We start from the raw sequence: 140,923 nt of genomic DNA on the forward strand, positions 1-140,923 counted from the left end.
ATTACGTTATCGGGCAAATAATATTTAACAAAACTAAAACAATTCCGACGCGTCGTCGCCGAATATAACGAATCCGCCGACGCAGCCAATTATATCGTTACCAGTATATTTACGAATGCGGGCGACATACAGGCGGTCCCCAATTCGCCTCCCCCGTTCATTCAGGGAATCACGAAAAATCGACCGTACGAATGTGTTTGATTGAAAATAAAACGAAAGGAAAACTGAAACAGCGGCTAGTACGCACGCGCACGCTCGTTCCGCTCGTTATTTTGAAGAGCAACGAACGGCCCGATGGATATACATACATATTTGACGTATCAATAAATTATAATGAATTTTGGCACATGGAATGTTAACAGACGCGCGCGTGTTCATAAAATTCCGTGGTGCGCTTATGACGAAGCGGCCAGGTAACAACCTGTGTGTCAATGCGCATCTCGTCCAGCCGATATTTCAGGTAATTCCAATATATTTCGTTCGGATTAAATTAATAATCGATTTTATAACGCGCCAACCGATTTATTAGCATGCCGTTGCTGTTGTACATAAAATTCCACTTATCCTTCCCTTTTTTCTCCCTCTTTCCGCTCGTTCCTTTTTTCTCTCCCTCCACAGAAATTCGAGCCCCTCCGCCTCCTCCTCTTCTTTCTCCTCTTGCACAGCCCCGAGGCTCTTTCGTCAGAGATTTCGATCGATCGTTTTCAATGCGGTGTCATTTCGACGAGAGCCACGGCAAGCGAACACTCTCGACGCTTAACGATCGTTTTATAAAATGACATGACCCTCGTAATTTCATTATGCCTTAATCCGACGAACGTTCGCGTTACGTAGACAGAGAGAGGGAAACGCCGTAGACAGGGCGAGTGTACCGAGACAGAAAGAGAGAGAAAGAAAAAAGAGAACGAGAGGAACAGTGAAATGGTGAAAAAAGGGAGGGAAGGTAGTAGAAATCTCTCCTCGATATTCAAGAGTGGCACTCGCAATATTAACGAGCACCTATTAGTGAGTGGTAACCGGCAAGGGAAGGGAAATCCGTTTTTAGTTTTCTTCCTATTCCCACTCTCTGTTTTCTTTTTCACTGAATATAAAAGTTGGCGTGAAATACCTACCCTTATTGGCGTAACTGGAATTTTTATTTCGGCTTGGCTTCCGCAGTTTCAACGAAAGCGATGATATACCACACTTTCGTTATATTACCGCGAACATGCGCATATCACATATGGAACAAAAAATCAATTGAAATAAAAATGTTATTGTTCGATTTACATGGCAATTATCTGAAAACTAGTGCCCTATTAGAACATGATCATTTGTCTGATGACTTTATTGTTACCTTCTTTTTCTTAATCTTGATGATCTGGAAATTTTAAAGATATGCGTGAAACAAGACGCTAACCGATATGCGCAATTATGTTCATACGACGTCAGTATCATAAAGATGTAAATGTAAGGTCACCGCACATATTTATTTAATCGATTACACGCGTTAGTTTTCAAAGATACTCTTAAGGTCGTTTCATTTTTTATCATTACCAATGAAAAAATTGACTAATACAACGCGTGGTGATATAACACACGTAGATATAACGCCACATAATATTTACATCGAGTGACAAAACGTAGAGCAATACATTGAATTAACTAGAATGCAAAATCGTTGTTATCACGAAAAAAAAAGTTGTATTTTGAACCGGCAGCGATACACATTGTTACTCGTGTTTCAGCATTGTACAAGATTAAAAAAGAAAAGAAACGAATGAGTCGATCGAGTGATTCCCAGATGCTCGATTCAATTTCGTAACGCATCGAGGAAGCGTCAACTTTCTTATCAGCGTTCACCCTGATAGACCGATAACCGATTTATCGTGTCTTAACATCGAACGTCTACACCTCCCGATATCGTGGACAAACAATCAACATCGGCAAACAATCTAACAAGCGTTGTTGTTCGAACGATAAACGTGTGTAATCTTTCGATGGAGTTGGAAATAATTCGACGTGTGAAGACGTTCGAAACCACGATTCACTCGATCGTGTATATATTTCAATATCTGATCAATTAAGGTGGTTAATATCGGCAAAGTTCAATCGATAAGTTAGGACGTTAATTCAGGATTCTACAGCGATGTAAACAAATTACCATTCAAACGGCTAAAGTATATAGATAACGCATACTTCAATTAAAAATGATTCATGTTTCTCTAAAACGGTTTACCTTGTGTCGAGTTTCATGCTAAATGACACAATAATTAAAAATTTCCTGCATTGTGCATTGCGCGTGTGTACACGTGTTAAATGTTATAATTTCAAATGTAATTATGCCTGTTTCGGTAGAGTTAGCCTTTTCGAAATTTCATCGGTGTTTATTTATCGATATTATTTACGTTCAGTTACATTTTAAAGCGATTTCATAATAAACCGTTTGTTTGCGATGCAACCACCTTAATCATCGATCCCCGTTGTGTCTCGTTGCGTGCCAGTCACGTTTACGAGGGCTTTCGTTTGCAAGAAGCTTTGGCGCTGCTTCACGCGAATACTTTGAACTCTGGCAATTTACGCCGCCGATAATGTTGTTGGATATTTGCCGTGTACACACCGATGATTGCGTTCAGACGCGAGATCGCGTTGAATTTTATACACGATGGTACACACACACACGGAAAAGTACACGAATTTGTTGCGCGAATAACGCAAACGATTAAAATCAATTTGACCGGTTGGATAGAGGCTGTTCGCGCGATTCTCACAGGCTACCGAGATATGAATATTTCAAAGTCCGTCTCTATGAAAACGACGCACAGTCAGGGCCGCGTTAGCTGCTTCACAAAGCCTCAAACATTAAATACATTACGGCTTCTTCGTATCGCATATGGTTCAAATACATAAACCATGAAATAACATTTATTTTCTGCAATTCGATAGCTGGAAATTTTCGACGTTTCGAACTTTGAGAATTTAAGATTTTAGGATTTTGATATTTAAGACTTCCAGGACCTAGCTTTGACACTACGAAAGTTGAAATTTAAAATATGGGGGTATATGGTACATAGAAAATTTCTGTGGTGCCCCCTTCCTTCAATGCTCTAAGTACGAACTTATTTTTCTTGGTGGTTAATTCAACCCTACGCACAGTCATTTATCGACCGGCATTTCCTCAAGTGCGTTTTAACTTGCAACACTTTTTGTTTTCATTCTTTTGTGTTTTTACGGGCAGAAGTGTATTGTCGACGTTCCAGTGGCGCGTATTGAAGTAAAAAGACGTGTGCACTTTTAGCTGGATCGTAAATTACGAAGTCAGTGAGTAATCGAGTCGTAAATATTCAACAAAACGAGAACGAACGAAAGTAACTGGAAAAACACGCGTATACGTGATGAACAAGGATATGAAATAGGAATTTCAAAACGATGAAGAAATGTTATAAGAATGTGTGTAGATGGCGATAGCTACATAAGCGGGAAATTGTGAAGCACTTACTAGGAATTTTCATAACCCAAAATTTAATACCGGATAGAGTGCACAAGAGACTGAATTTTATTTTCCAATGTTTATTTAAAACTCTATAACTTTTTACTACGAATGTAATCTGGTTATCTGAAATCAAAATCATGATGACGTAAAATTACTTCAATTACTTTATTAACATCATATGCGATTCTATCAAATAATATTCATGTACGATATTCCTTAACATTAATACGAACTCAATTTGGAATCGTACTTCCCTATCCATCGCATTAGGCTATTTTGATTCCCTTCCATGTTAAAATCGATGAAATCTTACTAGAAATTGGCGCGATTAAAAAACCATGTCTTAATACAGTTCACCAAAGTTGTATACATAAAATACAGTACCTTAAATCCGTATAAAAATTCCACTTCCGAGTTATTCAATGAAGTTACACAATCAAAATTAATTATCTACATAAATTACAGATACATTGATTGGATAAACGTTTTTATAACACATTATTTAACAAAGCTTACGGCGATACAAATATAGGCTTAGATGATTCATGATTAGAGTGGGACGTATTATTGAAGCGTATCTAATCGCTTTTTAAATACCATCGATGATTCCACAGTTCTCTTTTTAATTCAAATAGTGGACTATAATTTAGTACAGTTTATATCGACTACTAAATAGTGTTATCGTTATTAAAAGAATTATATCTATACGAAAAAGATTGTTTTAATATCGATGACACATAAATAGGGTACGGTATAATAGGTCACGGTAAGATAATACGTATTATTATCTGTATAATACCTACATAGGTATCGTTTGATTAAGAACATTAGATGAACATTTGTGTAACGATAATTCTACAGAAAACGCGTTTTAATAATGAAAGAAGTATTTTGATATAATAGTATGTCGGGCGTCAATTGATATTCAGTGCATACATAATGGGAGAGCAAGTGTAGCTGATTTACCATAATTTTTAATAACACAAAGGTACACTGTTAATTATTTAACATTATTTATAGATTAAAAAATGAAGAAAGATACGTTCACGAAACTACAGACTATAAATGTGAATTAAAGAAATCAATACTTTACGTGATATTATCTGAAGGTATCCCAGATTTATCAAAATCGTTCAACCGATGTAAGGAGTTACAATTATTAGTAATATTTATGATTACAATTTACGAATATATCTTGTGTATTCCTTGGTCGCTGTAAATTTTTACGCTACCTAGTTTCTCCTTTACAGATGGTACTCTAAGCCATTATGAACTTTTTCTTCTGTTGCAGTTATTATTTCGGTGACCTATCTTGATCCGAAAAATACTTTGTCGCGTTGGGAAAACGTAGAGGATCTGGAAAATCGGGTGTTCCGTATCTTCGTGGATTCAAGCAGTCTCTAATTGCTTGACCAAATGCGCGCCTAACACCAGGATCTACAGCCACGGCAACTGCAGCGCCTTCAACTTCTTCAACACCCGCTCGAGTAACACCTTCCCTTACTAAACGCTCCATAGATGCTGCTATTGCCGAATGATTAGGAGTGGGGCTAACTAATAATCGTGGTTTTTGTTGCTCGATAAGTTTACGTCGTTTCGTAGGCAGTGTACCTAAATAGGCATCGCTAAACGTTGTTACACCGCCATTTGTCATTTCTTGCATTTGTAACTGACGCCGCTGTCGCACACCGTCTCGAGCAATAATTGGCACCCAATCCTGAAATATATCATTTTTATGGAACCATTGCTTACAATATAAATTCACGTATGTATCTTATGTACACTTACAGAAGGAACCGTTCCATAATCTGGAAATATTCCTGGATTTACCTCTCCATCATCTGGTAAAGATGCTTCGAAAGTTGTCCTTTCCTCTACTGTTTCTGTTTCCATAGGCTGAAATTGTATTTACTCATTAAAATTTTTCAACTTGTAATTTAGATTTATGCAAGTATATAAATAAATAAATGACTTACCTCCGCTTCAGACTGTACTTGTGTAGGTTGGTGAGTTGGAGCCGAGGGCGCCGTTGATGGCTGAGAAGGTGCATCTTTGTACACTAAAAGCGGGAGAATTTCTGATTCTGGAAGTTGTGTAATACGTGCAGAATAAAGACGTGATTGAAGAATGATCCTATGCCGTAGCCATAGACGTAGTGCAGCATGAGTACCCCTGAACGTTTTAATCTACGCACATATATAACGAAATTAGAAGTGGGTAATTAAAAAGTAACAAAATTCACTTACTCGGTAAAAGAATATAACATACCAGAAAACGGGACACTAGAACCTCTAATCTCGCTTGTCCATCACGAATGGAATATCGAAGTACAGCATATAATTGTGTTCCCAAATTGTTCAAAGTATTGACAATTTCTTGACAAAATCTAGTGTTATCGATATCTAGATAAATATTAATTTACGGGGTATAGTGGATGACAAAATATTGTGACTTAATCTTCGACTTGAATGTACATATGAGTAATATATTAATATACAAACCATTGTTGAATAGAAATTGCAACATATCCTTGATATGACGACGGAATAATGCTTCTACAGTTGCGCAAATATCTACACGTGAACCATTCCTAACATTACTCTCTTCCTCTGATGTAAATAGGTCTTGAAACTCTGATCTGAATTGAGACAACAATCGTTCTGTAGTTTGTTCTTGAAGTTCTTCTAGTGTGGTATTTGGAAAAGTATATTGTAGGAATTCTTGTAACGGTCTTCTAAAAAGAGAAATTGGTTCCAATTGGCCATTCTGTAATCTTGTTAAGTGATCCCACGTTATATTTCGTAACTGAAAATGTTATAAAACAAAAGTCATTACACATCGTATTACAAAAAACATTATATGCATAACCACATAAAATGTATAAAATAATGTAATTACCATTACTACAATTAAATCGACAAGAAAATTTCCTTCGCTTTCTGAACCCTGTGACGTAAAATCGCTAAGCTGAATGCCCATAAGTCCAAATATATCTGCGATGTTAATAAAGTCTCCAATATCACTAATAAAAGAAATAACATGTAAGCATCATCTTTAACGAATAACATCTTATATAAGATAATTTACTTACTCATCCTCCATAATACCAAGATTAATGTTTCCACTACCAAATAAGTGTACTACATTTCCAAGACTTTCAGCTAAATCAGGATCTATTATACAAATTCATACATATTTTAATTTCACATCTTTATTTAATAAAATATATTATTGTAAACTTCAAAAGTACTTACTATTACTGTTGATACTGATGCTCGCTTGAGGTTGTCCGCTTCTACTTCCTAATAGTTGCGGCGGTAAGACCATGAATGGATTTTCTGCATTTGTTTGTGATGTTGTAGACGCTGTAGTATTTGTAGAACTAGTATTACTAGTTGCGCTCGAAGTTGTTGCTATAAACATATGAATATTACTCTAATCTCGTGTATAAAACAGATATCTAATAGTTTTAACATTTACTAGAGATATAAGGATGTGGCGATCTACAGCATAAGAATATAGAAATAATATACACTTAAATAACATACCAGTTTGTGTCTGTGGTCGAGTTTCAGATGTAGTTGTTTGGCTTGTTTGCGTTGACTGCGACATAGATGTGACAGTATTAGAATTTGTGGTCGATGTTCGACGAACGTGATGCGAATTACACGGTAGGAATGGATCAAAGTCAAATGCTTGTCCTATACTCATTCCCACGCCCAAAGGGTGAGCTTGTGGATGAAATACATGTGGACGCGATGTACTTCTAGTTTGAGTTGCTGTGGTGGGATGAGTACCAACATTGCTTCTGTAATAAATATATCAGTGTAAATATAATTAAAATATTATAAATCCACATGATCAAAAGAATTATATAACAAACGTACCGTGCCTGTGTGCTCTGCCCTGCATTTGTATTTCCACTATCCATCGATGTAACATTTTGTTGACCAACCGTTACAGGATTTCTAGTTGTAATTGTGGTATTAGTCATGCCACTTTGTACCATGCGTCCAGCAACGGCTTGCATTAAATTTCGAATGAAATCAGGCGCGGGACTTGAACCCCAAGTAAATGCACCAGCAGTACCACGTACTCTACCTCCTGTATAAACGACGAAATAACATAAGTAGCTATATAAGTGAAAACACTTTAATCGATAACGATAACTTACCAACATTATTATTATTGTTGTTATTATTATTATTATTTTCACCAGGTTGAGCTTGTTCACTTCCTGATGCAGCATCTAAATTACTTTCAGGACTAACTTCCATTAATACTTCCACATTATTTGGCAAGTTGAATACTGTGCCTAAACAGTAAATTAAATTTCATCATAAAACTAAATTATTCATTTTAAATAACACTACATACCGAATGGAGATTGTGTCGGCTCTGGTTGTTGGTCTGCTGGTTGTTGCGCAGCAGATTCAGGTTCTTGCTGCTCAGTGGAATCTCCAACATTACCTTCGGCGGATTCAGGTTGTGAAGCACTATTTGCCGCATCTCCACTTTCTTCATTGCCGTTATTATTATTAGCATTGCGACCATGTAAACTAATGTGTGCCTATCAGAAACACATCATAAAGATGGATTACACACAAAACAAAACTTCAACCCCTTAATCACTCGTTCTCACCTCTACCTGTATTGGTGTACCATGCTGTAGAATGGCTGAACGTTGGATAATAATTGGTCTACATCGCAAATTTCTTGGTGGTTGCTGATTCATATCAACAATTATATCACTTAAAGCATGGCAAGCATGGGATGTGTAATGTAAGCATTCACTGACGCTATCCACAAACGTCTGATTTTCTTCTACCCGTCTTCCCTAATATAATTATTATAATTATAATTCTCCACTATTAACCATTGTAAACATAAAATTATGACGCACATGACACGTTTAAAGACATACTACACTTACAGGAGGTAGTGAAGGGTCATCGCGCATAAGTTTACAGTATCGTTCTATGTGAGGTCGTAAACGAGACTGAGTGTCCAGTAACAATTCCAATAATTCTGCCAATTGTGGAGGCCGTGGAAGTCTAGAAATAATATATACATGAGTTATATAGCATACTATTGAATTTCAAAACCAAGATTAATTTAAAGGCATTCTTACTGTGGTGAAGATCTTCTATTAGACTGTCCATCGCTATTTGACGAAGATCCTTGTTGTTCAGTCTGTGGTTGTTGTGGCTGTTGTGGTTCTGGTTGACTTTCTTCATTAACTTCGCTTACTGGCCTTGTTTCGGCATTTTCATCGCTACCACCAGCTTTTACAATACATAATTGCATAGAGTGATTTATATTTAACACTTTCTTCTTTATTGTTTTACTTATATACAAACCTCTAATTGATGATGGTATACACACCTCTAATTGAACCAACAATTTCTAACTGATTATTGGCTCCAGCAGCAGATAAAGCAGCTACTATTGCAGCTGCAGCTGCTTCTGCTAATATGGCACCATTATTTGCTCTGTCTTCAGTATTACTGAAAATATGGAATTATTTTCATTATATTATACTAAAGTTATTAAAAGAATTCTGTTTACTCACAACTGTTCTGGTTCTGATTCCTGCATTAGATCACCTAAAACTGGTCGACTGTTCTCAGATGAAGAAGGATTCACAGGACGAGATGGGTTCTCTAATCTGTCTATAAGCCTATCTATACGCTCAAGCATGTGTCTGGCAGCAATTAACCGACCACTGGATAAGCTATTACTGAATAGAGGTAGTGCTAACCCTGTTGAATGTTATAATAAGTATAATATAATGAATTTAGATACTTATAAATAATAGTGTAGGAAAACATTAGTTACAGTACCATGCCCTTCCACAATTTCTGCCGGTACAGACATTGCACCCAAATACATAGCATTGCCATGCATTTGAGTACGAGTGAGTCGATAATGTGTTCTTGGTGAATTTTGCCATCCATGTGATCCATGATTTTGTCCCTGACTTTGACCTCCATCATTTCCTCGTTGACCAGGTTGTGGTGGTGCACGTTGCACCAAATGTATAACTTTTCCGTTAACATCTTAATTATGAAAATTTAATGTGATGAAAAGTTGTACACTTACATATAAAGTTATATCACAATCCAAAATTCTTTACCATAATCATTTAATTTTTTTTCATCTTGTAGAACTCTACCACAATAAATAAGTCTTTGTGAATCTGCTGGAACTGCCACAGATTCTGCTATATGTTCTTTAAAGCCTCGTACTGTAATTTGCTATAAAAAAATTTTAATTAAGATGTTGTTACCGAAACGTTTCATATTTAAATATTTTCCAACAATGAAATTAATACTAAAGATAGTGCTTTATATTTTGTAATCTATATTTTCCACCTAATGAACTGTATAATGTAATTTATCTACATTAATGTGTCAAATTTTTAACATTATTAGTTACAGTTATTATTCATGAATATTTTATCAGCAAATCTTGATAATTTTACAAATGTTCCTACAATAAGATACCAAATATTGAGACAGTATTAACATGCAACCTGTATTGCAATGACTACGATGAATAGAAAGTATTGACATTTTGTATCAACATGTTTTATATAATCATACAAAAACATATCATACTGAACATTAACATTAACAAGTATCTGCTAAAAAAGAATTAAGCTATATAGAGGTACAAACAAAATGATGAAATTCTCTAGTAAATGGAGCAATAACATAAAAGCGTTAATTTTTCAAAACAAGAGAATAGATGATTGCGTATTACGAATTATAAATTGTATATTAAATAAAAATTGTAATTATGAAAACTATTTCTATATAAAAAGTATGATGTGATGCGATTAAAAATAGTAACGTATGTATAAATTGGTACATGAATAACCATAAAGCATGTTTCGGAGGACATTGCAGCGGATTGTATCATTAGTCATAAACATATAGCACTCATTGCACGAAAAGTACAAAGAAATCCTTACATCGTCTTCTAAAGAAAAAGCATGATTTTGTGAATCCAAGGTCTTCACCGTAAGGTCAATCATCGTTGATCGGCCTTAATTGATGCGGCAAAACTAAAATTTATGAAAAGGAACAACAATATTAGAACGGCGATGCGAAATATAGAACCGTCTTCTACACTCACGCAAGCACGAAGATACAAGATACACTCGATCAGTAGCTAATAGGAAAGATTTGATATCTAAAATATGTAAAAAAAATTGAGTTTGACGCGAATCGATCGGGAAATATAAATAAATTACGTAATTATGTTCTATCACTTCGTTTTTATCGTGTAACTGGTTTTTTTAACGAACCTACCGATGAAATTTTACTGCGACGGCCGACACGACACACGTTATTTTACCCAGAATTCGCTTTGCTAGTAACATTACTGGTGTTACCAACATATCGGTTAAATTAATCCCTAGATATAACACGATTTCATAGATCTAAAAATATAGGGATAGAGTGTAAGTTTAAACTTACAAGTAAAACGTAAGAGGTACTGTAACAACTGAGGCTCAATTTTGATTAGTTGCTTTCCTACATATCTGTACCGCTTATTATGAAAAACTACATGATTGATACTATTTTAGAAAGTTACAGATTTAGGTATCGAAGAGTACAAAATCTTTCCCATTTCGCACCTTCTCTATTATTATATTTTTACATTCAGAATTGATAAAAATGTTTTCCTGCAATACCAACATATTTCCAAATGCTTCCAACGTTCGATAGATGGTGCTACCAACGAAAACAAGCGATCGAGCGGGCTTTCGAAAGTATAGCACAGTATTTACATGTTCTGCTTTGAACAGAATTAACTCGAAACTTTGAGTCTTCACAGTTTTTAACTTCGGGACATTAATACTTTGGCATCTTAACATTTTCTAACTTTCGCGATTTCGTAATTTTGAAATTTTTGAATTTTGGAAGTTTTCGATTTCATGATCTTGGAAGTTTGGACTTTTATAACGCATTACAAGCTAACAACTTAACCTTACAAACAAGTGTACCGTAAAAAATGATTGTTTCCGAAAGTGGCTCCCGTCCCCAAAAAATTTGATCCCATTTCGTATAATAGATTTTGCGCTGTACAGTAGGTGGTGAAGTCAGTGTTACCCAAAACCACAAAAATATAGCTCTGAAGGTATTTTCGAGTATCAAGTCGGAGGTTGGCGAATGTCAAAACGCTTACCTTGTCTCCGGTCATACAGCTATGATTCGAGCGCTACCAACGAACATATCAAAAAGCGAGGCATCGACTTGCCATGGACATCGCGTGATCCGTACGAAGATGAAAAAGAGAAGCAGAGAAGACTCATGGCAGGCCGATCGCATTATTCAGATTAGGGCATCGACTGAGCCACGCGGGTATGCGAGTACACGCGTTTCTTTGTATGCGTACGTACGTGTACATACTTATATCGGTAGAAGATAATACGGCCGATCGTGCACCGCAGAAGAATGTTAATGGTGCATCAGTTTTGTATGCAGGAAGTGACGGCGCGTCCCGTCTCATACCGTAGCGGGTCCCGGCGCCCTGGCGTCCGAGCAGAAAAAGGCCCAATAAGACTGATAGAACTGAAAAACCAAGAGATTCACCCGTGGCCGTGTCGGAGGAAGGAAAGAGAGATGCTCCTTTAAATTCCATCATAAACACACATAGCCAGGGGCTCTCAACATTCTTCAAAAATGTAGGATTTACGCGAGTCTTCGTACCCAAAATGTCGACTGGAAATTATTCAAATCACTAGCAATGACGGTAGACTATCATTCGATATATGATCTGATAATTATTACGCTTTATATCGAGTGTGGGGATTCGCAAATTTGGGAACTTATAAACTTCTTAATTCCAGAAGACTGGCGAGCTCAATATTTCTCTAGGGCCCAGGAGTTTATCGCCTATGTGGACGTCATTTGCCCTGGCAAATCTTATCACGCTCGAAATTGTATCTGGAGATATAAGGGTATCTGGCTTAACGTAAAAAATCCGAGTCACGTCAATGCAATTACACTACCGACTTGTACATTATTATTTCTAATTTAACACCCTTGGCATGAATATATATCGTTCTGATTGATATCATGATAGCTTTCTATAATCATAATTTGGTCAATAAGATTTCTGAACGTGTGTAAAGATTATTACGTATGCATGATGAAGATAATATTAATGTATCTTATCTTTAAACCATCTAACTCGAGTTCGTGAATTTTATGTTGCATTTCTGTTCGAAATTTGAAATGTTTCATACAAGATGAAAACTTGTAGTCGAACATCTTTGTAACGGTGTTATTTCATAAGACATCAAATCGCCGTCTGTATGTAACGGTGGTAACGAACGTCTTAACGTTAATCTGTTGTGCGGATGAAGATGGATAATGTTCGAAGGATGAAGATCGCTGTATTAATGTACCGAGTGAAAAAGTAAGGGTTACATCTTGGTCCTATGGAACAAGAAATAGAGAGGCGCCAGCCAGAGTTGTAGCTTCGTAATGATGTAGCTGTCTCGATTTAACATGCTTTGCAGTCTTGTCCGCTAGTAGACACTCAACTTATCTCAGTTTTTAGCGTAGCTCAGTTCGCTTGGTTTCCTTTATTACGGACAATAATGACAGAATGGAAAGGGAAGTGAAGAAGCGAACTATCTAATATACAGTGGCGAGGGTATAAATAGGTACAAGTACTTTTGGACATTTAATAGAAATTAATTCATTTTTACAATTATAGAATACATGTAGTACTAGACTGTATTTGAACTTCAATAAGAAATAAATTATAATGATGAAACCTAACCTGACTTAGCTTTATTTACAAAACCTATTTTAACTTAATAAAACCATAACCCTACTTAACAGATTTAAATGATAAAGCGTTTTTATCTTATCATTTCGATTATTTTTTTTGCTTGAATTGTATCGAAACTTGAAATAAAAATAAATAGATGCGTTAAGTTGTATTAAGTTCGAAATCTTTAATGATAAAATTACGCATTACCTCTCTTTAACTCTAACGATATAGTAACGATGTTATTATCGATAGCCGCACCTTTAGTATAGTTTCAACTACCAAGAGGGAAACCGATGATTTAGGTGAGTGTTAGGTCGATATACGCGTCTCGATACACGGCTTTTACACGATGTTTGACACGATTCACGCTCCTGGCACGATGCAATTATCTCAGGTGCAGTAGCGCGTTGTTAATTCACGCGATAGCGTCCCGTTCCTCGGGAATAATTACGCTGGTCACGCTATACCAAGTTCAGTGTTTTCTTTTTCTCTTCTGCTTTTCTTTTGGAAGTTTCCTGAAACAAGGATCCCTTCGTCCAGATTCTACGCAATTTACTCATTAATATGCAATTAATATTGATTACGGGGTCGTTGGAATCATAAGTGCTCTTTCAACGCTCTCTTTCGTTCATTGTAAACTGATACAGATTAATTACTGACCTCGATGATCGGACGTTCCTTCGTGGATCATTGAAGCGAAAGCAAATATTTTATGGGTATACGCCGTATTTTCTCTGACTGATTTCTGTGCGCCACATCGATGCGTTGCAACACTCTACTCTCGAGAAAAGTATTTCGTAATTAATTCTTCGTTCGTATCATTAATGATTCTGCTCGTTTTCATTAATCGAACGTATTAAAAAAACTAGGTTGCAAACTCGGCAGCTTGAGAATTTAGAGATTTATTCATTCAGGCATTTTGGGATTTAAGGACTTGGAAGTTTGGGGATTTGAGGATGTATAGATCTTGGAGTTTGGAAATTTGTAAATATAACAATTATTACCATCTGTACTCGACTTTAATATATCGAGTTAATTAGAATGTGGGAGATGATATTTTTGTAAGATTTTAATTGTAAGTCCTTCCGAGTATCGAAACACGTAGAACGGTATCGCAATTGATAATCGAGACAATGCGTTTCAATGTGCTGGCGCCGACAGCCGGATACGGGTGTATTCTGTTCTGGAGAACAGTTTGATCCGAAATACGATTAGCGGTCAATCTGCACCAGTAGAAACCGGTCATCTTACCACGTACCGATGGCATGCAAACGGGCCGAGGACAAATCGGTGTCTCGCCTCCCCACGGATGGCAAATTTGGGATCCGTGACCGCTCTTAATATCGTGGGGTATTGGGGGTGAGGGAGGACAAGGCACGAGCTGCAGAGGGATTAACTCGATGTGTTAGTTAACGAATGCGAGAATGCGGCCTGGCGCCAACGCACACATTCGCGTTCGACTTGTCACGCACTCATCGCTACCGGCCTCGGTATTGGTTTATCCCTCCTCCCAGCTTCCCTGGATCTCCCTGTTGCATAGCTTCAAGACACGCACGCGAACTCCTCGTTTTCTTGTCGGAAAAGAGCAACGACGGCAAGGAAGAAAGAGGATGGGATACCACGCAGTAGCCAGTAGCAGTTTAGAGGATATAAAAGTATTAAGGTAGTGCGAGATGGTCAAAGCTAAACTGGATTTTCGAATTCTTCGGGGGATTTATCCGAAATCACCGCCTCCAGGGACCCAGCTTCAAATACGTGCTGTCAGGGTCGTTTAATCGATCAGCTGAAACAGAGAACGCACGAGATAGGGTTGAAATACGAGACAACGTTTCAATTCGAACACGCTACTCGTATCTTTGATAATGATAAAAAATCAACCTTCATAAAACATATAACACTTGTCAATAACAGCTATCAAGCTTTATTGTTGGAGAGGATAATTCTTACATTTATGCTATGTACTTACCTTTACTACAGAATCGTAGAAAATTTATATACCCACTACGCTGCGGATATTTCATAAATTACATGATTATTTTATACTTTGCAAACCATCCACATTACAGTACTGGTTGTAATACATTAACATCTTCGAATGAAAATCGTACGGACACTAGTAGTGAAAATTATGATTCATATAAGTACATTGATTTCTTTAAATTTTCAGTGGACATTTCATATAATTGTTACTAAAAAAAAAACTCTATTTGTAAAATAATAATCTTCCAAACAGTTAATTATCCTTGTTAACACATTTTATGACTTCCACTGATCAGCCTCTGATTTCGTTCGATTAATTGACAATCAGGCATTAAAACTCGTTCAATTTACAAAATCGATATATAATCAGGGCGATAACAACGAAAACAGCGGATCAACATTCCAAAAGTGTTGTAAATGGTTGGTTTACTTCAAAGTCCATCTCGACGACGAAAGCAATTAGAATAATCGCAATAATCATAAGAATGATAACGATGACAGATACTAGAACCATGATCATTGGTTTGATAGAAGCAACATTCCAGTAGCATTCTCAACCGTTCGCCCACCTCGAAATTCATTCTCTACCTCCCCTCTACTGAAATACCTTGTATAGTGTGTAGTCTCGTTCCAAAGTGTGAACGAAAGAAAAGGGTGACGATCATCTCCCTGTTAAGTGAGTCGAACGGAGAAAAAATGATAATGATAGAGAAGCGGAGTGAATCACTAACGCAATAATGCATCTCCATCAAATGTGCTTCTATATAATTTCAATAATAATAATATAACATAAATTATGTATAAAAGATGTAGATTGCATGTTAACGACATAATACATAAATTTATACATACACGTGGTAAATACATTTGGGATGTAACAAAATCAAAACACAAGTTTTGTATTACGTTTGACAAATGACTACCCCAGCTATGAGAAGTATTTAAGAAGAAAAGAAATTCAATCTAGTTGCACAATATTTGACCTCGTGTCACGTAAATGACCATGGTACAGGAGTCGCAGTTGGAAGCTCTCCAACACCTACCATATTTACCATAACTGGTAGCCACTGTTTTTGGACAAGAGATCCACTGTTCTTGATATGAAAATTCTTCGATTCTGGAACATCGACCCCAGACTCCTGCAGTATCATAGACAAGAGTGTACAGATAAAATTCGATGAGAAATGAAACGATTATCGTTGTTTAAGAAAACGAAGAAAGTTTACCTCCAGGCAGGTTTCATATTTAATGACCTAAAAATTTACAACATGATACCGGTGTAACGTGTCCGAAACGTAGCCGATATTACGCATTTTCTCCCGCCTTCGATTGTTAAATAATCATCAAGATACAGTATGATGCGACTTTGCTTTCAAGGTATCAGTCGTTTACGAGATCCGAGTGTCGGTCATACGTGTCTATTAGCCGTTGCAACGAAGGAAGAACGACGAAAGGGGAGAGACAGAGAGAGGGAGAGAGATAAACGAGCCGAAGACGAGAGAAGTGGGGTAAGGAAAAGAGTGAAAAAGAAAGAGAGGGACCTACGAGCGAATTATCTGGTATTTTCTTTCAGCCTGCGGACCCCGGAGCGACTAAGCAAAGGTCAAAAGTTGAGCAATGCTCTTCTTATCGGTGCAAACACCGCCTTCGCATATGCAGTGCGCCGGCACCGAACGATTGATGGACTTCTTGCTGTCTTGCGTGAAAACGTTCACACTAGTCGCGTATGGCGCCTTTGTGGAGCGGAATATCTTTCATCGCGTCCAACGGGCACACGAATTTTAACGCGGAGAGCCATTGAATTACAATCGAGTTGGGGTCTTTAAAGGAATTAACAAGTCGAGACATGTACTTTTTTGCGAATCAATTACGAACAGATGAAAACAGGCACAGAATTTTTATCACTGTTCAGAGTAAAAAATATCTTTATCTGATACCATCGATTTTGTAAATAGAGTCATATGAGGGTTATTATTTTTTAATTATTAATTTTTACGAACTTCCAACTTTACACATACTAAAATTTCTAACTTAATAGTTCTTGAAATTGACAAACTCTCCAAACCTTCCAAATCTTCCAATTTTTCAATTCTGCAATTTGGAAATTTCCAAAGCGCAAATTTCCAAGTTTCCGATTCCCGAAGTGTCAAACTTCTCAAGTTAGAAATCTCCGACTGTGCTCTGACCCAAATCCGACTTCACCCTTCAAAAGTGGCACATTTCCAAACACAAAAGATCGAAAGAAACGAAAAAATGTAAAATTTCCAAATATTCCTCCGAAGGATTCTAGATTCGGTCCCGAAAGAGTGTCCCGACGGACTGTCGGTCTGGAGCAGGAGTCGCACGACCAAAAGAAGGGGAGTGCGCGCATAGCTTCCGGTTAGTGGTCCGAGCGAAACCGAGCGATAAATAAATCGACGGTGACCGATAAAGAAGAGAGGAACAGAGGGAAAGCGAGTAGCAGGCAAAAGAGAATAAACTGGAGTCCGTAGGCACATAATGTACGAGTCCTGAGAGGAGTCGGAGTCCCTCCCGAAGCGGAGGCGCGGCGCCGCGCCGCGCCACGGCACGACGTTGCGACTATAAGTAAGTCTCGCGCGGCGCGCCGCGGCTTAATGCCGTTGCCGCGTTCGTGGCGCCAAGAGGAGGGCCCATTGGCGACGATAAGCCTCCTTCGTGTCCGGCACGAACGAGAAAAAGAAACAGAGAAAAACGGAGATAGACACAAGCACAGCAGCCAGCTTTCACCCGCGTTTCAGCCAGTGAATATACTTACGTATATATACCCCGGCGGGGTGTGGATCGCGACAGTATAGATAATACGTAGCTGTCAGTCGTACTCGGACCAGTGTCAGTCTAGCGTTTGTGTCGACGAACAGAGTGTCACCGACTATCGTTACCGAGACTTCTTAACACCTCCAGGGTTTCAACCCCTGTGTCACCCTACTTATAATCCTTCGTTTCATTTGGCGATGCGTACGATCGTTTAAAGAATCGCGTTCGCGTTTCGATCTGAAGTCGGTGACTTCGACTCCCTCGGGACTATTAACTACCTTTGTCAGTGGAAGACATTCCGATTACCAAGTGATTATTGCCTGTCGTGTTCTGTGAGGCCCGGTGACAAGTGTCAGTGGTGTTAAAAGAAGAGAGCAACGAGCAGCGGAAGGTGGTTGGTACCGAAGGGGTGCGCATGGTCCGCTGCGGACCGTGGAAAGATCAGCTCCGTTGACGAGCGAGGGTCTTTCTATTGGGTCGTTTTGATGGTGATTAGCGTGATCGCGTTTTAACGTCAGAAACAACATGTCAGGGCTGCTTTACACGCTTCTGGGGTTGGCGGCCAGCACCAGCCTTCATTGCGCCGTTCGCCGGGAGATAAGTCCGTGCACCTGCCGACAAGAGGAGTTCTCCACTTCCGTTATCAACCCGGCGCAGGCTGCTGTCGCAGTAGCAGCCGCTGCGGCTGCGGCGAACACCGCGAACAATGCCGGACACCATGGACACGGAGAACGAATAGAGGTTGTGTGCGAACGAATGGATTCTTTCGAGCAAGTGGCAGGCGCGTTAAGGGGTAAATTTACGGCGGAACAGCAGATCACCTTGCGGGTCTCGCATTCCAATCTCAGAGACATATCGCGACACGATTTTAAAGAGCTGAGGATGTCCATCACCAGGCTCGAGCTCAATCATGATCATCTAGGGTGAGTGTAAGTTTACATGCATCGAATCAAATCGGGATTTCGAGGTTGCTTGGATCGTGTATTAGGGTTATCAGATCGGGTCTGGAGTGCCTGGTTAACCTAAAATATGAATACGACGTTTTTGGACTCCAAACGTCTAAAATAATTTCTATACTTCTAATTTGATACATGTTTAAATTTTTAAGTTTCCAAATTGTCAAGTCCTTAAATTGCTAGATTCTCATCCCAATGTAACAAGTCCCTTAATTCTCAAATTTTCAAATTTTAATATTGTTGTCGATGACCACTTTGTCGTAGCAGGTGTGAAATACTAGATGTTAATAAAGAAACCCAGCTCACCCCAGACAAGAATCCTGGTTACACCGATAATCACGTATTCGTTTAATTAATTGTTTCAATAGAAACGAAAAGTGAATACAGACTTCGGTAATACAGTCACACGAGTCTAAACGTTTCCCTTTCAGAAACGCATGACTCGATTTGATTGCTTTGAAACAAAGCGCCCAGTGAATGTGGTAGAATGAATACTTTCGCTTACGATCGACCTCGCGGTTTCAAGGAATCTTCCTCGATCATTTCGTAGAAGACGCAAAACTGAGAAAATTCTTTAAACCGTCTGTGTTGATGAAGAAAATCGTGTGACGATGATAATGACGCGTGGATAAGTGATATCAGAGCCACGCTTACTCTGACCACGCGTTATACGCTCGATTAACAAAGTATCGCGTTTCCAGAAATTTTGAAGCATACCTTCTCGTTAATTCGAATGATTAACTTTTTTCATTTCATGCTATAAGTTTAAGTTGCTCTTGTTACCAACATTTGGGTACGAAAACAAAGTACATCTCGTATTATAGAAATTTAAACAAATCGAAAGAAGATAAACAAAATTTCAATGATCGACCGATAAAGCTGAAAAGTTATAGGAATTATAATGTTGGCTTTGTGATACGTGTCTGACAACACATTCGTCGTCTGACCATCAAGTTCCCTAATCACTGACGAAACATATCAGCGAAGTATTATAAATCGTGGAATAGAAACGGGATGCAAAGAGGACAAAAGAGAAAGAAGAGACGGTATGAAATATACAAAAAAAAATGGAAAACAGTTTCAACAGGTATTTGTATGCAAACGTTCGCCATTCAAGGCTCATAGAAGAGCATGCGTGTAAATGCATCATATGCATTGATACGAATGACAATATCTTTATGAAAGGTCATCGTCTGATGCTGCGAGCATTGAATAAAGATGTTTACACGCAACAAAGAAGCGACTCCGATTAGTTTCGTTATTTTGCAAACAGTCAACATGTGACCGGGTAAAAATTTTCGTCAACCGAAACGTTCCGAAATGGTCGATGCATCGCGATTAATTCGTTCCTCGATTTATATGTTAATTCTAATGCACGTGTGTATTGCTATCTAAAATAATTACTGTAATCTTTGTCCTCGTGTATCTTCGAATCGTACTATTTGCTCTTATACGCTGTCTCTGATAAAATATTAAATAATACGATGATAATGCGCGAGAAGTGAAATTCGGGGGATTCAGAAATCGCTCCATTGTATTCGATTAACGTAACGAGTATAATCGTAAGTTACATTTATTTAAGGAAAAATTCAATCTGATACAGAGACTCTTTCACGAAATCATCGAGTACGCAAGATAGAAAGATACATCGATCGATAAAATCTGTCTAATGCGTTCATCGGAGATAAGTTTGCAGAAGATGAAAAGCTTTCTCGTTTCCAACTAAACACGAATGTAGCTACGAATGGCACAAAGGACGAATACTGGTCTTCCTTGATTATCCTGACACATCGTGTACTTAAACGAGAGTCCTTGACGAGTGAACAATCATCGAGAATGCGTCTTTTCGCGAAAAAGAGAGAAAGAGAGAAAGACAGAAGTACGAACGCGAGAATGAAATCTTAATCGTGCCTGACCTCTTCGAACGAGTTATCACGAAGCCCTGCGCTTATCAATTCGGAATAATTAAATAACGAAATGCTGTGAGCCAACGTTATGTGAATAATCGAAAGATAATGACCGTGCGTCGGCCGTGTTTTAGACGTTCATTGGTCCATTTCTTTCGACGGTATCTCGATAACAATTTGCACCACTTCGGAGGACTAACGACGAGTTCGATCGAATAGAAAGCACGTTTTATACCCATAACATCTTTTATAGTGCCATAAGTGTTAAGTTACTGTAAAATGTCTTCTTGAAGTTATAAACATTATTTTATAGTTGGTTAGTTCAGATCAGAGATTTATGAAAAGGGAGTCGAGGGATGAACTGATTTTTGGGTCTCATTAGGTAGTAAAATTTTTCTCTGCAACTTCAAAACTTTGAAGTTTGTGAATCTTGGTATTTTAAACTTCAGAAGTATAGAGCTTTAGAAATTTTAGGACTTCGCAACTTTTTTGCAATTTTTTATTTCTAATGCTTAAATATAACGTGTTGCTTAAGTGTAATTCGCAATATCGAGCTGTCGTCGATCTTGAAACCACCATACATCCGACCTCAAAAAACTACTGAATTCCACGAAGTGTCTCACAAAAAATAAACTCTAAAAAAACAAGGATATACACTTGTTATGAATTATGTAATTTATACAACATAGTTTTTATATCGTTACTCGACTTTTTCGATAAAATGAAAAATGCAACAAATATTTCAGCGGATACACATGCACATGCTTACACAGTAAATCGTATATCTATGTATTGCTTCACTCAATATCTTGACGTAATTAAAAGAAATTAAGTAGTTCTTATCGAGCATCGATAGTATGATGTACAAACGTTCCAATGAAATTATTTCACGAGATGTATTTTGATGTACACATCTAGCGTGTTTCGTTTCATTTAATCCTTTCTGCCCTTAATCGGAGTATCACGGAAAAATTTCAAGTTTACCACTGTGACTAGGACAATGAGCGATAACTTCGTTTCACTTTTGATAATTAAGTATCGATTGTGTATCGCTCGTTAGCCATGTGTTTACAAGGGCCACATGCTGCGTTGCTTGTGATCGCTCACAAACCAAGATAATGTATCTGCGGATGACATTCTACATTTTTTCAGAACAAAAAATTTGAATTTTTCGTAAAAAATTATATCTTAAATCGATTATTGTTTGATCGTAATCTGCTGGCGATTTAACATTTTTTGTATTTAAAACTTTATATAATCTTTATATGAAAATTGTTTATGTACATTATGAAGTGCTTTTCATAATCGCAAATTTTTCTTTTACTCGTTGTTACCGATTCAGTAATACATTATGACTAATTTAATTACTAATTATAATAGTTGTAATAATCATTAACTGCTACTAGTTAACTAGTTATAATACCAAATGTAATTTATTGCTACTAAATTAAATATTTGCATTAACACGTTCATTACTGACTGAGCACTGATAATCGAACACGCGATGTCGCGTGAGTGGTTATTTGGTATTGATAATAAATCACGTGATATCGTATATTTGGATCTTCAGTGATATCTGAACGTGTTATTTATTCACAACAGTCTCGCTATATGGCCCTCGATTACGTTACAGGAAAAATATTTGAGAATTAGAAAACTACACTTTAAATTTATAAATGTTTGAATTAAAAAATGTCTATACCTTATTCTCTGATTTTCATTTTGTTAATCGAACGTTTCTCGTACAAAAATTTCATAGAATTCGTTGGACGCGTTCGTATTAAATTTAAACAGTTGTCACTTCAGGACGGATAACCGTCTCGTTGTCGTCGTTCGAGATGACGTTAAGCGTAACAAGCTTTAATTACATTTGCTCTTCGTACATCGAATGAGATAAATAAAGAGCGACTTGATGTTTTATAGGTTCGTAGACGGTGAAGTTTTCGCGGGGTTGGGAAGAACGCAATATCTCAGCCTCGCGGATAACGAGGTACCATCCATACCGAGGCATATTCTGGCGCATCTGTCCTTACTGAGGACTCTAGATCTCAGCAGAAATCGGATAAGCCGGATAGACTCGGATGACTTCAAGGTATGCTGTTTTCATTAATGTTTTTTTCTCAATAAACCCTCATTTTCTCTAACAAATTCAAATCTGAATCAGTCAGAACATTAACTTCGTAGTTCTTCGTATTAAATTTTACGATTGTAAAAATTAGTTGCAAAGCAAATATATTTTAAGTCCACATTGCAGTCACATAATTTTGCTGCATACGATTTTGAATTCATAATATAAGATACATTTCAAAATGTACATCAGAGCCATATAACACTGTAACTATAACATTTTATGACATTAAGTCACACAGGAAGATACAAAATTAGAACCAAACAGTAGTAAATAAAAACCTGTTGATATTGAGTCACTGATATATTAAATTTGTCGTCAGACATGAACAAGTTTTTCTGCAAACTTCATTTCAGACTTAAAGGATAAAATTATACATATTTTTATACCCGTTCAAAATATATGTCTAACGATCCTAAAGTGCCGTTTTCGTACCTTTAATCACGATTACGATTCTCGAACCTGTAGACCTTCTCAAAATGGCGGAAAAAATTCTATGAAAAAAGACGAACCAATCGCATACGTGTAGCTTCGTAAACAGGAAGAATATGAATGCGCCATTAATGACGATCAATTACGAACGTTGATGTAACCTTTCTTGACCGTTTTAGTGATGACTGCCTTCAAGATATGCATTTATCGGGGCTGATTAAATCTAATCTCATTTGCACCGAATAACTTTTGGAGTGCATAGAGCGTCGAGTACATTTGTCGTACTCGTTTCCATCGTTCAAAGGAATCTTTAAATGTTTAACAAAAACGATATTATCTGGAAGTGAAGTATTGTGATTTATCTGCGACGTGTTCGAGATACTGGAAGTCGCAGATTTTGTACAGTCGACAAACATATTGGTTATTCTCAAATTCGTTTCGGGAGGTTTTCACAATTGAAAGAGAACGACTGCAAATGTCTGCAATATTACTTTTAAATTTCCTTACAGGAATTGGCGTAACTGGGTACATTTTTAAAAAATAGGAACGTGTAAGTTTTGTTTATTAAAAATATTGCAGTCTTTTTGATATATGACGAAGAGATATGTTGATGTCAGAGTTTCGAATTCTTCACTTGATGAAGTAACAAATCTTCAAAATGTAAAGGACCCAAGATCAAAGTCTTCAAGTTTAAAAATTTCCAAATCCTAAATTTCTAAATTCGTTTATTCCATAGCTCCATATTTCCACAATTCCTACATTTCAAAGTTCCAGAAATCCAACTTCGAAACCTAATTAAATTTTTCATGGACCACTTTCGTATAATTTCTGTTCTAAACCAGAAGAGGTAGGATGAACAAATTCTTGCTTGCTTGACTGCCAAAAATTTAACGCGTGATCAGCTGATGTACCAGTGAATCGAAACTCTCCCTCAAAATATACACAAGCATCAAATAAACCTGCACATATACAACATAAAATACACTTTGAATAAAACTGTGATCTTAAAAATACTAGTTACGCCAATGAATGTCATTTGCATGCATTTAAATCATAAACGTGTTTCATTCACGTTCTTCGAAATCGTTGCTGCGATTTGTCGCATTCGGTGCTTCTAAACACGTTTTGCATTACGCGTGACTCGACAATGTATCCGTAGCCGGCGTATGAACGAACAATTCATCTCGAGGAGAAGAAGACACCAAACAGTAGAAGCTGGTGGGGTTTCCCTGGCGCTTGTCGCGCACGTGACATGCCACGTGCACTGAATTGTCCACCAATCGTTCTCCAGACGAATCGTGCTACTTACGAGAATTCTTTTTCACGGCTGCCTCGTGCTGTTTACCACACGTTTTACCAGCTGAAAACAATCGAAATATGCAAAAAACTGGCTATCTACATTTTTCACTCGATACTGCCAGATAATTTTGTACCGCCACGTTACTCCACCGACAACGTGATTCGCCTTTCTCCATTTTATTCACTTTTTATTTAACGGGAAGGTCACTGGTGATACCTTGGAACGTTTTAATTTTTCCTGACAAAAATGCAATCAGGAATGCAAAAACGAAATGCATCAGGTTTTTCTTCTTGCTGATTTTTATAGGGTGAAGTTTTTTTTGTATTTTTATCTGCATTCGAAACTTTATTTCAAAGATGGCACAGTGACGTTCGAGTAATTGATCTCTATTCTAACACGTGTTTTATAATCGCTAACGAAACTAGATTTAACTGTTCCTCGACGATATTAGAGGCTATATTTAGAAGTTTCGTATGGTGCGAAAATCTTTTTCTTCTCGTTTGCGCGTAATCGTAAAGCGCGATAAAGCAAATGGCGCCCTCCCGCTTTGTGATGACTGAGGTGAAATCTTTACCGCTCGATATATCTCAGATGTTACATTCATTTGTGTATCGCGTGGCAATTCGTGATTTATGCACGGTATCGAGCACGATAGAATTCTCTTGGGAAAATTATGTAGGACAGTGCAGTCATTTAGAATTTAGGAACTTATACAGTTTCAAATTTTAAAATTTTCAATTAGCAATTTAGAAAATTTGAAGTTTCAAACTTCCAACTACGATATTGATGTGATGATATTGTTAACATTAATTACAGCGAAAAAAATTAATCTCGCGATAGTAAGTGTGATTGATTCAATCAGTTTTTATCCACGTAAAACGTTTTTAATCCTCATCCAAAATTTTGTACGCTCCACACATTCTCACCATGCAATAAAATTGTTCTAATAATCCGTACACACCAAGTTTATCGTGCAACCGCTGTTTTTGATTAAACGTCGGGCGTCCTCGTATTTAATCACGTTTCGTTGACGCTGTTAAATACGATCTCTTTAAACTCTTGTCACATGTTTTTTTCCCTTTTCCGCGTACAAATCAATCACACAACCGAAGTACGAACGGTATTCTCCATATGAGATGTGAACGTTTCGGATAAAAGTTAATAAATACAGGAAACTTTGAAAATGGGGATTTGCGAGATGTGAGAAAGGAGAGTTGCAATGTGTGAGAATCAGGAAATTTAAAGACTTGCAAGATGCAAGAATTAAGAAATTTAAAAACATCGAAACTTTGCTATTTGTTAAGAGTTTGAAAATTGAAAAATCTATAAATTTAGGGATTTAGAAAAAGGCTTAGAAATTTATGGATCTGTAAATTCGGAAATTTGAAAATTTCTACCCAAGAGAAATGATAAATGCATTAACTAACTTCTAACAAATAATTTTTAAGAAATAAACAGAATGTGTGTTCTCAAAATGCACTTTTTACGTGTGATTTTCAGTACAATCCAACGTTACAGCATCTCTCTATGGCCGGAAATGCGATTTCAGAAATGGTGCCGGGCTCGTTACCGCCGTTAGTGAAGCACCTTCACGTTGGCCGCAATCACTTGCAAAGCCTGAATCGAACACTACGGTACGACACTATCTTGATTACTGAAACAAAAATTTACGTTCGTTCATTCACGAAGCTCCTAGAACGTGTATCGGACATCCTGTTTACCATTCCGACAGTGGCTGTTATTTAATTGGCTCTATTCATCGTTGATGCAACGAGCAGTTCTTCGGACTCGGTCGAAGATGATTAAGTAAACGTGTACGCAGATTATATAGACAGAGGAGACAACAATTAAGCTAGCGATCCAGTCACGTGCTCAAGATTATACTGTTTCACTTGCGACGGTATTTACTTTATATTTCGAATCGATGTAGAAAGTGAAACTAATTACCATAATATTTTAGACAAGACAATATTTATTTGGGATCACAATATTTATTATGTACATTAGTACCTTTCATGTAAAATTATTTAGAAATTTGGAAATCGAAGAATTTAACAAATTTTAAGTTTATATATTCGGTTTTTCAGAAGAGGAAAATTCAGATTAAAAGTCAACATAATTTTAATAACAAGCAATAGTAAATAATTTTATACAAAAGACATTTACCCGAGTATAAGCCCTATCAATAATAGAGAGAACACAAAAAATGACAGAACGATAATTAACTGATATTTCATTGCCTTCGAATAATTCGTATCATTTCGTTTGATGGAGCATCGTAGCATCGTACATTAAAGAGATATGATCAAACGAGGGGTTTTCACCATACAAGCACGTGACTGAAATCTTGTTCCAGAGATCTGAATCAGTTGGAGTGGTTGCTAATTAACGCCAACGAGCTAACATCCTTGGACGGTGAACTACCATCCTCTGGTCACAACTTGAAGATGCTCTATGCCGTGGATAATAAACTGACTCACCTGCCCGCGGAATTTCGTTATTTGCATCGTTTGGAAAGTTTATTTCTGCAGCACAACAAGATACGCAGCCTTGATGGTACTCTGCAAAAGGCGCGTCGATTGAAATTTCTCGAGCTTTCGTATAACGACCTACAAGAGGTAATTCAATTTTTTCTTCTTTCTCAGTATCTACATTCTCAAATTTGTATATAAAAATTTCAAAGTTGCGAATCTCAAAAATGTTCAAATTTCAAAGTCACAATTTCCTAAATTCAATTAAATGACGTCGTCTCGTCATTGGATCGTGCGCATCAATCTTACTACATTGTCAGTAACGGTCTATATTGATTTCATTCATGCCACGATCGATATCGATAAGCTTTAAATTGCTTTAAAGATCAGCCATAAATCTGACGTCGATACCCACACGAGCGTGGTCCGTGAAACACACGGACAAGCGCGTAAAGTGCAAGGCACGATCGCGAGCCACGATAACGCGCGGAGGCGTTCGTTCAGTGTTCCATGCATTAAGTCAATTACTGCATCCTAATCTAATTATTATGTCGCGCGTTTCCGTGCTGCGAATTAAATTTTTATTGAAACGGACGGCTGTTCGATGCTCTTCATCGTGATCCGTTTAATTAACTTTTCTCGAACGCTCGTTTTCAAAGGTTTCGGGTTTAACGTCCCGTCACATCCGACATAACTTTGATCGCTCTGTTCGATCTTGTTAACGCGTTGACTGCACCTTGGCAAACCTATTAAAAGCTTCGTCAGATACATTTTAACATTTTTTAAATTTAAGAATAATTTAATAGTTTTACAGTACTTTGACATACTTTGAAAATATTTCTAATACGAATTTATTTAACGTTCCGTCACATCCAACATAACTTTGATCGCTCTGTTCGATCTTGTTAACGCGTTGACTGCACCTTGGCAAACCTGTTAAAAGCTTCGTCAGATACATTTTAACATTTTTTAAATTTAAGAATAATTTAATAGTTTTACAGTACTTTGACATACTTTGAAAATATTTCTAATACGAATTTATTTAACGTTCCGTCACATCCAACATAACTTTGATCGCTCTGTTCGATCTTGTTAACGCGTTGACTGCACCTTGGCAAACCTGTTAAAAGCTTCGTCAGATACATTTTAACATTTTTTAAATTTAAGAATAATTTAATAGTTTTACAGTACTTTGACATACTTTGAAAATATTTCTAATACGAATTTATTTAACGTTCCGTCACATCCAACATAACTTTGATCGCTCTGTTCGATCTTGTTAACGCGTTGACTGCACCTTGGCAAACCTGTTAAAAGCTTCGTCAGATACATTTTAACATTTTTTAAATTTAAGAATAATTTAATAGTTTTACAGTACTTTGACATACTTTGAAAATATTTCTAATACGAATTTATTTAACGTTCCGTCACATCCAACATAACTTTGATCGCTCTGTTCGATCTTGTTAACGCGTTGACTGCACCTTGGCAAACCTGTTAAAAGCTTCGTCAGATACATTTTAACATTTTTTAAATTTAAGAATAATTTAATAGTTTTACAGTACTTTGACATACTTTGAAAATATTTCTAATACGAATTTATTTAACGTTCCGTCACATCCAACATAACTTTGATCGCTCTGTTCGATCTTGTTAACGCGTTGACTGCACCTTGGCAAACCTGTTAAAAGCTTCGTCAGATACATTTTAACATTTTTTAAATTTAAGAATAATTTAATAGTTTTACAGTACTTTGACATACTTTGAAAATATTTCTAATACGAATTTATTTAACGTTCCGTCACATCCAACATAACTTTGATCGCTCTGTTCGATCTTGTTAACGCGTTGACTGCACCTTGGCAAACCTGTTAAAAGCTTCGTCAGATACATTTTAACATTTTTTAAATTTAAGAATAATTTAATAGTTTTACAGTACTTTGACATGCTTTGAAAATATTTCTAATACGAATTTATTTAATATGAATATTTTTAATTAATGGATGTCACTAATTATTGTGATTATGAATTCGTAATAATATGGCTATTGGATTTCCACGGAAATTCCAGCGTCATTCACGTATGGTGACGTAGCAGTCAACGTGTTGATATCGTGGAAGTGTTAGATAACAATATCGTAAACGAACCGATTTCCCTCAGCTGACAGAGGAAGATTTCATAGAGGCGGAGATGTTAGAAGATCTCGAGCTTGGACATAATTCTCTAAAATCATTGGGCGGAGCAGTCGGCGCAAACAGCGACGGGAATGGAGGCAATAGTGTCCTTTATCCTCTCAGGTCTCTGAAATGTTTAAACCTGACGCACAACGAGCTTCGCGAATTCTCGTTCGCATCGCTCCGCGGTTTGCGCGAACTACGATTGCTCGATCTTTCGAGTAATAGGATCGTGCGACTTCACAGAGGAAGAACACCGTCGGAGGTATACACTTATTTATTGTTAAAATATTTGGCACCAGAAAAAATACACAGGGTATCAAATGATTGAACTTCGCTGGAATATCTCGTAATAAAAATAGAGAAAAATCAATGGGTTTATAGTACAGTGTGTACAAGTGTAGAATGAACAAAAAACTTGATGAATATTAATGATATATCGACACCTGATATGAATTAACCCGAACGCAAACATGATCTAGTTACAACGTGTGAGGTATGAACATTTTGTGAAACTTTATTGTGAAAGTACAACTTCATTTTTGAAAGAAATTTTTCACGTTATTTCTTTCTTGCCTGATTCATTCATACAAAATTTATTGTACGATAAAAGTGAAGAAAGTCTTGCATTTATCGTTTGATTACCCGTTTTCAGTGACCGTAATGGAAACGCACTGATAAAAACTAATTGTCATATTGTGTCTCTTCTTCGATACCGTGGAGCTTTTGTATAATCAGTATACGCCGACGACACAATCAAGCGATACTGTATATTTTTCTCTTGCTTCTACACCAGTGAAATTTGATCTAACATTGGTGCACCCTGTATGAACAAATGCTTGATCCTAAATTATGCGTTCGTAGAATTTAGTAGAGGAGGAAGGGGAGGAAACAGCTGGTGGGAATATACAGGACATGCGACTTCAGCATAACGAACTAAGAAGCCTGGACGGTTCGTTGTTCCTAGGCATGAAAGAATTGCAGAGGTTGAATCTCAGTCACAACGCGCTGGGGCCAACGATTGGACCCCGCGATTTGCGAGGTCTTGATGGTCTCAAAGTCCTCGATCTCTCTCACAATGAACTCACCACTCTCGAAGACACGTCAGAGGTATGCGAATCGAATTAATTCTGTTTCAATGAAATAATTGTGTTCCTGGTCCGAACCCATTCTACCGACGCGTCTCCAAGAATTTCTGCACACGATGACACGTCGTGTTATTGTGCTTCGTAGACGTGGTTGCCTTCCTTGGAGGAGCTAAACGCATCGCACAATCGTCTGGTGACACTATCCGAAAGGGACTTCCGTGGTTTTCCGGTCCTTTGCTGGGCGGATGTCAGTGCAAACCGGATACGCACCCTCATGCCTGAACTCGTGGCGAACACTCGCTGTACTGTTCACGGAGTGCCAGACGTACTTCGTATATACCTTCAAGGTAAGCGATCTGATCGTATGTACATACTTGTACATATTTCGTCATTATCAGTTGACATACTCGAAAGAGGATTTCACAGAATTCGACGCAATCTTGGCCGATAAATACGCGTCCAAGGTTGCGAAACGATTGAGATGTTAATTAACGTTATTAGTTAATCGATCTTAATAAAGTACACATAATAACAGATCGAAAGATTGGAAATGAGGTTGCATGATTTCACGGAACAAAATGATTGGTGTACACAGGTGTATTTGACTTGCGATCACGTCATAAGTAACAAACAGGGACATTTGGGAAACGAAAATGTTTACGAATGTGAACAACACAGTTGCGTGACGGTGGTATAATATTTAAGTAGACTGGATCTAGGTTATTTAGTTAATGTAATAGGACTTCTCTGGGGAGAATGACGATAGTTAATCACAGCTGAAAAAATTCAGTATGTATCTTGTACTAAACTTCTTATAATTATACCTTAAATATCATGCTATATAATATAGAATTCAGATTTAGTAAAATTCAGATTCAAATATTTCATAAACTAATTTTTAAAACATCCTAAGTTCTCGGGGTTGTCGCAATCTTGGACGAGTGAAATAAATTACTCTCGTATTATAAAAGGAAATTGGTTCACGAAAAAAGTTGACAATAAGAATCTGTTGTGCGCAAATGTGCACGCACATCAGTAATGATCCGCACACGCAGTAAAGTCGATCAGTTAGGAACGGTGACGATTTCGCTTTCCACCCTCGCAAAGGATAACAACGTCTGACACAGACGCGTTGAATGGGCGCCAGCTTGTAATTAATAAACACGTCGTTAAGTGTCGCGAGGACAGTCTCGCGGTGGATGGAAGGAGACAGAACGAGAGAACGGGTCATGAGAGTGGTCGGTGGCAGCAGAAAATAAATTACTGGTTGATAATAACGTGGCTGGCTCCGTTCGGCTTCCGAGCAGTACATTATTTTGTTATAAGAGTTACATTTCAAGCGATAACCCCCGTCGTGGCGCCATCTCTTTATTATTTATTGTATACCGAGGACGGATCGTTAGCTGTTGTTACTGTTAAATATACGGTTTTTCGTGGTTCCGTTATCGTGTACAATCCCGTTATCTCGGTCCCGCTTCATTATTTCTTTCACTCTCTTTTTTTCCCCCGTTCGTCGTTCACGCTTTCATTGAACAAGCCCTCCTATCCGCGAACCTCGCCGTCCAACGATTCGCGACGATCACGTTGTTCGCTTGTTATTGAATTTGCCACTCACGATTATGTGTTTACGGCCTCTTAACGCCGATACGAACACTCGATTGATGCAAACAAACATTTTATGCATCGCGAAGATTAAGCCGTTCAATAATCTCTCCTTCGTAAGAAACTACTGCGATGTCGCGTTATTCGAATCCCTTTTTTTTCGCTGGGCAACCTCTGTATGCATAACATCTCACGCGCGCTATTATTTATCGAATAAAAGTTTCTCAGACAGAAACTTAATTATCAACTCACTTCTCAGAATATGCTTTCCTACCGGAGGTTCTAACTTAAATAATAACCTAAATGATAATAAATTTTAAGTACTGTACCTAATCACTTTTGTTGTTAACATCTTATGAATATTATCGTCATTAAATATTAATATCGGAAATATTGATAATATCTCTACTATAGATATTAAGAATTAGTCCGGGGAGTCGGTGACACGCGGAGTACATTCATAATGCTTTCGTTTATCGACCTAGTTCAAGAAAACGTGTACACGTTAAAAGTCGGACATTGCGTACATTCGAACTATCTCTTTTTACACGTACGAAAAAGAAAAAAGAGTTTCCATGTTGCGATTTCCCCGTGTTTTTTGTTTGCAGATAATCCAGTGTTGTGCGATCCAGGACTGGCGGATCTGACCGTAGCTCTAGAAGTAAACCACGCAAAGGTATACGGAGTGGTGAACAATTGTCCAACAACGAGCACCGTCTCGACGCCTACCGAACAGACGTCGCCTCTTCCTCCGTTACCACCGACGCTGTTGTTGGCCGCCGCGGCGGCTGCATCCGGCGGAAATGTTTCTTTCGCCGCGACCCTCGAGTAGTCATTTGGTAGTCGCGGAGGATCGTCAGGCGCGATCGATTCATGGGAAAAGAAGATTCGAATCGAAGAAACACGAAGAGGAACACGGGGGAAAGAGAGATGATTCGATTCGTGGCCACCAAGTCTGAGAAACGATGACGCCGAAGACGTCGTTCCGTTGGTCGTTCGAGAAGACCGGAAGTGTACGGACTCGGTCGGTGCGGGATCTTGGTGTAATCCTCGCTTCATGTTCGACACGGGCGTTTTAGTTCGTTTTTAATCTAAACCGCTTGCGTGAATTCTTGGAAACATTCGCGACAGAAAATCAGACGACAAAAAAAGAACGTTGTATGATAATAGGATAACGTGCACGCGTACACGTACATCCACACACATACTCGCAAACACATGATACGCTCATTAACATCACTGTACATCGACGAGATTTCACGCGCAACTAATCCGTCAATCGACAGCTAACCATTCGCGATTAGACGTCGGTCTTTAATCGATAATTGTGTAGTAATAGATAATAAGTAATGCGAGATTGATATTTATTTATCGAGCTTCGAGATCACGTAACGTGAGAGTATGGTTCTTTCTATCGCGAGAGGAACGATACGGCGCGTAAAGATAGAGTGATAAAGCGATTGGATACTGCGCCCTCCAGGATGTCGTGCACGAACGTGCAAGTGGTGGACATTTGTCAATACTAGTTATATAATTTGAAAATTTGGAAAGTTGAACATTTGTAGACTCTAAATTCCTATATTTCTCAATCTCTACATTTTTAAATCTGCCAACTTCCGAATTCTCAAAGTCAAATTTTCAAACTTGAAAATCCATCCACGGATCTCCACCACCATTGCGTTCCGTGCGCGCCAGTAGCCCGTGAGCTCTTCGAGGGGCACTAGATCTGCTCACCATTGCGATAATGAACTGAAAAAAAATTCGCGTCCAAAAGAAAACGTTACTCGCGAGCTGAACGAAAGCGAAAAGTGTCCTCTCGCAAGTCGAGATCCAGGAACAATTTACTACAGTTTCTGTCTTACAATAGGTGACATCGTTACGCTGTAAATAGTCATTAATCCCGCTAATTTTTAACCCGTCAGACCCGAAATTTTCCCGATTGTCTTCCAATTTTGTAAATATTTTGGAAGTTCTAACAACCGATACGTAAGAAAATTTTGATCAAACGGGTCAGAGGGGTTGAACGCCATGCGCCCTGTTCACGTTTACGTCCCTTTCTTTATCTTTATTTTAGTTTGTCCTTTCGCATGTATCATTCGGGACTTCCGCCTAACTTCTTCTGTTAATATCGGACAACGATACTCTATGTGGTAAGAGTGATCGGGGTATTCGAAATCGATTAACATTATTCGCCTTTAATCTAACTCGAAGTGAACGTTAATCATTCGTGCTTCAAAGTATTATTTGTAACGCTTAGGCGGTGTATTGTGTATCGTCGTTCGTTGAATTTTCGCCATTAGATTGTTCGTTAACAGTATCTAATGATATCACCAAAATCTAGCGTACAAGTATGATCATGTACAGTTAAGATGATACGTATAAATCCTGTTCAAATACATGCTATGTTATTCGAGTTTTATTTTTACATCCAAAAAGAAAACCGAATGTGGAAATTGACCATTAATTGTATCGAAACCAATCGATTACGGTAACATGTATACGGCTAGCATTTTATAATACCATCGACATTTCGATCTTTAATTAAATTCTTGAATGATCTAGTAAATGAACAATCGGTCGGGTCAATAGTGTAAGTGAAATCTGTTAACTTACATTGTGTACGCGATATGAGCTGATTGGCAGTGGGCGATCAATTGACCCTCTCGTTAACTTGTGCCAATAGGGATGAATTGTTATCAACGTGCTTCTACGCATACATAATCAATTGGCCCTTTTCGTGTACGAGTAGGTTCGCGAATATTTCGTACGTAGCTACATCGCTTCACTACATCATACATGTATTGTATGATGATGTGCGTCAACAATTATTTCAAGATTTCACTGGCCGATTTCGTTTGAGATTTTTTCTTTGTATAAAGTAATGATGGCTGAATCAAATGTACATCGAAGTGTTAGAAAACCATGAAGATTACAAAGTTCCACATTTTTAAATTTGAAAAAGTTTAAACTCCTATATTCATAAATTCTTCTCTACACTTTCATCTTTATATATTTTTAGGTTTTTAAATTTTGAACCCCTCAAATTTCTAAATTTAAAAATCTGGAAACTTGAAACAGCATTCGATATCGCTGACTGAGTCTCACATCTTATTGCATGCATAGTACAACGTTAATGCCCGTAAGTTCTTCGACTAGATCTGCCCATTACTAGTATGTAATAAAGTGATGATATCATGTGAATCATATGCAAAACTAATTTGACCCCTGACAAGGACCGAATATGTCAACTAGTTAATATCCAAATTAATGTAACACGAACACTGATGAACTCGCTATGCCGTATAAAAGAATCCAGTGAAAAAGTTTTATCACGTTAGAGTGATAATCACAATAATTTTGATACAATTCGCCGAATCGATACGTAATTGTATTTTTAAATAAACGATTAACGAGAAGTTACATTTTCAAAATTTTTTTCAACGATATAGCACCATTAAAATTGTTTCTTTCTTTACACGGACGTAATTTGGTACAAAATGCTGTTAGTAGCTTATCTATTATTAATAACGACTGCTAGCTTTATTAGCTAGGACTAACAAACGAGATAACTTATCGCTACTAGTTTTTGAACAAATGAATTGTAGACGTTGCAAGCAGTACGAAAATAATGGAATATCAGATAATATTTATAACATTTGTTCGATAAATAAACAAATACGTATTTAAAATTTAGCAAACTTAATGGTTCAAAGCAAATTTACCATTTCTCTTATCTTACGCAAAGTTTATTCTCGCACGTTCGCTGAACAAACATAGTTATAATATGTATGTCTCTTTGTAGGTGCCATATATAGATAGAAATCGAATAGAGACTTGTTTATAGTTCTACTATCTAAATAATTTATCTACTGTGATTAGCAGTTTAGTGTTTTCAATAAAACTGTAAGCAAAAGCAATATGTTAAAACATGCAACATGATATATATGACATCAAAAAGTTACTGTACTAATGACGAACATATTTTAATAAGTTTATGCCAATGTTAAGTTTGCAATGTTTAGCATTAAAAGTCTTGTACATGTAACAAAATAACTTAAGATATTAATTTTTATTAATAAAGGCTTTAATCTTAAAATAAGCAACTTCATATCATAAAAATACACACATGTTTTCCTAATTATTGGGTTTTAGTAAAAACATTTTAAGAAATAGTTTAACAATTTCGTGTCATTGTTCTGTATTTAAATAATACTTAATGAAAATATGTCTAAGTTTACAAAGAAATGTAGTGACATCAGAAACTTCTGATTCTTTAGAAAAATCAATAATTCCTTTGAAGTCAATCAAATGTTCCATTTTTAGAATTGGTTGAATTTGTTCCACTAAAACCATTTAACACATTCTAAATTTGAACCATATAAATAACACACTAATCTGTAACGACTTAATAGCTACCAAAAATGAAGATTTCGTACCTTTCCATTGATTATCGGAATGAATCAAGTATACATAATATTTATCTTCCAGAGCAGCATCATTTATAAAGAAAGAAATCTCTATTCTTTCAGGTGTTTTATTGTCATTTAAGCGTATACGTAAATTTAAGTATTCCTTATACGGTTTACAGGCACGTTTAAGGTTGTTCCAAGCTAATATTTTCTCTTCTTTCCTTTTTTCTGATTCTGAAAAAAATACATTTTAAGGTTGAAAACAAAAGCATCATATTTATTTGATGATACATATTGCACCATAATTCCAATGAAACACCTTGTTGTAAATCAACCAATTCGAGAGATAAGTTATCTCTTTTTGATTTCGCGTCATCAACTTCTGTCTTTAGTTCCTCTTCCTGAATAATTGCATTTGCAATCTTTTTATCTACTATCTTCTGTTGTAATTTTGTTGCATCTATTTCAGATTTTAAACTTTCAATTTCTTGTTGCAATTCAGATATTTTGTTGATGTCTTGAGTTCTTTTCTCCGAACATTCTATTGGAAAAATATAATAGATAAACATTATGCATCCTAAGTAAATTTTGAGTAGATGTCAACTCCACATAAACACATGATGTTTAACATGTAATAGTTATTTGACAAGTCTGTACTCAGTAAATAAATGTTTGTGGAATATTTAAACTCTGATATATTATACAGACAGATATGTTTATAGAAGTATAATAGCAAGTGATTTGTTTAATCAAACAAAGTATTTTGTACACGTACCAATTTCATAAACAGTTACATCTTCAACTTTACTCGTAACTTTATTACGAAAATTACTACAATACGATACTAACTTTTGCAAAATGCTGAAATCTCTATTCTGAAGTACGTGTTCAATGTTACAATTAAATTCTTCCATTGTTATTGTAACATTTTTACAGCAAAACTAAATAATATTTATGTTTTCACCGAGCTTGAGCGATTGTCACATAAACGGTTTCTAACGTCAAGATTCAAACTAACAGTGCTACCAATAAATTGTCTGAACATTACTAGTTAAGACGCGCAGCATTAAAATAAAAAAACACTATGTAACATTTAATTTGCGCTACTTGAATAACTTTAGTAAGCTTTGTACTCTATCGATGGATGAAATATAAGATTAGTAAGTACAGACGAAGTTTTCAAATTACAAAATCCAGGAATTTCTTATGTAAGATACACAAAATAAAAAGTCACTAGGTGTACACAAGCCCTATAAAGGCGCATGCGCATTATTGCGTGTACTTAAGCCAATCACTAACGTGCACAAAATGAACAAGAATTTGTAGATCACAAAGTATAATTTTCGAACAAATAATAGTTATAAAGTCAACATTTATTTCTAATTTACTTTATTGAACGTTATAGTTCGACTATAAATTAAAACTATACCGAAAATAGTAACTGAAGATGATGTATCCCTATAATATATTTGACAATGAGTACTAAATTGAATAATTAGTGAAAGATTTAAGCGTTAAACTATTGATCCAATTTTTCATATTAATTTTAAAATATTTACCATAAATTGCCAATACCTATTCGAAATTTAAGTTCTAATATACATGTGAAATATTTCTGTCACTCATTTGCCCTAGATAATCTCAGAATGAAAAGAATTATTTGAATTAGATAACAAGGTGTACAATTCGTGAATCGAAATAATAAGCAAACAGTTCGTATAATACAACGGACTTGTTTTGTATTGATACAGATGTGTTTTATAATGATAGAACTACATATATAAAGGACAATAAAGTCCAAATCACATCATACGTTTTTAGAAACTTGTGAAGAGCTGCATAAACGTAAGCTAGATGTATAAGTTCCTACAAGTCTTCGCCATCCTCGGCATTGCCGCTGTTCTGGTACATATATTTTATTATTGCTTTAAATACAATTTCATTCAATAATTTTCCTTTTTTTTGAATCTATTACGAAATTTACAATTTTATTATTGTTTCGTTTCTTTATTATTGAATATAGGCCCTGCCCGCGCCTTCAAACGAAAATGGATCACATTCCGCAAATCAGGTATGTAGCTGATGATTTTTAAATAGGAGTTAATATTTTTGTAGTGTTTAGAAATATTTAAAAAAAACTGAAAGAAATAGAACTTACGATCATTGACACTTCTTGTACATACTTGTCAAACAAAAGAGGAACTTACTCTGGATATTTTTTGAGAATAAAAGGAACGTTAAATTTTAATAACGATATTGTAAATGTTCTAATAGGCGCAGAACGACGACATATCCAACGTCAAGAACAAATCTTCCGATGTTGCCAATGATCTGCAACAACTGGTAGGATCAGTAGAACATCTGATACAGAACGAACTGAAGAATGCTGCCAACACATCTTTGAACATTGCGGAGGACGTGTGGCATAAGTTGAACGCGAGCAAAAATGAAGTTGCGGGTGCCGTTAAAAATGCTACACGGGACTTAGAAAACCTCCTGCATAATCTTCACAATAAAACCGCCAATAACTTGGAACGCATCGGAAACGCCACGCAAAAGAACATACATGCGCTCGAGGATGATCTCTCGCACGTCGTGCAAGAGGCGAGGAAGGGCATCGCGTTGCTTAAGAACGACACCTCAAAAGCAGCACACGATTTATCCAACAGATTAGAGAACCTTGTCAATAAAAGTGTCGATGCTTTAAAAAATGTCAGCCAATCCGTAAGACACGCAATCGATCAAGCTAAACAAGATGCCGCTAAGGTTTTCGCACAGGTGAGGAACGCCACTGCGGAGAAGTTGCAAGAAATTCGAAACAAAAGTTCAGAGATCCTACAACACATACAGTACGATATTCGATTTGTAAAACAAATAATTAGGGATGACATAAACAATATCGAAAATTTGTTTAACGACTTGAGAAATGGAACAGCATCTATTATTAAAGATGTTGCGAACGACGTTAGAAAACAGGTGAACGAAATTCAGCAGAATGTAGCTAAAGCCGTAAACGAAACCATACAGAACGTCAAACACACGTTGGCTGATTTGAGGAAGGACGCTCAGCAGATCGCAGAGGACCTCAAGAACCAGACTGATCACGTCAAAGAAGATGTCGCTAATATTGTACATGATGTGAGCAAACAGATACCGGAAATCGTTAACAAAACCGTAGACTTATTAAAGAATGTCACCAAAGGGCTTACAAACGAATTTGAACACATCGTACATAATGTTTCGGGCGTTGTAAATAATGTAGTAGGAAATGTTTTGAATACGATCAAGAATGTAAACCAAGTAGTAGAAAATATTGTTAAAGATATCATAGGTAAAGTTAAAAATATTGAAGATGATGGTAAAGTAATTCTACGCAATGTGACAGAGAGGGTCGCGAAAGATATAAATGATGCTGCAAAAATAGTATCCACGATCGTGTCTGGTATTAAAAACAAAACGCAAGAACGATTGAATGATCTTCGAAAGAAGGTCGATGAAATGAAGGACGATGCAAGGCACATCAAAGGCGATATTCAAAAACAGGTGGAGGAAATTCAACATGACATCAATAACGCTTTGAACAAACTGGAAAACAACATGAACAGGACATTGCAGGACGTTAGAGCTAAAGCTGCAAATATTATAAAGAACGTGAAAAATGCCACGCAGGAAAAGGTCAAAGAAGTTATGCAAAAAGCTGCTGAAGCGGTGAACGAAGCGAAAGGTCAACTCAAGGATGCTAAGGAGGAGGTAGCTGCTGCCTTGAACAAGACGTTGTCTTCGTTGAGAGAGGATGCTGCTAAAACATTGAATACAACTCGAGCAATTATTCATGACGTGGTAAACGAACTGAAAAACCAGACTGCCGATACTTTTAATATGTTTAAGAACATAACGAAAAATGCTTTGAATGATGCCAGAAAGAAATCCGCGACTTTCGTGAGAGATTTGAAAGATACGGTAGGACAAATTGCTGAAGACTCTGCTAATTTGATTAAGGACACGCTGCATTCTTTTAACAGTATCGTTGGTGATATTTTTAACGACGTTAACGATGGAATTGAAAACGCAGTGGGCACCGTTAACAACATCGCTTCTAACATATACGATCAAGTAAAAAATGCAGTTTCAACTGGTGTAGATACGGCTAAGAATGTAATAGATGGTGGCGCGCACGTGGCTCACGATGTAGCAAGTGGTGCACAAAATGCCGTTGGCAATGTTGTAAATGGTGCATTATCATTTATATAAGTGTACTGTAATTAAAGATGGAATTCAAGCTTAGTAAATTTAGATAGAATTCAGAATGGGTTTAACCACGTGTCTAGTCAGACATGTAAGCTCTACCCCTTAGAAATTATTAGATAGTTTAATTTAAAAAATGTAATTATTTGGAAATGTTTAAATTTCTAAATCTCTTTGTGTACTACAATAATTTGAATTTGTGAATTCATATTGAATTTGATTCCATCTATAACTACAATGTACACAATTACAACGAACAAATATAGGTAAATGTAGCTATACAAGGTGAAAATTTGCTATATACATATGTTGTATAAAAACGAAATTTCATTTCAGTCTTTTAAACATCATCTTGTATTTGTATTCAGGTCCAACTTGATACTTGAATAAATACTAGATTACATAGAAAAAACAGTGCAAATGACTAATATTAAAATACCTAATACCTAAAAAATCCTTAAACTGGTAAATAAAACAACATTGAAATTATAAATAATGAGCAGTGAAAAACTGAAATAAAATATTAATATGATAAAAATTAGTACTGACTTTGTTTAAACCAAAAACCTGTATAACTAGAAAAATTATTAACATGTTCGCTATCAGTTTCATATACATTTCGAATTTCTCGAAGTCATTTCCTTGTTTTATGTTTAAAACAAATAAAAATCAAATTCTTAAAAATTAGATAATCCTATTTAGTACATAGCATACTATTTTATTATTTCCTAATAAATTTCTAATTTAATGTTTATAGCGAACGTGTTAATTACATGTTATATAATTATATGATTAATATACACATAATTGTATACGGAAATAACAGAATAAATGAGATTTAATTTAATCAAATAAGTTTGAATTATTGAAATATTATATTAGATTGTGTCTCTGATGATTGTATGTCATTCCAGCAAGTTATGTCTGTCATTTCCAAATTTCCATCTTCTGTTAATGTTAAAATTTGCTTATCTGAATTATCTTTGAGTTTCATAGTTAAATCTACATTAGAATTTGACGTCATTATTGTGGGATGTGTGGTTTCGTTAATTTCGATAGGTTGTAATACACGTACGTATATCGGTTGACCAGCTACAGAAGTACCATCTATAATTTAACAAATTTCTTTCATAAATTGGTTTTCATCAAATATTGTTTATATTCTTACCAGAACTTAAGATATTTTGTATTGGTAAATTTTCTGCATTTGATAATCTTATTATAGGTATATTTTCATTACAATTTGGAATTTGAGACTCTGCATATGTTTCAATGGCCATAATTGGAACATTTGGCTGCATGTTCTTTTCTAAGATTGGAATATCCAATATATTTTCAGTAATATGTTTTAATGATGATTCTGAAAAACATTTCCAACATAGAAAGTCAACAAAAAAATCCATTTTTAAAATGACAAAAGGAAATATGTACAACACCTGTTTCATTCTGAACTGTGTTTTTATCATTTAAGTGCTCTTTCAAGTTACAGCTATGCAATTTTTGTTCCTTTTCCGAAAACTGTATACCACATTTATCACAAAATATTTTCTGTTTAATGTGGTTCCTGACATGATGCACCATAAATGAATTGTGAAGAGTCGTATACTGACATTTATCACATTGCAACCAAATATTACTTTTCTTATGTTTGGTCTTATCAACGTTTGAGGATACAATAACGTCTTCGACTTTACCCTGACAATTAGTTACAAGCTGATTGTTACACTTTGTGATCTGTGGTGGTTGAGAACGTTTGTGTTTCTCATTATTGCCAAGAAGTTCTCCTTCTTCTAAAGAGTATTTTTGTTCCAAAAATCTTAAAACGTTATCACGTACATTATATATTTCAACTTCAAGTCTATCAAGCGTATTAACAAGATTAGCGCAACTTCTGCAAATTACATCATCTTCTGATATCACTACCATATACCTACATCATACGAAAAAATGATTCTTATTCTATTGTACAATTACAAGTTAACATTCTATTTGTATGAATACTTAAATGACAGTACCTCTCCCCAACCAATTCGCCCAGTTTTTCTATCACTTTAGTTCTCGATGTTTGCGTCCTACATGTAGCTAATGTATAATGACGCCCCTGAATTTTTGCATCGCATACAAAGCATTGTAAATCTTCCAAACTTTTTGTACCATTGTAGTTGCTTTGAATATTAGAAGCAGTTACATTTGTACAACTGTTGGCAATATCTTCAGGACAAATGTCATTACATTGTCCTATTGACAACATTGAAGTTATATTTGCCATTGTACCGATAATAATTATTTTTTAATAGGAAGCGAGGTTAGGATGTACAAACATTAAATCAACATAAAAATGAAAATCTAATTGGTTTGTCATAAATATCACACTACACTTTTGTTTTCTATGTTTTATTAAATATCGTTGAAAAAAAAAATAAATTTGTGCAACAAAACTTGTTTACAGATTTACTAAAATAAAAAGTAATTCAACTTGTATATGTTATGCCATCTTTTGAACATTAATGATAATACATGCAAATTCACTTGTTTTTGACCGAAGAGTATATAAACAAAGAAAACAAAACATTAAGATGTGTATAATATTTATTATAATCATCTATACGCGCGTCAAGTGTACCAAATTTTTGACACGATCACTTACATTATGAATTAGAAATTGATATTTGTTTTCCAAATTTTCATCAAATAAATCTTTGATGCACAAATAACCGCTACTTTTACACAATGATACTCAATATGTTTATATAAATAATTCCTTGTACAGTTTTTGTAACCATTATCATCACTGAATGTGCATAAATAGTGATTTCTTTTCGAATTACGAAGAAATTGAACATTATGAAATTTATAATGTCAAGCGTACATTTCAAACATGTCCAATATTAATCAAATAACTTTAAATCAAACTACATTCACCGTACTCCATTTTTAACGTTGTATGAAATTAATGTTATTTGAATTACGTTTCTTTATAAATATGACTGTGTTTTTATTTATACTTACAACAAATTATTTATCAAGAACAAAATGGTATTATACATGTCTTTCTTACTTATTAACTCGAGTCAAAATAACTATCTAACCTCATAAAAATAATTCTGTATGAAATATCGATCACAAAAATGTTCTATGATTCACACTTACGATGCTTTACACATATTTGTGGAAACGATAAAACCATATGACGGGATATGATTGAAACGTACTAATAATTCTTGGACTTTACATATCTATTTTTTCAATTTTTACTTTCACTTCTTGTTTCTTTATACTTTCTTTCTCGTCTATTTCGTTCTTTTCATTATCTCTATCCTTATCCTTGCCAGAATGCTGTTGTTTCTTATCTGAATTACGGAAACGATCGTAACGAGAATCTTCGTCGTCACTAGATTTACCTCCTGCTTCTGTTTCCCTTAGGATGTCACCCAAATCTTTATCAACATCATCCCACAACTTATCACTGCTATCGCCTTGATAATCATCATCATCATCTTCTTCGGCTTGTCCATTTTTACTATCTTTCATACTTTTCTCAGGCTCAACATTTCCTTTCTGTTCAATCGGCTTACTAGATTCCGTAGCATCGGTACCATCAGTTGTAGGTGTTGGTAGTGTATTATTTGTGGATGGCGGTTCAGAACTGGTTGGAGATTTTGCATTTTCTGTGCTATTTACAGCATTAGGTGTGATGGTATTGGTAGATGACGATGATTGTAGATGTATTCTTTCAGCTTGTCTTCGTAACGCCTTGTCATCGTTATCACGAACATACCTATGTAATATATTTAACCATTATTACTCGAATAACATTCAAAAGAAGCATAAATATGTATGTTGAATTATCCAGAGTTCCTTACCGCTTAAGATGACTTCTAGTCGAACAATGAAGTGCTATCGCCCTTTCACTGTTTTCACTGCGAGGCAAGTACATTTTACACAATTCACAGAACTGAACTTCGACACGTTTTATGTATTCCGCTCCTACTTTGATCATTTGCTTACTTTTAGGTTTCTTTTCCGTGTCATTTGGACCCTCACTTTCTGCTTTCTCTTTCTTCTTCTCAGGAGATTCTTCCTCTTCTGCTGTAAGTTACGTTTACGTTGCAATTTTTGCAAGACTACATTGATTTCAATTTAATGATCATATAGTTTAATTACGTACCGTCAACATCACCAACAGAATCCAAAGTCATGAAGTTCTCAAGATTAACTTCTTTATCATCTTCTTCGGGTCCACTTGAGTCTGCTTCTGCTTCACCGTTGCCCGCATTCATTCTTTCTTTCAATACACTTTTTCTCTGCAAAAAATAAATATATAATATATTAACAAATTTTGCATATTAATGAAAAGTCTTAACACTAGGATAGATATGTACCTTAATATGCTCCAAAGAACACATGTGAGTTTCAAAGAGCATCGGTGAACGAAACTGCATGCGACAAGTACGGCAAAACGGTGTAAGGAAACGCTTCATTTGACGATGGGAATCTGATAGCTGATGTATTGCTTTAAGGGAACGGTAATTAAGTTTACAAATAGGGCAGAACATGGTGCGAGAAGGTAGAGTACCACGCACAGCATCACGGGCCTCCACGCGTCGTTGTTCTTGTCGTTGCAAAACACGCATACGGGTCAATGTTGCTTTATGCCGTGATGCGATTCGCCTCATCGCTGCGCTATGACGGCCCGAATATAAATGTAGCGAATACTCTTTGAATGTGACGCTTCGATGGGTACAGTGTGGACAAGTCAACTTAATGAATTTTCTTCCATCTCTTCTACTAGGTAATTCCTCTGAACCGGTAGTTCTACCGTGATCAGTTTTATCATTTTCATCGTCTCTTTCTTCGTCATCCCCATCGTCTTCGTCATCCTAAAATATACGTTACGATATATATTAGCTCAACCTGTGTAAATTAATAAAAGTAGGTTCAATCGTTTTAACACTTCGGTAATATAGTCTCACCTCATGTTTTCGATCATCATCGTCTTCCTTCATTTCATCTTCCTTCTCTTCTTCATCTTCAGTATTTGGTCTTTCCCGATCCTGTTTCTCCTTCTTTCTCTTTTCATCTTTTTTCTTTTTCTCTTCCTCCTCCTCTTCTTCATCATCATCGCGTTCATGTGGCTGAATGAATGTTGGTAAATGTTATAAATATCATAATTAATAAGACAAATTGTTAATAAATAATAAAGAAGAATGATCTTAACGATTTTATGGGATTACCTTTTCATCATCATCCCAATTACTTTTATTATCATCATCTTCTTCATCGTCATCAGAAAATTCAGCGTTAATAGCTTTGGTCATCTCTCTATCCTTGTCCTTCATGCTGGTTCCGGATCCTGACTCCTTTTTACTTCCGGATAGCCTAGTAGTACCGCTACTAACGACACAGCAATTTTGTTTTGATTTATATTATTTCTCATAGTCTTGTTCTGGTTCCTTTGTCTTTCATTATACCATCAATCAAAATTTTGTTTTCTTTAGTTGATATACAGTAAATATCGCGATAGTATGTTTTCTTTATATCCCCCATAATGAATGCATTTCGTATTGCAATAAAGGTCTTAACTATTCAGCCTTTTTGCACTGCATCGTGCTCTTTTTATTATGTCTCCGCATTTTCGCGTCTTAAAATATGTGTAAGAAACAACGTTCTTATTATTTTGGTTTAGTCACCGCTATTATGTGTAAGAACGATAAATAATGATCTCGTAAAGTACAAGTATTATAGTAGTTCTCATATCAAAAGTAATTACATTGTATTTTGATGATATATATATACATATATGTAATGTATTTATGCATATCAGAATCAATTCCCTCTTTATTAGAACCCTGCTAAAAGTATGCCTCTCGGCAGTAGAATATTGGTTTCGTGCGATCATTTGTGTCATTTTTTTTTGTTTTTCTTTTACCATTTATGTCTATCATCGTCTTGACTCTCAGGTCATTATAGTCAGATATAGTCAGTTCGTTTACTGACAAATAAGCAAGCAGGCTACTAGGACGGTATTGCGGTTGGTAAGTGATTTATTAATTAATTACCTCCTGCGCAATTTGGTTGTGGTCATGCGCACACGCTGGATGTAGTCTCGCGATCGCGATCCTAGCAGCTTGCGTCGATAGTCGAGCGAGTGCAGAGTACGCTTGCGAGCCATGATGACGTCCGATCGAGAGCTCATGCGATGGAATCCACCCCCTCTACCGCTGCCGCGAGTTGAAATACGACCTCTGTAGTTTGAGCTTTGATGCGATATTCGCCCTCGGCTCGAGGTATATCTCTGAGTTGGAGGTGCCATTTCGCTTATTCGAGGGGGTGGTGGAGGTGCATAGCTCCGTGATGCTGAATGACGGTCCTCTGAACGATGGTATGACGAAGCACGTTCACTCTGTCTCTTGTCCTCGTAAACGGCCGAGGATGACGACCCCTTATTATCGTCATACGCAGTCGACGCAGACGAACCGCCGTACGATGAAGAATACCTCTGAGAGCCGCTACCGCTACCTCCACCCTGCCAAATCAAATTCAATTGTGCTCCTTCCCATTGTATGTTTTCTCTTTTCCTGCCCTTCTCTTTTTTACTCTATATACATTCCTCCCCTTTCTTCCCTCCTATCATATATTCTCCATACACTTTTTTCTAATTCCATTCTGTCGATTCTTTTTTTCATTCCCTCATTTACATCTCATTTATAGTGCCAATCATTTAGTACAAAATCGTCCAACCTTGTACTGTTACGGTCACTACACCCATTCCCGTTGGATCACCAAAATATATAGATTTACCTTGCCTACGCTTGAAATTCACCTAAGTTTTATCTTTCGTATTTCAAATATAAGTGTAATACCGTTTTGCGTACCGCATTTTGTTTCTATATTAAAAATGATCTTTACTTTTCGAAAAACATATAGCATTTTTTTTTTTTCATTTCGTTTGTAGATACAATCTCTGAATAGTAGCTACGATCAGCATTCATTTTCTTGAAGATATCAAATAAATTGAATTCTGTAGGATTCTGGATTAACTGTTGATAGACCTTTCCAATTTTATAATATAAGAATAGATATGCGGTTATGTATTCTTATTTGTAAAGCGTTCTCATACAATGTTCTATTTTTCACACATGCTTATACAGATCAACGAATCAAATAAAGTTAATAAAATTGTAGTTCCGATATTATCGTCTTGTATACCTTTCTTTAACATAAGAAAAATACTGTACGTATTTGCATTGCTTTTTTTTTTAAATCTTTCCAGCACATATTCTAGTTTCTGCAGATATAAGGTAGAGTTATATATTTAAAAAAGGTTGATGTTTCTCGGGCCATTTTCGATTGAACGTAACACGAAATGTGTGTCCTTTATATTGGAAAGGTCTATGATTATTCTGACTTTATTCATTATCTCAATGAACAGTTTCGATTGATGTAATTTGGAAAACTGCATAAATCAGTGTTCATTAGAAATTTTTGCGGAGTGGCAATGCAGGGATGCTTTCAACATTTCAATAACTGATCTGCATTGAGCAGAAAATTGGTTTAGTTGCATGTACTGTTTTACATAGAGAACGATACTGATGTAATGCCAGCATTTTAAAATTCATACTTTTATATATCTATTCATTTGTTCTGATATTGTTCTGATACTTTTCAACTTGTTCTCGACATTTAATGCAACTGTGTGCAGGTAACAATACAAGTACCATCTAGGTGTATTTCATCTTTTAATTTTATGATGTTTTCGCAGTTCCACCAGTAGTGTCCCAACGCAAAAAGAATGGGTGTTCAAGTAGCCGTTGGCTCGTCGCTTGAAAGGAAAGTATGACGACTTATGAATGCCTTGCCTACTATTTCTTTTTTTTTTATGTAAATGTCTAGACGAGAGTCCTGAAAATACTTCGTACGTTTGATGTAAATTTTAAATTTCATGCTTAAATCTGCTCAGTGAAAATCTTTCAGGACCGTCGTTTTTTCATGCTACATAATTAAAAAATGTTTAAATTGTCTGTGAAGCAGGGCTTTCAATAGAAAAATGATACTTGACCACAACATGGCAGGATGCCTGAATAAAATAGACTAATATATAGTGTACATGTGCCATAAAGTACATACCTGGTAGGAATCACTTCTCATCCTTTTACGAGTTGAATCACTTGATGATCGATGATCATCCCTTCCAGAATAAGAATCCTGTATAATGCAATATGTATTTAAAATGTTTATAAATAACTTTTGTTACATTATTATTATCTGAGAATACAAAAATATACTGAAATACACACCCGTGGTCTTTTGTAACTGTTTGAATGTTCACCTCTTCCTCCTCTACTTGAATATCTTTCAGAACCTCCTATTAAAAACATACATGTTCCTCTATATTATTGATAAATTAATTACTGATTTATGTAGTACTTTATTTTAATTTATTTTTTTAAATAAATTTAAAATATATATACACTTTGACTAACCAGAATTATATTTTGAACGAGAATCATAACTGGTAGTGGAATATTTAAATCTTCCACCTCTAGATGAGGAATAACCTCCTCTGCTAGACATATTTCCCCCAGTTGATCCACTGTTCCATTCATTTCCACCACCACCTCCTCTTCCTCTATAAGAACTGCCACCACGGGAACTAAATCCACGGCCACGAGAGCTCATACTAGAGCTACAAGAAAAATAAAATTACATTTTTTTTAAATAAATTTAATTCAATTTTTATAACATTTACATTTCATGGACATATATTATATAGTATAATAACATAAATAAGGGACATATAAATGTACAATGAAAAAATAAATTAGAAAGATGTGTTAGTTAAATAACCAATTAAAGACCCAAAATCCAACAAAATTTAAGTTCATACATGTATATAATTTGTTACCAACCTGCACTTATTGTAGCTATAACTCATAATTATGACTTATAGATGAGTTATAGTCGTCAGATATGGTGTCAAAGGTCTATAGACAAAACAGGAATGTTTATGCGTTGGATTAAAATATTTAAATATATTCAAGCACATTACAATTTCCAATAAAAGATTAATTGCATTTATTCAAATGTTTTAAATGCTTTACTGTCATAAAATTTAAAGTGGAAAATTTGAAAGAACTTTCGATAAAGACAAATTAATTTATTTACATAATAAGTTACAATCAACAGAAACTTCTTAAGAGTAATTATTTTGATACACATGTGCCCAGAAATTCATGACAGTATTCTAAGTTTTATTAGAAAGATATGTACACATACATGTACAAATTCCAACAAATATTGTTTCTAAACCACCTGTACAGTCTTAACAAACTTTACATTAATGAAAAACATAGATTACAGTATATATATAATTAGTCTAAATTATACATTCTTAAAGCAAAGTGCTTCGACGTATACCCACGTTTAACGTATATAATAATGTAGAATTATAAAAACACTTATACAAGAACATATACAATTTTATAAAAAATTCCATATATTTTCATTACAAAAATCAATAACTTCTCTCTCTATTCTCTAAATTAATGGCTACATTTTGTAAAAATTTCGAAATACCATTTATCTAAAAAAATATACGCGAATAAAGAGCAACTTACCTTATACGGACAAAAAGCACGTGAAACTTTTTATAGCGTAATAACAGGTAAAATTTCTATAAGAAAATTGAAATATTTAGCACGAAATTCTTCAGTCATGCCGCAGACGCGCGGCTCTGGTAAAATGTCGTCTTCTCTTTGGGCTGTGGCGTCACTCTTCTTCTAAATTCTAACGATCGTTGGGAATGGAGGAACAGAACCGGAAGATAACATTATTTTGACTCATGTTTATGTTTTAATAATGTTAAACATTTTAATGATCAGATATAAGCAATATGTAATGAATTAATAATTCCCAGCAAACTTATTTTTATTAATAAATCTTGATTATTTTGACGAAAACAGTACACAATTTGCTACATTTACTTACAATTGAATTCATGGGAAAAACATAGGGGAAAAACATACATATCTAGAGCATAACTAAAATGATTCAGTTTTGATTGGTTGCTATCTGGTACGTATCATAGTGTATTATCTAATACCTAGATGTATTATGCGACTAGATCTATTCACTGACAGATCTAGATCCATTCAGGCCTACTCAGGTACTTGTGATTTTAAACAGAGGCACTGATCTTGAATAGTATCTAGTTGATGATAGAATGGATGAAAATTCGTATAAGTACGATTTCTTGTTGAATAGAGTATAGTAATAGCTATAGTTGACTATAGTATAGTCAGGTAAAGTCAGTGGCAAGCACAATTTATTTCAAAGCACATTTTAATCAAGTGCCAATTTGTAAAGGCACATGCATATAGCTATTGCTACTGGTACCTGCTAACAAACAGGTGAAAAAGTTACCTCTAAGCAATGACGTTCGCATTTTTTTCGAATTTATTCTAATTAACACGTTCAAATCTTGTCATTTGTGCGCACAAAACATTAAATGACCACAACGAAATAGGCGAACTGATGAAATCGTTCGCGCTGCCTTTCTTGACACGATAAGCAACAATTAAATGAAACGGGGCAGTACATCGAAAAATACTACGTTTCATGTGTCAAAATGTCCTCGGAATCTTCCTGGAATGACGTGCCAAATGTTGTGTCGAGACTAAATAATTTACGCTTAGGCCATGAGGATAATGATGAATCTCAACAAAACATGAATCTTACTGCTTCTGGAGATTCATATTCTGAACCTGTCTGTAGTACTCAACCAATTGGTAATGTTACTCTTTCACGCGCCAGAAGAGCACTGAATTTTATTTGTGATGAAGACCAACCAACTTCATCAACAGCTAGAGGTGGAGAACCCTCTTCCTCAAATGGGGATAAGTAAATATCTTAAGAATGTGATTATATTAAATTATGATGTTTCTGCAGGCAATGTTTTTGTAATGTGTTCATATTGATGTTTCAGTAGACCTCCGACAAATGCAGCAAATGCATTACACTTGGAAAGAAGACCTCAGAATCAAGTTGCTTTGGAAAATATATCAACAAGCAGTCAAGCAACTGTAGCTTATAATTGGCAAGGTACAAAAGCAACAATGCGTGAAAGAATTGTTTTTCTTTTCAATAATGAAATATTATCGGACGTGAGCTTTATAGTAGGAAGGGGAGCACAAAAACAACGTATACCAGCTCATAAACTAGTCTTATCTTCTGGAAGTGCCGTTTTTGATGCAATGTTTAATGGAACACTTGCAACAGCTTCTTCAGAAATAGAAGTACCTGATGTAGAGCCTGCTGCTTTTTTAGCAGTGCTCCTTTTTTTATATACAGATGAGATACAGATAGATCCTGAAACTGTGATGACAACATTGTATACAGCTAAGAAGTATGCAGTGTCAGCTTTAGAAAAGCATTGCGTGGATTATTTGAAGAATAATTTAACCAGTGATAATGCTTTCTTACTTTTAACGCAAGCTCGTCTTTTTGATGAACCTCAGTTGGCTGCAGTATGTTTGGATACTATAGATAGATTTACTACAGAGGCATTAAATGCAGATGGATTTACAGATATTGATATCGATACATTAAAAATTGTTTTGGAAAGAGATACTTTGCGTGTTAGAGAATCTAAAATATTTCAAGCAGTCGTCAGGTACATGAATATATATATAATTATTGATTTTAAAATGTATGATTATATTTACCATTTGTTACTGTAAATAGATGGTCAGAAGCAGAATGTATAAGGCATCAATTACCAGTTACTCCAGAAAATCAACGTTTAGTATTGGGAAGTGCTTTTTCCTTAGTTCGTTTCCCTTTAATGTCAAAAGAAGAATTTACTGCTGGTCCAGCACAATCTGGACTTCTGACTAATTCAGAGGCTAGTATTATAGTTACCTAATTTAACAAACATCTTATGTATTCATAAAATAATTTATTTAAACAAATATATTTTTCAGGTTCTTTCTTTATTTTCATATTTTATACTGAATCCAAAGCCAATGATAGAATTTCAAACAATGCCTCGTTGTTGTATGACGGGTAAGGAACAAACGGTTTGCAGATTTCAACATACTAAGAGTAGATGGGGGTATAATGGAACAAGTGATCGTATAAGGTGACATTTACAATAACACATAAATAGTTTCATGATTATGTATTTTATGTAATTTTGTTTTTTATTTGTTTAGGTTTAGCGTCGATAGACGTATATTTCTTATCGGTTATGGAGTTTATGGTAGCATGCATGGTCCAGCGATTTACGAAGTATTAATAGAATTAATACACACTGCTTCTGGGAAAGTGATTGCTACTAATGCAACAAGTTTTAGCTGTGATGGTTCAAAGTACACTTATCGCTTAATGTTTAAAGAGTTAGCAGAAATTTTACCCAATACAATTTACACAGCATCAGCAACATTTAAGGTCTGTTTGATATTTTCTATTTTGTTATGAATTTTCATATTATGATATTATTATTTCAGGGTCCTTATTCACATTATGGAACTAAGGGCTTAAAAACGGTAATGGTGGATAGTGATTCAGGAAATGGGAAAGTTAAATTTGAATTTAGTATTGAAGCTGGAGATAATAATGGAACATCTACAGATGAAGGACAAATTCCTGAGCTTATATTTTACACTTAATAACTCATGTACATAATAACAACATTCCTTTTTTCAGTTTCATTGTCTTTTAAAAAGTACTATATATTAAATTGAAATTAACAAATTTTATATATCAGTTTCTTTGTCAATTATATATTTCATTACTATTGAGTGTAGAGTTTTGAACTAAATGAATCATGAGCATATTGCTAGTCTTTCAAATTTTATTTATGCTGCAGACAAAAGAATAATGCTTTCTATTTCATAATTAATTGAGAGTGTTGAAAATTTATAGATCTCAAAAGGGCCTTATTGGGAGAAGAGACTGATTCGTACCACTGAAGTAAAATTAAAGTTGAAGCAAATAACTTGTTTTTATTAAGTATTATAGTGATTGACTTCTGCAAAATGAAATAAAATTTACTTTCCTACCAAACCCTAAAATAAGTGAAAATTAGTTAAGGGTTTTGTAGGTAAATAAGTTTTAAACAAGCTTGAAGAAGGCAATCATACATTGAACAAGTTGCAAATATCAATATTCATAATTGAAGATAATCTATTTTTCTATCTTTTCAAACAATATGTACATGAGTGGTAAATTTATATATACAGTAGTTAATAATTTTATGTACAAAGAAATATAGATTCTCGTTATCATTGTTTAAAAAATTATTTTGTTTAATTATTTGTTTTTTGGAAAGTGCATAAAATAACATAAAATTCGTATTCATGTTAACAATTAGCATGGAATAATCGCATGCTACAATTTAAAGCTTACTAAACATTGTTTAGAAAAATTAGCAATAAATTCTATAAATTTTGTAGCAAACTGCATATTGTCTGCAGTCAAATGCATGTAGTAACTAAATGGAAGTAACATATTGTTATCTTTCTAGTATTACTTTAATTTCAGAAACATAAATGTAATACTAAAGGAAAGTTTTAATGTATTTTTTCGTTGAAATATTAGAAACATTAAATCTTCCAAGTTTCTTGTTAGTACTGACTAACTGCGCAAACTAGTCAAACACTTATCTATATTTGCACAATAAAGAAAATTGATGTATGAACGCGATATTTTTGTCAATAGCGTATAAGTAATTATTTATACTGTAATTGTATTATAAATCAGAAAAATGCACACAATAGCATTAAAGAATTAAATAAACTATTTATTCATCGAAAAATTTATTTCCAATGTTTCCTAACGTATCTTTAAACTCCTGTACAGTCGTTCTTGTGTTTCGTAATTATATTTAAATTTTGATTTTCATATGCAAAAATTCCGTTTTATTATAAGGTCAAATTATTTAGAATTCTTATCGGATATATTCTTTATCATTAGCTTATTATAAAATTCATAAAATTATTTGAAATAAATATTCAAATACCATATGGTAATAGCGGTAATTTTATAATACATATAAATATATATATTAATATTTAGAATACATGTATGCAAAATATAAAATTAATATGTAATAAATTGAATTGTTAAAATTAGCAATTTTATATTTATACAATATTGTGTTATTAATACATATAAAATTAACGTGGCAACATTAGCCTTCGTCGCGCAAGTCTGTCAGTGTCAGCGTCTTGTACAGTAATGGTACTGAAAGAATGGTAGTGAATGATTTGTAGTATTGGTTAATATTTTTATGAGATCACTCCGAAATTAATTCAGTGATAACTGTTTTGAGCGTATATGTATCATGGGATTGTAGTTTGTCATTAATTTTTGTTAAATGATTAGGTTTGTATTACAATACAGTTTTCTTCATTGGCGCTTAATTGGAGATTTATTGGTATTAGTCATAACCTCGACTTTTTTACAATGTACGTGATTTATTTGTAGAAATTGGAATACCGTAACAGAAACGATAGAATTATTGGTTCGTTTCATGTAATATAGTGATAAGACATTTAAATGGCGTTAACTGTGTGCATGTTTTGACGTTATGAGAAAAAAGACTTTGATAAGGCTGTACATATTTCATCTCTATGGCTAAAGGAAAATTAAGAGGATCAGATTCGAATAATAAGGTAAGATGTAAAATAATTTTAATATTAACGCAAATAGTTTTTTGGCTAATGCATTTTTTTTTAAATAAACAGCTGACAGCTTCAAATGCAACCTTTAAAAATGGGGAGACATATACGTCAGAGTTTGAAATTAATGAAATACCACCTAGTGCCCGCACATTGCTTACAAAGGGTTATATACAAGATGGAATCAATTTTGATTCAGGTTTATTTCTGTGTTTTAATTATGCCTTTATTATTTAGTACATACTTTGTATCTGACATACTTTAAATATCTTTAGGTGCTACTGTGTCAACCCGTGGACGTTTCATGACAGACCAAGAAAAGTTACGATGTCCTAATGAACGTCCTTTGTACCTTTACATACAGGGACATACTAAACATAATGTGGATTGTATGTTATTTCTTTTTCATTTTTTGTGAAACTGAAATATTTATTTGTTTCTTTTTTTACAGTGGCTATACAAAAAATTAATGAGATTATCAAAACTGAACATCAAAGTTCTTTAAATAGGCCAAGTAGATTTACTAATGCACCACCACCTCTTATGAGTTTACATTCCGGAGTTACATCCGTAGTATGTAATATTTGTATATATTGTATATTAACAATATGTCTGTAATGTATATTTTTCTTTAACAATATATGTCCATAATGTTGACAGGAAAAAATTTGTGTTGGGATAGAGAATGCTCCAGAAGGGTTTGACTTACGAGGTAGAATTATAGGTGCAAGTGGTGCAAATTTATTATACATTAGGGGTGAAACAGGTGCAAATGTAACTTTGAGGGGTAGAGGATCACAGTTTATTGATCCAGTTTTAGGAACTGAATCTCCGGAGCCTCTACATTTGTATATAGAGTAAGAATTATTTATATTTTTTTTAATAATTAGTTACAGTTTGTAGTGATAAAATGCATTATATATTTTGTTTATGTAGGCATCCAAAACCAGAAGCATTACAAAATGCAAAACAGTTAGCAGTTAATTTAATTCAAACAATGCAGTCTGAACTACAGTCATACATACAGCAACAACCACCTCCTGTACAGTCACAGCAAGTTATAGAGCAATCACAAATACAACAAAGTATGAATTACACTTTTATAAATATACTGTGATTACGATTTTTCATTCATGGATATTTTCATTTTTTATAGCACAATTTCAAACTATGAATATTGGTACCTTGGGACAACCTAATGTTGTTACTATACAACATCAAGGTAGAACATATTAATAGTTCACGACTTGTAGAAATTCTTTTTCTAACCAATATTAATCATTCTGAACAGATATTATACAACATCCACAAAGTAGTGTAGTAACATTACCAGCAACAATTCTCACTGCTACAGTAGCTGGTGCACCAGGATCTGGTATAACAGTCCCTCCACCTGGAGTACACATTCCTCCTCATTCTGGACCATTAGTACCACCCCCACAAACTCAGGTAATATTTCAATTTAAATGGTGTATGCAACAGCTACTGAAATTATAATTATTGTTCTGTTAATTCAATGTTTCATATAAAGGAGATACAAACATTTATGCCACCTCCACCAGTTGGACAAGTACAATTAATTGGTCCTCCATCAACAGTAAGTCAAGTGCAATATCAAATTCATCCTGGACAACCACTTCAGATTCAAGGGATTCAACCTGGGTCACAATCATCACCTCAACCCGTGACTCAGATGTATGTGATGAGTCAACCACCACCTCAGAATCCAGCTCAACAAAATTTCATTACAAGTAGCAATGTGCCAGTCAGTGGTGCGGTTTCTTATGTTTATACACAACCGAATGTACAGAGGCCTTCTACGCCATCGCAAGGAATAATTGAAGCCGTAAACGTGAATTTACAACAACCACCGCCAGCAGCTCCGATTAATATAACTCAGCAACCACCTCCGCCGCTATTGCATCTCCATTTTCCTCCACCAAATTTTCCTCCAAATCAGCCACCACCTCCAGTACCGCAAACTTATCAAATACAATACCAACAAGTTCAAGCGCCTGCATCGCAATCGCAAACACAGTTTGTGTTACAACCCGGGGAACATATTGTTCCACCACAGTTGCAACAAAATCATGAACAGTCTCAGGCTGTGGCTCAACATATGTTACCTCCACAATTTGAAGGTCATGCTCCTCAGTTTCATTTACAAGTACCACCTCCGTCTACCCAAACTTTCCTAGTTCCTAACGCTCAATCACCTCAACATCCTCAACAACATCCTCTTCCTCCTGGAGGTGAAGTACAACATCAACAAGAAGGATCAGTGGATCAAGGGCCACATCCTCAACCAGTACCACCTCCACAAATTGTACCACCACCATCAGCTGCTCAAATGCCAAATTCTATGAATATTCTTACTAGTATTCCGCCACCGACGCAAGCACCACCCCCACAAAATGCTCCATGGCTGTATCAAACACAGCAACCCCAGCAAATGTTACAATCTCAGGGTCAATTGCAGGTAATGTAATGACATCTATAATATATATTTTAATTAAATACAACATGTATTAATAGTAAAATTTGTATTTCATAGGTCCAAATGCCACCTGCAAATATACCTCTGCATAATGTACCTCCGCCTCAAGTTCAAGCACAGATACAGTACCATGCACAGCATATGCAATATCAGAATGGACATGTCCCACCTCAAGTACATTACACGGTTCAACCACCACCTCAACAATTTGAACAAAAACCTGATTCGTCGGAACAGAAATCTCATGGGGTAAAGAGAAGATTTTCAGACGTTGAAACAAATCCGGTTAGTTTTTAGAGTTTATTATTTTCTCGATAAATTAATTTGCCTTCTTGAAAAATTCTAAAAACATTCTTTTACATAAATAACAGGAAGCATCGCCGTATCAATGTGTTCCCCTGCCTGCTCAGCGTCACGGAACAGGGTAAGTAAAATGATTGAATTATTCTTTATTTAATTTAATATTAATTGTTATATTTATATGTACACAGTATAGTTTTCTTGGAGTGTACGAGAAAATAAAATTTTGATGTGTGAATAAAGCAGGTTTAATGAATTTTAATTACATATTTAAATATGTATTTAAAACATAAAGTAAACATGCTTATTTTTTGTATTAAATTTAAATTGCTATAATATTTGATTAGATTCAAAATCGAAAAACAGTGTTATATTTTTAATGTCTTGAACCGTTTTCTATAGTACCATAAACAGTGTTGGGAGTCTCTTATTTATAAAAGCTGCTTCGTAAATAACTGTTTAGACATGAAGATTGTAAGTTAAATTCTTTCCAGAAATCTGCTTTGATTAAGATGTACCAAACTCAATGAATAAGAGGGGAATGCTTTATTTATTTCCTACTCATAAATTTATTATGAAAAATTAAAGTCACTCAGTATTATAGAGTAAGGTACATTGTTTTTTATTCTTAAAAATTATAATCTGATAATAAATATCTTTACATATTCACAATTAAATTATCTTTAAACAACTGTTTTACTTGTGATAAAGTATGGAATTGATATAAATGTGTATCCAAGTAATCAGGATTATTTAAAGTAGTTGATTGTGAATATTGTGAATTTTTCACAGAATATTATATATTGACAAAAGAGTTTAATTGTGTATGTGTCTTTCCCAAAAGAAATTACTTTTCCATATGTGTCATAAATGAAGTAACAGTTCTATTGTCAGTAGTGATATTTTAGTGGATATTATATGTAATTTAAGCTTTTAGTGCTAGTTAATAATACCTTACAGATTATACGTAAAGCAATTGGGAATAATTTTGATACAATAATATTCTGTGTTCTATAGAAATAAAATACATTTCACATAAAGTTTGGTATGATTAACTACGGCCTGGAGATACCAGGTATTTTTAACATTTCAGAAGTATCCATGCCAGTGCATCAGGTGATATTTGCTTAAATTTTGAAATGTTTATTTATAACCATGGATTGTGCGTTAATAATTTGAAACTGAATTGTTTAAGCAGAGAAGGTGATCGACAGCAGCAAGTCTTACATGGCCCATCACCAACATCTATGGGTCTACCACATGGAGATCGAAACAAGCTGCTAATGCCACCTCCACATCCAGGTCTGTAACTAAGAGTATTTAAGATGAAAGAGTGCTGGATACCTTTTGAAAATTAGAATAATATTACAAAAAATAACTATAAGATTAAATACACAAAATTCAGTGTTAACTTACATTTTTTTTTTAACGTAAATATTTTCATTTTTTAATATTCAATGAATGATATTTTTATGGTTGATCAATCTACTTTTACATTTTTATTTCAGATGGGTATCAAGCATTGTTTCTCAATACTCTTAGCTTGTAGTACATTATTTACTGTAAATATACAGTTTTGCTAAACAGTATGAACTTTGTCTTACTCTTAATTGTGACATGTTTAGTGATCTGCTAAATTTCATGTATTTATACAAATATTTTGCAGATGGACATCAGGATTGTCTACGACATTCATAATGCCACGATAATAGATTGCTTTCTATTTGTCTTTGTTTGTTATTATTTAGAATTAACAAAATTTTCGCTCTATTATATTACATCATTATAATAGTTAACTTAAGCATCTTAATTTTAATGCTTCTTCGTATGGTTTCAATTCAAGCATATGCGTTTTCAGATGTCTATGCAACAAAGTGATTTTATATTTCAGTGATTACTTTTAACACGTATTAACTATAATTATTATCATTCGCGTTACGTTTAAATGCATTATATATTTTAATATAAGTGTTTTAAGTTTAACGAGTTAAATAATTAAGGTTGCATTTCTTCGGATAAAGCGGAGCATGCAAATACATGGATTACTGTATCAACATTAATAAGCATTAATTTAAACATTATTTAACGCTGTTCTTTTTGCGTATAAGCAATTTTCAGAATCAATGCTCTGGATTTTGCAGATAAAACTACATGTACATTATAACGCTGTTTGTTTTATAGCGAATCCACTTTCACGTGATCTCGAGGACGGTTTTAGTTGGAAATTCGGCTGTTGTAGATGCAAATAAATTCCTAATGATAAGTTTTATTTTACAGATCATGGGTTAGGTAGAAAGAGCAGATTGAATAAGCTGAACGGTAATTGTAACACCATACTGACACCATGGACTGAAATGTATTGTGTTCCCTAATAAATGTAGCTCTATAATCAGTATTTATTTTCTTGTTTTTAGTTAGAAATGGTCAATGGCGTGAAATATTGTTACATCGTTCTATAATTTCACAAATTAAAATAATTTAAAAATTAATACAAAAGATTCAATTTTTTTTCTTATACAGTCTCGAGAAGAAACATATTCATCTTGAGAAGAAAAAAAAAGCAGTGACAATTGAATAGTACAATAGTATTTAAATAGCACAAATAGCTTTCTATTTAGCTTTTATAATTTTAAAAGTTTTGTACAAAATTTTTAATTTTATACAATGCAAAAATAATGTACTTGTACCTTTATTTTTAATAACAAACTAATACTACTTAAGCTGACAGTTTTATTACAATATTTCATCACGTTATTTGCCATATTAATTCTGTGACATATTATATATAGTTATTGCATATCCTATTGTATGTCTTGTTTCATTTCATTATTCTCATTATGTAGGTGAGAAACGCAACATGGATCAAAAAACTCCAGGCATGAGTTCAGGTATACTTAAAATTATACATTGTTTGAATTGTGAAACGGACTTTATTACGGATTCATATTCGTATCATAGGAAATGAGCAGAATGCGATGGGAGATACAATGAACATTCATCCAGGAGGTGGACCACCTCTACCTCCCCCTCTTCCACCGCAAGCGCCATGGCAAAGTCATCATGTCAGAGTTCCATGGGGTAGACCACCGCCAATGCCAAGAGACGGGGAGCATCAAGGAGTGTGTCCTACACTACCTCCGACTAATATGCCACCACCTCAAATTAGACCCAGAGGTATACACACTGAATAATGGCAATGTAAATAATTGTTTACCTGTATACATTTGTAAATATAATCTATATGATTCACTTAAATACTTAATACTTCATTAACATTCATGTTCATAATACACGCTCAAAAATTAGTCAAATTATGCGGTTGCTTTGGTGGGTTTTTTGAATCTAAAACGAAAAAATTAGTTTATCTATCGATTTTGTAAATTTCCTTTATACATTTAACTTTTATAATTTATCTTAGGTCTGCGTGTGTAATGTAGTGTTTCCGTGATTATTCAGGACACATTGAAGGTAATCGTTCGCCGGTACAAAATGCAATATTGGAGCATCAATTGAATGTCGAATATAATCAAATGCCACCGTATACGACAAAACCTCCCCCTTACAATTCACATCCATTGATGCAATCCATTTGCAATCCACCGCCACCACCACCGCCGCATCATCAGCAACGACCGCAGCATCCTCCTCAAACAGCGCAACATTATCAGGTGCCAATATCTCAAACATATCAGCCACCGACTTCCTGTCCACCATGGATGAACTAAATACATCCATATAATACCATGAATGGACTTTTTACACTAGTACCTTAAAGATGGCTGATGCAGTCCGTCCAATGTTACGCCATGTTAATCGCTTCAGCTTCTGCGAGTACGACAAAACTTCGTTTATTTGAATTAAATATCGATAGTATGATTAACAACATATAATATGCGACATTATGCTGTGCATTTTATGGTCGCAAAGTATTTTTTTTTTAACTATTAAATTGGAATTATGCACGCGTAAATACTCATTAGCTTTAACGCGTTTATTATCGGTTGTGTGTTAACTCTATTTATCTATTTGCATATAATAAAAAGTATTATTTTAAAAATAATATGCTTTCTTTTGGAATTAATGGATCAACTGACTCGATTGTTAAACTCGTTTAATTTATTTATTACAGATGTAAATCAGTTTGTTCTCTGACGCGTTCAGATAAATGGGGTTTCGTTGTACTCGCGGGAGTGTTAGTTCTTAACAAATGCTGGTTTCAAAAGGCGTAAGAAACATAAATGGATGGCATTGCATTACGTTATCTTCATCAAATTGTTCCATGCGACGGTTAACGATTAATTTAATTGTTCGTTATGAACGTGTATCGCTGCAAAAGGCGCTGTTCTGTAAAAACTGTGTATATGTTACAAATTATTTATGGCGTATGTTTGCAAGGCTTTAGGTAGCGTAGGATAGTAATAAATTTATAAATAACCTGTTATAAGCGAGTAACGTGTGCATTTCTCGTAATTACGTAACACCGTTTCGTGCGAATCACGATTTACAAAGAAAAAAAAATGGATTATAAATTGTTACGACATGAATGCATATAGATATATAATGGGAAATGATATTGATTAGTTCCAAGAAATGCTTTTTAGTATTAACGCACACACGAGGATCTAGGAGTATACGTTTCCTTTTGATTTGCATCTATAATACGTAATTAGTCTTTCCTTACATTTACCATATGCTGTCTATTTATACCTTGTTTCGTTATCAACATACTCTCTGTACCATGTGATATCTGTTTGTAGACAATCTACATACGGTGTATGCAATTTTGTATGGAAACGTGAATAAATTGTTTCCAATGATTTTACGGGAAACTATAAAAAATTGCGGAGTTCCTTCTGCGTGAGAAACTGAAAATTTCATTTCTATAAATGTTTGGATAAAACGTGTGATTGGCCTTAGAAAAATAATTTTATTTTTACGATTAAGTGAACAGACAGTATCTTCGTGGTGTTCTTTGAACATTATATTACGAAGCGTGAAGCTTCTCAAAATTTTGACTGATATGCGGAATCTTTTACCTTTAGGTTAAATAATTATTTTTATGATTTAGTTATAGGAATATATTTTTTGATGGAACATGATTTTTGAATAAATTAATTTAATCATAATTTTTGTGTCACTACGTTATTCTTGCGTGCATTAATTAAATTAAAGTGTACACATATTACTGGAATATTTAAATCAGTGACCTATATTATTTCTAAAATACAAATGGTTAAACAACAGATATAATCAACGTATATTGGGATTTTATTTCTTGCAAATATACGTTCGTTTCGAGTATCGATTTCAGCCGTGTCGTTAAAACGGCTCTGTTTTTGCTACCAATCAGCCATCGTTCTAATTAAAGTCGTTAAACGTTCCAACATGGTAACTGCGGTGATCGAATATTGACCTAGGCTTTTTTTATGCCAGTTGGAATTCTGCTTAATACAAATCCGATGAAGGTGTACGCTTCTGGAATTGCCCATTACGTTATATGGAGCGAATGGCGTGTGTTACAGACCGTAATAGAATCGACCACCATAAAACGAGCCCTGTACGTTCTATAATTAAAAGAAGACGTTAAGATCTTGCGGGTGGAATATACATTTTTTATGGAGCACTCATCGTAATGTTTGTCGAAACTGGAAATTATTAAATAAATCTTATTTATTGAAACGCTAAAGTTATTATATATGTAATGTCATTGTAATATATTACTCAAAGTCAAATTTATCTGCACTCTAATTATTAGCTATAGTCACTTTTTTTAAACATTAGTCTCGATAAAAGGCTCGAACTCGTTTTTTTATGTAGCAGTCATAAAAAAATGTGGCTCACTTCACCACATTTTCCGTCATCTTTCGCCACATCAAACTTAAACAGTTTTATTTATCGATAAAGAATCGGAATTTGTAAAATCAGAGAAATGATATGATCGTTTAGTCATGTCTCAGATTTGTCCATCTTCGTCGCATCAACTGGTCGCAGCCGCAATTGCCTTTCGACGTGCAAGACGTAAATTTCCAAAAAATTATGGTCTCTGTTGTAACTCCGAAGAAGTAACCAAGTTTGACGAAGTAATTATATAATCAAAATGAAACATTGAAAAGTTGCAAAAGACATTAGCTTCTACATTAATTATTTCAATTTTAATAATAATTTTATCTTAAGTTTCTAACGTATACGTAGGTTTCGTTGCTTATTATTATTTAAGTCTTCCATCTCTTAAACTTACAATCAGACTGAAAGCATCACAGGAAACGAGGAAACCAACGATGCGGAGAATTTATCGTTTACACCGAGAAAATGTTTGAACACGATGTCGAATTGTGTCGAGCCAGTGGCAGTTTGGAATGACGAATCCGGGGAGAGTAGCTCATTCAAGGAAAACTTACTTCAGATACCTATAATCTGCAGTTGTTGTCGCAAACGCAATGAACAGGGCAGTGGTGGAGATGCGCTTGATATCGTTCCAAGCAAAGAACACAATGGTATCGCGAGAAAAATTGAATGTTTCAAAGCAGAACAATCAGAGAGGTACGATTTAAATCAAAAGATTACACTAACAATTTGATGAGAATATAATTGTAATATGATGTAGGTGTTTTACGTATATTTCCATGGATAAATATAGGTATATTTTTATAGCGCTGTCTAAAGGGATGTAGGAGATTTAAAGAATTTTTTTTCTAAATACTTTAAAAATTAAATTAACCAATATTTTCATTTAAAATCACATTTCTATCCTCATGAAACGATTAGCCATGTCAAGCGTTTAATCCTTAATTCCTCAGCAACGATGGAAAAGCCATGAAAGGCTTCATAACGGAGTCGAGGAATTCTAGCCGCTGTCGTACTTCATATTCTCATTCAGGTAGACGAAGTCCAAAAGAAACTTCGTCGAAATTGGATTCCGTTAATCTTCTGTACGACAGAGGCCACGACGATGTAGACAAAGGTAACAACTCGTCCGAGAAACGGAGTGAGTTGAAATTCTTCGCGTTCTTGAATCACGACCTAATCTCGACGTGAATTATCGCGATAATTTCACTTCGTTTAGACTGCAACGCTGGAGAACACAGCTGCAGCGGTGGGAGAAGAGATTGCAAGTCGGCTCATCGAAATTCGCGATCTAAATTAAATGTCTCCGAGTCGCGAAAGGATAACGTGTTGCCCAACGTTTCGCACGATTGCGATTTTCATTGTGCCAAACATTCTACTATGAACTTGTTGGGGTCGCATACGGACTGCTGTCAATCACAGAATTCTCATCGTTGTTACCACTCTCACGAGCACTGTCATCATCATTGCTACGAAAAATGCAGGTCCGATTAATTTTTATTTCGCTTATTATGTGAATTATTATCTGATTAATTTATTATTATTATCTGACTAATTTAGAATAAATTTACTTCAGTTGTATAATTTTTATTTGCATTTTCTTTCAACAGTTGCACAGCGAAAGGCAAACCACGTCTCACTTCAGACACCTGTCTCTGTTCGTCAAATTTGAACGATCACGCAGTTCATTGTAACAAGGATCACGTACCCTGCAACCATGGTTGTTGCACGAAAGGATTGAAAAAGATATCGTTGGTTCAGGAGCAGAAAGACGAAGAATTAGACGATTGCGTGGGCACGATTCATCACAAGGACTCTCTGTGCATCTTGGTGGAAAAATACAAAGCGAACAGAAAGTGCAAGATCAAGAAATGTGCCGACGAAGCGGAAATCTCGGATGAACGAATCAAAGACGACAAATCGTTCACGTCAGAAACCACCTGTCAATTGGAAGATATTAATTCGAAACAGCGAGAGAAACATTCGGACAACAAACATAGATTTCGAGGGAAAACGTGCAGGCACGGTTGCGGGCAAGTTATCAGAGACGGAGACTACAATCACATAAAAAATTTAAAATCTCGTCTGATAAAGACAGGGACTTGCTGTTCACCGAAAGGGACACCTTGGAGACACACGTTTTACGTCTAACCAGATTTTTTTACACGACACGCATTTTATTTATTCAAAGATTTTTGTATTTGTATTATATTTCTTTTTCTTGTGCTCGTTATATATTGCCTTCTTTTTATACATAATGTTCTTGGTTCATTTGTCGCATTTTAGAACTGTTACTTGAAAGGAAATTTCCAATTCAACGTGAATCCACAAAGGGGACGTTTACATTGTGCAACTTTTGACCGATCGGTCGACTTCGAGTTGTTCAACTAAAAGATTTATAGTACGCTTAAATATTGGACATTTTTATCGGACAGCATGGTTGACGCATTATGTAAAAAGATGTTACGTTCAATATTAGCCAGTTGCACTGCATTTGTTATTATTTGCAAGAGTTACTATTAAATTCATTTAAATTCATTTTCTTTGCTATTTCTTCTATTTTAACAAATTGCAATCTACTGAAGTCTTAAGTTGATCAAACTGATTAGGGCTATAGGGATTTAGAGATAAGGTGAGAAGGCTTGGAGTTGAAAAAATTCGAGTATTTTTAATGGCTAAATAATTAAAATCCGTAAATTTCTAATGCCGAAAGCTTCTCGTGGACTAAATCCGCCAGTGAGTTGGCTATCACGGTTGGTCGATCAAAAGTTGTTTAATGTAAATGTAACTACAGTGGAAGTACGTAAATTTGAGTTGAAGTTACATAAATTTCTCTCAATATGTTTCTCGAATTTTCATTAAAATGCTCGTAAATTTCCCAGCAAACCGCCTCTGGTTCTAATTTTCATTTTCGCTTCGGGGGGCAAAAAGGAAGGTGTAAAAAAGTGTACTCGACGGAGGTTCAATTTCGTCGCGTGAAGGACCACGCGACGGTGCACTTCAGAAGAGTTATTTTTTAAAGCATATTGCGCTAATAAAGTTAATAAACTTATTTCGGAAGTATATTGCTTTAATAAAGTTAATAAACGAGGGCATTTATATCATTCTGCCGGCGCGTCTGCGGTACCGCTGGTCTCTTGGGCAACATTTGGCTCTTCTTCCGCCGTTTCCGTCTCTTCCGCTACTTCCTCCGCCGGTTTCTCTGTTTCTTATATTGTACAACTTTCGTTAATAATTGATTCGCGCGAGATAAATTTTCGTTCCACTAACTTTCATTACAGCTACCTTCACCGGAAATGATTAACGCCATTTTTTACCTTCTCCAGTTTTCTCCTCTTCGTGCTCCGTTTTTTCCGCTGCCGCTTCTTCTTCTTTCGCTTCTTCTTCTTTCGCTTCTTCCTCTTTCGCTTCTTCTTCTTTCGCTTCTTCCTCTTTCGCTTCTTCCTCTTTCGCTTCTTCTTCTTTCGCTTCTTCCGCTTTCGTTTCTTCCGGTTCTGCTTCTACTTCTTCCCCTGCATCTGCTTCCACTTCTTCCGCTTCTTCCGCCTTCGCTTCTGATTCCTGAGTTGTGGGTAAATGTTCCGCAACTTCAGCTTCTGATACTGCCTCCACTTCGTCTTCTTCCTCCGCCTGTTCTTCCATGTAATCTGTTTCCGTCCTCGCTTCCGGTTCTTGAGGCTTGGCGTGGGGTTCCTCTACTGCAACCTCTTCCATTTCTCCTTTGAATTTAAATTCAAAATTAAATTCAAAGTTTATAAGATTTTAATATTGTTTTAACTTTTGTAGCCTAATACGACAATATTCTTTTTAAATGTTCAGTTGAATTTTTCTCATCTCAACATACCTGTATGGTAGTATATCAAATATTGTTTATAAATATAAACAAAATTTCTGCACATTGTAAACATTGTACATTATAAACCTAGACGTTTAGAATGAAAAAATGAACGAAAACAAAATTGTTACATAAGAAAAAGTTTAAGGGAAGAATAATCTGAATAATTGAAAGTTGTGGAGTAAATATAGTCACCTTCGTCTTCATATTCTTCCTCTTCCTCATCCATTTCACCAATCTGTGAGATACCTAATGAGAATATTTGAAAGATTGTTTAATAGCGTAAGAGTTTGATTAAAACTATGTATATGAATGTATGAGGGTTTAAATTACTTTCTGCCGATAAACGTGTCTTCCTCAAGTGCTCCTTGAAAGTTAGCTCTACTTTCGTGCTGGTGATCATCATTTCATGTCGAGTACCGTACTCCGTTGGGATATCCTTGCGTGATGTCACTCTTTCGAAAACCATGTGTCGCAGAGTGTCCAAAATGGCCCCCACTACCATTGACTTCGACGATTCTACCTTCTGGACGTCGTAACAACGTTTCCTCGCTTGATACTTTTTATAGGCTCTCTTTCCAATCGAAAATAATTAATATTATTCCATTGTATATTCCTTGTTTATCTAATAAAATTATAAGTTATCCTCAGGAGAAGCTCTCGAGGGTACACCGATCGAATCGATTAATAATAATTAATTCAGTACTCGTTGCGAGGTAACAAATTACTTGAATAATAGAAGCAGCTTCATTGGCCTTTTCCATAGTCAATCCAGAGTCTTCGTACATCATATCCATCCAAGCAACTGCTTGAATAGCTTCAGCAGGTTCCAGTATTCGTTCATCCGCCTTAAGAGGTTCATGCTCCGTTCCCGCTGAGAATATCGAGATTATTGAATCTATCTTCAGAATTCGTAAAGAATTTATAGGATGTAATATCTGATTCTTACGCGCGTCGATCTTTTGATTCCTTCGAGTGTAGTATCCTCGATAAGCGAACTGCGATTATACGTCATGGTCAATAATTATTCACTAATATGCTCGAATATTTAACCTTCAAGTGTCCAACAGCCTTCGTAATCTCCGCTTGAGTGGCACCAGCCTTTTTCAAGATGTCCAGCGTGTTCGTCACTGCTCGTTGCCATTGAACTTTCCCTTGAGCTTCGTTCAGAACCATCCTCTCGTAGTGACCACGAAAAGCAGCCTAATTTTTCTGTCCGTTTTCATTTTGTCGGGAAAGTATATTTTATAGTCGTTTACGGATATGAACTTGTATGACTGTCGCGGCTCGTTCTGCGTCTTCGCGTGTGGCTCCTGTGGCTTCCAGGATGCTTCGTATCGACATCATGGATTGGTCGTCCAAGGAGTAATCTATGCTTCAACAATTGAAAATATATTCATATTCTACGCCAGATATTTGCCATACTGCATTGTTTTAAATAGAAGCTGTATTTGAATTAGTGAACACAGGGAAATGCAATAAATACAATTTTAATAACTACTATTGAAATTATCTATTATAGAATTATTTATAAAGGTATTCTATTATTTGTATTTGCAGCACACTCTCGTTATATTACCAGTTTAATTATCCTAACCTTAACAGGCTAGATTTCTTAGTAGAGATCTCTGTGTTAATACAACGAAAGTTTGTCGTACACTTCATCAGTACATTGAAACAAAAATGATACCATTAACCACATGAACAGCAGTGCGCAGTAAACTTAAGTAATCTTTATTTCTGCATTTTACAACTTTACCCCCAGAACTACCCTGTTTAAGGCTGCACTTTTAAATTAATCACGTGCACCCTTTACGATTCGTAAAACCTTACCTTCGCATATTTGCACCGGTTGCGTGTCAACCGCGTCCAAGAACTCGCGGAATGCTCTCTGCGGAACAACAGAAAAGAAGAATGGCACACAAAAGTATCGTACAGGGCATCGATTAGCGTGGTTGCACGCGATAATGAAATTTACTTGAATTCGTGGAGCCGCGACAGCGATCTGCTCCAAAGTGAAACCACTACTGTAAAGTATGCTCAGAATTGCCTGGCTACCGAGCAGAATGTTGTTTACGACTTTGACCGCGACTGTAACGATAGCGTACGTTTAATGGCAGCCATTGATCATCCGGTTAAAAATAAAAGGAATTACATTCAGGTACGTTTAAATAAGGAACGATGCTGATGTCTTTAAAATGAGTTGAGTTCTTTTGAAAGAATCTTTGCAGGATTCTGTCATATGAATTAATTATTAGAGCGTTTATTTTATTGGAGATTTATTTTAGGCTGGTTTTAATTCTTTCGTTATGGCAGTACTTAATTAAACTGTATTTATTTCTTTTTAGGGCTTATATCATCAGATTTCAGAATTGTTAAAGAATTTAGAAATGAATGAATTTTTAAAAAATGTTAAAATGAATAAATTTTTAAAAAATGTTAAATTAATGAATTTTAAAAAAATGTTAAAATGAATACATTTTTAAAAAATGTTAAAATGAATGAATTTTTAAAAAATGTTAAAATGAATGAATTTTTAAAAAATGTTAAAATGCATGAATTTTTAAAAAATATTAAAATGCATGAATTTTTAAAAAATGTTAAAATGCATGAATTTTTAAAAAATGTTAAAATGAACGAATTTTTAAAACATGTTAAAATGAATGAATTTTTAAAACATGTTAAGATGAATGAATTTTTAAAACATGTTAAAATGAATGAATTTTAAAAAAATTTTAAATGAATAAATTTTTAAAAAATGTTAAAATGAATGAATTTTTAAAAAATGTTAAAATGCATGAATTTTTAAAAAATGTTAAAATGCATGAATTTTTAAAAAATGTTAAAATGCATGAATTTTAAAAAAATGTTAAATTAATGAATTTTTAAAAAATGTTAAAATGAATGAATTTTAAAAAAATGTTAAAATGAATGAATTTTTAAAAAATGTTAAAATGAATGAATGTTTAAAAAATGTTAAAATGAATGAATTTTTAAAAAATGTTAAAATGCATGAATTTTTAAAAACTTCATTTTCAAACTCTTAAATTTCCAAACACCTAAATTCTCAAATAACAGAATTTTCCATCAGGAAACGAAAGTTAATGAATGAAAGATGAATTTAGTTCCAGGATGAATAATAGCGTGAATTTAGGTTAAAGAATCCGAATGAAAAATTTCGTATTGACAGTGAAAAAGGTAAACTCAGCAAGTGAAATGTACTTTTCGTGTTTTCGCGCGTGATGAGAAGCGTGTCCACGTATTCGGCGATAAAAGCGTACAGGTTGGCCGGCTGCAAACGAAGAACCTGTTTTCGATTAAAAGAAAATCGATTAATCACTCGGGTAAATGTAATAACTTAATCGAATTTGATTTATTAATCCCTGAATTCGCAAAGATATAACTGTAAACATTCACTGTTTTTTTCTACCAGCTGATGTTTAATTACCGGTGACCTATGTGTGATATTTAACCACCGATCAATGCCTCACATTTCATTAGCACTGATTAATGTCTGATATTTAATTAACAGCAATTTTATTACGAGATATCAATGTCACTCCGGGAATACAAAGTAAGAGAAAACAGCAAAAACTCGAATATAAATTAATTTTTGTTATTATTTGATCAAAGCGTCACCTGCTGCATGGAGGAATTAATCCATACGGCGCAGTAACGAAATTTTTGTTTATTGTAAAATAAAATTTCATTTCACTGTAATAACAAATAACGGGGCTGTTATAGAACTTGATAATGTTTTCGAAGCAACTTCAAAAATATGTACTCATAAAATACCTAACAACGAGGAAAATTCAGCAGGAGATCCTATGCTTACCGGAAAAGTATAAAATAAATAAAATTCTCATTAATGGAAGCGAGAATAACATCTCGCTTAAATATGTATACCCCTGCTCGCGTTTCAATCGCAAAAATTCGACTATGCATTAAAAATGTGAATATGATATAGTTCATTATTAATACGATACCCGTTCAAATATTTAATCGCGTTTGAAATGCAATATAACCGAAAGGAACTGGCGGAGAATAATGATGTAAATTATGTTATTTAAAATGGGGGAGTATCATTTACATTTTTAATAATCGATTGAAATTTTATGTCGTGCTATTAAACTTTTAAATCATTTTAAACGAGCATTTCGCGATAAAATGTAGAGACGCGAATTTTTAAGCCTGTTGAAAAATATTTCCATATTTTAAATCATTTGAAACGATCATTTCGCGATAAAATATAGAGACGCGAATTTTTAAGCCCGTTGAAAAATATTTCCATGCCAAAGAGATTTTTCAAATATTCAGCTGCAGAGTTAAATTAAAGCGACGTTATTAAATCTTAACTGATCCAGATGTCAAGATTAACCCTGGGAAAGGGTGTCGTTAACCTTTACTTTAGCGTGCACCGGAGAAATCGCTCGAATCTCGGTTACTCGATTAAATATATCATTTGTAACACAATATTTATTGCAACAATGACTCGACCAAAGTTCGATCTTCTTCGAAATGTTGCGTGAGCTTACCTCGCGAGATATGTCGGCGCACAATTCTCGCAAGCCTTCCGGCACTTTGTATATGTGTTTAGCGTCGTGTTTCTGAAGCGTTACGTCCATTTTCCGAATACTTTTTTCCCCGGTAAAAGCGTGAAAACCAGCCGATGTCTCCTGTCAAAAATAGTGAAATCTTGCTGGTTGCGACGTTTCACGAATTGCTCGCGATTTTTCGGTCAAAGAGTGACGTAAAATGTAATTCTCTTTTGTTTCGTAAAATCGTATCACGCTGTCGTTCAACCCGCTTTTTTAAATATTCGAAGTCACAAATTTGTGGAGAAATTGATGGTATTAAGTTTTGCATACCAAATGCCAGATTTCTCTGCCACCGTGTACACGTTAAATAATCTATGAATATTGGAGGTTATACGTTGAAAGCTTTTGAAATGTTTCGAATGTTCGAATTTAGAATTTTATGCTGCATTTTGTATTGCAAATTTGGAATTTTATAGTTTAGAGACGAATTGCAACTTTCAAATTTATTCAAGTTTCTAAATTGTCAAGTTTGAAGCACTTGAAATCTTCAATGATGGTTTAGACATTTTTTGGATGTTTCTGTGCCCTTGGATCTCTATGATTCTTTACCTTAATTCTTTTAAATTTCTATGTTCTTTGATTTTTATGATTCTTGACCTCCAATCTGAGATTGTATAACCTTCGTACTTCAAATATACAAAATTTTTGGAAATTAGATATTTAGGTTGTACTTATTTACATTCTATCGCATAATAATAGTCCACATCATTCACTCGCAGCTATATCTGTTTGCAAGTTCATGGGAATTACGATTAATACAAAAAATCCTTGACAACGCACTTGTGACGCACTCACTCAAACATGAAGTCACCCTGAACTTTGTTATACCCTGAATCACCAACAGTATCATCATGTCAACAACCATTACTCAGCGGTACTACTTTCAAGTCAATAGTCAGTCATAAGCAAACCTCCGAAACCGATAAGTCCCCTCTACAAAACTCCCATCCATATATAAGGGCCCGTGGGCTATGAAGAAAGGTTCATTTCAACAGTAAAAGTTTAATATGTAATATCTCTGACCGAATCTCGCGTCTACGAACGTCTTCTTATAACTATGGTTCACAGCGGAAGTAGTCTATTAATCATTATTCTCCAGACAGTTTCTCACAGTATTTGTTGGTTATTAAAAAGATATTCCAGTTTCGCGATCGTTAGCTCTCGGTCAGTCAGTCATTCGTCGGCCATCAACCACGATCGTTATGCTGTCATAGTGTTAGCGGAATTATGAACACGCTCGTTGCACTTATGGTAGCCTTCTCGCTGTTGACTCTATCGGCATCGCGTGAGTAACCTGCATTATGCTCGATTTCCACGGACGGTCCGTCATCCAGTCGCGGAAAAATACCGTGTGTCACGAATGCACGAAAAGTGGTTCTGTCATGAAATTCGAACCCGAAACCTACAGCTAAAATATTGATGGACGCAATAAATTTCCTGGATTAAACTTTTGTATGAGCTCTTTTATGGATTTTAAATAATCTTACATTTTAGGAAATGTATCAAGTATAAAATAAATGGATGACACTGAAAAATGTCTTACATACAGGAAACTGTATTGGTCTTCAAAAAACCTTATTGTTACAATAAAACTTTTGTATAAATAATTAATACATAATTTGATTTAAACATACAGATTTTTGGATGTATGTAAGTGTGTTCTATATTTTAGTCGTGATAGATTGCACATTAAATTATAAATATCAGAGAAGTGATACAAGACAGGAGACTGTATTGGTCTTCAAAAAATCTTATTGTTACAATAAAACTTTTGTATAAATAATTAATACATAATTTGATTTAAAATCTCACCGGTCAAACGGTATAAACAAGATAACGCGTGGTCCAAACGTCGAAAACAAGATAAGCCGAAAACGGTAACGCCATCAGGAGATAAGCAAGAGTATAAAAGAAGAAGCAGGCCGGCGCGCGTGACATTAATCATCAGGCAATAATAATATACACTCAAGATAGTCGGAGCTAAGGTTTCGGGTCGGATTGCGAGAACATTCGATTGTAACAAATTGCGCACATTGTAAAGTGCTGTAGTGATTAAGGAGTAAAATAATTATTTTGTTTTTTTTAAAACACGAACTGATCTCTTTCCCGCGTAACAAAACATACAGATTTTTTGATGTATATAAGTGTGTTCTATATTTTAGTCGTAATAGATTGCACATTAAATTATAAATATCAGAGAAGTGATACAAGATAGGAAACTGTATTGGTCTTCAAAAAACCCTATAATTGTAATGAAACTTTTGTACAAAAATATTAATAAATAATTTGATTTAAACATACAGACTTTTGAATGTAAATGTATTTCATATTTTAGCGGTGATAGGTAACACATTAAATTTTGAAATGTCAGAGAACAGATACAATGTGGTGACATAAAAATACTATAACGAAGTATCATTAACGAGGATCCGTCAGATCCGGTGAAAAAGAAACGGGACGTCGGGAAAAGTTCGATTATTGGAAAGGTGTATGGAGTGTTTGAGGAATCGATGGTCAAGCTTTTGAAATGCCATCTTTTCTTACCGATAAAGAAAGTTTCAAAGTGTTTCGTCTTTAAGATAGAATCAGTTTTCTAGGACGCAGCTCGGCAAGAACTGTCAAGTTTAGAGTTGAAAGCACTGTTATTTCAATAGTATTTCAATCTTCAACAATCGTATTGAACTATGGATGTACAAAGAAGAAAGTTTCAAAGTGTTTTTCAGACAGAATCAGTTTTCTAGAATGTAGTTTAACAAGAATTGTCGAGCTCGGGGTTGAAAGCACTGTTATTCCAGCAATTATATCCAGTTATAGTTCTGTGTGAACAATTTAAACCTTTTAAGGGTTACAATTCAAACAATTTTTAAGATATTCTTTATGGAAATATTTTTGTGTTATTGTTCTTAATTGATCAGTTTTAAATTATCAAATTTTCAATTTTCAATTTCCTAATTTTCCAGCCCCCAAACTTCCAAATTTCTAAATTCTCTAAACTCTCAAATCACACTACAATTTTGTCACCCAATCAACGACAGGTCACAGTGTAAAAAGAAGTGCGAAACCACCATGGATGTACACCAACGCTTACAACAATGGAGGCAAAGATTACGAACAAACGAATTTCAACGATCACAGGGGTCCTCCAGGTGGTTTTCCTCCAGGATTATCCGGAGGTGGTCCTCCAGGTTTAAGAGGCGGTGGCCCTCCAGGAAAAGGACAAGGAAAGCATGGAGCTTGGAATGGAAAATCGATCGACGATGAAGGCACCGGGAATTTCACTCAACGACTTGGAAAGAACGACCTGTATTGTAGGTGAGTCATTTTGTCGAATAGAAATGAAACAATATTGTACACTGACGACACTCGACTTAGTTTTGTTATTTATCTCGATGTCATTTCATTACGATTGTACCACTTAAACGACAAATACATCGGAAATTAGAAACGTAGTCAAGAATGCTCGAGTCGGAAAAACAACGGGGTTAAACATTTATTTAGCATCAATTTTTCAACGAAATAGCGTTACTTCCGCTTCGACAAGTACCTACGTACGTGCGAGGTAAAACAGGACGATCGAACGAACACTCTCGACAGAACATCTTCAAACACGTAATCAACGTCTGTTGTCGTCCCGGAAACAGGAAAAACGAGTTCCGTTGTGGAAACGGCGAATGTTTGCCGAGTACCGTGAGGTGCGACAACAAATTCGATTGTCGCGATTCAAGCGACGAGCTCGACTGCGCCCGGTAAGTTAATTTGAAGCAATCGATTTAACAAAAAAAAACTACTTACAAAGAAACTCAAAGTTACATCGGGCGTGAAATCTTCTCGCGGGAAGCTCTCGAGAACGCTTGAAAGAGAAGAAAGATTTCAGTGAGCGGCTTTGCCCGTGATCAATTCAATTATTCCCTTATTTGCGTCCGTTTAATTGCTGCACCGTTCATTATCCACGCTGGACATCGCAGAGAATCGGGAAACGAAACAGGCTGCGCCCTTCCTGTACAACCTGAAGGTGGAAGCTACGAACTGGCTGTTTGCGGTAGACCTTGCTTCAAACGTTCGGGGGATAAAGTTCCCAGAAACAGCATCCTGACTTACACCTGCCGGCAGAATTACGTTTTAAACGGCACCGCTGTTTCTGTATGCGTTAACGACGTGTGGCACAATCTGCCTGGGTGTCTCAGTAAGTTTCGAAGATTTTTATACTGGAGCTTTTGCTAGAAAATTAGACTCTTGTCGTTTTGTATTACTTGAGTAAGTTGTATATTAATTTTTGTCTAAATTTAGCGCAAAATTTCAAATTAGGCTACGTTAGAATTTAGACAAACTCTGTGCTATAGGGTGAGGCACTTAAAGCCGGTCATCTGAATTATTGCTGATAGAAAAAAATGCATCATATCAAAATTATTTGGTTGAGGAGTCAAGAAGATGTGGTCATCTCTGTCATCGCAGTCACATTATTCAGATGACCGGTCGTGCCTCACCCTGTATATACTCATAATAAAATAAAATTTTCGGAGCGTACAAGATATTTTATATAAAGTCTACTTTGCAAGAAACTTGAAGCATAGAGGTCCGAGTTCCAGTAATTTCTCGCTCGAGTAGCGATCGCTGATGTTCGTAAAACTGATGAGGTACGCGATAATGTTCGGTGGTTCTACCTAAATCAATGTCCTGCAGTAACTTATCGACGAAAAAATAAGGCTTTGCTAATTTTATTCTTTTGCTTCATAATTCATAAAAATTTCTTAAGTCTCGACTACTGGTGTTTACTAAAAATTAAATTTCGAATATTATTCTTTTTAAATGCATTTTGACATTCTCGCACGTGGTTTTAATTAAAGTTATTTACTAATGAATCTCTCTTTTTCATTTCCGTAAAATCTGATCGAATCAGGAACATGTCCTCCGTTGAACAGCAACACGGTGAATATTTTATGCACTTACCAAGGGAACGAAGTGTCTTGCAGCGATCGAATTAGACCGGGAACAGTGGCGACTTTGTCGTGCAAATCGTCCTACAAATTGCCCGTGACGAATGACCCGGGCTATCGCACAGTCACTTGTCTCGAAGACGGATTATGGGACCGTCGTCTCTTCCGTTGTCTTCCTGGTAATTATGATTCTCGTACCTTGTACCGTCAAACACGTCGCTTTAAATATTTCAAGTAACCACTTTCTCGCTTCAAAAAATTCTTGTACATACTCTATTTTAATTTATCTTCATTTCTTCTTATTGGGAGAGAAAGTCGAAGTCTTATAACTTATGTTACTTTGTACTATACATTGAATACTTTTTCAGAATATATTTTTAATACAATTCTGTTTTGCAGAGTGTGGGACACCAGTCTCAAAGGGTAATACACTGATCATAAACGGGTTTGAGGCAAAGTTGGGGATATTTCCGTGGCATGTTGGTATTTATGATAGAAAGTCCGAGGATGAATTCGAGCAAATCTGCGGAGGTACTCTTATAAGTAACAATCTAGTTGTGTCAGGTAATTTCGTTTATTATTCTTGATACATATTTTCTTTCCCCCCTTCGTTGCATGAATTTCTTCCGTAGAATTTCTCATTTCTCAGACAATAATAATATAATAAAAACAGGTGCTTCTATAAGAAAAATTTATTTAAAGAAAAATTACATCGTGTTTTGCAAGCTTATTTGCAACATTCAATATAAAATAATCAGTGAATAAAATAAAGTAAATGTTCCAATAGCTGCACACTGTTTCTACGACGAGGCGTACAATAAACCGAGCGATAAATCGCAGTTCGCTGTAGCAGCTGGTAAGCGTTATCGCGATTGGGATATCGATGAAAATTATTCGCAAAAATCGATGGTGGATGAGATCCTGTTACCGGAAAGGTATATCGGAGCGAGAGCGAATTTCGCCCAAGATATAGCGGTGATCAAATTGATCTCTCCCTTTGAATTGACCGCTCTGGTACGACCGATTTGCATAGACTGGGAGAACGAGTACGAGCGGGTGCAGTTGCAAGTGGGTCAAAGTGGAAAGGTAAAATCGTTTAATGTTAATTAAAGATAGGAACAGACTGGACTTTCCGTTGATGCAGTTTGATTAATTTCAACCGTACTACCTTCTTATACCGGTGTGTACTTCCGAGCTTTTTAATTTCCTTCTGCGGTCGGTTTCTATTGGCTAATTAAGTCAGCCTGGATTATATTCCCGTAATTAATTCGTGCACCGTTACGTCGCGTCGTTGTTCCACTTTCGTAATTAATTTACCCCACCGATATTTTGATATTTCGAGTAATACCTTCTTTTGTTTCGTATTATGCGAGTGATATTTCTGATTCGTAGTCCGTTGGTTGGGGTAAGATGATCAACGATTTACCCAGTGAGACCCTTCAAGAAGTGATTATGCCCTTTGTGCCTTATGATCAATGTCTTTCGGATGTGCCCAGTGATTTCCGAGGTTATATCACGTCCGATAAATTTTGTGCTGGATACTTGAATGGTAAGATAACAAAATATTACTTTTATTACCTTGCATTTATTATTGTAATTTCCATTTGCAAATTTGTCATGTTATTGTTATTACTGATACTTTATGTGTTTAATTTAAAAGGTACCTTAACAAGTTCTTACTCTAACAAATTTTTACTCTGACAAATTTTTACTCTGACAAGTTCTTTACAAGTTTCAGTAGCTCTTCTTTCATATTGATTTCACAATATGACCCGATCACATTTGTTCACCACAAGGTTATTTAATTTCCAGGTACCAGCATGTGCGAGGGAGACAGTGGCGGTGGTTTGTGCTTCGAAATACGTGGCATCTGGTACCTACGCGGTGTCATCAGTGTTAGTCCAGTCAAGAACGGTAAATGTGATTACCATTCTTACACGGTCTTCACCTCGACCGACTATTTCCGCGACTGGATTCGTGCCGCTTACATCAATTCATAAACATCTGAAAGAACTTAATGGCTGTTTTTACAAACTTGCGTGACAGTGATTAATGATCAGTATACATTGTGGACGAATGTTGTTACTCTTGTAGAGTAACGAGTTTGTACACTTCTTTCTGATCAGGTTAATTCATGTCAATTTGTATAATTATTTGATGGTTCTTAAAGAGAGATGTTGCAAATCGAAACTATTTAAAAACTCAAAAGGTATAGGAAACTGTGATGTATCTATTATGAATAGATCGATGTTCATTTATAATGTTAGGGTGATCAATCAGCAATGTGAGGAAACAGATTATCAATAAGAAAATTTTAACAAAGTCTCGTAAACGATGGCAACTTTTGTACGTTCCCAATAATCAGAATCAATTTTTATGAATTATGAAGGGAAACATTAATCAGTAGCAATTATATAACTAATTTAAGTCGTCAAACAAAATACTCTTCGGTACCTCGTTAACTATAAGTTTACGTAACGAATCGCGTTAATCGCGTACACGAACACGTAACGTTATCGGATAAAAGGTATTAATCTCGATTTCACACAAGTCGCAATTCTAGCGCACGAATCACACGACAGAATATTTCTATAATTCATAAAAAAAAAGAAACTGGTTGAAGGTGGGGTTGAAATGTCTTTTGTCTGCGATATCGGTTTTATCTAACCGGGAATCCAAATTAAGGACGACTCGTTATTTATATCAAAACTTTGATATTTACTGAGAAACCGTCAGAAAATTTTTCTTGTTCAACGTCCTGTATTTCCCCAAGGAATTTCCAAATGGCGGAGATTATCTGTGACGGTATTTTGCGACGTGATTCGTAATGACTTCTGTTTCACGTTGTATTTTTCTTTCATAAAATATTCTATGGATTTTCAGAAAAAATTCCAAGATCAGTTGATATTATAATTTAACAAGAAAATCGTTTGTATATTAAAGAAAAATTATTTATGTTAATTCTTGTTTGTTGATGCAAGATTATTTTGCATCATTTAATGCTGTTCTATAAACACTTTGTATCTATTTAAATACAAGTTGATTATGTATCATTCAAAATGATCTTGCATCTGTTAATTCTACATCATTCATTTTTCAAGGATAAACAGTGTTATCTTATTATGACTAGGATGAATTCTGTGAAGTCAAGATAATAAAAAAAAATTGAGTAACGATATTTTTGCAACTCGCATTGAATAAAATATATGCGAGGATAAAAATTTCCTGCAAATTCGATGTAGGAAATGATTACCAGATTCATTAGCTGATAAGCTAATTGGCGGCAGTGTAACACGATAACAACTAATTATTTAATCAACACGTCCCCCGTTAACGGTGGATGTTGAACATCAGCGAAATGCTCGAATCGAACGGTGTACAGAACATGTTACAGGTTTATGGGAATCTGTGTTTGCTTTACATACTATTCATACATTTATGGCTGACGCGTGTTTGCCCATTTGTGAACGGGCTTACGGTCGCGAAACTAAAGGCACGGCTAGGATGTTTAATAAAAATTGATACTCAATAATTAAAATTTTCGAGCGCGGCGTGTGTGACGATATCGCGTTGGTAAAAACGAGTTATCTATTTTCGAATGCGTACTCGCGTTCCCGGACGAGACTTTTTATTTAAATGAAATCCCTCTGAAATGAAGTGGAATTGAACGTGTTCGTTGGATCAAAAATTGCTTCAATTAAAAAGAAAACGTCAATTAATGCTCTGTTAGAAACGGGGCTAAAGCTGTAAACGTTTTGTACGATTTTGTTTTTGAAAGGAAGAATTAATGATAGGAGACTAGGTATTTTGCGGAATAACAAGGAATATTGGTACAATATGTCTTTGATAAATTTCTGTATATTCAAATTTCCCGCTAAACTGGGACACGTCCATACTTTCCTATGGATTTGTTTTTATTTTCACTTTTACATTTCCATAGTGAAAATTGAATATCGTAAAAGACTAAATTCACTGTTTACGTGTTTTTCAATACTGTCTCGGGAAATAATTTCAACGGAATTTAAATATCAATGGAGTATCATCATGCTTGTAACTGTGACTCTGAAAATAAAATAACAAAATTGTCGACATGCAAAACGAGATAAAGATCATTCTTGGCCTGCTGGCGATTTGGTCCATTTTCGACGTTTTTGACGTTTTAGGTGCTGCAACGTCCAACGATTTAGCTGTGCCTGTTGAGAAACAGTAATGTAACATTAATAATTAATTAGTAGTTCTCAGAACTTCAATTCCTTTCTCTTTGTTTAGGTTAACCAATTTAATCACTGCAAGCTATCATATCGCTAAAGATACGTTTGAAAATATAATAAGCACCCTCGAGAAGCTACAGCGATAAAAATTATTTGCAAATTTTAATAATTATACTTTGTTGCATCACATTTTTGTCTCGTTATAAATGCATAAAATGTAGTCGAAACATGAAGTTATAATAAAAGTGTAGTGAATATAAATATCTATTGTCTTTAAAAAAATTGTAGCTAAAGTTTTATGCTTGTCAACAGATATTTCATTTCAAATTTTTTAATTAATTGATAATATGAGTTAGCATGTTCTTATCAGTTTTCTGTAGGTAATCCAGTGAAAAGGAACGTTGCAACATCTATGAAGGAAGAAAGATTATCGTTCGCAATAATTTAACTATCTCCTCTTATCTTTTTCGAAATGGATCTCTTTCAAGTCTTTGTCCTTTGACGTCCTTTAATGGGACTTCTTAACAAGCTCTGCAAAATGACTCAACTGACTGATAATATTATTGTAACTCGTGGAAGTGGAAAAACTTTTGATACACAATCTGAAATGAATCGAGTTATTTCAAAGCGGAGGCAAAGACGCGTCCTCCACGAGAATGGTAACTGCTTATAAATTGATTTCTCGAGAACACTTGAACGCCATTCTTGTTTCCGTTATTACGTTCAAGTGCCTTTTGGCCAACTTACGCTTCTTCTGCTGCAATTAGTTGCAAAAAAGAAAAAATACAGATAAAGCACGAACTGAAATTACATCGATAGGTGCTTCATGTGATTACAATTTTAATACAAAATAGATTATAAAGTTATTTAATATTGTTCAATAACTTTATTAGAATAGTTCTCAAATGATAGACTTTCTATTAATTACATATTCTTTAAAATATAAGCATGACCAAGTTATTAATTTATTATCCATAATTTATCTTATTTTCCCCATTTACTTTCCGCTGTATGTTCTCAGTTCCACTGTTAAACCGACATAAATTTTCATTATATAACAAAAAATCCAAATCGTGTAAATGTACGAGTAACACGATAACACGAGAGTAATATGCTAGAAACATGAGCATCATACGGTAGCCATTTTGAATCTTTTAAAATATCCATTACCACTTTTACGGCAGCTAGAAATTTTAATTAAAGAAAGAAAACGGTTTATCGACACCTGTAATTTTCATCCGTGACGAAAAATCGCGTAACTTTTATCGGTTTTATTGTAATTTCCGATGCTGTTCGATTTGTCGTCTTGGCCGATTCCGTTCACTCGTCGAAGTTGCAAATTGCAGCCAGGTGAATCGATCGTCGACGTTCGGTTATAGTGGGGGTGTGCTATCTGTGTAAGGGAAAACGAGCGGGAAAAGTGGTCGAGAAGCTTGGAAAAGAAAGAAACGAGCAGCGGAAACAGAAACAACAGGAGAGACAACGAGTAAAAGATGAACGAATAAAAAGAGGACACCACGGTGGAGAAAGAGGAACAGGAAATTGGATGAAGGAAAACAAAAAAAAGTAGAGTGCGAGGAGAACGGAAAGAATAACTAAACGCATTGGCGTAACTAGGAAGGGATCGGTGCCGCCATTTTACAGTTCTTGCACGAATTTACAAATCAATTTTTACATTACTAATTTGCACATTTTTATATTCTTAAATTTCCATGCTTACAAACTTTTAAGTAATTACATTTTCAAACTCTTTGAATTTCCAACTCTCAAATTATTAAATTCATAAATTTTTACGTTTGGAAATTTTTACGTCTTTAAACTTCAAACTTTCTAAGTAACAAAGCAGCAATTTTCTAGTTCACAAATTTCGAACTTTCAAATCTTGTAATTATAAAATTCTCAAATTTCCGAATTTCCAAATCTTCAATACGCAAATTCTAAGTCTCCAAATTTTGTAATTTTCAAATTTCCAAACACACCACCATGAACAAATTATTAAATGAAAAGGTTCGCAGATAAAAATGTTAGTTACGCCAATGACAAAAGGACGAGAGCAATCGTTTAAAGAGAAAATGGTGACTAGATTGGCGGACGCCACGGTTAGATAATAGAAAATCAGAAAGAACTGCGATTGTCTTGGACCGGAGACAGGTGGAAATGTAAAATGGCAATACTTCAAATTCATTTGTCGGACAATCTCCGGTTCTTCTAAATGAAGCGTTTCTGCCTCGATCAAATCAGAAGTTCGTCGCGTCCAAAACTGAGGGGCGAAAGTAATACCGGAGGGCCGAGGTGCTCTTACGATTGCTAAACGAAGGAAGAAGGAAAAAGGGCATAAGTGGGGAGTGATAAAGAGGGAGATCAGAGAACGATATCCCTGGTCCCTCTTGGTCGTTCCATGGTTCGTTCGTTTCGACGATTTGCTCTCAAAATTCATTGGGCGCGGCGAGAGGGAAATGAGCCTCGGCTCTCCTTCGTTTACCTCGAATCGTTCGTCTTTTTACCACCCCTTGTACTTTCTGCGTTCCTTGACGTAGCTTCTGATTTTTATCTAACAAATTATCGCTTAATTATCAACTCTAATGGTTTATGCTTACTTGCATGGCAAATTAAGTTAGAAATTTATTCTGTTCAATTACTCGACTACTATACTGTACTGCACCTTACTGTATCAACTATTATACCGTAACATTAATTTGTTCAAGGATTTCTTTTTAGTTAATTCAAGGATCACATACAGTGCACATTGCACTACTTTGATGTTGTTCAATTAATACAAGTGCAGAAAATTTATTAATGACCTTCACTGTGACTTTGAACTTAAACTTATGTGCAGTAGATAAGGGTAGGTGATAAATGTGCGTAGTAAAATGTCAGACAATTACTGCGCATGTCTGTCATGCGCAGATGACGACTGCGCATGTGTTTAATATTTAAGGTTATGTCACAGTAACTTAAAATATATTTACTTATTAAATTTTATATATGTATATAACCCTGTTAATATTAGAGTAAAATGATTGTCATTTAGATACTCTTTTATTAAGGCAGTGGTTCAGGTTTACAACCATGAAGAACTTTTATAGAAGATCATACTAATGGATACCAGTAGAGTATGTCAATCATAAGACAAACTTAACTGCCAGTTTTTATGAACATCTCTAAAGTTAAGATCAATAGCAAACATGTACAAAGAAAAGTTCAGAAAGTTGGATCTTTTTGACGATGGTTAGGAATAAATTGACAATAATATTTGTGGGCAGGACGAATCGATAGATTGTAAGGGAAGAACCCAGACGCCTATCCAAAGTATCAAGATTCATTTAGCCTTTGTTTCTCGCCAACAGCGACGGCTCCAATTTCGCTTTATCCTCGGCTTACCGTACCCATCAAATTTTCGTGCAAAGCCGAAGCTACCTTCACAGGAAGAAGCGGAACAAGAGTGAATCAAATTACAAAGGCACGCAGGTGGATTAAAACGCTAAAGAGGAAAGAATTTCCATTGCCCTGGAAAAAAATGACATTAGCGAAATCCTCGTCGGTTCTTTTCATTTTTTTTTTCGTCCTTCTTCAATCCCACTTTTCCATACCGCGATTTTTTTGTTTCCGCATCCTCCGTCGTTGTTTATTTCTCTCGTGTTTCATCTCCCTCTCTGTCGTTCTCATTTTCCCTTGGCCGTTTCGGTGCGTTCGTTTTATTTCATCCGCCTCTCGTTCAATGATCCTCCAGTTCCCTTCCGACCTTTTCGAATTAACGTTTCACCACGAATCCGCAAATAAATTTCGCGAACCACTATTACCGGTCTGCCAGCGAAGGAAGTAAATCTTCGGATAAGAGAAAATGGGTAGCCACGGTTATCATTGAAGAATTTATGTGCTCCCGAACGTTCGTTAACCATCCTCAAAGGATGCTTTCGCCTCGGAGAAAATTCACCCGGGGACAGTTTTCTCGCGAGAATGGAAATAAAATTGTAATTCGAGCACCTAGCTATGCGCGTGCTTTATTTCACGCTCGAGTTCCCATTGCAAAATAAATTTGTTCCAAGTTTACGTGCAATGAATCGTCGATTGTGTCCAATTCGAATCACTGAATTTTACTTTATACGCAAAAATCGACATCATGTTCCACGTTATTGAATATTTTAACGTGGATACCCGTTAGGAGACTCCAGTTATATTCCCGCTGTCGGGGCTGTTGCAATTCGTAACACAGGTCCTCTCGTTTCTCTGATAGAAATTGGCAGATTTGTAAAATTTTAAAATAAAAACAGAGTTTTTGATATAATATTAGGATTCGACGTCTGATTTACATAGCAACTATATTAAACTTGAAACGATTTTTGTATAAACGAAAAGTTATAACCTCGTCTCGATATAATATTGATTTTCCCCTTTATTTTACTGTAATTAAACAACTCTGCAATTCCAAAAATCACTTTCAAGAGTAACTGCGATATTTGCTCGATAAATATTCTGATCTAATTTAGTCGGGATTTCCATATCGCGTTACATTTTGTATGCCGGTGAAATGATTCGAATGTTTGAATTTGCAATTTTGACGAATACACCGAATCACAAAAGAGAGACACAAGGGCGGGAGGCAGAGAGGAAATGAGTAGAATTTCGTTACCGAGGGCACAGTTCATTTGAGTCGAATGTTCGGGCGACGTACGCAAATAGAATGCGAAATGTCAATTACGCCGTTCGCACTGTGCTTTATTAAATTCCGTTTCAGTTATTAAAGTTCCCAGAAAGTTCTGAAAATGTTCGAGATACGATACCGGTTCATTAACGCGGCGCAGGGATGCTGGATGAGGATGATCAACGAGTACATTTTAAAACAATTTTCACCCGCTCCTCAACCAACTTTGGATATTATATTATCTAGTGTCCTAATTAAACACGCATTCGAATCGTATGAAAATTGAGTCGTTTGTCTCTTATACTCTCATTAAATCTAGTAATTAAAATAACCCGCGTCGAAATAACTTCTTTTTTATTTTAATTTTTTTCATTATACGCTTCTAAATCATACGTAAATTTTTTAATTTCCAAACTTGCAAATTTTTTAACTTTCAAATTCCAAATTTCATAATTGCTGAAATTGAATAAATGTCCGAATACGAATATTTTCGTTTATTTAAACAGGATGGGAATGTTTATTAAAGCAATGCGAATTTGCCAGATGAAAAGTTCTGATTTCCTCCGAAGGTTTTCGCAATCAGACGTTTTGGGATCATAAAATTTTCCTTGTCATAGAACGTCTAGGTTCGTTTACTTTTAGCAGAATCTTTATAGGATTGGAAGCGTCTAAAACTTCTACCGAGAAGACAGTCGCGTTCAATTACGAAATACAAAGGGTGGGTCGATGTCGTCCGTTGTTCGTGGTTGGTCGTACGTTTGTTTGTCCTCGATGAGTCCGTCTGGGGCGGATATCCATTGTTCTTACAGATTGGGTCTTTCGCTGGGATTAATGAGACTGGTTCTTGGTCTCCAAAATGGTCGATTGGAAATTTGCTGTATTTTCTGTGTGATAACATTTCACTTCGAACAATTGTTCACGAATTAATTTAAGGAGTTGGGGCTGTGAGATTCGGAAATTTGAGAATTGGGGGTTTGAGATTCGGGGATGTGGAGATTTGGGGTTTGAGAGTTGGGGTTTTGAGATTCGGGGATGTGAAGGTTTGGGGTTTGAGATTTGGAAATTTGAGAATTTGGGATTTGAGGTTTGGGGGTTTGGGATTTGGGGTTTTGAGATTTAAAGATTTGAGAGTCGGAAATTTGGGAATTGGGGGTTTGAGATTCGGGGATGTGGAGATTTGGGGTTTGAGAGTTGGGGTTTGAGATTCGTAAATTTGAGAATTTGGGATTTGGGGTTTTGAGATTTGGGGATTTGGGATTTAAAGATTTGAGAGTCGGAAATTTGGGAATTGGGGATTTGAGATTCGGGGATGTGGAGATTTGGGATTTGAGATTCGTAAATTTGAGAATTTGGGATTTGGGGTTTTGAAATTTGGGGATTTGGGATTTAAAGATTTGAGAGTCGGAAATTTGGGAATTGGGGATTTGAGATTCGGGGATGTGGAGATTTGGGATTTGAGATTCGTAAATTTGAGAATTTGGGATTTGGGGTTTTGAAATTTGGGGATTTGGGATTTAAAGATTTGAGAGTCGGAAATTTGGGAATTGGGGATTTGAGATTCGGGGATGTGGAGATTTGGGGTTTGAGATTCGTAAATTTGAGAATTTGGGATTTGGGGTTTTGAGATTTGGGGATTTGGGATTTAAAGATTTGAGAGTTGGAAATTTGAGAGTTTGGGATTTGAGATTTAGGGCTTTGAGGTTTCGAGATTTGGGATATGGGGATTTAAGATTTGGCAATCTGAGAATTTGGTGATTGAAAATTTAGTAACTAGGAATTTAAAAATTTAGAGATATGGAAAGTCTAGAAATTAAAAAACTTGTACGTTCAATACTCTAAAAATTTGGGACTTTAAAATTTAGATATCTAAAACGTTCAAAGTTTCCAACAGCCCCCAAGTGCACTCATATCGCAATTTTTCGTAAATCTACCGTTTTCCCAGAATCTACTACAGTCGGTATTTTCTCTGAGCAAATGTAACGTTCAAATAAAAATGCTTATTACGCGGAAGGCAAACTGCAAACGTCAGTAAGAAAAGATAAACTACAGTAGAATAGAATTATTTTAGTGTATAAGAGTAAACCGCAAAACACGATGTTAGAGCAGCGCAAGCAAGTAAACCAGCCAGTATACATTGCGGACTGTGTGAGTTTCTCTGCACGTTTATTCGTACACAACAAACTTGTATGAACACCTGATCTCGAAGGTCGGAGTGTCTGCGGTTCAGCCGAAACCGAAATTACGGGGTTAATGGAAGTCTGGACGTAGCTGGTCTCCTTGCAAGGAAACGGGAAACGGAGCTGGAAAGGTATTTCGGCTTGCTCGTTATTGTCGAAAAAGAGCAGGTTGCCCTTTGCTAGCGAAATAACCGGCCCCTTCCTATCTTTCACTCCCCTCCAACGTTGCCTTCATTTTCGGAACAAACGGCCACGATTATTTGTTACTTTACCCTACGCCTTCGCCATTAGAGATAAATAAGAAATCGGGCATCGTTAACGGCCAGACCGAAAGATTGTGGCCGAAAAAAAGTTTCTCCGATTCTTTCATCTTTCGTGAAAGAAAAATTACCCATTTGCTCGACGCACGGCGATACTTTAATGTCAGAAAATTGCGAAGGTCGATCTTTTTGCAGATTTCAAGATTTTTATGGCGTTCTTACTTTCATTTTGTTCTTGGCTCACTTTAGCACTTTTTTTCATGCTGGTAGTTTATCATTTTTATTATTTTACTGTTTTATTATTTAGTTATTTATTTAAATTGATATTTTGATATTTTGATATTTTGATATTTTGATATTTTGATATTTTACTATTTTACTATTTATCTCATTCACTGCTACATTCAGATATCTTATTTTTCCTATACTATTTACATATTTATTACAAATACCCACAATTTATTCATTACAAGCGTGCAGTATTAGGTCAAAATGATATTCCTCAAGGAATATTCGGGTTTGATGACGAAGGAGGCACTCGAGCCATCATTGAACGGCAAGGAGAGACTTCCATCAATTACGAGACAAGCATCGAATCCACGCGACTTTATGGTTACTTTATTACACATTTCTCTGTCTGGCAACCTTATGTTCGAACAACGTATTGTACGGTACATCTCGCGAATCATGTACGTCATTCGTAGATCTTCTGCAAAACATTCGTGAACATCGAAAATTATTCTAAATAACTTTCGAGATTTAAAAGCAATATTTCATGCACTTGAAGTGGCAAAAATTGTAAATCTCACTGCAGTTAGAAAATAAAAATACCTGCAGGATACAGTAAATTTTCATGATACTTGAACACCAAATTGTTGACTTCTTCGTTAGTCAATTTTTTACAAGTGCCTATCTCAGCGATGCTTCGAATTGTATCGACTGGTTTGATGTTCATGGATTTGAACCAGGAACGTGAACCAGTGCCTGTGCAAATGCAGATACCAGACGATCGGAACATGAATTCCTTGCGGTCTTCCACTTGCATGTACAGTGTTATCGGTCTAACTGCCATGAACTCTCCGATGAATACCTATAAACAAAAAATGTTACAAGTTATTAGACATTCTTTATTTCTGTACAGTTGAAGAAACTTAACTTCGTTCAGGGCTAACCAGGGTAGGATTCTGTGGCGGGGTTGAAGAGCGTCGACTATTTTCTTCCGTGTTGATCGGATGAGAGTTCTGGAAATTTGGTCACATTGATCACTAAAATTATTTATAACAGTTATAACAAATAGGTCAGTAAATTTGCATATAATTAAATTGAAAAAAGTAGTAAAATAACATGTGATTAACTGGTGTAATGTCTGAATAATTGTAAAATAATCATTTGTCTGAATAAAAAAAATTAATATACATTTCAAGAAAAATTGAACCTGTTGTAATATAAAGTAATAGTGTAAATTAATTAACAGATTTGCTCATTTCAGTATTAATATGATAACTAAAGAATTAAGTGGTTGATAAGTGGGAGGTATTCGAATATCAAATTTTTCGTAAAATTTCCGGTTCATATAATTAAGAAGTTTCGATTCCTTTGCACAAGTCATAACTACGTGGATATTGTAATTTGCAAGTTATAACTGCCAAAGTTACAGCGTACAGAAGCTATAACTTGAAACTACTTGGGGGAGCCTACTTGGCCAGCCACGAAATGAAGATGTATTATGGCTTTTATGAAAACATAGAATCAGCGATACGGCTCGCTTAAAACTTAAGAAACATTGCTATGAGAACTCTGCCTAACGTTTGTTTCGATCAATATTTTCCTTTATCGATGATCATACGAAAATGTAAAATTTTACCTAATTTTCTAACTGGGTTCTATATTGACCATAATTATATATTTATTAATAAAATAAATAATACCAAATATTTTAGAAATGTTATAAAAATAATATATCTACTGGGTTCTTCTTTCTCCATGTATACGGCTTTTCTCGTGTATGTAAAAAGGTCGCCTATAAAGTCCTTCTCCTCTCATTTCTGTTCGCACACGACTTCGCATCAATATTTGATATTCTCCCGAATGAAGTTTTTCAAATATACTTTCTATATTAGTAGTGTACTTATAAGGCAGCGGTAAAGTATCAGTCTTCGTCGATGCGACAGGATTGATGCCGAAGACTGGTTTCTGGTTGTCTTGAATCATGTTGGAAGCCAGGAGGAATGTGCCATCTCCACCAATTGGAATCACCAGATCTGCCCATTTTACGCATTTTGTTGCATCCTTTATTCTAAATGATCAGATAAGAAGATAAAGATAAAAGAACGAAGTCTTTAAATCTCCAAATAACCAAATTCTCAAATGTTTAAAAATTCAAATCTTCAAATTTCCTGATTATCCAATTTCAAAATTTCCAAATTTCCACATCCCCAAATTTCTACGCACCCAAATTCCAAAATTTCCAAATTTCCACATCTCCAAATTCCTGCGCCCCCATATTCCAAAATTTCCAAATTTCCACACCCCCAAATTTCCACATCCCCAAATTTCTACGCTTCCAAATTCCAAAATTTCCACACCCCCAAATTTCCATATCCCCAAATTCCTACGCACCCAAATTCCAAAATTTCCAAATTTCCACATCTCCAAATTCCTGCGCCCCCATATTCCAAAATTTCCAAATTTTCACACCCCCAAATTCCTACGCACCCAAATTCCAAAATTTCCAAATTTCCACACCCCCAAATTCAAAAATTTCCAAATTTCTACATCCCCAAATTCCTGCGCCCCCATATTCCAAAATTTCCAAATTTCCACACCCCCAAATTTTTACATCCCCAAATTCCTACGCACCCAAATTTCGATATCCCCCAATTCCTAAATCACCAAATCTTCAAATTCCCAACTTTTACTCCCCCAAATTCCTACGTCCCCAAATCCCTAAATTTCCAAATTTCCACCCTTTCCAATTACTGCACCCCCAAATCCCTAAATCCTCAAATCCCTAAATCCCCAAATCCCCAAATCTCCAAATCCTCAAATCCCCAAATCCCCAAATCCCCAAATGCCCAAATCCCCAAATCCCCAAATCCCCAAATCCCCAAATCTCCAAAACCCTCAATTCCCAACTCCCCAAATTCCCAAATATAAAAATAGTCCAAATGCCAAAATTCCTCAACAACCATCTACAATCTTTACTCTACCTTTTCGTTATACGAAATCTGATATCAAGTTTCTTAAGCACAGCCGCCAGATTTTGTTCGCAAAGAATCTGTTGTTGATGTTCATCAAGAATTTTTTGCGCGTCCGTCCCTTTCTCTTTTATCATACTCAATATTTGTTGTTCATTCAAATCAGGATTTTTCAATTTGAGAAACTCTAACGAGGATAATTTGGAGAGAGCCAGAACCCTCTGTGGTCGATAAGATTTGTTCAAATAAGTTGACAGTTTCATGATCGAAAGTTACAACGCAGATTTAGGTTAGTTCGTTACCGAAGTTGATAAAATATTGATACATTTTCGTACAATATGCAACGTCACCTCTGATCAATACCAATTAAACGAGCGAGTTAGTTTGATCTCATTATGATATTAAATATTGAATCACGGGATTGTTCGCTCTCTGCCGCTTTCAAACTAAATATTCGATATATTACCTGACATTTAAACGCCAACGGTGTATAACTTCACTATACCGATTAACTTATCGTTAATAAGTTTACTCTACCGTGGCGCAAAATTCGATGGGCCAATATGAGTGCTTTTATAATGGTTTTGTTCGTTAATGAATTGTGATATAATTGAATACTGCTGGAAACGTAATTAATATAGCCTCGCTGAAATTGGATAAATAGTTCCTGAATCAGGTGTCTGCATTCAATTACGATACTCGACTGATACAAATAACACAACAGACACAGTGTTTCCTCGAAGTTGGAAAATTTCAAGATTTACTTTTGTTTCTCCCGAATTTTGTCAAACCCCATGATCCGATCCCTAAAATCACACACCTCAAGATACCGTGCTTCGAGCTTCGAGTTTCGGAATCGTGTTCCTGTGGCTGTCTGACATCGAACGTTGTTTCAACTTCTGTTTCAACTTCATGTTGTTTCGAGTTGGCAGAGTATCGAGCAGTGACGAGGACGCCGTGCAAGGAAGCATGTTCTTCAGGATTACTCACGTGTCCTAAGTGATACTTGGCACTCAGGACGTAGCGGGGTTGCGTATCTTGTACGTCCGCTTCTGGCGAACTTCGCCGCAAACTTCCTCGAAATTTTCGTCTCAATGGACACTGACCATTAAAGCCACTTAAGGTACTAGGATCACTCCTTCAGTACGCTCGCCCGAGGATGTCCTGTCGCCCACCAAATATTCTTGAACGGTATAGCGTCGAGATTTTAGCTGGGGACCCTGAAGAGTTACCGAGTTTCCACGAGAGCCGTTTCGCGAGTTTCGAGATCTTCGTGTCCCTTTGGAATACAAACCGAACATGTCGATGCTATCGTATATGATTGGACAAACTTTCTTAAATAAATTTCAAATTTCATCCATTTCATTTCGTTGTATCGGTTTATTTAGAGGTTTAGAGCAAAATGGAACAAGTACTGATCTTTCAAAATTAGTTTTCTCAAAATTTCATATCTACTCAAATTTTTAAGAAACATCTACTGATTGTTGCATATCCTTCAAAAAGACTAAATATCATTAAATCGTAGGTGTTTATACATTTGTGATATATATGTGTGAATATTTATATATGTATTAACAAATATGTAAAATAAAGTCCAATAAGATTTTTGTCACAAAGAAGATCATGACTCGAAAATATTGTGCATAAAAATTTATTTGAACAAGTACGGTTAATTTGTCATTACGATAATGTGCATTTCGAGATAATAGAAGGGTTGTAATTTAAAAGATGTCATGCATATGCAGACGGCACGGTAAAGTGGCTCGTTAAGTTTGGTAATGTAGCACGATAATTGTATTTCCCTAGAATTTTTATTACACCAGGAGACATGACAACGAGCCAACCCCGACAGTAATTACACGTCCTACGCAGGTTTTAGCTTGAAGCGGATGCTTGAACCGAGTTTCCGCTACGTTGGTCGTCGGCGAACTTCCCAACAAACTTCCATGTTCTTTTCCTTCTTCCCATAGTTACTGACCACCAAAGCCACTTATGACGCCGTGACATCCCCTACAGGAAGAAATTTGTTTAGTCAAACTTTTAAGCCCGCGGGAAGAACGGTTAAAGTTTGTTTTCCCAGTCACGGTTTCGAAAATTATATCCCGCCGCGAATAGAATGCTAAATGTAACTCTGACACTACATTAGCCTCCCTCTTCTACAACTTCCTGGTTAATTTATTCGCTAATTTATTCTTTGCGCTCTTAATCGTGTTTCAACTTCAGCTGATTTAAATTCGAGTTAGATTGTTGATCTAAGTTTGTTTTTTCGGCTATTTTACTACTTTGGTTTTTCGGCTATTTTACTACTTTACTATTTAATTACTCCAAAATTGCTAAGTCAAAAAGGACCAATATTTCGAAGTCTGAAAATCAAAATACTAAGATTTCAAGACTAAAATGTCAAAATTAGATATTAATGTATAAACAAAACGGTATCATACACTGCAAAATTGTATTTAAAACAGTCATACAAATGGTAGAAAATGAATATGTAGTACAAAGTCAAGTATAATTTCAGAGTTCGATCGTCGAGTAATTAAAATGCATCACAATTTTCGCAGAGTTAACTCGCTTCAGTACCACGTATTGAGACAGTGATAATAATTGGCCGGTGTGTTATAAACCATTTGATTTCTGGGTGTGCAATAAAACGTGTTCGCGTGTCGAGTGTTGTATACATTGTTGCAGAAGCAATATCCACGGACCGAGTTGTAGTATCCTTTGTTCAAGTTTACATAATTCTGATAGGCATTGTTCCGATTCGACCGATTCTGTGCACAATTCTCGAACGGTTCTCGAGTGATCGTGAACCTCTGACTATTTGTCGCGCAGTGCGGACGCGCGATAGTCTCTTGAAACGAACCGTAGTTTGGGTCGTTTTTAGCCCAATAGTCTATCGAGCAAATTTCGTTCGATTGACTCCAGCTGGGTTTGGGCTCCGAACGAGTGTTATCGAAATGGCGGGCGCAGGGAGCGCGACGTTCCAAATAATCGCAAGGTTGATCCATCGTTATGCAGCTCGGTGTCGCGTTGCCTCTAATTATATTGCATTGCACCATGCTATGCTGCGTCGTCGGATGAACGAACCTCGTGCAACAAACGATACTATCGCTCATTCTTGTGCTGTGACAGAAGCTCTCCCTCGAAAACCGTCTGCAATCGAGTTGTCTTTTAGGTTTTTCTAACAACAAGGTTTGGTTCGTGATTATCGTCCCTGTATCGTATTTGGCCGCGGACGGTTTTCCAGGTTTTTTGTCCACTTTCAAAGGGGTTATGATGATTCCATCTTCCAAAAGTTCAGCTTCTACCTCTTCGGTTTGCTGAATACCTGTGGTTGCCGATTCTTTCACCGATTCAGGTTCCATTCTTTCTGTTTCTTCTCGTTTGTCCTCCTCTTGAAGACCACCTGCTTCTTTTTGTATACCTTTGGCATCATCGCTTGGATCTTCAGGGCCATCCCCCACTTTTTGTTCCACTTCCTCGTCGGACTTCGTTTCTTCTTCAAGTTCCTGTATCGTCACCAAGTTCATCGGTGTTCCCAGTTTCCCTTTCCCTGGACTTACCATTATAACCCCAGAAGATGCTTTCAAATCGATCGTGTCTTCCTCTGTCTGCGAGATTTGGTTCGCAATCAGATTTGGACAACTTGGGTTACACATCGACCAGTTGATTCTGACGCAACCATCGCTCGTAGGTTGGCAGTATCTTACTTCGTTTTTCGTGAGGCAAGCTAACTTCTCCGCGAAGTCGTCTGGAGGGAAAATACACTTCAGAGACAGACATGGCTCTGAAAAATCAAAAAACTCGTCCGTGTTTATGGTTTTATCTCTGTACGCTCGTAGAACTAGACATTTCTCGTCGCAGTATTCTGGAACTATCGCTCCAGGTTTTGGTGGTGCGTTTTTATTTTTTTTCAACGACGCAGGGATGTCAGTTAGCGAATATATCTCTGCGGTTATGTAGACTTCGTCGGTCTCTACGTATGCCTCCGTTGCAGTGTCTTTCGTTTTAGGATCGAGACTTGTTCCTTGACTGTACTCTATTTCCGATGTTATCGTGGCTGCCAAGGTCTTTTTCTTATTAACGGGAATTTTGTTCGACTTGGCAACGTAGTCGGTCATTTTGATTTTCTATGCGTGGCCCTTTTTATTTGAAGTATTTTGGTGCCGAACAAGTTAATTATAAATCGTGAACATTATTATTCGTTTGGTATCCACTTCTCGAGGACTACATATTAAGTAACCATCTTTTCTTGATATCAAAATTTTAATAAATATATTTTGTGGATAAATTTCAATTCTTGACACCTTCGGAAGCGTTGATTATGAATATCGATAATTACACTTTTGATTTAAGACGCATATTGTGTAAATTCAAGGTGCAAGGTTATGAGAAATTACGACGTGTATACGTAATGAACTTGGGCAGATTTACAGCATTGCTTCGTTTGTATAATGAACATAGGAACTAGCTGTACTCATGCAATATGAACGTAAGAATATATGGATGCAGCTTAAAGCAGCTGGGTTTGCGCTCATAGAAGTAAGGAAGAAACCCCGGGAGGCAGCTATATTACTGTGTAAAATTTCAGCTGTGAGATTGGTTAAGTCGCTTATTGGTTTAGCGAACACGAAGTCAAGAAAATTATGTACAACTTTAAACGAACTTTTTCCTAATCGACGATTTGCAAGCTTATTAAAGTCCAGACACTTTTTCATTAACGTGTATCAAACTGAGTATGTAAAAATAGAAAATAATTCAGAAGACCGATCTCAAATTATTTAAATTCGAATAAATCTATAACTATGATTAAAATCTTTTACCATGAACCGCACTATGGATACTTCTTCCTTCCACAAGGTCCGCTACACAGATTGGCGTTCGATCCTAAAAAAATCAAAGAACGTTATTCCAATCATAAACCTTCCTACTTTACCATCAGCAGATACACAATTTCTAGATACAACACCATTAGTATCAGTACATTCCATTCCAATCAGATAACTGTCACCGACCATACCATCGTTACCTTCTAGTCCGTTCAGCGGACCTGTAAGATTCCTTGGCCCCAGCTGCATGGCTTTATCAACGTGCACCGGTTTATGTTCGCGATAATAATGCAGCATATCGTCATTCGTCGAAGACTGGTCCTTCGAGTCAGCAATCTGAACAGAATATTCAATTTCACCGTCCCGTTCTGTCTGACCATTAATTTCCATCGGTGCCTCCGGCGTAACCATGTCTGATGAATATTCAGCGGAATTCATCAGTTGATTGGTTACGGCAGAAGCAAGACGTAAGGCTGTAGAATTGTACCGATGTATCGGTCGTTTCCAGCTGCTGATGCTGCTCCTGCTCCTCCTCGGTACTTCCGTTCAGAGACGTTTGCAATTTGATGTTCATCAGTATCTGCCTCTTTTTGTTGCCGACTTGAAACTCCGACAGGATCTTCGTCAGAATCGTGCTCGACGTTTGCATTTCAACGCTCACGTAGTTCCGTCGTGTTCGGAATTCCCGGTAGAATTCCATCGTTTTCTCGCCCGGTTGCATTGCTCTTGGTACCACTGCACCGCCCGCCATTGGAGTTACCGAAGTCTCCGCTGCCGATTCTTCCGCGGAAGTGCGATCGACTTCAACAGCTTGTTTTTCAGTTTCTTCAACTTGAGTACTCTTCGCTGTTTCTTCTTGATCCCCGGTCTCTTCTTCTTCTTCCTCTTTTAGGGATGTAGTTTCTTCTTCTTCCTCTTCTATGGGTGTAATTTCCTCCTCGTCTATGGGTGTAACTTCCTCCTCGTCTATAGGTGTAACTTCCTCCTCGTCTATGGGTGTAACTTCCTCCTCGAGTGTTTCTTCTTCTATTACGGGTGTAGCTTCTTTGTCCTCGGTCACTTCTGTTTCCTCCAGAGATATAGTTTCTACTTCTTCAGGTGTGTCTTCTTCCGTCTCCGCAAACTCTTCCGTTTCTTCATGAATGCTTTCCGTTTGCACGGATGCAGTTTCGTCCATGACTGTAGTCACTGTTTCCACGGACGCAATCTCTTGTTTCACATCTGCAATTTCTACTTCCTGTACAGTTTCTTCTACCGCGTCCTCCGCGACGTCAGCTGCGTCTTCTTCAGCAACTTCTGGAGAAAGTGGAGCAGCTGCTGTCTGCGGACTGCAGAAACACAACTGTTGAACTTGACTGGCCATTTCTCTGTCGCCACATATCATTGCGTGTGCCTGAATAATTTCACACTGAATCTCTTTGCTAAACCTTGGCGATTTCGCCGCTCCTTTAACAGGTGCTTTCGCCACTGATTTGTACGCGTCTCTTTTAGGCGGTGGAGCCTTTTTGTTGTTAATTTCCGATTTCGTGACTCTGCCGGTTCCTGTCGTTTTTGTGGGAATTCTCCCTGCAGGACTCTTCACGTCAGACTTTCTAGTGGCGGACAAACTGGTTTTCTTTGGTTTTTTCATTTCTTCCTTAAAGGATCGAACTGGTGGCGCGACGTAAGGTGTTTCCTCGATCATTGGTGCTTCTTTTTTTATTGGCTGTAAGTATCTCTCTCTAGGCGGCTCCGAGTCGGGATACCTGTCCATACGTCTCACGGCTCTTACTCTCTTCTGATACGACATACTTTCCATGACGTAAGGACATTCAACGGGTTCGATCACGGCTCGAATGGTGCTCGAGTCAAGGTTCATATCGATGCATATGGTGGCGTGATCCGATTGGTAATCGTAGTCTTGCGATTCATCTGGGTTTCCGGGTCTCCTTCGATTCGCCTGATTTCTAGGATTGGTATTTCTACGATTGTTGGATGTACCTGGCTGTTCTCTTTCAGTTTGAACGGGGTATCTGTTTGGGTTCATAATTCTCTTTTTTTGATTAGTGATACGACGGCCATCACTGCCGCCTCTTTCGCGAACTGTATCGCAGGTGGGTAGCAGCTGGTCCTGGAGAGGTCCTTCGTTAAAAGGATACGAATTTCCTTGAATATCGTCAGAACTGAAGCAAGAACTACGGTCTGATGAAGTCGCTTCTTGCTCATTGTGACAGAGTCCGCAGGCTGCAAACGTAAACCTTCGGATTTATGTGGAACACAAACTTAAGTGTAACGTGTTATTACTTGCAAATGAAATGGACAGACTCTATTTTATAATTTATCTGGTTAAACTATGAATTAATTCGATCGATTAATTATGAGTTGGTAATTAAATATTCATTGTCTACAAACATTTCTGTTGTAACAAAGAGAATTTACATAGCCGACTTTATCAAGTTAATTTATTTATTATTTACCCTCATACTGCATCTCTGATCATTTGTGTCCTTGCGATTTGTCTCTCTCCTTGACTGCCCACAGTGGCATTCCCATTTTACTTTTATCCTAAACAATAAAAAAAGATAAGTAGAAAAGACTCGATACGGAAGATCCAAGTATGCAGTATGAGGGCTAAAAAAATTTGCAATGATCCTTGCAGAGACGACTGAAACGAAGATCAAGGGTCATGTTGACCAGCTAAATTATCTTTCATTATACAATCGTTAGATCTAATCCTTGATATCTAATAGTATATATTTTAATTTATACATTTATACTGCATGTATTACGGTTTACACATACAGCATCTGGATCTTTTTTATAATTTAACAGAAGTGAATCAAAACTGCAATTAAAATGAAACTTACTTTGACACATCGGTATCTGACATTCCTGCAATCCAGCGATTTCCGAAATTTGGTTCAACGAACAACACATATTCCCACAATAACTGGCATCGCAAGTTTTTGATTCGATCATTGTTTCGTCGCAACATTCGTTAACTGACTGATCACATTGATTCGCGTATGGACATTTTTCCTTGCTACGACCTTTTGCGTATTTCTTCTTTAATTTGGCGGATTGTTTCATCACCTGACTGATACTCGCTGTAGCCAGTTTTACTAGGCTTTTACACGTGTCTTGCATTTGCGACCAAATCTTTGCTTTTCGAATATCTTCCCATAGCGAACGGTTGATTGCTTGACATTGCTGATTACAGCTCGCTGTTTTTTTATTGATATACATGTTACTTTCCGTTTGCGCTCTACGAAATATTTTTATGAGTTTGTTAAAGAAATGTGATTTTACGATGGACCTACAATGCTTCACATGGGCCTTACTAAACATTAGAATTTTTAAAGCATAAGGTTTGCAAAATTTTATTAAAATTCTTATAGGTCACATCTGAAGCATCCTTGCAATGATGTAGAAAACCGTGAAGTTCATTTTAAATCCAAAATAATTCACAACCTAATTTTCTGACAAGAACAACCACATTCTTCGATATTATCAATAGCAACAAAATTATGTTGTACAACTCTGAACATATGACTAACAATGAACCATTAAAATTACGACTCTTCCCTCAACCCAAACAAGTTCTTTCATTAACTCCACAATTCTACAATTATTTAACAAAAAAAAATATATTAGAACTATTTACCTGCAATCACGAGATTCCTGAAAGCTCACGCTAGATTTCGCGTTTCTCGTTTTCCCATAAATGCATCCCTTCTCATCCTCTCTCTCGCAGTCGTCATACTTTTCCATGCACGCAACTCGGTCCGAATAACTGCGTGTCACCGCAGCAGGCAGACCTTTGCAGTTCAAATTGCATTTCGCATCCACGTGTTTCTTCGGCTTAAAACGTCCTCTCAGCAAGTCCGACTTTTTTCTTTTGACAAGATGTTCCTTTTGTTCATGATCGCTCTTGAGCGACTCCTTCGAGTCGTGGCATATTTGGAACACCTGAGCAGACCTCAGATTGCAAATATCCGCAATGCTCTCGCTGATTTCGACGAACAAACTCGCCTTGGATGGCGTGCATTTTCTGGAGCAGAACGAGCACGAGGAATGATTCGGTCTGGTGCAATTTTCGGCTTTGGCGAAGTGCACCCGTTGCAGGCAGTGCTTGCTGCTCTCCTTGCGATCGTTGGGCAAGAACGTGCACTTGGTCTCGATCGGATGCGAGCAACACTTCTCGTTTTCCGTGTACGTAACGCAACACTGTTCGTGTCGAGGGGTTGCGAGGCTGAGGTTCGAGGAGTACATCTTCATCTCCCGCGGGCAACAGCACTCGTCGAAACACGTGTTCCCGGCTTCGAACTCCATATTCTGCCAATTTTGATACGTGCTCATGTCGTTCTGTGGGATCTCCATGATGTAAGACTCACAGTTGCCGCAGCAATTTTCGAAAGTGCAGCGGAAATTCGAGCCATTTTCATCGCATCCCTCTGCCTTTTGTTGAACGAGCGACAGCGCTCCGCTTCTGGTTTCGACAGAAATGATATGATATTTTACGTTGCAACGAAGAGATGAAAGTAAATTGCTACCTGTTCGTTTCTGGCTTTTTATGTTTCTTCGTTTTACTCAGGTTGAAGAAGGAACCGGTTAACGTGATGGGGTTCGAACGTTTTCTTCGTTTCTCGCACTTTGGATTATTTCTAAAACAAGGTAAGGTTAGTACTAAAATATTTTTTAAATTGTTGCAAAAATATGGAACGAAGTATAGGTTTGAAAAGTTTGAAAACATCCACAGTTCTTGCAATGTAAAGGAGTACATGTACAGATTAATAAGGGTAGTTTGATAATGTATCAGAACTTGAGGATGTGGGACAAAAGAACAACTAATTTATGAAATATCCGATTCGTTCCATCTTTATAAACTCTCTAAATTATTTACTCGTCGCAACAGTGTTTGAAAGACACATTGTATTTGGGCTCCGGAGTACAGTTGGTCGGTGTATCTTGATGTAAAACAACGTTAACGTTGATTCCGCTCTTGCATCGCTCGCAGGGTTCATTAGAGCCATTTACATCGAATGCCACGTCGTTCTCGTTCCCACAGTTGTCATATCGTGAATCGCAGTCTTTGTTCCCGACTTTTTCATGTTCGCACATTGCGTAATTTGCACCTTGTCGGCACGATTTTTGGAACTCGTTACAATCCTTCGATTTTCTCGATCGATTTTTTCGATTTGCTTCTTCGTGACAGGTATTATGAGTGAAATCCATGATATAGGACTAAAAAATGACTTCGAGCGATTAAGATTATATAATAAATTAATTAGGAAACTTCCAGGACGGAGCAATGAAAGGAATGCTTTTACAATGAAGTTTTTATACTTTCATTGCATCATTGTTAAACGTAGATTAAACTGCATTGTTCCTTATGGCCTCGTGTACTGCGGGACGTGTAACATGCTCTGAAAATTATGACGATGTACATATAATTGTAGTGGAATAAGATTAGAAAGTAGTCTTCAATTTATTTATTTAAAGTTAAAAAACATGCAACGTCGTTCAACCTCGTTCAAAAACTGATCTTTTCAATCTGTACTTTAAACGACCCCTGCTCAAAGCTCTGCACGCATTCTCAGCAGCCACGCACCCTTTCGAAACCGATATCCCCGTCTAACCGTTCACCCAATCTCTTCCGCTCTTTACCGAACACCCATTGTTCACACCTAACGCGTCCAAAGTTCGTTCACCCGTGCGACAATGAAACGTAGTGTGGATCGTGGCAAGATACATCGATAATAAAAAATTCACGGCGAGAAGGGTATAAATAAACGAATTCGCAACACGAAAGCCCAGGAACGCGTCGAACAATGGCTACCGGTGTTCTCGTTACGGTATCGAGCTTACGATGATGGCCGTTGTCACATTTTCCAAACGGTGGCAGCGCAAATGGTGAAAGGTGTTCGGTTTATTTCGGAGCTTGTCAAACTTGAAATTTGTCGGGGTTAGTTGTCATTGCCGGACGGTGGGTGGCCGAAAGATTGGTTATGAGAGGTTGGGAAACATTCGCCACTGTTATCAGGAGGCGCAGTTATCGCCGGTGTATTTTTACGGTCGCACGCGCGGAATATTCAGGGAACATGGAAAACAAACGCGGCGCACGAGAAAGAATATCCCATATTTTCGTAGCACGTTCAGTAAATATTTTCAATTTCTATCCCCCCGCGAATTAAAACAAGAATTCTATGAATATTTGACAAATATACCGAACATCCATTAGATTCGACGGTATATCGGCCGAATCGTTCAAATAACCGCGCTGCATGAATACCTATGTTTCAAACATTCCTTAAATTAACGCGATGATTATCGAGCGCGGCGGAAAATTAATTGATGCGTTCGTTGTGCAAGTAAATACATTTTTGTATTACCATGAGCTTCGATGATACGTGGGAAATGAATGGAGCGGCTGTTCTTGGTTCAAATTTGGCGCCATTAGTCTTCACAAATGGCGAACACTTCTTCGGAATAAGGAAGAAAATTTCGTGAATTAATTTTTCACTTACGAACTTTTAAATTTGAAAATTCAACGACGTAAATATTCGAGAAACAAGTTTAAGAATGTAGTAATTACTAAATTAGTCTAAATAGTAAATTCTTAATTTTTTATTCTGAGCATCCATAGGAACACATCCTCTTCTTTCTCAATAAGCTAATTCAAAAGAGAGCATCCTGTTTTCGATGTACCAATTCACCCTCTTTCTTCGTGTTCTTTCACGATGAATTCAGTGATGCTGCAATTTCTCGCGATACAAAGCGCCATCGAGGGAAACGGGACTGCGTACAGCCGCATTGTCGTCGCAAATTGGAAAAGGAAATAAATCATTGACGGGACTTAAGCGTTCGCGGCTCCAACGTTTACCACTGACATCGCGTGTCGACGAGCATGGAAATAATAGCGACGTTCGCTTCTAATTAAACCGACCGATGCAGGATACACGCTAGCGGGCCGTTTTAAAATATTCACATCGACAACGAAGGCTTCCGTTGTCGAGTTACTCGATTCGAACAATACGGACGTTTTAACGTAACGCAGAGTTCATATAACGTTTACAGTTTACACTCTATGGTCTCTATAGGATCATTGGCGTCATTAGGGCGTCATTACGGGATAGAGATGACTCATTCTAAAGTTTGTACTTTCTATGTAATGTGAGGGACAAGGTAAATCTTCTAACTTATATTTGAATTTCTAAATTCAGAAATCTTCACATGTCCAAATCTTTGAACTCCCAATTACTAAATCCACTAACTCCCAAATCTCCAAATCTTAAAATTGTCAAAACTGTCTAAAATCTAAAATTGTCTAACTTTGTAGATTCCATAATTCTGAAACTTCATAATCTTAAAATTCCTAAATTTCCTCAAATCCTCAAATCCTCAAATACCCAAATACGTAAATTCCCAAATATGCGAATCAGTAAATTTTTAAATTTTCAACATTCGTGGTCATATTCGGTGCGTATGATACAGTTAAAAAATTTGTACGATACAAGCCCAGACAGAAATCCTAATTACGCCAATGTGGAGGACCGATAAAAGTGCGTCTCTACGTTCGTTATAATTTTTCATTATTTACCGGGAGATAATTCGGAGCCAGATGGAAAAATGTGGCCGTTCACGGTCCACGAGAATCAGGCAGATTATAATTTACGGCTTTCAGATTTAATTCGCCGCTGAATCCACGGCTGCCTGGTTTGTTCTGCTTGAAAGTGAGTTACCTTTTCAGTGGAGAAGTTGAAACTGCCTCCTGTTGTGGTTCGTTGCTGCATCTCATCGTGTACGTACACTCTCGAAACGAGCTAGTAAATGAACTCAAACTAGCGTTTGTTCAATAATCGTAGGTTTTTGGTTGAGGCAGAAAATTTTCTAGTCTTTTGATCTTCCGTTAATACGATGTTATAACAGTTTGACTAATTACGGTAATATATAATAGTTTACATCTGTGATACGATTAATTGAGAAATAAATAAATGCTACGCGATCACCTTAATTTGATGCATTCTCTTGTCGTCCTGTGGAAAGTAGGTGTATAACAAATCGTGAAGACTTTCAGACCACCCTATAGTTTTCTCAGTAGCAGTGTAAAGGTGAACATTGTAAATTCAGTTTTTCATTCAGCAACGTTGCGATTTAAAAGAAATTTGGTGATACACGGTTCGGAAAGAGCAGTAGAATTTTGCACGTGTACAGGGGTGCGAGTAGCTGTCGCGTATAGTGATGGATGCCCGGAGGTTTAAATTTCGTGGAATTTCTGGCTCGCCCTTTTCCGTCTCCCTTCGCCGAGAACACCCTTTACTGCCTGCTCTCTCACATATTTGTGAATCTATCCGCCAGTACATTTACACCCTTCGAGGTGGTCCAACCTAACGGTGGGGTTGGTTAGGTTTCGAGGGAGGGTCACGCGTCGCAGAAAGGAGCAGACGTTCTGTCCCCGTTCTCTCTTTCTTTTTTCCACTCCGTTCATATTTCGCGTGCAGGGCACTCTTCGTCCTTCTTTATTCGCGTCTTCGACTAGTGGCTGGCCTCTTTCTTCGAAAAGCGAGGCACAAAATTGTATTCTACGCTGAGGGGAAAAGGATCAAGCCGCCTCCGCGGAAACGCAGAATCCCCGTGTATTTTGTAAAGGTAATCCGCGGCTGCTTTTCATCTGCGGAATGAAACGTCTCGAGAGGACGGGAAACCGGAAGCCGGCTAAATTTCATCCTACAGGTGCACAGATCCGACGGAAGTTCCGCTTCTGAAACGCGAGAACCTTTGCTTGCTTTTTATTCCGTGGATAACGCGTTATTTAATCTGTTCGGTCTGAAGATGCGCAAGAATATGGAACAACCGTACGTCTTTAACTCTCAAAACATCAAGGGAGCTGAGGGGGTTGTTTATACCCGCCACGTCTACTTCCACAACTCTCGCTAAAATAAATATGTCTCAGGGGTAAAAATTTGTCTGAACAGACTTTTGATATACCTTAACAAAATTTGTGCTTTGTTATGTTAATATTCGGCTCGTATAAAAATCGGTAGAGTCATGAGAAGAAACCAACGGCACAAATAGTCATCAGGTGGTTTCATCGATTGAAGCGATCCGATTAAATCACCGCACGCAGGTTACGTTACAAGGTATCGAATGAGGTGCATTCGTGACGATACGTATCGTGTGCATACGTATGCTTACGCTTAAGGGGTAGGCATTTGTCTTAACGCAACGCGTAAGGGAAAGCCCGAGGGATGAGGATGATACGCCATAGAGTGGGGCTCTTGAGACACCAGACACCCTCTCGCTGTCTGGTCACACGGCAACCCTTTTTAAGTGGCGAGTATTATGTCACTCTTGTGCTTTAATAGACACCTATACCTACCTACGTGTTCAGACTGCGTGCAAAAATGCTTCCCTTTGCGAGCCGAAAATAAAACGCGTCTCGGAAGGGACGAGACGGTCGGGATGTCGCGCCTCCTTTCTTTGTAAAATACACGAGGGGCCTCTGCGTACCGTTTTCAGTCACCTAGCCTAACCAAACCTAAGCAGACTAGGCGTGCGCAAAAATGATCTTTTGTCGGAAAATGTGATACTGTTGCGCTTGAAAACGGGGAATTTACAAAGCATTCTTCTAGGACAAAATATGAAGTGCAGTAATTATACACAGTTTCTTAATAATAATATTTCTGTGGTATGTTGTAAAAGATAAGTCAAATGTATTGGTATGGGACTTTTAATCTAGACCATCTCACAAACTAAGGGTCGGAACAGGGAAATAAAAGCAAAATAAAAAATGGAATACATTTACGTAAGATCTGATAAAAATGGTGAAGAGGATTTGTTAAAGGTATACGTAAAAATGGAGATCGTAGACTACACCCATAATACATGTTATAACGCAAATAAGATTTTAACACTATTCCTTTGAATATCAATTTCAGCGCCATGATTCTTTCCAATAAATCCTCTTTTATAAATGGCGCAACAGAAGATCAAGAAGACCGTTTCCATCGAAGTAAAAAGACGAACGATGGAAAAGAGCGTGGAACACTCTCTGGTCGGCTGCATCGAGCTCAATTACGTGGTCTCACGTGAAACCTGCAATTTTCATGGTGACTTGGGAGGACAGTTTTGAGAGTAGGGGCGCACGGACGGAAGGGCGGATTTAATACTGCAATTTGAAAATACGGCGATGGAAGGGGCAGGAGCCGATAAAGGGGTAAGAGAAAGTGGACTGAGGTGAGTAAGCTGCAGACAGGGTGGAGAGATAGATAATCAAGGCCAGACTGAAGGCTAGCCAGACATGTTAACCAATCAATCGCGTACGTAGCAAGGCTATACCATCGATGGCCCTACATGCGGGGTGATTCTGGTGTGTACGGGGGTTTGCTGGTACGGTGGATGGAGATCGGAAGCTGGTTGGTGGGAGTCCGATGCTCAGGCAATTACCTAGACCCGATCTAGCCACAGTCCCTCGAGCGTAATCACCAACACGTGCTGCTATTAGGCGTGCACATGATCGATGTGTTGGACTCCCCGGAAAAGCGGCAATCTGCCGTGATCGGTCAGATTTTAACCGAGGGACAAGAGACGTGCGCGACCCGTGTTGCAATTTGTTCTCTCTACCTTCGCTTTATGTCCCCTTGTTCGTATTTCTGATGCCAAGATCGAGGATCAAGATCAGATTTCGGGCGTCGAGTTCTAATTGCTGATCGTATTTCATTCGATTTTATTTTGACAGGAGCCTGGGTCTTTTTGGATTGATGAACTTTACTAATCGACTGGTCATTTTTTGATAGGTGGATAATTAATTTTAAGAGGCATTTAGCAGTGGGATTCAATAACAGATCTGTTATTTTATTCAGTTACAACTTTTATAACAAATTTCTTATACATGTAACATGATTTCTTTATCTTCTTAAAACGATGTATTCTTAAAACGATGTGTAATGTAAATGTTATTTATGTATCATAAGCTGTGGACCATGGAGGAGACCATGTAGGACCACTGTAGGACCATTCATCAAGGGCAAGAAAATCGATGAGGTGTATTTTACGAGATCTTTTCTGCACAATTAATCATGAGTTAAGAAAGTAAGAGCTTTCAGAATTTTCAACTAGCGTGACACACATCCAGCACGTGCATTCAATTAGCGTATAGCGATTGCCCGGTGCGTTTGGCACCCGGAGGGTAGCAACCATTCAACGATTTCCTGAGGGAAACCGGGATACAATTTGGCGGTCTTCCAATTGCAATACGCGCATTTTATAGTTCGTATCGTTTCGAATGAAATCCGACTTAATCCTCCTTTAGCTAAAGTAGTTGATTTAAACAGCCGATTTTAATCCTTTCACATTTCGTATGCGACCACTTAAAGAAGAACATATTAACACAAAACGTGTTTGCTATTTTCCAGTAACTAATTAGAGTGTCTTTAGTAACAAATTAGTTAGAGTGTCTTAGAGTAAAAAATTAGAATTTCTCTGGTAATAAACTCTGAAAAAAAAGAAGGTAAGTTACGCACAAATGCTGCGTAACGATTCAGTTCGTTATCTTCTGTATCAACAATGTGGTCTCGTTGACAAACAAAATCCCTTAAAATTTAATACCTCCGGTGTGGTCGCGATTGCTACATTTCATAACTTGGTGGTTGGTACACTGCGCGTTTTCTTGTCTCGCAAAGGAGAAGCTATTGCCAGGCATTGTACAACGGGATTACAAGGACGCGGTTGTTGCCCACGCTTTCGAAATTTATATCGATGCTTCTTGCATCCTGGTGGATCTCGAAACACCGGCAACCGTTTCGACTATTTCAATACGCAAAAACGGGTCAACTATAAAATACTAGTCGTCTATTTCCTTCTGTACAGATTTATAAACCAAAGGCTAGTTAAACTGAAAATGAATCCTGTAATTATTGTCTGTAATAAGACAGTGTATAATTTGAGAGACTTGAAAATTTACAAGTATGAAAAATTCAAACTTTGAGGAATTTTGATTTTGAGTAAGAGTGAACTTTATAATAGAAAATATAATCCATTTAAATGCCTTCAAATATAATTTAACACGTTTCTTGATATAACCAACAGAGAAGCAGTGTTTTTAGATGACTTCAATTTACTCACCCCATATAATATAGTGAAGCGATAAAAGTTAAAGACGTTAGCGAAATTCCGAGGAGATGGAGTCTTCAACTTAATACAAAGCATAGTCAGATTTATGCAAATCGTTGTTGGTCGTGGAAGTGGCGATATAACAACGAGCTCCTCAAGAATGTGGGTTAACGACAGTAGTATTAGACCGCGCGAGTCAGACGCCAATACCCGGCTAATCTCGTCCCCGTTAGCCTCATTGCGCCCTCACGTGTTATTTACATACGGTCACGTATTATTAAATAACGTATGTAAATGTAGTACGTAAACAACCACCGTTGCGTTTTTTAGTTCATCGTGGTCGAATTACAGGTCAGTTATCGCGAAAGAGCACGCGTCGAAATGACGTCGAAGCAAAAGCGACGTGTAACGTCGGAGGAGCGAAAAATAAAGAAGTATTAGCGAAAAGAGGGAAAGTTTGGGACGACGATGGTAAAGCATTTCAGTCTTCGTGCCGTCGCGTAATATGAGAAGATCACGCGATAAAGTTACAGTCCTTTCTTCGCTATCGTTGTCGTCGTTCTCGACATCGTCGACGACGCGGTTGTTGTCAAAAACTCCTTACCTCGTCGACGACGCTACAGAACTGAAGAAGCCTTCGTGGCGACTCAATAACATCTTCCCCACAGGGTGTAATGAAAGCTCGAAAATTTAGCTACCTAAAATGGCCACGCTCCTTGTTTTTGTCGACGATCCCTTAGAGAATATCATTGAGGGTGTTTAAATAATTGCTGGGTTTTATGGAAATGTATTTTCTTGAATGAAAGGATTTTATTCTTGGTGGATTTGATGAGTTGATATAATGAGCAGTTGTGTGAGAGATGATGCAGTGAATGTTGCGATGGAATAAAAAAGGTAGTATCGATGTGTCGAGGTAACGGCTCGAAGGGATTACAACACGTCGAGACGGAAACATATGGAAATTATAGCGCGTTGGGATTGCAATACATAGAAATAGCAACATGTAGAGGTAGCAATGCATAGAGGTTACAGCGTGTAGAGATACCAGTGCGTTGGGATTACAACGCATTGAGATAACAACGCGTAGAAATTACAGCGCGTGGAACTAGCAACGCAGAGAGATTACAGCGCGTCGAGATTATAATGCATAGGGACTACAGCGTACTGAGATAGCAACGCGTGGAAATTACAGCGCATTGAGATAACAACGCGTGGAAATTACAGCGCATTGAGGTAGCAGCGCGTGGAAATTACAGCGCATTGGGATAACAACGCGTGGAAATTACAGAGCATTGAGATAGCAACGCGTAGAAATTACAGCGCATTGAGATAGCAACGCGTGGTAATTACAGCGCATTGAGATAGCAACGCGTAGAAATTACAACGCATTGAGATAGCAACGCGTGGAAATTACAGCGCATTGAGATAGTAACGCGTGGAAATCACAGCGCATTGAGATAGCAACGCGTGGTAATTACAGCGCATTGAGATAGCAACGCGTGGAAATTACAGCGCATTGCGATAACAATGCGTAGAAATAACAGCGCGTGGAACTAGCAACGCAGAGAGATTACAGCGCGTCGAGATTATAATGCATAGGGACTACAGCGCATTGAGATAGCAACGCGTGGAAATTACAGCGCATTGAGATAACAATGCGTGGAAATTACAGCGCATTGAGATAGCAACGCGTGGAAATTACAGCGCATTGAGATAGCAACGCGTGGAAATTACAGCGCATTGAAATAGCAACGCGTGGAAATTACAGCGCATTGAAATAGCAACGCGTGGAAATTACAGCGCATTGAGATAGCAACGCGTGGAAATTACAGCGCATTGAAATAGCAACGCGTGGAAATTACAGCGCATTGAGATAGCAACGCGTGGAAATTACAGTGCATTGAGATAACAACGCGTGGAAATCACAGCGCATTGAGATAGCAACGCGTGGTAATTACAGCGCATTGAGATAGCAACGCGTAGAAATTACAGCGCGTCGAGTTTGCAACGCATCGAGATATCAGCGCGTCGATATTGCAACACATAGAAATCGCAACGCATAGAAATTACAACGAGCAGAGATTACAGCGCGTAGTGATCACAACGTATCGAGTCAGTCACACGCAAAAATTGTACCACCCCGAAATATCAACTTGTAAAAATAAGTACACGTCAGAATGACAACACATAGGAATAGTGTTCAAACGCGTTGAGATAGCAATTCATAAAAACCCCTCGGGTCAGAATAGCAGCGCGTCAAGATGCAACATAATTCTCTGTAACATCCTTCCGGAATAAACTCATACGAAACGTTAATTCGAATTACACATCCGTAGGAACGCGATAATTCGTTAAATTGTACCGTTACACGTAACAGCGTCGAATGAGGCAACGTCCACGTTCTGTATTACGAATTTTCCACGTAAATCGGACGTGAAATTTTGCTTTTCCATGCAATTACTCGATAAAAGGGAGACAGGAAGAGGCCGAGGTGTCGGTGCAGTTGCGAGGGCAGATTGAAACGTTGAAGCATTCGAGGAGCAACGCGGGCTCGCGCTTTTCACCAGAACTCGTCCAGCAAAGCGAACGATGAAGAATAATCATTTGAATAGAGCGGCACAGACGATGGGGGTAAATTTAATATGCAAATAGCGAGGCATTACGCCTCTTTTATTCTATTCCGTCCGCTGAAAGGAAAGGTCGAGATGTAGACGGGTCTGGTTGTACGAAAAACGGAAGGAAGGAAGACGATGATGAAGACGGGGTTAAAGCAAAGGATGAAATGAAGGAAAACGAAGAGGGTAAAAAGGGAAACGACGAAAGAGGACATCGTGGAAACAACAAAACCAGACAAGACCAAACGAGACGTCTTAAGTAGTTTTGCATATTTGCTTCATTACCCTGAAGAACACGAAGGAACTCCTTATATTTGGCTCTCTCTGAACTGCATTACCCTGTTTCCCCGAGTCTGGTCGGTTCAGCAAATGCCGACGAAATGATTATGTCCTTCTTTCTTTTCAAGCGGTCCACTCGTTGAAACGAGGGTTGCACTCCAGTTAAAAAAAAGAGGAAGAGACGAGTAGAGGAAATAAAAGGAGGACAGGAGGACCGATGAAGGCTGAATAGTGGAAGGTGGCCGTAAGAGGGTTGGCAGATTCTCGTCGGACGACGACGGCCGACGGTGTTATTTAAAATTTTTAATTTAATTACGGCTGCTAATGCGACGACATACCGTTCTCGTCCGGTCGTCGGAGCGTGTCGGGAATGATTAACGTGTTTGCTGGTACGTGGTTTCGCCTCAGACACGTCGATGACGTGAGCTTCAACCGGTCGCTACCTCCTTTTTCTTTTTTTACCTTTTCATTTTATTTCGGTACTAATATGCCGTTTGCACGCAACACAGCCGAGCGTGGTTCAAGGGTCACGTTTTCTTGATTTCCGACCTCTCGAAAAAGCACGTCGAGAACGTGCAAACCTCGCAGCCGGTAATTTTCGCATTGACGCTTTAATTGCGTTTCCTTTTACCCTCAACTGATAATTTCATAATTACGTCCTTTCTTCCTCTCCGATCATTTCGGAAATTATTAGTATCGAGTCCTTTCAATTCTCTCTTGATCAACGAAATAATAAAAAACCACTAAAACTAATAATCTACAGAAACAGTAAAATAATACCCTCCTAAAAATAATCCTACACAAACTATTTCAAACCCGACCTTTTCATATCAGTTTAAAAATATTTCGACAAAACGCAACCTAGCACAATCACAATGGAATTCATTCATTTCTCTACCTTTGAATATAGAAAGTTCGAATTTTCCATTCGAATTTCCTCAATCGTTCGAAAAGTAGAGAACGAAGCTCCATACCAAAAAACAATTTGGCGACTAGTTTTTGATAGACGACCGAAAAATCGGGTTTCGAAAATCAGAGAATTCCGAACAAAGGGCAGCCGTGATGCGTGAACTGAGAAAACAGAAGTGACGATGGGGAGAGAGAAGAGGGACCGGAAGTCGAATCCCTGGCAGGGTTTTTCCGTTCTTTTGTCGTAAAAGTCGAGGTTCGACCGGTTGGGTGGTTCGTGCCGGGGATTCGTTGATCGAATCAAACGAAAGGCTCGATCGACGTTTTTGATGTCCCATGCTAGCCGGCCACTACTTACCAGATGAGCTTAAAGCACGAGAACGATAAAACCAAATGGCAGTGCCAAGAGAAATTCAAGGGATCGTCGAGGGTGAATTGAAAGTGACCCCCTCTGGATAGACCAAGCTACTTGTAGGTTTTATTACGTGCTCTCGAGTTCGCTGAATTCTCTTTCATTTACTAAAGTGTCGTATGTATACTTTGTACTCTTATAACACTACATTTATTACGATTTTCAAATAATATCAAAATTATATCTGGAGAAAACTCGAACTCTTCGAAAAGTTCTTTGCTTTCAAAAAGTTCAAACTCCAAAACTTCCACATCTTTTAAGTCTTCTAAATCTTTAACTTCCCATGTCCTCAAATCCTCGAATCTTCAAACTCTCAATCCCCAAATTTCCAAAACTTAAATAATTTATTACTTAACAGAATGAAAGTTGTGCAGAATGTCTACATAAATGGGAAGGAAAAATAAATCAATATCACAATAATAGCGTTGAAACTTGCGAAAGGACGTCAAGTACTTGATAACTTTTCTTTTTGCATCGTCTTACAATGTCACCGTTCTCTCCGGCAAAAAGACACCGGCGCAGCTGTTGTATTATTTTCGACGATGCATTGATTTGTCGTTACCGAAATTCTCGAGAGGCTCCCGAGGACCTCGAACGGTCACATCCGGTCCGAATTCAGGTTTCTTCCACTCGAGAAAAGGCTGGCTGATCAGAAGCATAAAGGACGTTCAAGTAAACAGGAAGAGAGTGCTTTTGTGGCGGTGAATAAAAGCAGCGTCGCGGTTTCACTGTCCCTTCAGCTCTCTCAAAGATGCACGGCCATGGAGATTACCAGTTTTATTTCGGTATAATGCCGCGTATGCAAGTGTTCGGCCTCCCAAAGGAGCACGAGTGTCCTTTTCGAACATGACTGAGCTCGCTTTGAACGTTCCGATCCTCCGCAAACACGGTGGATACGAACCTTGGTGACGCACCGTGCATTTCAAACGATATCGAAAATTTAGTATAGCAACCACTGTTCTGAATATCTTTTTTAAAACACGGGCAAATCGAACGAATTTTTTGGGTGCTGTTTCTGTTTCAGTATTTTATTCGAGGCACATTTTTAGACGAGGGAAGATGGAAGTTAGATGGTTGGTGAGATGACAACGCATTGAGATTACAGCGCATTGAGATAACAACGCATAGAAATTACAGCGCGTGGAACTAGCAACGCAGAGAGATTACAGCACATCGAGATTATAATGCATAGGGACTACAGCGCATTGAGATAGCAACGCGTGGAAATTACAGCGCATTGAGATGGCAACGCGTGGAAATTACAGCGCATTGAGATAGCAACGCGTGGAAATTATAACGCATTGAGATAGCAACGCGTGGAAATTACAGCGCGTGGAACTAGCAACGCAGAGAGATTACAGCACATCGAGATTATAATGCATAGGGACTACAGCGCATTGAGATGGCAACGCGTGGAAATTACAGCGCATTGAGATAGCAACGCGTGGAAATTATAACGCATTGAGATAGCAGCGCATGGAAATTACAGCGTATTGAGATAGTAACGCGTGGAAATTACAGCGCATTGAGATAGCAAATTGTGGAAATTACAGCGCATTGAGATAGCAGCGCGTGGAAATTACAGCGCATTAAGATAGCAGCGCGTGGAAATTACAGCGCATTGGGATAACAACGCGTGGAAATTACAGCGCATCGAGATAGCAACGCGTGGAAATTACAGCGCATCGAGATAGCAGCGCGTGGAAATTACAGCGCATTGAGATAGCAATGCGTGGAAATTACAACGTATTGAGATAGTAACGCGTGGAAATTACAGCGCATTGAGATAGCAAATTGTGGAAATTACAGCGCATTGAGATAGCAGCGCGTGGAAATTACAGCGCATTAAGATAGCAGCGCGTGGAAATTACAGCGCATTGAGATGGCAACGCGTGGAAATTACAGCGCATTGAGATAGCAACGCGTGGAAATTATAACGCATTGAGATAGCAACGCGTGGAAATTACAGCGCGTGGAACTAGCAACGCAGAGAGATTACAGCACATCGAGATTATAATGCATAGGGACTACAGCGCATTGAGATAGCAACGCGTGGAAATTACAACGCATTGAGATAGCAACGCGTGGAAATTACAGCGCATTGAGATAGCAACGCGTGGGTTCTTTTTCGGGAAAATGTAGTATTTATAGCTGGGTGTAATAAAAAATACAGTACGTTTTAAGAATATACCTCTTAGAAGAGAGCTGTAAAATGAACTATGTAATTGAAACGTCAGTGAGGTATTTTTATATTAGTTCGTAGTAAAACCTCGCTGTATTCTTCATTATAAGATAACCTACTGCATAATAATTTGTAAATGTATATTTTTCCGTGTGTTTTACATGGTTGATTAATTATATGCTTTCAAAAAATACGTCAGATTATGAAGGTTTATATGGACATAAAAGAGGTTATTTTGTTTTTAGATTGACTTGTACTAGAAGTATATTACGGACGATTTATCCAGTCGTTATTTCCCTTATTGCGGTGAATGGAGTAATTAGATACCACGAGATTCGGAAGAGGCTAATCGGTAACAGAAGTCCGGCCATTCTTCGATGGTCAGAGGGTTGCGCGGTCTACCATCTTTAACGGCGACGGGAAGACGAACGTTGGTCAGGAGAATCGAGACCCTTCCTATCCTCGTAATTCGATCAGAGAGATCCGGCTTTCGATGAAGTTCGGGCTACAATTCGGGCAAAGAAATCGTCAGAGAGAAACGGAAGCGGCGATAGAAGATGGCGGCGAGTCGTTCGGGGACTTGCGGTTCGACTGGAAGATTTAACCTGACGGTTTACGAAATTTATCCCCTTCCTTCGGAAAAGACCGAGGCCACGGTACAGTCGAGAGATTGAGAACTAAACCCTAACTGATACTTGAAAAAGCGCTTTCTTAGGTAATTTGTGTGGGAGCCACCAACTGTGTCTCTTCCTTCCAACTCTCTTGCACACCTTGGATCCCGTTTTCTTCCACCCGCCATTGTTCCCTTTTTCTCTCGTCTTATTCTAGCCGTCTATCTTTACAACTCGCATCCACTCGACCCTCTTCTCTCGTTTCTACTCCTCGATCTCGCCAGTTCGTGGGTTACATGCTTCAACCGACCTCTTCCTCCTCTTCTCCTTCTCTCTCCTTCGCTAACCCCTCGAGGTATAACTTACAGACGTCATTAAATGCCAGCAGCAGGTTTAAACCACCCCCGTGGACCCCTTTGTAACAGGGTGTAAAGATTTCGAGGTCTCGACGAATCTCGAGCACCGACCATCCTCCTTTTCTCTCGTAACTTCGACCACCCTTTTGTACCTGTCACCAGACCAAATTTTGACAATCTCTCGGTTGCGTGCATAGGCGTAAGGATTATTGAATAGGCTGCTTTCCACAAGCAAAAGGAAAAATTAAAAAATTTCAGTATCTGAAGATTTAAAAGTTTGAGAACTGTGCTGTGGGAAGTTGGTTTGAAAAATGATATCTATCATGACTTCCTAAACTTCACTATTTCTAATATGAGATACACGGATGAGATATCCCGTGCCCTACGTCCCTCACGTAACATTTCGAGGGTCAACCCATATTTTGTTGGGTGTCTAGGCCCATCGTGGCCCCTATCTAGTTACGCCAATGTGTGGGCAACCCTCTCTCCCTCGAGGGTACTCGAAAAACTCGTTGCGCAATTCCTTCGAGACGGGTGTAACCAAATTGCTTAATGCATCACGGATCTGTGCGAGACGTCTGAGACGGGTCGAATTGTTCCGCTGTAATGAAGCTTCTTAATGGCGAATTAATTAATTCGACCCGGTGGAACGTTCGTTTATACTTCAAAGCGATAAAAGGGGGTGGAAGGTTTACTTTAGACCGTGATTAGTGTGCTTCTTTTTATCTTGACCTTTTATTTTATCTTGTCGAGCATGAACTCCGCTTGATATCGTTCTTTTGTTAAATGTGTATATGTACATATCGTTCTTTTGTGATAAATGTATGTATCGTTCTTTTGTAATAATAAGTATATGCATGTGGTATACTTATTGTACTTTTGTTATAATAAATATCTGTGTCTACATATTACATATGTACACGCATATGTATAAATACATATGTATATATGTATAAATACATATGTATATATGTATATGCATATTCATTATGTCACAAGGATGATGTGAAAGAATAAACGTACAACAGCATCTATATAAAATTATAAGTTCATCTACATGAAATTCTTCGTTATTTGATAAAACCAAATTTCCAGTAATTAATTTCTATCAGAGAATATCAAGAAGCTTCAGTTATATCACCATTTTAAAATATGAGGATAGAAAATTGAACATGAAAATTGTGAATATATTCAAGATAATTATAAACCATTATAATAACACATTCCAGTAGGAAACATCGATGCAATTAAAAATGATACACCAATAATTGCATGATTTCGATCGGGGCAAGTTTGAATTACGATTTCTATCGCGCTTTATCTCGAATTGAACTCGCGTACATCCTCCTCCGGGAATAACGTTATTGATCGACAACGAGGACACCTACTATCGACAAGAATGACATCTATTTCCGTGTGATGCTTAAACGTGGGACGAATTAAACTGCCCCGTCTGTATAAATCCTTAGAGTTGTGCCGCAGATGTTTCGCACCGATTGTTCCCCATAAAAAAGCTTCCCGTAGTCGGCCATAAAGCAGTCTTGGACCTGATGGAAATTGAAATATGCAAAATGAATGACCTCTCATTCTGTTGCACGGATTCAACGATGCCATACTTCACATTTTTTTATTTTTTTATTTTACTTTGTATTAGCTATGCATAGCAATGATGTTCAAAATTTATTTCCTTTTTATTTATTGATTATACATTATTTCTGGGTCTGAAAGAATTTTTATAAGATTTTTGGAATTTGGATAATTTACAACCCTGTATGACAACAATTTTATGACAATAGTAATTTGGTAATTTTTTAATTTTCAATGATTATCTTAATTGTCAGACCACAAAGTTCACTTGCTTTATCTTTAAAAAAAAGCAGAAGAAAGAGAATATTTACATCACCTGAGGCACAGAATTAATGATCCATTCTACCCGAAAGAATAAACAAGCTTCCAATAATGAACATACAAAATAAATAAAAAAGCTTGTAATTTTCCCATAAATATTTTCCGAGTAAAATCTTTTCATCCATTTGATCTATTTTTTTAAAGCGTGACCACGAACACCGTGATGTATGAGGAAACATCGGAGGCTATCGGAATAAAAAATATTGATCTTACAACACGTGGTTGGTAAGGGTTAACCTACATTCCCAGGATTTGTCGTCTACCGGTCCTAAATCAACACGGACCCATGACTTCCCTTTCGCGTCATGTTGACACCAGCTTTCTGGCCCGTTTATGTCACGTTTACGACGCTCCTGAAGAATATACATCTCTCGGTATCGAGCGATCGCCGACACCGTGATAAAATCGAATCTACGAATATTTCATTTCCGAGGATGCCGGGAAACGTAATCCTGAAATGTGCTGATCGAACTTTGAATTAGAAGGAGCTTTAACGGATATCCCCTAAATCGATCAGATTATCTAGCAGTTATAAGCTCGTCGTATCATTGCGCGTGAATATGGAATCACGCTCCACGTATTTTCGTTCGAATAAATTTTCTGATACGAGATCGAATTTAAATCATAACTCGTACATCAGTTAATTTAATACACACAAACTTTGCATAATTTTCTTTAGAAATAGCGTAACAAGCTTTCTACGTCAAATAGTGTCATAAGAGATAAAAAATTCTTTTTTCACTTCTGTGTCTTACTTATAATATTTATCCCTTTTTTGCTGATTTAAAAATGAAAATACTGTATTAAAATGTTGGTGTAAAAGTTGTGAATATTTGTATAGCATTTCCATTTATATTCACAGATATTGGTCTTCGTATGAATGTTATTTATAAAGCGACAGCTTTTTGCGTGTTTTCAGTTTCATTCATTATCACAGTTTAATGAGGTCATGAAATTCACGAATTTATTTGGACGGTATAATTTCTAGTTACTGCAGACGAATCAGATTTTCGTTTTTAGTCAGTAGAGAACGATTTATGTCGCACGAACACTTTCAACTGCAATATCGTTTCATTTTCAAACTAAGCGCATAATTTTCGCAAAATTTCCCTCGGCTCAACCTTCTTGTTCGTTAAAAACTCGCTTATAGTGCTATATTTCATTGAAACGGTTTATAATGATACTCGCGTGGTTCATATTTTAGCGCCTGCCTAAAGTCGTTCTTCTTTTCTTTCGTGCTCCCATGTGATTTCCTTTTTCACCGGCTTCACTTCCGTTTCGGTAATAGCATCGCGCGATTGCGGTTAAATATCTATGTATTCTCAATTATTCATTATAAAAGTGTGATACTGGGTCATAAATTTCGACAATTGTTCTGTGTGCAAGTTGCTTAGCTTTTACGTAGCCTTTTCAAGTTTTATGATACACGTTGCTGAAAATGATCATTCTTCGTGATCCACTTCTTTTTCATATATTTTTCAAACTTTCAAAATTGTAAAATTGTAGAATTGCAAAGTTTTATGTTCCAAAACTCTAAATTTTTTAAATTCAAAAATTTCATAGTCTAAGATTTGAAATTTTAAAACTTCAGAACCTCAAGTTCTAAAATTTCGACATTCAAAAACTAAGTTCAAAAATTTTTATTTCAAACTTATGAATTTCAAACTATAGTGAACCTCAAAATTAATCAAAGCCAATAAATAAAATTGAATTTAATAAAAAAGTCGTATTGAAGAATCGTAAAATAGAGTTCAATTGAACAGGAACGATGCATGTAGTTACACGGGGCTTTACGTGCATTTTAGGCTGTGTAGGAGGCACCGTTGTCTAACCAGTTAATCAATTTCACGTCCTGTACTCCTATTTTAGGGTACGTACATCAGTCCATTTGAATTGCGAGGACAATTAGAGGCCTGCCGTGTAATGGAATCCTGGATCTGTCCACCGGCTTGTAGATCACGGGTTCGTACTACTTGACGGTGGCATCGAGTGAGAAATAATTACCCCTTGTTCAAGGCTGCGACGGATTTTCCTGCCTTACAACCCTCTAAAATTCATTTGCCGTGCATTGTTTCGTCGACTGATTTATCGATTCAATTTCGGACACTTATTGTGTACATCATATATCAGATACGACATTTATTTCCTGTAAGTTCTTACCTTTTCTGAACGTTTCTTCTATGTTTTATGTTCAATAACAATTTTTTTTATTCAATAACAAAGTTTTACTTCATTGCACAAATTTTATGAATTTAACAAAATGTGTAAATATTTCAATTTTTTTTTTCAAATGGTTGTATTGTCGTTTTTAGATCATCACAGAGATGTTAAATTAACATTGAATTATACACATGTGTTGTATACATCTATCATAAAACTTGTGTTACCTGTATACAGTGTTCAATATTTTTATCAAAACGTTTCTTCATTTTAAAGAAGGTCAAAGACAAAAAGTATACACATTTAAATCAGTACTAAAATAATGAATATACGAAAACAGTATTAAATATACTTAAAGATCTGAAAAATTGAAAGGAACTACAAACTTGAATTAATAACGCTGTCACTTGTGTATGTGACTTGTGTGTTAAATTTTGATCTGTTGTCAAAAACTGTACACAGTAAGAAGAGGGTAGCATTAAAGAGATACACTCGCGCGAGATTAATTTTCGCCCATAGCGCTAAGCCGGACTGATAGCACGGCCACTCGAGCCACTTGAGACATACTTATTCACACCCTCATCAAGGGCATCGTGCACCTCCTCTTTGGATCGCCGCAACTCTCTTTTTTCACCAAGCCTAGCCCTCTTTCTGAGAAATTTTCTCTAAGCCTCGTGTTTGAGGATACTCGTCGTCTTTCGGCGCGTTCGTGTCGTGGGGTGTACCCACGCATCCCCATTCGAGTGCACCGTACGAAAACGAGCGACATCGTGGAACTGCGAGTGCTTCGTGGACTCCTCAATACGATGAGAGTTCGGATTAAGTGCTTACAATCAGTGTCCTGTGAATAATCCTGCCTGCTGTGAGCATCGATTAGAACAGAGGGTATTTTACCATACTTGATCCGTAGATATAAATAAAGTGGAAGTGTGTTACTTTTAAATAAATAGCTAATTATAATATTTTCAAAATGTATTTATATATGTTTGTTTGAATGTTTATTCAAGTTGAAGTCAAAACCACTGCAAGTTTAATGAAATTTGTACACTTTTATATTTTTGGTAAAATCTTTATTTTCATATCACAAGCATTTAATATTTACAAGTTCTAAAGTTAAACAAGTTCTAACATTAAAAAACATTATATGTCTTATATTATACATTCTTCTACATATTTTTGACTGAATAAATGTGAGTATAAGGTTTGAATATCTTAGAAAAAATTCCCGATAAAGTTTCAGCAATAAATTATTTACCAATTTCAGTCTATGAGCATCGTCGAGTCTATACGGAATTTCCTTAGCCAGAAACCGCGTTAAACCGTCGATTGCATGGACAACAAGGGATCAGCGTGCAAGATGTTAGCGTAGACCTGTGTACTTTCGGCTTCGTCTAATATTAATTCGAGATCGAACAGAGCGTGTAGAGCGCGTAATCTGCTTAAGATCAGCCGTCGCCACCAAGCATTCACGAAACGGGATAATGGTGCTTTGCCCGGGCATTGTTTGAGGTCTTACCGTAGTTCCATCGTTTATGTAATTAATAAAAGTAGCGGACACGGACCGTTGAAAGAGATATAATGGGGCGAAAAGGTCGTAAAGGTGACGAGAAACCGACGGAAATGAACGTTAGCGCGGTCTACGAAGCCTCGGTTGAAAGAGATTGAATCCTTCGAAAAGGCGGAATCACCTGTTAGGGAAACCGTTAAAGGACTTCGTCCTGTGTCCTCTTTCAAAGGAAGGCCAGAGAGAAAAGAATCTTGCTCTTACCTCGTCAAATTGCCAATCCCTTTTCCGCCATTACTGGAATCGCCCTCGGCTATGTAATTAATTTCGTGCTTATTTCCTTCTAACACGTCAATTAGTAGGCTCAAATTACGTTGTACAAATTTGTGACAGATCAGAGAATTTGCCTTCCCACTTAACAGAAGATTTATAATCACATTTGTTGAATAAGTGTATATTTGCGAGATACAGAGTGCAAGATATAGAATGCAAGATATTTGAGTAGTTGTCAAGGTCAATTTGTGCACCGTGTGTATTAATAAACTGCCGTGCTATTAAGTTGTTATTACCTTCGATTATATTTTCATCGAATAAGCTAGCCAGATAAACATGTCGTTCCGAAAGACGATAATCAAACGTCGCTAACAACCCTTATGGCAAAACGACGCTCGTCTGAACTATCGAGTAACGGTACTTAGGATCTCATTACGCGAAGCGTCCTATTACGACATACTGGGTTAACGAAGGGCGCCACAGATTATCTGTCTTCCGTTACGATCATCGTATCAAGATCTTCTACCCACTTAGGCAAACAACGACATTATGTACCAGCTTTGTGCACGAATATAACTTACGATATAACTTCATTTAATCCGATCCGCGGCACACGTTACCGAACACTCCTTGTTCAACGAATTTCCACGCGGTATACGCTCCTTTCCGATCTGCGGTTTCGGGAGATTGTCAAATCGAGAATAATAATTTTTCTCGCTTGTCAGTCCGACGGGTCGGTGTACGTGTTTGGACAGGGGCACGATAAAATTTAAAATATACCCTGGCACCTTCGCGGCTGTGAAGTAGCTTTAAATTTCCGTTATATGCTCGCCTAGATATTTCGAGTTATGGACTTCCTTCTGATCCGCCTTGCGCCCATCATTTTTAACCCCCAACCCCGGCGCTCCTCGACGCTCGGGCTGACACTTTTAATACGGAGCTACATATAACCGTAACATCGTACACGCTCGTTTCCATGTCGCATCCATCCTGGGAAAATTGTCTGCGTTCGTTTCGCAAGCATAATTTATCCTTCGCACGGGATAAATTTCTCCTCGATCGTTCCGTGAAATTAGATCGCTAACACGTGGTCAGCAGAACTTTACCTCGGAGGATAATTATTATTTTCCTAATACAATTTAGGAATATGTTCAAGGAGGATAGTACTGGTGTGCTATTCCTATATGTACATACATATGTACATACTGTATGTTCATGTATAATATGTATACGTGTACACATGCAATGTAAGAATAGTACAGGTGTGCTCTTTTTATAGTATGTCATATGTACACGTATGATATCTATATGTGTGTACATATAATGTAAGAACATTACAGGTGTGCCCTTTCTATAGTATGTACATATGTGCAAGAATAAAATGTATATGTGTATACATATAATATAAGAATACTACAGGTGTGCTCTTTCTATAGTATATACATATGTGCAAGTATAATATGTATATGTATAAACATATAATATAAGAATAGTATAGGTGTGCTCTTTTTATAGTATGTCATATGTACACGTACGATATGTATATGTGTGTACATATAATGTAAGAATATTACAGGTGTGCCCTTTCTATAGTATGTACATATGTGCAAGAATAAAATGTATATGTGTATACATATAATATAAGAATACTACAGGTGTGCTCTTTCTATAGTATATACATATGTGCAAGTATAATATGTATATGTGTACACATGTAATGTAAGAATAGTACAGGTGTGCTCTTTTTATAGTATGTCATATGTACATGTATGATATGCATACATGTATATCTATATATTTACACATGTACAGATCTGATAAACAATCATGCTAGATTTTTAGTACAGACATTAACCTAAGATTGTACCGACTGAACGTGGACACCAAAATTTCCCCATAAAATGTAGATCATTTCGGTGGAGTTAAGATTAAAAATGAAGGAGTAAATTTTGTTTAGGAACAGATTCGAGTTGGAAGCTCTCGATACTGGAATACGAAACAGAGTATATAATTGGATTATAGATACCGCCCCTATTACCTCGGTTGCAGGAGTAGCAAAGTGGGAAGTACACTGAAGGACTTACGCAAGTTCATATTAGAAGCAGTCAACTTGTGGAGGGTCTATCGTACGTGCGTAAACTTGACAAATTGATCTTGGCAGAGCGAAACCGCAGAGAACTAAACATCGTCAAAATTGAATATTCTATGTATGCACACACGTTTCGGTGCAGAATAATTATTCGGTTATATTAAGAAAGTAATAATCGTGCCGGAGATATGTACGTTTTTTAGCTACGAGGTGAATCTTCATATTTGGAATTGGTTTAGTTATTCGATTGAAGCAATTTTTGTTGCTATATCTGTATGGAACTTAAGCTGTGGATATTGGAACAGTTCGAAATCTCGATATCGTATCGCTCGGCCGCTAGTTTGCAATTAGATGGAATCGAGAGCGAGTATCTGATTTTTGGATAACGATGATCCATGATGGTAATTTCCATAGAGGCCGGTGTTACACACGCGAATGACATTAATAACAATACGCTTGGTATGAGAGCCCGGAAGAATAACGAGCTGCGTCCAAACCAGCCGTGGACCAAAAATTTCCTGGATCGAACAATTCACGAGCCGCTTTGTTCGCGTTTGATAGATGGTGTTAGCGTAAATACACGAAATTCCGGCCGGCGCGACTGTAGTCGCCAAAATGTCCCTACGATTTCACTGAACGCTATGAATTAATCGGCTATTTCTATTTTACGATCGAATAACATAATCCGCCATTATATCGGCGATTCGTTATTAACTAAAATGCAGATACACAGCATCGATTAAAATAATCCTACTAACTTAGCCGGGGACGATTACCATCAGAATTATAATGAGAATTATATGTTATTCGTATTAATCTCACTAGATAGGTTTTGGGGCTAGGCCTCTCTAAAATATGGATTTCATCAAAGCTGTGGAAATTTCTAAATTATGAAATTCTGAGACTTGAAATAGTTGACAAAATAGTTAGCAAAAATAGGGGTGCTTTAATAATTTTAGTTACATAATCTAATTCAGAAGTATACGAAACGTTCGTACAATTAACAGGAAGTTATTGGTTCAACATTGTTAAAAAATAAAAACTTCGACAATGAAATAGCTTCTCAAGTATTTGCAACTAAACATAAATAGAATATAAACAAAGTTATTCGTGCAGCGTCGATCGTATTAAAAACTAGACGGGTATTAAAGTTAGTCGTAATTAAGATTTAGGGTGGCTGCGAACGACCGTACTATATTACAGGATTGGTCGAAAGCTCGCAAAAGGTATTACAAGCGAACATTGCGTTTCGGTCGTTCTAAAGCTCTTATTCCACGGAAATGGTTATTAAAAAAAAGCAGCAAAGGCGGTACGATTATCGAGGAACATAGGGCAGAGTAGGGGTGGCACGTACACCGACCCTCGTTCAACATTTACCCTCTCCCGTGTTTCTTTCAAAATGTAAAATATAATGGTTGTTTGGGGTAGTAGAGACGCGACCATACCACGGCATTATTAACATTTTTCTTGTTCCCTTTTTTTCGAAGAAACAGTACATTACCGTACATGTAGCTCTGGTCAACCCGTAAATCAACGAACGAATGAATATTTATGGCGATTATTAATGGGGTTATGTTGTCGCGGATTATTCGTAGAGTATAGGCAGAGGGGTGGAATGACACAATGAGAGAACATAATGCGGCACGCGGTTTCCCGATGCTCTCGCGTAGAAAGCATCATATATAAATCGTGATACGATTGATCATCTCGCGTTTTGCTCCGATGAATCGGGCAAATAAATATTTCACGATGGCCTTTCATAACTCGAAAGCCTTCATTAAGAGCCTCCCAAATCATAACAAACTTCAGAAAGATAAATTTCATCACAAAATTATTTAGTAATTAATTGTCTAATAAACAACCCTGCAGCAGTAATTTATCCAACTAGCAAACACTAAATATTTATCTATCAGGTAATTATTTAATATGTATTTATCTAGCAGGTAATTATCGAACTGACAATTATCGAGATAGTCTGATGCAAACATTTTTTGCAATATTTTTATATCATTGGATTTGATGAATTTTTATATGATGGGATTTTTATATCATTGGACTTGTATATTTGCTAAAAATAAAATTATTGATACAGCGAGCTGTGTTAGACATTTCGTCACCGATTGTACACGATAGTGAATGCGAAGTGCAGCGTAAAAGTATATTTAAGGTTTTTCGCAGCATTACGGTACAACATTTTATTCGAAAATTCAGCGATCCATCGTATCTCGATTATACGCGAGCGATTAATGATCGTTTGTCTTGCCGTGAGATGTATCTCTCTTTCTCTATCTGGCAGAGAGAATAGAGCAGGATAAGCGTAGATAGCTTTGGACATCGAATTGCATGGTCACTTTGAACGATCGATGGTGTGGGTATGAAATTGAAATAGCACTTTCAAGTGCAACGTGCTGCGTAGCGACAGCATTACCAGCGACCCTATTTGCGTTGCCTTCATCTATCAATCAGGGACAAAGGGATTCGTGGATCGTTGAATCCATGAGATGCGTGAATTGCAGCCCGCTCGTGTATACTCCATTCAACGGGGTATTACGATGTTACACCATCGACGTTTTATGTCAGTAACATTGATACAAACGTAACTGATCGCTGCAAAACAGCAGTCACCTTCACAAATGATAACAGGATTAAATGCAATGTAGTCCTGTAAAGGGCCAATTTGTTAATCATTTCATTGCGATTTCTATAAATGCTTGCTGCCTACTTCACAATTTAAGATCAATGAGGCCTTTCGAAAGTATGATCAATGAGGTCTATCGAAACCATTGGTTCCTGAGTTTCGAACTATTTTTGAACCTTGCAACTTTGTAATTTTGGTAACAAAATTATAAAAAATTACCATCTCCAGAAACGAGACAAAAAGACATTTGAAAAGTCTTTGACAAGTCTCGGTATCTTTCTTTTTGTTTCAAATTGAAACCCGTGTTACATATCGTCCGATTCAGATCGTACCATGAATCAATCCATAACGAGACTTTAATCCAGCCCATAATTAATCAGTAAGACACTCAAATGCAGATTATGTTCGTAACAGTGAAATATTATAATACCGCAGTACCCACGATATTGCTAAACGGTCTGTTTCATTAATTTAATTATAGATTACATCAATTTGCCGGAAACAAAGCCGAGTACCGATTGTACAATGGACACGAAAATGATCGAATCCGATTGGATTCGAAGTGTAAGAAGCATCGATCTGCGGTTAATTTCGTCAGGATATTAGCTTTGTTATTTTATTTAATGACACGTTCGATGAAACGACACTGCGGTGACGCTATTTGTACGACTAAATTGGTTGGATGTTACCGAAGGGAAGGAAGCTGAGGTACTTGGGTGTGAAACCAAGCTTGATGAAATACCGAGAGTTCGCTGGGGGTTATACGCATGTGAGATAGAAACCAGAGAATACAAAATATTTCCATGCTACCCACAAAGCTGAACTTCTCACCGAGTTTCAAACTTAACGGGAAATTATTTTGAAATTTCGCAACACCAAACTTCGATCACACAAAGTTTCCATCGTACTAAAATATTGAAAAAATTTTTATACTGCCATGCTTTAAAATTTCTGTTTCTAAATTATACAAAAATTTGATCTATAAAATAAATGATGGGCTTACCATAATTGAGCATCATGCCCGTAACTTCAAAGGGAGGAAGGAGAAATCCGAATTCAGACGCCACGGTTTTCTATATCATTTGAGATGGAATGGTCCGTACGCGTACCCCATGGGGGTTGCTTTATATACATGGATAGAGGGCGTGTGCACGAGTGAATGCGTGCGAGCAATCGGTTTAGAGACGGCCGACCGACGATAACAAGGCTGGCCCAGCAAAAGGAAACGAAACATCCCGCAATATGCGTGCAGAATTTTTCATGCAATCCCATAAATGGAACATGGCGTACGGTGCTCACACGGGAGGAACCTTCGACTCTCTTCTACGGTGCTTTCGCTTCTGGTCGAGTAACTCGGATCGTCTCTACTCTTTCTATTCACAGGGTGTCTCGCAATATGTACCACGAGAGGAAGGGTGGTGATTCTGCATGAGAAAATATGGTAAAAATTTCAAATAAAATTTTATTTTACAATACGTTGTTCGAAAAATTAAATTAAAAAATTTAGAAGACGATTTCGAACAATTTTTTTAATTATTGGAGCAAATCATGTAACTCAAAGATTGGTTCATAATTAATATTCTTTATAACTAGGAAATATTAATTATATTATAAAGGGTTAATTGTGGGCTTTATTAACATTGATTAATTTATTGGATCAGTTGTCAAATTTGGTATATATAAATTTAAAAAAAAAAAAATTATCAAATACACCTTATTATTAGTTATATTAATGATATTTATTGATGTTCGACATTCATGAATTGTTGAGTAAATTCATTTTGATTCACATACATATAAATACCACAAAAATTTCAGAGAATCCTAATTACCTAATTTATCCTAATTTCAGTTATACCAACAATCAAATTGATTTAATACTTGTCGAATAATCATATTTGTCGAATAAATGAATCTACCATTATATTGGGTTGTTCGGAAAGTCATTTCGTTCTTTTCTTTTCGATGAAACGAAATACGATTTTCTTATCGCGAATAAATATGTATTTTATTCTATTAAATATTGTCAATTCTGGTCCAATATACTTTACCATCTTTCTGACAGTAACATAATTCCACGTTCATAAAATTTTTGTTCCTTGCTGGCAAAAAATTGATGCAAGTGAATTTTCACCTCCTCGTTTGAAGTGAAGGTTTTACCGTTTAAAAAATTCTGTTGAGAAAAAACGAAATTACTTTCCGAACAACCTAATATATAAATTCGTAGTATCGAAATTTTCAGTTCCCTGATAAAGGCTCACACAATGCAATTTATCGTATGTCGATTAGTTTGTCCATGAGAATTACGATGTTTTCGCTTATGATACATATCGTGGTACACCCTGTATATGTGCACCAGCCACTCTTCGTGCACTGGTTGCACGTCCCATTGCGCAAATGCGCCGTTTAGATTCCGCCGACGAGCGCGCCCCAGAGGTGTATTTTATGGCAGGGTTGTACTCGAACACCCCGTAGGAAGTCCGTCTCAGAATCGTGGATAAAGGTGGTCCAGGTGCCATTTCGAAAAGAGACACTTTCGTATCCAATTGTCCTAGGGGCTATTCCGAGCAAAACGTATATGCTATAAAAAAGAAAAGAAGTGATATTAGTTACTCTTAGAATATTCAAGGGACACTGAGAATTTTATTTGTAATTGAAAAATTATGTTCATTGAAATTATTTTGTTCAGATGGTCAACGACGGTCATCTTGATAGCACGTGTCACAGTGGATGTCGAGGTCAAGGTCAGGTTCAAGGTGAAGGTCAAAATGGTCATTGAGGTTGGGTACGTTTTTGTGTAATTTTATAAAAATGATGTACATACTGATGAGATGTAAAATTATATTTTTAAATTGTGTAAAAGATACACGTTTCAGTTAAACATTTAATCTTTCATGGATTAATTAAAAATGGTAATATTAATTTCTCTCACTTGCACTATTGTAATATGTATAAAAAAAAGAAAGTATTGTAATATACACAAAAGAAGATTTTGAATACCAATTTCAATAAATTGTAAAAAAATCTCAAATAACCAACGACATTTTAAAATCAGCTTCGACGCCATTTAAAAAATGTCCCTCTGAATATTAAGTAAAAGAGACCTTGGCAATGAAAAGGAGGGAACAAATATTTCAGAAAGAAACAAGGTTCTTTTACGTAATATGTAATAACTCGTCAGCAACGTCTCCAGCGCGATATTTCTTTAGTCGGAAACGGATGGAAGTGCGCAAGAGCATTTTTACGCCGGCAGGGAAGAACGAAAGGCGAAGAACGGCAGATTCATCCCTTGGCCGAAGAAAATCGAGGATGGCGTCGTAAAGAGGAATTTACTGGACGACTTATGTCCCCATAGAAGAAAGGACGGCGATAACAGTGGTCGGAGGGGGTCGACAAGTTTTCCGACACGGGTGTCCGAACCCTTTAATTAAGCTCGCTTGATGTGGCGCGTCGCGACGCGTTGAATCTCGCAACCTTTCTAATTAGGCAGGTGCGTATTGGGGATACTTTCCTAATTAAAAAAGTTTCGTCCCGCGAAACACCGGCGTCCCTCGTCTTCCGGAATTCTTTGCGAGTTAACGTCTTCCGACTAATTTTCTGCGGTGATGACGAATTTCTGGTACGTTTGCGTTTCGCGGGTAAATTTACGCTACTCACGAATATAGATGGGGATAAGTTTACTGAGACAGGGCTGGAGCCACGGTTTACGGGATCCGAAGATTATTTTCACGTTGTTGATGAGCGTACACATAACTCATTGTATTATTACTCTGTAGCAGCTGAAAACATAAATAGAAATTTTTTCATACTGTGTTTGAAGATTCAGTTTGAAAATTTTTACATTAAAAAATTCGTAATTTCGAACTTTGAAGGTTTGAAAGTATACGAAAGTTCATAAATATCCAAATTTGAAAATATGTAAGATACAAAACTGGAAAATCTGAAAACTTAAAACTGTAGTTATAATAAACTAGTTAATCCGAAAAATGTTTAAATGTGCGTTTACCGAGGCGCAAAATTCAGTAATATTTTAAGGGTATATTCCGAGAGTTGAGAACTACTTATGACATCGCGAAAACGAAGATATCTCCACTGGCGAATGTAAATTGGCAATTAAGCTCGAAACTTTCAAGCTGTAGTTGCGTGTACCGCGATGAAAAGGGTTCAGCTGGCGGAAGAAAGCGAGAAACGACTCAAAGTGACAACTCGAAAGTTTCTTATTCTTGAAACTTAAGTTTGCATTTCAGGGGTTGCTTGAAGGGTGAGAACTCGAGTCTCTTCATCTGTCAGGTGCAACCAGTTATCGAGTTACCTAAAGTGTTCTTTCTTATAAATGCATCTCACGGCATGCCGTTTGCAGTTATATTAAAAGGAAAAGCGTTGCTCGCGAAATACCGAAGTTTATTTAATTTGCTTTGTTACATAGCTATGCACGTACAGTGTGGAACAAAAGTAGAGAAATTGGAGATTTGGGAATTTGGAGACTTAGGAGCTTGGTTAGGTTAGGAATATGGGGATTTAGGGGTCGGAGATTTAGGAATACGGGGAGTTAGGAGTATGGGGAATTAAGGGTCGGGGAATTAGGTACACGGGAATTTAGGAAGACGGGGAATTAGGAGTATGGGGAGTTAGGGGTATGGAGACTGAAGGGTCGGGGAGTTAGGTGTACGGGAATTTAGGAAAACGGGGAATTAGGAGTATGGGGGGTTAGGTATACGAGAATTTAGGAAAACGGGGAATTAGGAGTATGGGGGGTTAGGTATACGGGAATTTCGGAAGACGGGGAATTAGGAGTATGGGGAATTAGGGATATGGGGAATTAGGGATATGGGGAATTAGGGATATGGGGAATTAGGGGTATGGGGAATTAGGGGTATGGGGAATTAGGGGTATGGGGAATTAGGGGTATGGGGAATTAGGGGTATGGGGACTGAAGGGTCGGGGAGTTAGGTATACGGGAATTTAGGAAAATGGGGAATTAGGAGTATGGGGAGTTAGAAAGACGAGGAGTTAGGAGTACGGGGAATTAGGAGTATGGGGAATTAGGGGTATAGGGGCTGAAGGGTCGGGGAGTTAGGTATACGGGAATTTAGGAAAACGGGGAATTAGAAGTATGGGGAGGTAGAAAGACGAGGAGTTAGGAGTACGGGGAGTTAGGAATACAGGGAGTTAGGAGTACGGTGAATTAGAAGTACGGGGAGTTACGAATACAGCAATTTGGAATTCAATAATTTAGAAATTTGAACTCTTAGAAGATTGAAAAATTTGAGGTTCAAATATTTATAATTTTGTGTATTTCACGATTCAAAAGTTTGAGACTTTGCAGCTTAAAATTTCGAAACTAAAAATGATAAAAATACAGAACAACTTTTAATTTTGATATCGAGAAATTAACTATTTACCAATACCCGGGAACACACATGCATAAATCAACATGACTAATAAAAACTCCGAAGCGTAGAGGTTAATAATTCCCGACCCAAATTGGATGTGTTACTACAAAACTGAACGAGCGAGAGTTAATTAAATCCGAGCTTTAATTACATTTTATTTAAAGCTAATATACACTACACCAAATACAACATTTTAAAATTAGTTTACGTTCAGCCTAATTGATTTAAAAACAAATTTAAACGCGAGGTAAATTTGCAGTAAAGCGAGGCTTGATATGTATTCGTGTTTTATAATTAGTGGTATTAATTTATATAAAAAAGGAGTTTTAGGATCGTCTCCGACAGAAGAGCAATATCGGAAGAGTGGATAGTTTCGGGCAATGTTGTTGAAGAAAATGAAGCAAATAGAGCAGGAATATGTCGACTAACGCATCGGGTGAGAATAGTTTGGAAAGTTAGGAGGCTGTTAGATGGCTGTGGCGTGACGACATTAATAACACCTTATTAGCCCTAGGCACAGCTCGCATACCGTCTGAAGATAGATGAGATTGCAGTCAGCTTTCCGCCAGAGACTGCTTGCCGCAGCTATTGAAACACAAAACCTGCATCGTTTGCAATATACTTGATTTCGCTTTTTTGCGCCAATTAATCGCAACAGACACCTCTTTCAAACTTCTTGAACGTTCTTACATCACTAAAATTCGTACGGTATTCATTTTATATTTCGAAACAAGGACTGAAGAGAGGAAACACCTCTCTTCCCAGCGTTATTATGATACTCACATCGTATAAAAGATTCATGATGGATAAAACGCGTTATACGCGACACCATATTCCGCACATGTCGTTTAAGCATACAATTACGTAAAACACGCGAAATAAAATGTGCACTAATATGAATGACGTGATAAACTGCAAGACTCGCAGGTTTATCTCTCGTCTACAAAATAATGCATTTGCATAAACATCGGGACTAGTATTATGAAGAGACGTCAGCAAACGTGACACAGATGCACGGAGAAAATCTTATCGAATTTATGAGCACTGTAAAAAAAAAGACACCGTATAACCAATAAGGAATAGGACTTCGCGAAGCTTTTACGAGCGTGTGCAAAAAAAATATAAAATTTATACACCGTCGGTCATGAAAGGCACAATTTTGCCGAGCGTTGGTTTAACGCCTGGTTTTACGATTAGTGCGACCTTGCCTATATTAAACTGAATCCGCCATTTCTAAGCGTACGCGTGTCTCTGTTAATTCAAACGCGTGCTATCGTGATAATAAATCCGGGAATAACTTCGTGATACAGAACGTTTCTCGGGAAGGTGTTAAAACAAATGAGTGCCAAGATAACGGGGATTGGCCTGTTTCCTCAGGATAACGTACTCACGTGTCAAGTTTACTTGATATTTCATGAGTGGATTCATAAATGTAGCGGCGTTATATTAGCTTTGTTGGTTACTGTAAAATTTTTAAATTCTTACATTTCGTAGTTTATAAGTTCTAAATGAAGAAATTCTAAAATTACCACATGGATAGGTCTCAAATTTATACATCTAGAATTTTTAAATTTAAAACTCTTACATTTTTAACTTCCAGGTATTCACATGTTTAAATCGAACTTTCAAATATTCAAATTTGAATTTTCAAATACTTGCAATCTTCCTCAAATCTCCAAATTTTAATCTCTCTGAATTTTTAAATCGTCAAAGGTTTATTATTAGGGATTGATTACTACTAAATTAAGGGTGCTTGTCTTAAATAATAGAAAAATTCAAATTACGTCATTGTTCGTTTGATCGTCTCGAATCTACAGAAGCATCGCAATGGCTTGGTCTGTAGGACGTTGTAGTATGCTAATTTGGTAGCTGCCCTCAACACCGGTAGCATCAGCCATGCACGCCAACGCCGTTCCGACTAATTAATGCCGACCAATTCCATTACATAAATCCTAAGAACGTAAGTGAACGTAATGAGCATGCAGAAATGAGTCGGATCCCGATGAATTATTCAATTACTCGTCCTATCCGATAAGATGGTGCGAGTGGACAATTTCGTCTCCGCACGCATCCTCTGCGTGTACACGTCCACGTCGGCTACCAGGTAAAGTCCTTAATTAAAGCTTTCCCCGGTGGGTGAAATCGCTCAAGAGTCGGATTAGTCCCGTGAAATCCCCATTAAACTTAAAATGAATTTCCAGCGGCTCGTGGATACTCAGGGGGCAACTATACGCGACGGACGTGTACCGGTATACGGTTGACTAACACGTGTTCCTCGCGGTCCCTGTTCGCGTGCACGTGCATAAACACACATACATACCGGTAAACCCTGCACGAACCGGTGTTTGTACTTGTCTATACCTTCTAACCGAAAGCCCTAAATAAAACCGTGGATATCTGTATGCGGTGAGCGTTGCTACTGTCGTTCGCGCTGATTGCCGTGTCCTGCTACAGTCGCGCTGCTCCAAGGGGGTGACGGAGGGGATCCACGGGGTGAACGGATGGCTGGACCCGGTGTTTTCAGGGGGAATGGTTTGTATGTTCCTGCCAGCCGATTCGGGGGTGGCTTGCAAACAAACCGCGTTCTGTTATTTGATTCTGTCCATCCACAGCGCCATTTCGCGAACTGCCACCAACTTTTCCAAACCGGTCGACCACCGCGAATGACTACCGATACCCTCTTATTTCGATTCGATCTGATTTCATTACATTCGCTGATCTTACAAGATAACTGTCAGCAACCAGTTCTGGGTGCATAGAGACAAGCTATCGTAGCTACAAGTATTATAGATTATCTTACGTTCTCGTTTTATTATGAATTTGAAGAAAATCTGAATGCTGGGAGCACCCTTAACTCTTAAGAGGTTAAGAGACAATTAATTATGATCCCATAAGGAAAATATGAGAGGCTAAACCGAACAGGTTAAATGTACCACTCTGTACATATTCAATGTTTTTTACTTTCTAATTACTATCCAGCTTAATTACGTAGATCCTTGAGTTCAAAACCGAGATTTAAATATTAGCCACGACTCAAAGGCGCGTAAGCACCCGCTAATTCTAATTAAGTCCTCTTTAGAAAACAACATTCCTTTCGTGGTGGAAAACATAAAGATCAAAGAAACCATAGGAATTTATATTTCGACAATGTTATTTTTCTTGCCATCGTAACACTTGTAACCGAAAGTTATTTGAGAACTAGAGACCGAAGCGTCACGTACGAAAGAGAAAAAAAGGTGGAAGGTACGCGGGAAATTAACCGAAAGCGAAGAAAAGCCTGATCTAAATAACTGCCGTCTCTCTGTCTCATTATTCCGTGGTTCTAATAACCAACGGTGCATTCACAAAGGCTCGAAACCTTCGGGCGCAGCGTTTCGCTGCATAATTGACGACACGGCGACGAGAGTAATTCGTCTCGTTTACCGGGCCAGCACTCGAAGCCGGCCACTTTTGCGTCGACGAATAATAATCGTAAAAGCGGCGATTTTAACGAATCGACCTGGTGCTTAATTATTATATAGCTACAGAGAAGGGCAAGTAATGAGATTGCTGCGCTTGATACATCACCCAAGTGGGGGTGGCTGCTGGTTCTCGAGTATCGTAAACCCTTAACGTGAGTATGTGCACACTGCTGAACGCGAACTCGCATTCACGCGTTTACCTTTAGCCGCACAGGTTAAACACGTGTACTCCCTGTTCTTGACGGTAAAGGTCTCGAGTGGAAGACGCGTAGACCTGATGTCTCGTTGTTTTCAACTTGAGTTGGTGACTTGTTCAAGGTATCAAGCATTGGTTCACAAGGAACTTGCGATTAAATTCTAATTGTACATTATTCTAATATATTAATATATTACGTAACCTTACTGTATTTTATTTATTGTAACCTTACTTGTTAGTCGTTCGAAATTTGCGGTTCCGCGACTGGTAACAAAATGGCGGTTTATCACAGAAGGAAAGCAAGCTTGGCTATATTTTTGTAAATATTATATCTTTGAGTAATTAGTTCAGTAAGTAATTGAAACTAAAATTAGAACCAGCTGAAATAATATGAAACTAAAATTAATTAACACCGATCGAAGAAATCGTGATATTTCAAATAATAAAGTCCTCGGACATCACCACAGCAAGTTGCACTCACAATGTTCATTTTGCTGAACGGAAGCTGGTCAAAACGCAGAGACGAGAAGGCGGATCGTTGGTAAAAGCGAATGCCGAGACGAAGCGGATGGGAAAATTATTAAATTCGTCGGATATTTCGTTTTAGTCCCTTTACCCCTCGGCTGACTCTTACGCTCGTTTCGTTTCCCTTTGCACCAAGTATCGGTGCTCTTTCGTAGATTCGTCCTTCCTGCGTTTGCAACTGTATTTTCCGTTGAGATGGAATTTCCAACTGGTAAATGGATGCAAGAGAATTTTGGTCGTATAGATCCTAGACAGTTGCGGAGAAATAAACTGTGCCATCGTTTGCTTAATAATCGTATTCTATTATTAATTTATGATTATTCAATATTTTTGATAATGGATTGATATGCGTGTTTAATGAAAATGCCACAAACACCATTCGAGTTTGTACGCATTTCTTCGTCCATGAGTTAAAATGTAATATCCGGCGGAGTGAAAAATTCCCGCGTGCTAGACTGACAAGGATTCGTATGCACGACGAAAAGGTAGCAAGTTTGCAGAACTTTTAATTGACTCCATCGCAAAACTTAACAGACGCGACTTTGATCGTCTTCTCGTCTCTCAATATTCCGAAGGAACTTGGATTTGACAAGTACGAGAAACGATTTTTATCCCACGAAAAAATTCCCAACAAAAATTATACTTTGTTCGATTGACAATAATTGGAAAGTATAAATGTATTACGTTCGTTTATTCATTAAAATATTACAGGGGCTTCTGTCGGATTAAAACGATGCATATTCAATTTAAATACAAACTTTTTCAGAAATTTGCGATCATAAGCTACTTCCAGCATAACGAAGCCAAATTTATGCAGTTAACTTCACAAGAGATATAACTGAAGTGTGGTTTTAAATGAATCCCTGTAGTTGCTGTCTAACTTTATATGAAGTATTTCATGCGTTACGATATTAAAATCGCGTTCGTTTCTAAAGAGGATTATTACCGTTACTTTACCCGCAAATTGCAATTTGCTTCGCTAAATTCAATTTGGTGTTATATGCAATGCAAAAGGAACGCGGAGGATAAATCTGAAATTTCAGAGGAAGGAATCGACTCGAGAGATGCAAGAGCAAAGAACGCGAAAGATAATTATATAAAACGGAATATACCGTCATTTCTTTTGTCCGACAATTTTTTTACAATTCCCGGTTTAATATATTAAAATAAGAGAATTACGAAGCTTCATATAAACCCATCAATATAAATCATTCAACATGATACAATGAATACACATATGTGTGTATACATACACATATATGAAACAGACACATATAATAGACTTTCGTGAATATTTTCATGCGATGAATCCATTTATTTATCAAAATAAGAAAATCACAAAGCTTCATATAAACCGATCAATACAATCATTCAACATAATAAATACATATGAAGCAGACACATATAATAGACTTTCGTGAATATTTTCATGTGATGAATCCATTTATTTATCAAAATAAGAAAATCATAAAGCTTTTCACGAAAATCATAATACTAATAATCATTCAACATAATAATATGTATGTATACATACATACATATGAAGCAGACACATATAATAGACTTTCGTGAATATTTTCATGTGATGAATCCCTGTAACTATTTTGACGAAATGTAAGTCATTACGAAAAAAGGAAGACGATGATTTGCTTTCCTTAGCATAATAATCCTCCGTGCTCTATTAAGTGTACAGCGTTTCATTAAAATTCTAACGGAAGATTGCACCTAAGCGTTGCAGACATGAGAAACGAAGTGCCACGGGGTTGTACGGAAAAGAGGGGACGTAGAACGTATAGACTCAGTGAAACTAGTTCCAGCAACAGGGAGAGAAGCACGGGAAAATGGAAGAAGAAGAACTGGGCCAGTGTGAATAAATTGCGCCCCTGGCATGAAGAACTTTGTCGACGTGCACTTTAACTGGACAGAACTAGTTGCGATTCTGACGTGCTTGCTAGTCAATATTTGTAAAATCCTCACTACATGTATAATTGCCTTTACTTATGGAACACTTTTAACGAGTGCATTACGTTATTTAGTAGCATTGTTTATGCAATGTCGTCAAATGTTTTCGTGGTACTAACGATCTCATTTTCATTTCTTCACTGTCGACAGAAATAAAATCAGCACATGATAATCTTCAGACTAACATTTTTTCAAAGTATACAGAAAAGAGATTTGATCTATTTGTCTCTAAAATTTAAAAGTATAAACGTGAATAATTCAGCAAAAGCTTCCTTTTATATTATAAGTACAGTCATTTAAAAAAATCCAAATAAAAAGAAGTACAAATAAAAAATATCTTCCACAAGAAATCGTGGGTTGATGTTTAAAACACCTTCAGGTGAGATGAATTTTGTTGAAAGAAATAAATCTGTTGTTTGATCACACGAATCCACTCGCGATGTCCCAGATTGCGAGCGATACAATCATTTCGGGAAAAAGCCGAAATAAAGCTCGGAGCGATGTTACGTATATGACCAGAGAGATACACGCGGAAGAACATCAAGACAACGGGAGAAGAGGTGAGAGTAGGAAATGGGCCAGCGTGAATAAATGGTATCTCTGATAAGAATGTAACTTGTGTGCGCGATAAGAATTTACAGGCCGCTAGAATTTTGATGCCTTCTGAATTAATACCCATAAAATACACGCCACCTTTCTTACGATAAAGTTTCAGCATTGTTCAGGATAGCACTTTTATGGCTCAATGATTAACCTTTAACTATCGTGACTTGCTATTAGGTGCATAATATACAGGACAAGACAGGGTCAAAATTACTTCTGAATATACAAGTTTTGTTATCATATAATTTGTGAATAATATACATAGAGATTATGCTGTGTTACATAAATGACCATCATCATAAAAGATCATTAAATGGAACAAACATAAGAAGAAGAAAGAAAATTTATCGTTCACAATCGTTCTCCACAAGTAGGACGCAATTGGTATGCAGTAGAATCCACCGAAGATTTCGTACTATCCAACAAAACAATGGCTAGAAAGAAGTTTACACGGATACTGAAAATAGAACCATTTCATCGCATTTACTCGCTTTTGTTGAAAGTTCTCTTACAGGAGAATTCTTTCGAGGAGTAATGGTAGCATGTCCTATCTCCGGCATTGATCTTTGAAACTCCATTGAAATTTGAATTCCAAGCACGCAGAACAATCGTTCGCCCATCGGGAAGGAAATCGTAGTTATCGGAAGATACTGTTCTTAGCCGTTTCACCTAAAAATCACGTTCTGACGCACATAACTCCATCGCATGAACAGGCTATTCTCGTAAGAGTAACGCGAACGAAATTACGGAACGATCCGATATAAACGGACGAGTATTCAAGCTAGATGTTACTGCGCGATAAAAAGCGGTAACAAGAAGTAACATAAAACACTCGAGTGCATTACTAAACGTGTATTGTAGACGGACGTAACACTAGAACAGATAATAGCACGAGGTTGATGCTTCTTGGTGCAAGAAACAACGCCCAGTCATCACCGTGGCCGGCGACTACGGTACGAAGAACAATACAAAACGGGGGGTGGCGGAGGGAAGGTTTGAGGCAACGATGAAAAGTGAAAAGGTTGCGAGCGAACGTGGAAGCCGGAAGATAAAGGGTGAAAGGAAGATAGCGCAAGGACGTGTAAGAAAGTAGGCCAACGCGAATAGATTGCTGGGTGGGATAAGAAGAGCAGCTCGTGTGCATTCTGTCCGGTCAGAGACAGGCGGAGAGCTATTTTCCGTTGGAACCACCAGCTATCCAGCTTCGCAACCACGGCCGAGCACGAATGGGGTAACGTAACGGCACGAAAGCTGGCGCTAGCAAAATATACGAGCGGCTCGTGTACCCCGTTTCACCCTTCAGGGCTTGCTTGCAACGCTTGCATGCTAAGGGTTGTACTCGTGCCACGAGAACGTGAGGAGAGTTCGCTGCACCGCGAAAGTCGTCTAGCACCGCGAGCTTTAACCCGTTTACCGTTACGTACCATGTTCTTAAGCCGCTTATGGCGCTTCACCGCACCTTTTAGAAAAACCTCGAGTACCGACGACGACAGTCACGCGTAGATAGTGTTTTGCTCAACGTTCCGGTTCAAGGATTCTACAAAGACGATCCTTTTATTCGCTTGTACGAATATCTTTGCAGCAACCTTCTTACGGATCTTGTCTGAGGATTGTCGCGCGTTCGAGATGTCTTTTCTTACGATCAATGAATGCGAAATTACTTTTCATGTTCCATGTTTGAGCTTATAGCGTGATTCGGTTTATGAGGTTATGTACGTATGCTGCGCCATGATTGGACTTGGCGAAGATGTTATTCGACGCTGCGTTACACTGTTATGGAAGGGATGTAGCATTTGGTAGTAGACAAATGTTTTGTTTCCATGTAGGATTTCAAATTATATCATTTCTGACAGATCAAATGTGATCATTCAAATCATGTGATCATCAAATGTGTCATTTCTGTAAATTCAAAAATCTTTATATCTACATATTCTTACATGCATGATCTCATGTATCGCTGCCTCGATATGTTCATGAAAGTAATAGATCTTCAGATCTTGAGAATTAAAAGATTTCTA

At 36.9% G+C, this 140,923-nt stretch overlaps 13 protein-coding genes and 1 long non-coding RNA gene across 43 annotated transcripts; 7 read left to right on the top strand and 7 right to left on the bottom strand.

The window, feature by feature from the left end:
• Positions 1-3,618: 3,618 nt before the first annotated feature.
• Positions 3,619-10,924, bottom strand: LOC100875279 (uncharacterized). Of its 4 annotated transcripts, XM_012291262.2 has the most exons (22): positions 10,789-10,841; positions 10,613-10,669; positions 10,449-10,541; positions 9,609-9,729; positions 9,316-9,531; positions 9,045-9,234; positions 8,858-8,979; positions 8,604-8,757; positions 8,406-8,526; positions 8,115-8,309; positions 7,850-8,042; positions 7,647-7,787; positions 7,360-7,576; positions 7,021-7,280; positions 6,727-6,885; positions 6,564-6,645; positions 6,371-6,494; positions 5,974-6,277; positions 5,741-5,874; positions 5,449-5,658; positions 5,261-5,368; positions 3,619-5,189 (listed from the first exon to the last, which is right to left on the bottom strand). In XM_012291262.2, exons 3-22 carry the CDS (start codon positions 10,509-10,511, stop codon positions 4,767-4,769), a joined length of 3,537 nt encoding a protein of 1,178 aa, XP_012146652.1. In that variant the 5' UTR covers positions 10,512-10,541; positions 10,613-10,669; positions 10,789-10,841; the 3' UTR covers positions 3,619-4,766. The 4 variants fall into 4 exon arrangements, with proteins under 4 accessions (XP_012146652.1, XP_012146653.1, XP_076387799.1 ...); XM_012291263.2 differs by lacking the exon at positions 10,613-10,669 and having other exon boundaries at positions 8,121-8,309; positions 10,789-10,924; XM_076531684.1 differs by lacking the exon at positions 10,613-10,669 and having other exon boundaries at positions 8,604-8,751; positions 8,855-8,979; positions 10,789-10,924.
• Positions 10,925-11,074: 150 nt separating this feature from the next.
• Positions 11,075-12,557, top strand: LOC143264445 (uncharacterized). 2 transcript variants are annotated; one of them, XR_013038164.1, is made up of 3 exons: positions 11,075-11,878; positions 11,968-12,235; positions 12,333-12,557. It is a non-coding gene; the product is annotated as an uncharacterized LOC143264445 (long non-coding RNA). The 2 variants fall into 2 exon arrangements; XR_013038163.1 differs by having other exon boundaries at positions 11,075-12,235.
• Positions 12,558-17,872: 5,315 nt separating this feature from the next.
• ltl (leucine-rich repeat-containing larval translucida) lies at positions 17,873-34,483 on the top strand. The gene is made up of 8 exons (XM_003705829.3): positions 17,873-18,945; positions 22,809-22,977; positions 26,246-26,379; positions 27,102-27,363; positions 29,377-29,655; positions 30,255-30,500; positions 30,624-30,825; positions 32,689-34,483. Exons 1-8 carry the CDS (start codon positions 18,548-18,550, stop codon positions 32,910-32,912), a joined length of 1,914 nt encoding a protein of 637 aa, XP_003705877.1. The 5' UTR covers positions 17,873-18,547; the 3' UTR covers positions 32,913-34,483.
• A 1,778-nt stretch (positions 34,484-36,261) lies between these two features.
• On the bottom strand, positions 36,262-43,159 carry LOC100878196 (uncharacterized). 4 transcript variants are annotated; one of them, XM_076531701.1, is made up of 6 exons: positions 42,750-43,159; positions 42,171-42,664; positions 41,903-42,094; positions 38,648-41,841; positions 38,303-38,568; positions 36,870-37,030 (listed from the first exon to the last, which is right to left on the bottom strand). In XM_076531701.1, exons 1-4 carry the CDS (start codon positions 43,001-43,003, stop codon positions 41,597-41,599), a joined length of 1,185 nt encoding a protein of 394 aa, XP_076387816.1. In that variant the 5' UTR covers positions 43,004-43,159; the 3' UTR covers positions 36,870-37,030; positions 38,303-38,568; positions 38,648-41,596. The 4 variants fall into 4 exon arrangements, with proteins under 4 accessions (XP_076387818.1, XP_076387816.1, XP_076387817.1 ...); XM_076531702.1 differs by having other exon boundaries at positions 38,303-41,841; positions 41,975-42,094; XM_076531700.1 differs by having other exon boundaries at positions 38,303-41,841.
• Positions 38,265-40,740, top strand: LOC105663305 (uncharacterized). The gene is made up of 3 exons (XM_012291254.2): positions 38,265-38,394; positions 38,513-38,560; positions 38,764-40,740. Exons 1-3 carry the CDS (start codon positions 38,344-38,346, stop codon positions 40,738-40,740), a joined length of 2,076 nt encoding a protein of 691 aa, XP_012146644.1. The 5' UTR covers positions 38,265-38,343.
• A 146-nt stretch (positions 43,160-43,305) lies between the features above and the next one.
• On the bottom strand, positions 43,306-50,530 carry LOC100878082 (uncharacterized). 5 transcript variants are annotated; one of them, XM_012291258.2, is made up of 12 exons: positions 50,352-50,530; positions 49,644-49,718; positions 49,218-49,420; positions 49,032-49,099; positions 48,862-48,939; positions 46,794-47,260; positions 45,969-46,125; positions 45,708-45,869; positions 45,117-45,614; positions 44,903-45,038; positions 44,598-44,823; positions 43,306-44,512 (listed from the first exon to the last, which is right to left on the bottom strand). In XM_012291258.2, the coding sequence occupies exons 2-12, from the start codon at positions 49,667-49,669 to the stop codon at positions 43,963-43,965; spliced, it is 2,571 nt and encodes an 856-aa protein (XP_012146648.1). In that variant the 5' UTR covers positions 49,670-49,718; positions 50,352-50,530; the 3' UTR covers positions 43,306-43,962. The 5 variants fall into 5 exon arrangements, with proteins under 5 accessions (XP_012146648.1, XP_076387805.1, XP_012146647.1 ...); XM_076531690.1 differs by having other exon boundaries at positions 44,598-44,820; positions 45,969-46,128; XM_012291257.2 differs by having other exon boundaries at positions 45,969-46,128.
• Positions 50,531-50,824: 294 nt separating this feature from the next.
• LOC100877969 (BTB/POZ domain-containing protein 1) lies at positions 50,825-54,534 on the top strand. 2 transcript variants are annotated; one of them, XM_012291252.2, is made up of 6 exons: positions 50,825-51,633; positions 51,722-52,405; positions 52,477-52,636; positions 52,716-52,873; positions 52,947-53,181; positions 53,241-54,534. In XM_012291252.2, exons 1-6 carry the CDS (start codon positions 51,362-51,364, stop codon positions 53,400-53,402), a joined length of 1,671 nt encoding a protein of 556 aa, XP_012146642.1. In that variant the 5' UTR covers positions 50,825-51,361; the 3' UTR covers positions 53,403-54,534. The 2 variants fall into 2 exon arrangements, with proteins under 2 accessions (XP_012146642.1, XP_012146641.1); XM_012291251.2 differs by having other exon boundaries at positions 50,828-51,633; positions 51,719-52,405.
• A 394-nt stretch (positions 54,535-54,928) lies between these two features.
• Positions 54,929-63,029, top strand: LOC100875052 (uncharacterized). Of its 6 annotated transcripts, none has more exons than XM_076531685.1 (16): positions 54,930-55,119; positions 55,222-55,409; positions 55,482-55,614; positions 55,691-55,804; positions 55,867-55,988; positions 56,076-56,272; positions 56,352-56,500; positions 56,572-56,637; positions 56,707-56,864; positions 56,947-57,894; positions 57,970-58,197; positions 58,284-58,336; positions 59,408-59,514; positions 61,056-61,100; positions 61,171-61,386; positions 61,669-63,029. In XM_076531685.1, exons 2-16 carry the CDS (start codon positions 55,368-55,370, stop codon positions 61,935-61,937), a joined length of 2,847 nt encoding a protein of 948 aa, XP_076387800.1. In that variant the 5' UTR covers positions 54,930-55,119; positions 55,222-55,367; the 3' UTR covers positions 61,938-63,029. The 6 variants fall into 6 exon arrangements, with proteins under 6 accessions (XP_076387804.1, XP_076387800.1, XP_012146636.1 ...); XM_012291246.2 differs by having other exon boundaries at positions 59,411-59,514; XM_076531687.1 differs by having other exon boundaries at positions 61,171-61,410; positions 61,631-61,791.
• A 365-nt stretch (positions 63,030-63,394) lies between these two features.
• LOC100874714 (uncharacterized) lies at positions 63,395-73,280 on the bottom strand. The gene is made up of 12 exons (XM_012291236.2): positions 72,427-73,280; positions 71,114-71,198; positions 69,870-69,982; positions 69,725-69,782; positions 69,161-69,261; positions 68,945-69,094; positions 68,841-68,889; positions 68,620-68,765; positions 68,225-68,465; positions 68,087-68,140; positions 67,374-67,775; positions 63,395-67,264 (listed from the first exon to the last, which is right to left on the bottom strand). Exons 1-12 carry the CDS (start codon positions 72,514-72,516, stop codon positions 67,158-67,160), a joined length of 1,596 nt encoding a protein of 531 aa, XP_012146626.2. The 5' UTR covers positions 72,517-73,280; the 3' UTR covers positions 63,395-67,157.
• On the top strand, positions 64,158-68,204 carry LOC100874826 (uncharacterized). Of its 2 annotated transcripts, none has more exons than XM_076531698.1 (5): positions 64,158-64,292; positions 64,457-64,752; positions 65,010-65,197; positions 65,276-65,540; positions 65,667-68,204. In XM_076531698.1, the coding sequence occupies exons 1-5, from the start codon at positions 64,161-64,163 to the stop codon at positions 66,205-66,207; spliced, it is 1,422 nt and encodes a 473-aa protein (XP_076387813.1). In that variant the 5' UTR covers positions 64,158-64,160; the 3' UTR covers positions 66,208-68,204. The 2 variants fall into 2 exon arrangements, with proteins under 2 accessions (XP_076387813.1, XP_076387814.1); XM_076531699.1 differs by having other exon boundaries at positions 65,010-65,173.
• A 197-nt stretch (positions 73,281-73,477) lies between the features above and the next one.
• LOC100884120 (modular serine protease-like) lies at positions 73,478-81,521 on the top strand. 3 transcript variants are annotated; one of them, XM_003705796.3, is made up of 9 exons: positions 73,478-73,774; positions 75,525-75,801; positions 76,131-76,235; positions 76,455-76,672; positions 77,387-77,602; positions 77,823-77,987; positions 78,211-78,509; positions 78,816-78,972; positions 79,236-81,521. In XM_003705796.3, the coding sequence occupies exons 1-9, from the start codon at positions 73,717-73,719 to the stop codon at positions 79,421-79,423; spliced, it is 1,683 nt and encodes a 560-aa protein (XP_003705844.2). In that variant the 5' UTR covers positions 73,478-73,716; the 3' UTR covers positions 79,424-81,521. The 3 variants fall into 3 exon arrangements, with proteins under 3 accessions (XP_003705844.2, XP_012146634.1, XP_012146635.1); XM_012291244.2 differs by lacking the exon at positions 73,478-73,774 and adding an exon at positions 74,043-74,481; XM_012291245.2 differs by lacking the exon at positions 73,478-73,774 and having other exon boundaries at positions 75,580-75,801; positions 76,010-76,235.
• Positions 81,522-89,005: 7,484 nt separating this feature from the next.
• LOC100877520 (NAD kinase 2, mitochondrial) lies at positions 89,006-92,821 on the bottom strand. 4 transcript variants are annotated; one of them, XM_076531705.1, is made up of 6 exons: positions 92,213-92,363; positions 91,923-92,131; positions 90,680-91,009; positions 89,870-89,954; positions 89,545-89,803; positions 89,006-89,422 (listed from the first exon to the last, which is right to left on the bottom strand). In XM_076531705.1, the coding sequence occupies exons 2-6, from the start codon at positions 92,045-92,047 to the stop codon at positions 89,196-89,198; spliced, it is 1,026 nt and encodes a 341-aa protein (XP_076387820.1). In that variant the 5' UTR covers positions 92,048-92,131; positions 92,213-92,363; the 3' UTR covers positions 89,006-89,195. The 4 variants fall into 4 exon arrangements, with proteins under 4 accessions (XP_076387820.1, XP_076387821.1, XP_076387819.1 ...); XM_076531706.1 differs by lacking the exons at positions 91,923-92,131; positions 92,213-92,363 and adding an exon at positions 92,675-92,821; XM_076531704.1 differs by having other exon boundaries at positions 89,007-89,422; positions 91,923-92,363.
• Positions 92,822-93,543: 722 nt separating this feature from the next.
• On the bottom strand, positions 93,544-102,774 carry LOC105663317 (uncharacterized). 7 transcript variants are annotated; one of them, XM_012291365.2, is made up of 9 exons: positions 102,587-102,774; positions 101,622-102,144; positions 101,272-101,382; positions 100,383-101,207; positions 99,586-99,983; positions 97,227-98,962; positions 96,940-97,075; positions 96,734-96,797; positions 93,544-93,920 (listed from the first exon to the last, which is right to left on the bottom strand). In XM_012291365.2, the coding sequence occupies exons 2-8, from the start codon at positions 101,951-101,953 to the stop codon at positions 96,745-96,747; spliced, it is 3,591 nt and encodes a 1,196-aa protein (XP_012146755.2). In that variant the 5' UTR covers positions 101,954-102,144; positions 102,587-102,774; the 3' UTR covers positions 93,544-93,920; positions 96,734-96,744. The 7 variants fall into 7 exon arrangements, with proteins under 7 accessions (XP_012146755.2, XP_076387796.1, XP_076387793.1 ...); XM_076531681.1 differs by having other exon boundaries at positions 96,931-97,075; XM_076531678.1 differs by having other exon boundaries at positions 96,880-97,075.
• LOC143264444 (uncharacterized) lies at positions 94,349-96,618 on the bottom strand. The gene is made up of 2 exons (XM_076531697.1): positions 95,474-96,618; positions 94,349-95,419 (listed from the first exon to the last, which is right to left on the bottom strand). Exons 1-2 carry the CDS (start codon positions 96,029-96,031, stop codon positions 94,484-94,486), a joined length of 1,494 nt encoding a protein of 497 aa, XP_076387812.1. The 5' UTR covers positions 96,032-96,618; the 3' UTR covers positions 94,349-94,483.
• Positions 102,775-140,923: the final 38,149 nt, after the last annotated feature.

This window comes from Megachile rotundata, chromosome 5 (assembly GCF_050947335.1).
Source record: "Megachile rotundata isolate GNS110a chromosome 5, iyMegRotu1, whole genome shotgun sequence".
Classification (NCBI taxonomy): domain Eukaryota; kingdom Metazoa; phylum Arthropoda; class Insecta; order Hymenoptera; family Megachilidae; genus Megachile; species Megachile rotundata.

What these genes read in the sequence shown, in the direction of transcription:
- LOC100875279 (XM_012291260.2), bottom strand. Translation starts at nt 10,511, where the DNA reads ATGATTGACCTTACGGTGAAGACCTTGGATTCACAAAATCATGCTTTT. An exon ending in AAAAAAATTAAATGATTATG is followed by an intron (nt 9,532 to 9,608) that starts GTAAAGAATTTT and finishes TTCATAATTAAG; the next exon opens with ATGTTAACGGAAAAGTTATA. An exon ending in GAATCAGAACCAGAACAGTT is followed by an intron (nt 8,980 to 9,044) that starts GTGAGTAAACAG and finishes CCATATTTTCAG; the next exon opens with TAATACTGAAGACAGAGCAA.
- LOC100874714 (XM_012291236.2), bottom strand. Translation starts at nt 72,516, where the DNA reads ATGGACGTAACGCTTCAGAAACACGACGCTAAACACATATACAAAGTG. An exon ending in AAGCTGCTTCTATTATTCAA is followed by an intron (nt 68,466 to 68,619) that starts GTAATTTGTTAC and finishes TCGATTGGAAAG; the next exon opens with AGAGCCTATAAAAAGTATCA. An exon ending in GGAAGAATATGAAGACGAAG is followed by an intron (nt 67,776 to 68,086) that starts GTGACTATATTT and finishes TTAAATTCAAAG; the next exon opens with GAGAAATGGAAGAGGTTGCA.
- LOC105663305 (XM_012291254.2), top strand. Translation starts at nt 38,344, where the DNA reads ATGTATAAGTTCCTACAAGTCTTCGCCATCCTCGGCATTGCCGCTGTT. An exon ending in TCGGCATTGCCGCTGTTCTG is followed by an intron (nt 38,395 to 38,512) that starts GTACATATATTT and finishes TATTGAATATAG; the next exon opens with GCCCTGCCCGCGCCTTCAAA. An exon ending in GATCACATTCCGCAAATCAG is followed by an intron (nt 38,561 to 38,763) that starts GTATGTAGCTGA and finishes ATGTTCTAATAG; the next exon opens with GCGCAGAACGACGACATATC.
- LOC100877969 (XM_012291251.2), top strand. Translation starts at nt 51,362, where the DNA reads ATGTCCTCGGAATCTTCCTGGAATGACGTGCCAAATGTTGTGTCGAGA. An exon ending in TCTTCCTCAAATGGGGATAA is followed by an intron (nt 51,634 to 51,718) that starts GTAAATATCTTA and finishes TTGATGTTTCAG; the next exon opens with TAGACCTCCGACAAATGCAG. An exon ending in CAGCATCAGCAACATTTAAG is followed by an intron (nt 53,182 to 53,240) that starts GTCTGTTTGATA and finishes TTATTATTTCAG; the next exon opens with GGTCCTTATTCACATTATGG.
- ltl (XM_003705829.3), top strand. Translation starts at nt 18,548, where the DNA reads ATGTCAGGGCTGCTTTACACGCTTCTGGGGTTGGCGGCCAGCACCAGC. An exon ending in AGCCTGAATCGAACACTACG is followed by an intron (nt 26,380 to 27,101) that starts GTACGACACTAT and finishes ATCTTGTTCCAG; the next exon opens with AGATCTGAATCAGTTGGAGT. An exon ending in CTCTCGAAGACACGTCAGAG is followed by an intron (nt 30,501 to 30,623) that starts GTATGCGAATCG and finishes TGTGCTTCGTAG; the next exon opens with ACGTGGTTGCCTTCCTTGGA.
- LOC100878196 (XM_076531701.1), bottom strand. Translation starts at nt 43,003, where the DNA reads ATGGCAAATATAACTTCAATGTTGTCAATAGGACAATGTAATGACATT. An exon ending in GGCGAATTGGTTGGGGAGAG is followed by an intron (nt 42,665 to 42,749) that starts GTACTGTCATTT and finishes CGTATGATGTAG; the next exon opens with GTATATGGTAGTGATATCAG. An exon ending in ACAAAATATCTTAAGTTCTG is followed by an intron (nt 41,842 to 41,902) that starts GTAAGAATATAA and finishes GTTAAATTATAG; the next exon opens with ATGGTACTTCTGTAGCTGGT.
- LOC143264444 (XM_076531697.1), bottom strand. Translation starts at nt 96,031, where the DNA reads ATGACCGACTACGTTGCCAAGTCGAACAAAATTCCCGTTAATAAGAAA. An exon ending in CATCTTCTGGGGTTATAATG is followed by an intron (nt 95,420 to 95,473) that starts GTAAGTCCAGGG and finishes GTGACGATACAG; the next exon opens with GAACTTGAAGAAGAAACGAA.
- LOC100878082 (XM_012291257.2), bottom strand. Translation starts at nt 49,669, where the DNA reads ATGAGTTATAGCTACAATAAGTGCAG. An exon ending in TATAGCTACAATAAGTGCAG is followed by an intron (nt 49,421 to 49,643) that starts GTTGGTAACAAA and finishes TTTTTCTTGTAG; the next exon opens with CTCTAGTATGAGCTCTCGTG. An exon ending in TCGTTCAAAATATAATTCTG is followed by an intron (nt 49,100 to 49,217) that starts GTTAGTCAAAGT and finishes TGTTTTTAATAG; the next exon opens with GAGGTTCTGAAAGATATTCA.
- LOC100877520 (XM_076531704.1), bottom strand. Translation starts at nt 92,173, where the DNA reads ATGAAACTGTCAACTTATTTGAACAAATCTTATCGACCACAGAGGGTT. An exon ending in AGATTTCGTATAACGAAAAG is followed by an intron (nt 91,010 to 91,922) that starts GTAGAGTAAAGA and finishes CTGATCATTTAG; the next exon opens with AATAAAGGATGCAACAAAAT. An exon ending in CATGGAGAAAGAAGAACCCA is followed by an intron (nt 89,955 to 90,679) that starts GTAGATATATTA and finishes CCAAATTTCCAG; the next exon opens with AACTCTCATCCGATCAACAC.
- LOC100874826 (XM_076531698.1), top strand. Translation starts at nt 64,161, where the DNA reads ATGTCTCAGATTTGTCCATCTTCGTCGCATCAACTGGTCGCAGCCGCA. An exon ending in AAGTAACCAAGTTTGACGAA is followed by an intron (nt 64,293 to 64,456) that starts GTAATTATATAA and finishes ACTTACAATCAG; the next exon opens with ACTGAAAGCATCACAGGAAA. An exon ending in CAACTCGTCCGAGAAACGGA is followed by an intron (nt 65,198 to 65,275) that starts GTGAGTTGAAAT and finishes CACTTCGTTTAG; the next exon opens with ACTGCAACGCTGGAGAACAC.
- LOC105663317 (XM_076531678.1), bottom strand. Translation starts at nt 101,953, where the DNA reads ATGGATTTCACTCATAATACCTGTCACGAAGAAGCAAATCGAAAAAAT. An exon ending in TCAGATACCGATGTGTCAAA is followed by an intron (nt 98,963 to 99,585) that starts GTAAGTTTCATT and finishes TTACGTTTGCAG; the next exon opens with CCTGCGGACTCTGTCACAAT. An exon ending in TGGAAACGACCGATACATCG is followed by an intron (nt 97,076 to 97,226) that starts GTACAATTCTAC and finishes TATTCTGTTCAG; the next exon opens with ATTGCTGACTCGAAGGACCA.
- LOC100884120 (XM_003705796.3), top strand. Translation starts at nt 73,717, where the DNA reads ATGAACACGCTCGTTGCACTTATGGTAGCCTTCTCGCTGTTGACTCTA. An exon ending in AAGAACGACCTGTATTGTAG is followed by an intron (nt 75,802 to 76,130) that starts GTGAGTCATTTT and finishes TCCCGGAAACAG; the next exon opens with GAAAAACGAGTTCCGTTGTG. An exon ending in CAATCTGCCTGGGTGTCTCA is followed by an intron (nt 76,673 to 77,386) that starts GTAAGTTTCGAA and finishes TGATCGAATCAG; the next exon opens with GAACATGTCCTCCGTTGAAC.
- LOC100875052 (XM_076531685.1), top strand. Translation starts at nt 55,368, where the DNA reads ATGGCTAAAGGAAAATTAAGAGGATCAGATTCGAATAATAAG. An exon ending in CAGACGTTGAAACAAATCCG is followed by an intron (nt 58,198 to 58,283) that starts GTTAGTTTTTAG and finishes CATAAATAACAG; the next exon opens with GAAGCATCGCCGTATCAATG. An exon ending in ACCTCAAATTAGACCCAGAG is followed by an intron (nt 61,387 to 61,668) that starts GTATACACACTG and finishes GTGATTATTCAG; the next exon opens with GACACATTGAAGGTAATCGT.